Source organism: Nicotiana sylvestris, chromosome 6 (genome assembly GCF_000393655.2).
Source record: "Nicotiana sylvestris chromosome 6, ASM39365v2, whole genome shotgun sequence".
NCBI classification, from domain to species: Eukaryota; Viridiplantae; Streptophyta; class Magnoliopsida; order Solanales; family Solanaceae; genus Nicotiana; species Nicotiana sylvestris.
Genome location: NC_091062.1, coordinates 3,689,031 through 3,833,209, shown reverse-complemented (window position 1 = coordinate 3,833,209; position 144,179 = coordinate 3,689,031). Strand labels below are relative to the sequence as shown.

The following is a 144,179-nucleotide window of genomic DNA, read 5'->3' as shown; positions in this document are numbered from 1 at the left end:
AGAAAAAGTCCGAGTAGAGTCGAAGCTCTGCCGAAATTTTGAGAAAATGAAAAAATATCTTATTAAGTTTGTTTTATTAGCAAGTCTTGTTTTGAAAAAATGTCAAAAAGTCCAAAAGTTTTATTATGTTAAAAAAAGGGGAGTCGGGCGTTGAAAGTGGTTTTATTATTGCAAATATATATATATATATATATATATATATATATAAAATCCAAAAAGTTTTTCTTTATTTCCAAAAAATGTATATATATATCTTTATCTGTTGCAAGAACATTTGTCTTGCCAAAAGTTTTTAGAATCCCAATTTTCAAAACAAATAATCCAAAAATATTTTCCATTATTGACTTCTTTAGAAAGTCTTTCTAATTGTTTATTTAAAAAAAAAATAAAAAAAATATAATATAAAAAAAAAACAAATCCGAAAATATTTTGATTCTTCTTTCAAAAATTGAAAAGAAAATTCAAAATTCAAAAAAACATTTTAGAAGCATTTCTTATATTAAAGGTAAAATTCCAAAAAGATATATTCTTCTTTTTCTTTAGAATAAAAAATAATGCAAATGAAAATTCAAAAAATATATCTTAGAAGTGTTTCTTTTAAAAAGAAAATCAATCAAAAATAAAAAAAAATACTTCCTTTCTTCTTTTAAAGTAGTTCTTTCACAAATTCAGAAAAAAAGTTAGTTCATCTACTTATTCTTGATTGCCCGAACTACGCGGGTTTGATTCTCACCGGATGTGAGATATGTAGGCAACCCTCATCGGGTCCAACCCCACCTTTTGCTAAAAAAGCCAAAAACAAATATAAAAAAAAACATGTCAAGATTTTTAATTTTGTCATAAATAAGTCGGGTGATGTCCAACTTCCCCTTTTACAAAAAAAAAATAGCAAAATATATATGTCAAGAAGTCGGGTGACGCTGTTTTATCAAGACATAGCCGAATGTTCCCGAAGGGGACGCCGGAAGGCTGACTTTGCATTAACAGCCACTTTTGGGTCATATTTAAGATTTGGTCCATTTGACCCACACAGCCTTAAAAATCTTCGTCCCCGAGACGTTGAAAGGCCGTGTTTGCAATATTGAGTTTTCTAAATTTGAAAAACGATAAAAAGAGTCATAAATAAGTCAGGTGATGTTGTTTTGTCATAAATAGCCGAATGTTCTCGAAAGGGACGTCGGAAGGCTGACTTTGTATAAACAGCCACCTTGGGTCATTTTTTTAGGATTTTGGTCCAGTTGACCCGCACAGCCTTAAAAATCTTCGTCCCCGAGGCGCTGAAGGGCCGTGTTTGCAACACCAGGTTTTATTATAATTTGAAAAGAAAAAATACCGTTTGAATTTTGTCATAATAAGCCGAGCCAGCTTCGGCCGCGTCTTAAACCGTTCTTGCCGAAATAGCCTTAGAGTATCTTTCAGTTGTCGAAAGGTTATTTTCGTAAAAGAATGGACAAGTTGGTAAAGTGTCAGAAAATAATCCTCCCCGGCCTCAAAATTCATTTGAGATTTGGAAGGGGCCACATTTGCAAAAATAGCCGTTTGGTTGCATTTGTCAAACAGAGAAAGGGAGCTAGCCTTTTGTTTTGAGTTTATAAATCTTTAATTAGAATATGTGGTTTGTTTGATTTTTTCAGTTTATTTTAATATGTAAATTGAAAAAAAATGATTAGTATTGTTTATCTTTTATTGGTCCGAACTACGCAGAGTCTGATTCATGCGGGGTCATGATACGTAGGCAATCTCCATAAGATTCGACCACAACAAAAAAAAATGAAAAAAAAGAATGAAAAAGAAAAGAAAATCGAAAAAAAAGATGAAAAATGAATAGAAAAAAAAAAAAAAAGATGTTGTTAATAATGAGGACCGACTGAGTCCATTCCAACCTGTTTGTTTCGCAAAGAATGTTAAGGTGGTTGGTTTGTGGTAAGCCGGATAATGACACCCAGAACATCGCGCAGAATCCTATTGGGAACTTGTTGACGGAGATTGATGATATTGAAGCTGGTAATGGTCTTGGCAGTATTGATGCAAAGCTCAGTGGCTAAGATGCCAGTTTTTAATAAAATGGGAGGCCGCTCCGTTCCTGGTTAGCAAGAGAGAAGCTGTTGGTGGCTTATTTTGTTGTCATTTCTGTTGTCCGGATTATTCTTAGGGTTGTAATCCGAGTATTGTCTTGTGTCAAACCTTCCTATCTTTCCATATTGTCATATAAGTTTGTTTAAGTTTTGTCGCGGCTGTGTTAGAATTTTATTCTGGTTGTTTTGTTTGTCTTGTCATTCAAACCATTTCACCGGTAATCTAATGCAAAATCCGGTCCTTTTTATTTCCAGTTTTCTTTTGTTTAGTCCTTTTATCATTTTTATTCAATGTCGATTCTAGTGACATGACATGCGCACACAGTTTGGGCCTAATCTTAAAAGTTAATCATAAAACTCCGAAAAGGTGATCAGGCCATTTAAAGGAAATAAGAACGGTTGAGATTATTTGGAGCCCGAGTCATATGGAACTGGGGCAAGTAAAAAGCAAAGAAAACTGTTAAAAGCAAGATTCGCCAAATTGGCATGAGGGTCATTCATGATAATGAGAGTGTCGCCCAAAGGTGCTTTAGAAATGACGAAGGAAAAAGCAAATGTTTAATATAATTGTCAAGTCCAGCACCATCAGAAGAGACTACAAATTTAAATTGTATTGTTTGCACTTGGCATATTTTGAAGACTGGAATGACGAAGGCATTTTGTTCTGCTACCCAAACACTTTATCCTTCGTTACCCCTTTTGAGCCTCATTTATTTTCTTTCATACCCCTCGTTCGGAATCAGTAGCAACGAAAAAAAAAAAACGAAAAAAAAAAAAGAAAAGAAAAGAAAAGAAAAGAAAAATGATAACAAAGAAAAAAAGTCAAATGAAACAGAGGAATTGGGAACTACGTTTGACCTGATTCCTCAAAGAGGATACGTAGGCGCTTCACGGCTCGGTCATAGTTTTGAAAAATGAAAAAAAAAATCAATTAAAATATCCCCAAGCAAGAAACTGGGGCAAAAGTTGCGTTTGTTGTAAATAAATCTAATTCTGAAGGTTGTAACTAATAACCCAAAAATTAATGTATTTTTGAGCCTTTTATACCCTTTCTTTCTAGCCTATCAAAAACCCACATTACGGTCCAAAGAAAGACCTTCCGATCAGTCTTCAAAAGATGCCAAGTCAGACAAATGAAGAGTCTTACCAACGAACCTAACATTCTATTCCACAGCAGAAAAGACTCTAATCTCCAGCAGAGGGAGTCATACCGGCAATACTCCAAATCCCCAGCTGGAAAGTGATACAAATGAGAGAGTCTTATTGGTGAAAACCTTCACAGGCACCGTAAGGCGATGAAAGCTGAGAGAAAACCAAAATGAGAGAGGCTTGATAGTGAAAACCCTTCGGGCACTATTGAGAATCAGATGGGGAATCGCCAATTGAAGATCTTGAAAGATGATTAACGGTAGAGGATAGGCCACATACGCATGTCATGGCCATTAGAGTCGGTATCTGCGTTTGATAGAATTTTATTTATAGTTTCTTTTGTAAAAGAGTCATCGTTTCCTTTGTCTTTTATTTTGTTTCTTTTATCTTTCTCCTTTCATAGAAAAATTCCTCAATAGAGTCTGTCTGGTCAGAACAAGTATGAAATGACTTCAAATATGCCATCAGCTTTTCAAGATGAGATCTGACTAGTACATCCAAATGGTATTAGTCAGCAAGGAACAAGCGCGAGGCCAGTGTCAATAAAGATATCTCCAGCAAAAGGGAATTGAAAAAAGGATTGACGAGCGTCAAGAGGGATATCCTTGCCAAAACCAAGGTTATAAACCTCAAAGACAAGGCCCGTGAACAAAGCAAGGAGAGTAGTGAGCATGATTTGGCGGAATCCATACTAGACTAAAAGGTCGGAGAAATGCCATTTTCCAAGCTATGCCACAAAAGAAGAGGGATATCCCCAGCAGGAAGGGATTATCCCCAGCACATAATATCATCCCCAACAAGTCGCGGAACACAGCGCAATGAAGGAGAAAGGGAAAGTCATCCCAATAGGAGTATCACAGCCAACCACCATGTTTTAAACTAACAATTTTGTTTGATTTGAAACAGGTAAAGGAAATGGCATTGATGCAGAAACGCATGCCACAAGGGATATTATCAAACTGGGGCAGAAAATTTTCCTTCCATTTAGAAAATTTTCTGGAAGTCAGGTACCCCCAGCTGATAACATTTTACCCCCAACAGGTAAGTAAATAATTCCTCAACAGTGTTATCCCTAGCAGTTGCGAGGGGTCAGGATATGTCGGGTTCATCCGCCCTCAAATAGGATATGTCGGGTTCATCCGCCCTCAAACAGGATATGTCGGGTTCATCCGCCCTCAAACAGGATATGTCGGGTTCATCCGCCCTCAAACAGGATATGTCGGGTTCATCCGCCCTCAAACAGGATATGTCGGGTTCATCCGCCCTCAAATAGGATATGTTCGGGTTCATCCGCCCTCAAATAGGATATGTTGGGTTCATCCGCCCTCAAACAGGATACGTCGGGTTCATCCGCCCTCAAACAGGATATGTTGGGTTCATCCGCCCTCAAATAGGATATGTCGGGTTCATCCGCCCTCAAATAGGATATGTCGGGTTCATCCGCCCTCAAACAGGATATGTCGGGTTCATCCGCCCTCAAACAGGATATGTTCGGTTCATCCGCCCTCAAACAGGATATGTTCGGTTCATCCGCCCTCAAATAGGATATGTTCGGGTTCATCCGCCCTCAAACAGGATACGTCGGGTTCATCCGCCCTCAAACAGGATACGTCGGGTTCATCCGCCCTCAAACAGGATATGTTGGGTTCATCCGCCCTCAAATAGGATATGTCGGGTTCATCCGCCCTCAAATAGGATATGTCGGCCTCAAATAGGATATGTCGGGTTCATCCGCCCTCAAACAGGATATGTCGGGTTCATCCGCCCTCAAACAGGATATGTCGGGTTCATCCGCCCTCAAACAGGATATGTCGGGTTCATCCGCCCTCGAATAGGATATGTCGGGTTCATCCGCCCTCGAATAGGATATGTCGGGTTCATCCGCCCTCGAATAGGATATGTCGGGTTCATCCGCCCTCGAATAGGATATGCCGGGTTCATCCGCCCTCGAATAGGATATGTCGGGTTCATCCGCCCTCGAATAGGATATGTCGGGTTCATCCGCCCTCGAATAGGATATGTCGGGTTCATCCGCCCTCGAATAGGATTTTATTTTTCAAAGTTGTTGTTGAAGACAGGCGCCCACCTGAATAACGAGAGGAATACATTTCTGTCTTTTCATTTCTGTTCTAGGCCACCCACCAATATAATGCGGGCATATCATTTCTCATATCTTTACCACCAGGCGCCCACCTGTATAACGAGAGGAATACATTTCAGTCTTTAAATTTCATACGAGACGCCCACCTGTATAACAAGAGGAATATTTTTTTTGTCTGTCCATTTCATGCCAGGCGCCCACCTGTATAACAAGAGAATACATTCCACGCCTTTACCAATAGGAGACGCATTTCCTAAGTCTAAGTTTTACCCATAGGAGACGCACTTCCTAAGTTATTTCACCCATAGGAGAAGCATTTCCTCCTAAGCTTAGTTTTACCCATAAGAGATGTATTTCCTCCTAAGTTTGTTTTGTTTCACCCATAGGAGAGGCATTTCCTCCTAAGTTTAGTTTTAGCCATAGGAGATGCATTTCCTCCTAAGTTTAGTTTCACCCATAGGAGAGGCATTTCCTCCTAAGTTATTTCACCCATAGGAGAGGCATTTCCTCCTAAGTTTAGTTTTACCCATAGGAGATGTATTTCCTCCTAAAGTTCATTTTTACCCATAGGAGATGCATTTCCTCCTAAGATAAGTTTCACCAATAGGAGACGCACTTCCTAAAAATAATTTTACCAATAGGAGACGCACTTCCTAAGGAGACGCACTTCCTAAAATAGTTTCACCAATTGGAGACGCACTTCCTAAGATAAGTTTCACCAGTAGGAGACGCACTTCCTAAGATAAGTTTCACCAATAGGAGACGCACTTCCTAAGAATAATTTCACCAATAGGAGACGCACTTCCTAAGGAGACGCACATCCTAAGCAAGTTTCACCAGTAGGAGACGCACTTCCTAAGAATAGTTTCACCAAGAGGAGACGCACATCCTAAGATAAGATTCACCAAGAGGAGACGCACATCCTAAGTAAGTTTCACCAATAGGAGACGCACATCCTAAGAATAGTTTCACCAATAGGAGACGCACTTCCTAAGATAAGATTCACCAAGAGGAGACGCACATCCTAAGATAACATTTACCAAGAGGAGACGCACATCCTAAGTAAGTTTCACCAATAGGAGACGCACATCCTAAGAATAGTTTCACCAAGAGGAGACGCACATCCTAAGATAAGATTCACCAAGAGGAGACGCACATCCTAAGTAAGTTTCACCAATAGGAGACGCACATCCTAAGAATAGTTTCACCAATAGGAGACGCAATTTCTAAGATAAGATTCACCAAGAGGAGACGCACATCCTAAGATAAGTTTCACCCAGAGGAGACGCACTTCCTAAGAATAGTTTCACCAATAGGAGACGCATTTCCTAAGTAAGTTTCACCAATAGGAGATGCACATCCTAAGTCAGTTTCACCAACAGGAGACGCACATCCTAAGGAGACGCACTTCCTAAGATAAGTTTCACCAATAGGAGACGCACTTCCTAAGAACAGGTTTTCCCAATAGGAGACGCACTTCCTAAGTTTATTGTACCCACAGGAGACGCACTTCCTAAGTTTATTGTACCCAATAGGAGACGCACTTCCTTAAAGTTTAGTTTTGCCCATAGGAGACGCACTTCCTAAGTTTACTTTTACCCCATAGGAGACGCACTTCCTAAATTAAGATTTCACGCATAGGAGACGCACTTCCTAAATTATTTTCATTCATAGGAGACGCACTTCCTAGTTCAAAATCATTAAGGTTTCACCCATAGGAGACGCACTTCCTAAGACTATTTTACCCCTAGGAGACGCACTTCCTAAGTTTAATTTCATGCATAGGAAACGCACTTCCTGAATTAAGTTTTCATTATTAGGAGACGCACTTCCTAGTCTGGTTCGCTCAGGTTATACTTTTGCTTTAGGAGACGCACTTCCTAGTCTGGTTCATTTAAGATTTCATTCGTAGGAGACGCATTTCCTAGTTTGAGTCATTTCACCCTTAGGAGATGCACTTCCTAGTTTGATTCATTCTAAGTTCGACCATAGGAGACACAATTCCTAGTCCAGTTTTTTGAAGTTTACCCGTAGGATACGCACTTCCTAATCAAGGTCTTTCAAGTTTTTTTAGGAGACGCACTTCCTAAATCGAGATTTTATTCATAGGAGACGCACTTCCTAGTTCTAGTCACTCAAGTTTTCACCCTTAGGAGACGCACTTCCTAGTTTAGCTCATTCCGATTCAACCATAGAAGAAACACTTTCTAGTTTGAGTCATTGAGGTTTATTTTAGCAGACACATTTGCTAGCAAGAGTTTTTGGTTTTACTCGTAGGAGATGCACATCCTAGTCTAGTCTTTAGTTTACTCTCATCATTGCATCAGTAGTATAAATAGGTTACAATTTTGCTAACGACTCACAAATCTTCCCAGTGCAAACTGGGTTAGGAAATTCTCGTTTGTTTTGTTTGTTTTGGTTGTAGGATCCCACCTGGAGAATAGAGGTTGTTAAATTCAAGATGATGAAGCCAGGCGCCCGCCCATAGAACAGAGGAACATTTTTCAAGATCAAGCAGTGACCCACTGGAAAGCAAAAGGTTGCAACAGAAATCCCCAGCATTCAATCCAAGTTAGAAATAGTAGAAGCTCGCCTCAAGAATGCGGGTCAATAGTCTGGGATGATCAACAAAAGCTAGTCGCAAGCATAGAAAAAAAAGAAAAAAGAAAAAAAAAGAAAAAAGAAAAGAAAAAAAGAACCCAAAGTACGGAAGTGGAGAACAGATGTGGTTTGCTCAAGAACTAGCACCTACAACTAGCAAGTGTCAAGGTTCAAATCCAAAGTCTGTATGAAGCATCATTCAAGACTCAAGATTAAGTTTCAGAGGACTTATAGATAGGAATCCTTGTAACTAGCAGCTGATAGGTTTAGTTAGTCTTTCTCATTTCCATTTTTGATGTAATGACAGGACCGCGGACCGGAACCTCAACGGAACGGCACCTCGATCGGCTCTTCACCTCGGTACACTCTACCATCTCTCTCATTTCCGAACTACACGTGGCCTGATTCCTGTATAACCAAGGATATGTAGGCAGCTCAGATACCAGGGCTCGGTCACATTCCCTCCCTTTCCTTAGTGTAGTCCGTCCAAGTAATGGTCGGGTCAAAAACATGTCTAGTCGTTCTTTGTCGGAAAACTCTTCGTGTTTCCAGTCAAAGAGGGGCAGCTGTAGACACCGGATTTTTGACCCTCCCCGAGAATTTTCACATTTTTAGCGTGAATATGTGAAATTGGGTCTAATATAGCCATTTTAACTATTTTACTTTATTTCGTTGCAAAAAGAAAAAATCACAAAAATACATATATAAATTTTAATTTATGTATTTCTCATAAACTTGAAAAAATACAAAAATTGTACTTTATTTTGGTACTTTATATAAATTCGAAAATTACAAAAAATATAATTCTATTAATGTTTTGTAGTCATTTTAATTTTGGAAAAATACAAAAAATATTACTTTATATTTTGTCTTTATTAAAAAACGAAAATTACAAAAAAATAGTTTTATTAATATTTTGTAGCTATTTTAAATCTTGAAAAAATATTTAAAAAAAAGATATAGTTTTGTTTAAATATTAGTCTTATTTTTGGTAGTTATTTTGCTTGCATAGGACTAGTTAAGCAACGTCGTGTCCTTAATCGGGTCCGAGAAAAAGAATAATATTCGGGTTCAAACTTACCCGCTTTTAGGCCTAATTTTCGGACCTAGCCCATAATAATCCGAGTCCGCCACACGTGGGGAACACGGACAGAATCCCATACACGGGGAACCCCACCACGCGTGGGGAACACAAGCCTCGAACCCCACCACGCGTGGGGCTCATTTTTCTGGACAAATGGGCATTAATACACGGACAAAAGAATTTGGAAAGGGAGGACTTTTGAAATTTTTGAAAGGGGGGATACTGTTCATCTTCTTCTTCTTCAAAAGAAGAAGAAGAAACCCTAGCGGACTGTCCAAAAAACCTCCCTCGACACCGTCCAAACACCACCCCGTCTCCTCCCAACTCCGTCACTATCTTGTCCGAAAACCCTCACGTCCCAAAACCACCAACTCCACCAGTCCGTCACCTTCCCATCGCCTTCCTCCTCCGTGAATCCGTCATTGTCGACGCTACCAGCTCCCTCCACCTCGTCCAGCTCCGCCAGTCCGTCACCCATAACCATAGTCACTCCTCCTCCTCCTAACGACCATTACCCTCGTCGCTTGAGCCACCAGCAGCGTCGTCCCCCACACATCACAACCAAACGATCAGTTGAACCTCCATAATTGGTCGTTTACGCTGCTGTCCAGCAGTTGGTTCCCTGCGTTCCATTTTGTTGTGCGATCTCTGTTTTGTCATCCAAAGTGTCGTTGCATCCCAGCCCGTTAGTTTGAGTCCATTTTGGAGATCGTTTGTGAGGTCTGTTCGGAGGCAAGTATCGAAGCTTCGAGGTTGTCGTCCGAGGTTTCGCCGCAGGTCCAACGCATCGGACGATAATCTCAAGTAGGTCATCTCTGCCCGTGTCCTTCATATTTGATGTTAGTAATATGCATATTGTTTGTTGAAATACAGTCCTAGTTCATGCGGATAGTATGCACGCGAGACATATACATATGATGTTTGTGAATTGGTATTTCCTGTTAATTAAATCCGTATGGTATTGAAATTTGGCCGTGAACGTCTTTTCCTTTGTTTCGTTACTTTAAGTAGTTATTTGGCATTTTGTTTCTTCATGTTTAGATTGTTGTTATCCAAATATTTGTCATAATAGGTGTTTGTACACATTCTGAAAGGTGTTAATTATTTTAGCTTGTCTTAATAGTTGTTTACATATGTGGTAGTAAATGTTAAAATCATAGTAGTAATTTTAATTCCACGGAAAAATACTCGTTTCATCAAATAAGTTCGATCTACAACCCATGACCTCGCAAAGTAACAGAAATGTGGTTATTTTAGCCTTATCCTTTTTTCAATAACAACAATGTTATGAATCAAAATAAATAAAAAATAAATAAATAAATAAAAATAAGACGAGCCTCGCCAAATAAAAAGGACAAATTGCGGGGCCCTCACAAAATATATGTATTAAATACTTAGATTCCGGGACGGGCCGTTTAGCAAATTTCACGGCCCTACCCCAAAATAATAATGCGCTAGTTGCTTTAGGCGCGCCTTTAATAATGTTATCTCCCTAAACTCGGGTGCACATTTATGTGACCCAAATCCAAATCTCAACGGAGTCGAAATATGTCTCTAGTCACGGGCACATTGATTGTGGCGTGGCCCGAGATGCATTTCCATGACGTTGTAAATTCCTTTTAATAATAAAATGAGACGAGCCTCGACAAACAAAAAATGTAGAAGCTACGGGGCCCTCTAAATGCATATATATATTAAAATACTTAGAATTCGGGACAGGCCGTTTAGCAAATTTTACGGCCTTCCCCAAAATAACAATACGTTAGTTGCTTTAGGCGCGTCTTAATAATTTATTCTCCTTAATTCGGGTGCACATTTATGTGACCCAAATCCAAATCTCAACCGAGTCGAGATATGTCAATAACCACGGGTGCATTGATGTAACGTGGTTCGAGATATGTTTTCACGACGTTGCAAGTCCTATAAAAATAACAGTGAATGATAAAAGCGGTTAAAAGATAAAATTGGCACATAAGTTCACATTTGTATAAAATCAGATAATCAAGCCGAATATAACAGTTGAGCGACCGTGCTAGAACCACGGAACTCGGGAATGCCTAACACCTTCTCCCGGGTTAACAGAATTCCTTATCCAGATTTCTGGTACGCAGACTGTAATATGGAGTCATTCTTTTCCTCGATTCGGGATTAAAATTGGTGACTTGGGACACCCTAAATCTCCCAAGTGGCGACTCTGAAATAAATAAACCAATCCCGTTTCGATTGTCCTTTAATTGGAAAAAACTCCCTTGCACCCTCTCGGGTCATACAACGCGTGTCTCATCTCAACATAGCAGTATGTTGTGCAATCCGGGGTTTCAAACCCTCAGTGCATCATTTAAAATCATTACTCACCTCAAGACGGTCCAACGTCTACTCCGCTATGCCCTTGCCTCTCGAATTTACCTCTTCGCGCGTCGAATCTGGTCAAAACCACAACGAATACATTACAATAGGCTAAGGGAATATAACCCAATCGAAAAGACTCGAAAAATATCGAAATTCACGAAATTCGCAAAACCCGAGCCCCGGGACCACTTCTCAAAAAATTACGAAAATTACATCATCGGATTCCTCGTCTCTCCACGAGTCCGTACATATAAAATTTACCAAAATCGGAGTTCAAATGACCCCTCAAATCTTCAAATCTTATTTTCAAATCCCTAGGCCTAAATCTTCAATTTACTCCTCAAAAATATGTAATCTAGTCGGATTATTCGATGATAATTCAATATTATGGAGTAAAAATAATCACAAGTGACTTACCTCAAGATTTCTTGCAAAATATCGCCCAAAATCCGAGCTTGGAAGTTAAAACAAATGACCAAACTTGGACGGCTGGACATTAAATCTGTCGAGAAATTTTCGGTACTGTTCACGCGGGGCACTGTTCATGCGCGTGAGGTCATTGTTCACTATTCACCCGCGCGGTTACTGTTTACGCGCGGGTACTGTTCACTGCTGCAGAAAATACAGCAGCTTTTTAAGAAATTTGCAGCACAACCATTTTTCACTAAAATGGCTCTAACTCCACCATACAAACTCGGAATTAGACAATACTTATTCCTATGAGTCACAAATAATAATACGAACACAACCCTTCAATCGAAACTCAATTCGGAGCTCGTTTTCCCAGTTCAATACCCATTTCGCTCGTTAAACAATTAACTCACATTTCACGTCAAAAACCCAATCGCGACTTGATGAAATTAAACCAAAATTTCCAGATCAGTCCTATAATTCATGATTTAAATTCTGGAAGTCTCGAAATCAAATTTGGATCTCTAGAACTAAAAATGAACCTTTAGATCATTACATTTATGCTCAAAACGGCAAAAATCTTCCAAAAAAGACCCGTTGGGCATCCGAAACACATCTGAGGCCCCCGAGACCCCGACCAATAATACCAACCAGTCCTAAAATACATTACAGACTTGCTCGAGGCCTCAAATCACATCAAACAATGCTAAAATCATGAATCAACCTCCAATCCAAGTTTTATGAACTTTAGAATTTCCAACTTCTATTTCAGATGCCGAAACCTATCAAATCACGTCCGATTGACTTCAAATTTTGCACAAATGCCAAAATGACATAACAAAGCTACATAAATTCTCGGAATTCCATTCCGACCCTCGGATCAAAATTTCACCTATCAACCGGAAATCGCCAAAATACTAACTTCGCCAAAATGAGCTAATTTCTTCACCGGACCTCCAAAATTAATTCCGATTGCGCTCCTAAGTCATAAATCACCCAACGAAGCTAACCAAATCATAAAAATTCTGATCCGAGATCATATACAAATAAGTCAACTCTTGGTCAAACCTTTCAAATTCAAAGCTTTCAACTGAGACCGTTCTTTCAAATTCATTCCAAATTTTCCTGAAAACCAAAACTAACAATCTACATTAGTCATAATACATTACACGGGGCAAGTCATGCCCGAGAACTGGCGATCAAAGTGCAAAAGCTCAAAACGACCGGTCGGGTTGTTACATTCTCCCCCACTTAAACACACGTTCGTCCTCGAACGTACTCAGAGTTGTTCTAAAAGCCAACTCGTAGTTGAATGACCTTACCATGCATATACCCGGGGGTGATCCCATGTCACACTATCTCATATAGGTCTGATAGCACAATGAAACTGCATTTCCATATTCCAACCTAGCCCATAAGTCTTTGAACCACATTCCACTCCTGAAATGATTCACAAGATCAGAATTTCACATGTATTTTCAGAATAAACCTGAACAAGTTGTAATCACCCATACTTGCAGTCTTAGGTGCAATCACTTCATATTCCACATAACTCAAACACTCGTAATGATAACTTCTAATTATAGACGTTGCACACAACTCCCGAATACCGATAGAAAACTCTTCATCCCACGATAAATACTCTAAGATTTCCATGTGCCATACAAGCAACTCGAATATCAGCAGTCGATCCAGCCCTAAAGTGCCGCAATACTATTGAAGTGCCATCAACTTAATCACATTGGCCTTTTTTCTGAAACATATACCCTCTACAAATCACTATGATTAGAAATACAATTTCCTTAATCATCTGAAGATCATTCACCCTAATCATCTGAAGCTCATTTCTCTAATTACCTAAAGCTGCTCGTACTGCCTATGAATGTTATGAATTTCTATTCAGAACTGTACCATAACCTTACACACGCAAATCTCAATCCTTCACCGCATATCGCATATACCACATCATCCTAAGGTAACATGAGGACTTCAACTCCCTTCCGAACCATGAACGTTTACGTACTCCACTAGTCAAGAACTTCCATTAATCCCATCTAGAAGAAAAATCATTACACATCCCATGCTCTGCATGCCATACATATGTCTTGTTCAAATTCTTACAATACCGACACGACAGATGAGATCTATATAAATTCATAACATCGCCGAATCAACAATTCATTGGGTCTATACTTCTGGCAAGAACTATCACCTTATTATGAACCAAACAATGGTCTTAGCCCCTTAATTTACTTCATATACTTAGATTGCGCTGATCTCGAATTCAATGATCTCGTCTCACCCATTACGAACTGCTCAGGCAATAATCCACCCAGACATAATCAAAAGCCGCATATGATGCCCTAATATGCCAATAGGCTACCAATTCAAATGCGATACAAAAAACGAACTTTGGAAGGAATTACCAATCTCACGCACTGATACAGACTTTCCTTAGAAAACAGGAAGCAAGGCATACAAAATAGCATATAGAAAACTATACTCAACATCACACTGTTGCGGCGTGCAACCCGATCCAGATAACATACCCATGGCGGCATGCCACCCGATCCACACATAGATCTCACATAAGGAGATGCACATCGAGCCAAATTTGCTCATTACAACAAAATACCGAGTATCGGTCGTAAGCATGCTAAGTGCATAATAATATCTCTGAGGGACATATAGCGTTATAAGCTACAAAACTCAAGCACAACTGAGGTGCGATGTACAATCTGAATTTCAAGAGCCAAGATGCTCATATAACGTCATTCCTACACAGATTCTCAACACATAGCAATTTCTCAAGTCATCTCACAACTCACACGGCGCAATGTAACACTACGCGAAATATCTGACAATGAAACATCAACCTAACTACTCCTCCATGAGGACCTTGTTACTAAAATGCACACATCTGGCCTGATATAGAGCCATTATTCACATTACATCTATCTATCGACTTCAAGCCGATTCTGATCACACTGAACTAGTCTGATAACCTTTTAAAGATCCATAATAACTCCCATTTTTCTCATAACACACAAGAATAACCATCACAATCGGGGTAATCTTCCCCAGTTCACAACCCAATATGCTAAGTGCCCTCTAGGCATGAATCTTTAATTTAACGACACCATCACAAACTTCATACTTGGTTTACATCTTTAATCAATCAAGTGATCACATGCCACACTTATACAATCTTCCCGTGGGACACACTCCCACAACCTACCACAACAATATCTGGAGCGTACCTCCAAACCATCGATCGCACTAACGCTAAAGAGCGATCAAGAGTCATTAACCAGGACGCAAAACCCTTTTTACAAAACACCGATCTTAGGTGATGCTGAAGACAATTCCAACTTACCGTAAACATCGAAACTTATCTCCTACTCATCCGAGCTCATGACATATTGTCAAAAAATTTCCTTCACTCGTGCCATTCTCGGCCTAATATCCACAACCAGAACCGATTCACCAGCATGCATTAAATCGGAACTAACATAGTACATAACCGTACAATCCGCTAACCAATAGCAAGCTCCCCAACTTGGCTCGAAGCCATAGATCACAACACATATACTCTATTGCTGCTGTAATACCATGGTGAGATTAAACTCACTCCTTCATAAGCTTGTGGAAACACGAATCATCGAAAATTTTAACTCTTCTGCAATTTTTGCATTCACTCACACAACAGTTAAGCCCACTCTTTAGGCGACAAATTTTTTTACTAAGTCCCAAATTTTTCAAAAATTTCGGCAGAGTTTCCTTTGTAATTGGGCCTATCCACCCGCCACGAAATCACCAAAACCATCCTAACAACACGTCCACAACTTGACAAAGCATCACAATGTATATCAACAACATTAATCTCAATATTACATGTATTATATTATCAAAATTGATACATGGACATGCGTTGCACCTATTTGAATCATAACACATAGAAAATACCTTTCAATCCTCCATTATTGGGCTATTCAACCGAGTAAGAACATATTCTTTCTTTAATGTTTTCGACCCTCAAGGTGGTCTCCTTGACTCAACGATTTCGTCATAATACATTTACAGAAGCGATCTCAGCTCCCAGACTTATCTAACTAGTATGACAAATAGATTCCCCTCATAAGCCAATTACCCACTAGCTTTACCTTTAGTTAATATTTTTTTGTATACCTTCCACTGCCATAGACATTACACAATCACTTAATCTTCCTGAGTCTAAACTAATACTGTAACATGAAATTTACTTCACTCCAAATATGAGACATAAAAAGATTCTTCACGCACCCATAACTTGGGACTACACATCCTATCACAATGGAAATCATACACTCAATAGTTCATCTATCATCCAGTAGACCTCCCTCGTCACTTCCAAGTCATATAGATACATCTCGCAGTACTATCATACTCCTCACGTAGCTATCCAGCCATGATTCCTACTAATAGGGACAATACCGAACATAAAGGTTCAAAACACTTGCTTGCACAATCAACACCTCAGTGCTCAAGCCATAGGCAAGATCCAGCCTCAAGTCTTTCAGACTGACCCAACATCAATTTATAGAGATCGCATCTCGCCCCTCGATCGGGGAATTACAAGCCATCAAGGCACATCTGATACTGAGCGCTCATGCGCGCATACGAACGCGTGGAAGGAATTTCAAAAGATTCTTTTCAAGATGAATCAAGGACGCACGATAAGAATTCAAGAATGTGAAGTTTTTCTAAAGGTTCTGCAGCCTCTCGAGGATAAATACAGACGTCTCCGTACCAATCCACGAGACTCTACTAAACCAGCTCATGACTCGCGAGACCTAGTAACCTAGGCTCTGATACCAACTTGTCACGACCCAAAATCCCAATCTGGTCGTGATGGTGCCTCTCGTGAGGACAAGGCCAGCCAATCAACAAAACAGTACATCTCTTTATAATTACTTAGCAGGAATAAGTTTAAATCATGGGCAATATAATCTTAAATGCAAAATAAACGTGATAGAACAAGGAAAACCCTCCCAACTCAGCCCGAAATCAGGGTGTCACAAGTCATGAGCTACTACAGAGTTTACTAATATTTTACAAAGTCTGGAATTATCATAAATAACAAAGATAAGGGAGAAAACGGGGTTGCGGACGTCAACAGCTACCTCGTTACTCCTAGCCACCGCCTGGTCTGGAAAGAGTCAGCGCTCAGGAGCGAACATATAAAATTTTATTAAAATCGGAGTTCAAATGACCCCTCAAATCTTCAAATCTTATTTTCAAATCCCTAGGCCTAAATCTTCAATTTACTCCTCAAAAATATGTAATCTAGTCAGATTATTCGATGATAATTCAATATTATGGAGTAGAAATAATCACAAGTGACTTACCTCAAGATTTCCCAAGATTTCTTGCAAAAAATCGCCCAAAATCCGAGCTTGGAAGTAAAAAAAAAGACCAAACTCGGACTGCTGGACATTAAATCTGTCCAGAAATTTTCGGTACTGTTCACGCGGTGCACTGTTCATGCGCGTGAGGTCATTGTTCACTGTTCACCCGTGCGGTTACTGTTCACGCGCGGGTACTGTTCACTACTGCAGAAAATACAGCAGCTTTTTAAGAAATTTGCAGCACAACCATTTTTCACTAAAATGGCTCTAACTCCATCATACGAACTCGGAATTAGACGATTCTTGTTCCTATAAGTCACAAATAATAATAAGAACACAACCCTTTAATCGAAACCCAATTCGGAGCTCATTTTTCCAGTTCAATACCCATTTCGCTCGTTAAACAATTAACTCACATTTCACGTCAAAAACCGAATCGCGACTTGATGAAATTAAACCAAAATTTCCAGATCAGTCCTATAATTCATGATTTAAATTCTGGAAGTCTCGAAATCAAATTTGGATCTCTAAAACTAAAAATGAACCTTTAGATCATTACATTTATGCTCAAAACGGCAAAAATCTTCCAAAAATGACCCGTTGGGCATCCGAAACACACCCGAGGCCCCCGGGACCCCGACCAATAATACCAACCAGTCCCAAAATACATTACATACTTGCTCGAGGCCTCAAATCACATCAAACAATGCTAAAATCATGAATCAACCTCCAATCCAAGTTTTATAAACTTTAGAATTTCCAACTTCTATTTCCGATGCCGAAACCTATCAAATCACGTCCGATTGACTTCAAATTTTGCACACAAGTCCAAAATGACATAACGAAGCTACATAAATTCTCAGAATTCCATTCTGACCGTCGGATCAAAATTTTATCTATCAACCGGAAATCGCCAAAATACTAACTTCGCCAAAATGAGCTAATTTCTTCACCAGACCTCCAAAATTAATTCCGATTGCGCTCCTAAGTCATAAATCACCCAACGAAGCTAACCAAATCATAAAAATTCCGATTCGAGCTCATATACAAATAAGTTAACTCTTGGTCAAACCTTTCAAATTCAAACCTTTCAACTGAGACTGTTATTTCAAATTCATTCCAAATTTTCCTGAAAACCAAAACCAATAATCTACATTAGTCATAATACATTATACGGGGTAAGTCATGGCCGAGAACTGGCGATCAAAGTGCAAAAGCTCAAAACGACCGATCGGGTCGTTACATAGTCCCAACTTTAGCTGGTATAATCAATTCATTATGAGAACAAGCAACACATGAGAATTCCCGAAGAATCTTCTAGTTCTTTAGTATATGCTTATCTGAATTCTCAAATAGCTCATTTAAAAATGGCAAATGAAAATTTCAAGTTTATCATGTCATGTGCTATCTTTTAGTAAACTTCTAGTTTACTATGGCATAAACTTTTACTTTAGTAAACTTCTGGTTTACTGTGATACATGATATAGTACAAATTAAAGAATAAGACGGGTAACTTCTCACATACATATTATTTTACCCCTATGATTGTGGAAACATGAAGATTATCAATCTTCCAATCATTTGTAGTCTCAATATGATAGCCATTTGTATTAGTAAACTTCAGGTTTACTACAACATATGTTTTGACCATAATCATATAATATGAATGACATATTTGTATATAAGCTCTTCGAGAGCCTTCATTTATTATCCACAATCTAATATTTATCGGGCACTACTGGTGTCATGTTGATACATTTGTTGATACATTTTGTTGTTGATACATTATTATGGATAACATTATTAGCTCTTCAGGAGTTGTTGATACATTTTGTACTATCAAATATTGCTCAGACACTGCTAGTATCATGAGAGAAAATCACAATCAAATAAACAATGTAAAACAATTGTTTAAGCACACGAAAACTCCTCTTCATAATATTTTCCCACTTCAGGAGGCAATTTCAATTGTGTTACTTCTTCAGGAGCAAATTTAAAATACGAAATATTGAGTATATATTCTCTCAATTATATTACCTCTTCTGGAGGTGAATTGTGATATATTCATATCAAGAGCGCGTTTATATTTACCTGATTTATTAATATTGTCATATTCACTTCAGAGAATGGATTAATATTATCTAAAGTTCTCATCCTTCAGGAAATCGAACATAATTATCTGAATGCGCATTAATCACATCAAATTGTGATGCCTCAATCTCTTTTAAAATATTTACTACTTCAGGAGCAAATCGAGGCGTGCATTTAATATAGAGAATATTTATGTAGCTTATCTTCAATTGTAATCATAGAAAGCCTAAATTATCACTTCTGGTGATCATAGACATATACCACTTCTGGTGGTTACCAAAATATAATTACAATGAGATATATGAAATATAACCACTTCTGGTGGTTGTATATTTCTTGCAAACTCTGCTAGAGTTTAAGTTGATCTAATAATGTTATCCATATTCTTCAAAATGACATAAATAAGATATATTATAGTAAACATCATTATCAAATCATAATTTTTTTTATGTACAACAATTACATAACCATGCTATCTATTACAAACAACAAAATTAAAATATTTACATTTCTGCAGATTCAACACCGATTACATGACTTGTTTATCCTTCTGGGAGTGCGAGGTAATCAGCTACATCCAAATGCATGAAGTCTAAATTATCTTCAGAAATAAAATTTGCTTCAGTATTTTTCTCTGTCTTCTTTAGGGAGGCTTGATAAAGCTCAACCAGGTGCTTTGGCGTACGACAAGTACGTGACCAGTGCCCTTTTCCTCCACATCTATAGCATGCATTTTCTACATTTGGCGCTTGCACCGCTTCATGCTTTTGTTCCTTCCTTTTCCACTGCTGGTGGTGAGGAGGCTTCTTTGGTGCATTATTATTACCATGATTGGGGTTTCTTCCCCGACCACGGCCATGACCACGACTGGGGCCACGACCTCTTCCACGTTTAGCTTGGTGGAAGTTCGTCTCATTCACTTCAGGGAATGGACAAGAACCAATAGGTCGGCTTTCATGATTAGCCCATTATGTTGCTTTGCTATAAGAAGATGTGAGATAAGTTCAGAATACTTTTTAAATCTCATCTCTCGATATTGCTGTTGCAGGAGCATATTCGAGACATGAAAAGTGGTGAAAGTTTTCTCCAACATATCATGATCAGTAATATTATCACCACATAATTTCAATTGGGAAATAATTCTGAACATAACAGAATTATACTCACTGATAGATTTAAAATCTTGTAGCCTTAGATGAGTCCAATCATATCGTGCCTGTGGAAGAACGACCATCTTCAGTGGTCATATCTATCTTTCAAATTATTCCACAGTATGACTGGATCTTTAACAGTAAGATATTTCATTTTCAGGCCCTTATCAAGGTGATGGCGTAGAAATATCATTGCTTTGGCACGGTCTTGGTTTGATGCTTGATTTTTGTCTTTGATGGTGTCTGCCAGACCCATCGCATCAAGATGAATTTCAGCATCAAGCACCCAAGACATGTAGCTTTTGCCCGATATATTCAGGGCTACAAATTCAAGTTTAGAAAGATTTGACATTATTTAGGAAAAAAAAGTTCTTACCTCAGATACTTTCAAAATATTTGTTCGAGATAGCAGAGTCTCGTGCTGATAACGTTTTATAAAATAAAGACTGTAAATTAAAGACAACTATAGAGAGAAACTGATATATTATTTGAATTCAAACTGACGTACATAATGAACTGAAATCTCTTCTATTTATAGAAGAAAGGAAGCTGCTACAATACCAGATATGGATAATCTTCTACTGAGAGCAATGTTTATCCATAACGGAGTACTGAAAGGATAAACTTATTATATCCGATATGGATAATCTTCTACCGGGGTAATGTTTATCCATAATCGGGTACTGAAAGGATAAACTATTATACCCGGTATGGATAATTTTCTACCGGGGATAATGTTTATCCATAACTGGGTACTGAAAGGATAAGCTTATTATACCCGGTATGGATAATCTTCTACCGGGGTAATGTTTATCCATAATCGGGCACCGAAAGGATAAACTTATTATACCTGATATGGATAATCTTCTATAGGAGATAATGTTTATCCATAACCGGGTACCGAAGTGATAAGCTTCTTCACGAAGCTTATTTCCAATAGAGTACTAAATAGATAAACATATTTACGGTGGAGTCCCATATGGATAAGCTTCTTCAGGAAACTTATTTACAACAGAGTACTAAATGAACATCCATAATATAATATATTTATAACAGTGTCCTGTTTTTAAAAGTATTTTGTTTAGCAATTTTAACGCAATAAAGTAAAAATAAAATAACCATTCGTGAAATTACTTTTTGCTGAGATGTGGAAAACAAAAAACAAAAAAGAAATAGAAAAACTAAACACTCCAAACGCAACACCTGCACGAATGCCTCACACCTCCATCGCCGATCTACCGACGTGGTCGGATGTCCCGCTCCGGCGAACAACTCCTCCACCTCGACCGCCCCTCTGGCGATGGATCTAGATCCGGCGAACAACTCCGCCGCCTCTGGCGATGGATCTCGCTCCGGCGAAAAACTCCCACATCTCCCTCCGGAAAAGATGATGCTTGCTGGAAAATGGCTTGTATCACGTGCCACTTTAAGTGCAATTTTGATTAACAAACTGTGCTTGATGGAGCTCAAGGTAATCCGATTGTTCAGGTGAATTTGAACATTTTTCTTTTTTTTTTTTTAATTTTTTCTATTACTACTCAATTCTCACTCAATATTTCACATATTTGTTGTATCATATATTGTCAAATTGCCTTCCTTGGCTTCAGAGTTGTCGTAGTGTAAGGGTGATTGGGTGAGGATTGGAGGTAGGGAATCATAAAAGAAAAAGAATAAAAAAGGAGGTTGGGAAGAAATTGCTGTTCTAGTGTTCTGCTATAGGGGCTATAGTTATTTCTTTGAAAAAGAGTAGAAAACATTAGTAAAGAATTCTTGAAAGAAAAATAAATAAAAAGTTTTGAATAATATTGGACACCACATTTGCTTACATAATCTTTAGTTAGCCATCAAAATTTATTAATCTAATGTGGGTACAGACTTTCTGGTATACCAGCTAATTAATTAATCCAGTGGTTGCTAACTATCATGGTTTCTTATATTATAGTATTGTACAATCCTCACTCTAAAATATTATATATAGATTAACACCCTTCCCAAGATGAAAATTCATTTCTATGAAGTCCACTGTTTCTTACTATATATTGAATTTTCTTCTTTTCACTCTAAAATATTTTGGTTACAAGGGAAGACATTTCTTAGCTAATATAATTTCCCTATCAGCAACCCGAGAGTTAAATTTATAATATACATTAGCACTCATAAAGGCAGCCTGATGCACAAGGTATCCTGGATTTACGCATGGTCTAGGAAAGACCGCACCTCAGGGGGTGTGATGTAGATGGTCTATCCTAATGCAACCATTAGTAAATGCTTCCACAACTCAAACCCGTAACCTATAGGTCATACGAAGACAACTTTACCGTTGTACCAAGGCTCCACTTCATATATTAACACTCATGTGGTCTAATATTGTAAATCCTTAAGTTGTCACCTATTTTATTAAGTCAAGTCTTTCTTTTTTATATAGAATCACTTGGTGATAACATGCCAACCTGGTTTATAAAATACTAACACCCATGTGGCTCATAAATATTATATTTCTTGATTGAAGTTGTCATCCCATTTAACAAAGTCAAGTCTTTCTTTCCTTGTATAAAATTTACTTGATGGTAACATGAACGTAGACACGATTTTAGCAACTCAGAGGTATGCCATCTTCTTTGTTATCTCACATCTTTCTTTGATTTATTAATCTCCAATCCTCATAGACCAGCTAATGTGAAGGTGCTATATAATCAGAGGCGGAACTATATGAAACCTATGGGTTACATGTGAACTCAATAGCTTTTACCGAGACCTTGTATATGTTTTGAGAAATCTATTAGATATCTATAAAAATATGACTTTGAATTGACCTATTATTATATATTAATTTGAGGCCGCTGTAGGAATCCATAAATTTCAACTTGTGGATCTGCCTTTACGTATAACCAACATGGCTTATAATAAATTATGCCCATTTGGTATAATATTATATTCCCTAATTGAAGTTGTCATGAAATTCACATAAAAGACAACTCTTTTGTTCTTTATATAGAATTCACTTGGTAACTTGGTTGCCTAAACCATTGCAGCCCTTTAAAGGTACGTTATTTTCCTTTGTTTTCTCAATTCCTTGTTCTCTTGATTTTATGTTGGTTACACACTGTATTTTTAGTGTGCTTTACCCATTTGTTTGTTGATATTCATTATATTAATTGTGTATATTTGTTGCAGTGATTTTTGCTGCTTCCCAACTCTCCTGTATTGCTGATCTGCCATTGAAAGGTTAGTTGCCCTTAATTACTCTTGTTTAATGTTTTATCTCCTTGCACTATATATCATATATATAGTACAAGTTCAATGCTTAAATGGTCGTTAAAAGGGCAGCCCCTGCACTAAGCTCCCGCTATGCTTATGGTTCAAGGGCCGTACAACCAGGGTCTCTTGTACGCAGCCTTATCTTGCATCCTTGCTTGAGGCTGTTTCTACGGCTAGAACCCATGATCTCCCGGTCAAATAGTAGCAGCTTTACCCGTTACTCCAAAGCTCCCCTTCGCTTAAATTGTCATTGAATTATTGAAACTTGGTGAATGAAGTCATTTTTTTCTTTAGAGGCCCTAAAGGTTATATCAAGATGTTAACAGGAAATAAAAGCGGGAAAATAATAGATTTGTGATTTGAGACTGTTACAGAGTTTCTGTTGCTCGTCTATTATAATATTGTTATGGTTTTATTTGCAATGTATTTGTTTCTTTTAATCTACTGACAAAAGTACCTAAAAATTAGTAATAATACATCAACATTTGCAATTCACTTCTGAAACAAAAACAAATCATTATTGGAATATAACATGAGCTAGCATCTTACTAATATTTCAACGTGGAATCTATTGCTTAATTTCTATCGGTGTTATCAAAGGCGAGCTTAAAGCGCGCTTAAGCCTTGAACAACAACAACATACCCAGTCTGATCCCACACCGCGGGGTCTGGGGAGGGTAGTGCGTACGCAGACCTTATCCCTATCTTGTGAGGATAGAGAGGCTGTTTCCAATAGATCCTCGGTTGAGGAAAGCATAGCGCTTAAGCCCTAAAGCGAGGCTCAAAACATGTTGAGCGCTTCGCTTCGCTTAGCGGGCGCTTCAGTGTTGTTATCAAGGTTCTAAGGCATACTTTTCTTTGCAAATGAGCGTAATCCTGAAGATGCGATACTAAACAATTGATATTTCACTTTATCGTAAATTTTCTTCAATTTCTTTGTCCATATATAAGGCATTCATGCTTATACATATTAGTCTTGGACTGCACATACATATGTGTAGTTTTTCTCCATTTGCGCCTTTCTTCATTAAAGCCCCTGTTTTATTTGCGCTTTGCGCTTAAAGCCCCAATAGACCTTAAATCTTTTTTGCGCTTTTCGTCTTTAAAAACACTGATTTCTATTTGGAGATTTAATTTGGCCAGGAGTTTCACATATAGTTCCATTTCTGAATATTACTGATTGAAAGTGCCCCTAAAGAGAACTTAAGGTGCATTATGTGGCATAAATTTTGTAATATTATGTCGATATTAATACTATATTTGTTGTCGATGTACTTTAGAAAGTTTTTCATCACAAAGAATAGTAAAAACTAGAGAAAATTTCATGGGTTACTATTAAAGTCATACTCATATTGCACAAAAATTTGTAAAATTTACTCACTTCAGATTTGAGAAACTTGAACTCCAACAATGGAGGTTTTCTAATTTCTTCGGTGTTCGCCTTACGTTTTCAGCAATGAAATGTACCTCAAAATATCAGTAAACCCAACAAAACTCGTAGATCCAATAGCTACTTTAACCATGAATTTCGATCCACTCTTCTAATCCAGCAATAAGGATTTTAATAATGAAGCTTCGGTGTTCTTCGAGTTCGAAGATCCTACTCAAATTTTCAAAATAGAAGCGAGTCTTTAATATTGGGCCAAGGAATGAAAAAAATCAAGTTATATACAAAGTGAGCCAAACCGGATAAGAACAGGCAGGGGCGGATGCATCTTAGGAATTCCGGATTCATGTGAACCCAGTACTTTCGACACAGAACACAATTTTATGTATAAAAATCCAGTAAAGTTATAACAAAAATTTATAACCCAGTACTTTAAAAATTTAATAGGTTCATTACTAAAAACCTGGAAGGTTGAACGCATAGAGTTTAAATCCTGGATCCGTTTCTTAGAACATGGGCGTATCTACGGGGATGAAAGCAGGTTCACGTGCACCCATGCTCTCCTCCTTGAACCATGCATAGATGTTATATTACTTTAAAATAATATAAATATATGTGTGTGCACCCAAGCTCAAAGAGTCATGGTGTAATGGTTAATGGTTGCACCAAGTGAGGTCAAGGATTTAATTTTCTTGTCCATCTTGCTTTTTGATTAAGAACTTGGTTCTTTGTTTTTCTTTCTTTATTTGGTTTATTTTTTAAAATCCCCAAGTCTATCCCTGTTCTTCTTATGTAATAATAAAATTTTATATAATTAAACGAAATGTCTTATATTAAAACTAGTAGTAATTGAGGATGTAATATAGAGCCAATTAACTGGTTCGACTAACAAATTTTCGACATGGAGTATAGATGTATTTTGGAAAAATCACGAAAATGTCTAAAAAATGTAAATCTATAATTTCAATAGTGTAATGGTTTCAGTAAGCCAAAGGTTGAATATCAAATTTAAATCCTAAATCCGTTTATTTATAATAGTGTATCCATCCTCTTAAAATCCTGGATCCGCCTTTGGATAAGAAGATAAAATATAGGCCTGATTTGGTAGGAATATTGCTCCATCTGATAGAGAGAGTAATTTTTTCTAAAAGCTATATTTGCCATTGACTAGAGATATTCCGTCTTTTTTATTTTAAATTTAAAACTTGCTGCTGTTTAGACTTTTTCCTTTTGCCCTTTCCAGAATATTATTACCATTTCCCACTAAAGAGCGGCAGCAGAATAATTTTTGAAATGCCCTAAGCAATGTGGAATAAATCAATAATTGAAACCTTTTATATTGTGAAATATAAAACCTTCACGATAAACAATATTATCGTGATACATACCTTTTCCATATTTTGACTAAGAAGTTTGAAAACACTTAACTGATCATCTTAGTCTATATATACTATGACTTATACAACTTTCAGGATTTCAAATTCATTTAGCTAATCCAACTTCAATTTTTAATGTGATGGTTCTTCTAACAAACAGAGTCAACCGTGTTGTAATTGTATAGGTAAAATTTGGAACTCATATGGGGTCCAATCACTACGGTATTCAAACATTAAAGTTGATTTAGCTAAGCATAGAACCTTATTGAAGTAAAGATCCATATAGATGATACCTACAATTATAAATTAAAGATTTGTCATTATTGTACTTACATTTAATCTGATATTTCCTAGGAGTTGTGGTGTTACTTTTCGAGGTAAGTGTGAGATTTATAAAATCTCTAGTTATAAGCCTCTAATTTGCCTTAATATACAACTTATTTACCTGTATTCAAATAAAAATGTTACAAGTAGAGCAGAATGAGTACGGAGGATTCATATAGCCGAATCAAGCAGTTTGGGATTGCGACATATATAGTTGATTGATTGATCTTGTTTTTTTAAAGAAAAGTAGAGAACTTCATGTTCAAAGTATTATAGAATCACAGCATTTAATTTCCTGTGAAACAGTACAAAAGTATTTAAAAAATTGAGGGTGAAGGAAAACTATATTAAAAAAGTGGGAATAGGATACATATAGTTATAAGAGATTTCACAAATGAAAATATCGTTTACATGTATACTAATGACCAGTAAATATAGGTATTAGGTACTTCCAAAGTTTATTACTCTATTTACGTAAAAACTTACCCACACCGGGTATTTACACCAAACCAATAGATGCATGACAAATTGCACATACCCTTCTCAAGGGTTAGAGAGTAAGTCTAAAGATTATATACCGCAAAAGTGTAAACTCGTGTAGCAACATACATGACCTGAACATCAAAATAAATAGACACAATGTCTATAGAAGCTACGAATATTATAGTATTAATTATACAAGTCTAGATCAGTACGCAAAGGAGATTGAGAACTTTGAGATAAGTGAAGCCTGAAATTTATCTGATCTGCTGTTTTTGCCTCCCTTTTGCAAATATCATGTTATGTGTAACACCACTTGCTTCTTGCAACATGCAGCTTTCAGGTCATAATCTCATAGGACACAGATACAGTAGATATGGCTTATGCTAGTATTGCTTCTCTTATGAGAACGATAGAACTGCTCTTGACGTCGAAATCACCAATACAATCTCTAATTTGTGACCACAGAGAAGAAATCCTCACTCTTCATGAAAAAGTTAGTTCCCTGGAAGTTTTCCTCAAGAACTCTGAGAGAAGCAATGTGTCTGAGGAAATGACAGATTTGGAAGCACGGATAAAAGAAGTTGCAAATGCTGTTGAATACACAATTCAGCTGAGACTAACAGAAGCTGTAATGGCAAATGATGAAATGCAGAAAGAAAGGGCACACGAGATGTTTTGTGATAGCCTACAACAAGTAGCTGAGGACATTAGCCATGTCCAGAAAGAGTCCATGAAGATTCAACACAAAGGCAAACAAGCATCAAAGAAATCTTTGGTTCGAGGTTCAAGTTCAGCAAAAGATGTTTTGAATGTTAAGAAGAATATGGTGGGACGTGATGATCAAAGGAAAAGGTTGTTAGAAGATCTGACAAGACGCTCCTCTGGTGAACTGAAAGTCATCCCGATCTTGGGGATGGGGGGCATTGGTAAAACAACTTTAGCAAAAGAAGTTTATAATGATGTATCCATTCAATCTCATTTTGATGTTCGTGCCTGGGCTACTGTATCTAGCCATCACAATGTAAAAGAAATCCTGCTAAGCCTTCTCCGTTCTAGAATGGGTGACACATTTTACATGGAAGATGAGGCAGAGCTAGCAGATATGCTACAAAAGAGTTTAAAAAGCAGGAGATATTTAATTGTCATGGATGACATGTGGAGCAGTAAAGCATGGGATGACGTGAGACAATGCTTTCCAAGTGAAAACAATGAGAGCAGAGTATTGTTGACTACCCGTGACACTGATGTAGCTTGTTATGCTGGTACAGAGAATTTTTCTTTACAGATGAGTTTCATGGATCCATATGAGAGTTGGAACCTTTTCAAAAGTGCGGCGTTTGCAAGTGAAGAATTGCCATCTGAATATGAGACTATTGGGAAGCAAATTGTCGACAAATGCCAAGGGTTACCGCTAACCATTGTTGTGGTTGCTGGGATTCTATCCAAATCTGAAAGGACAATAGAAGATTGGGAAAATGTTGCTCAAGATGTCATGTCGTTTGTCACAAATGATCCTGATAAACAATGTTTACACGTGCTTGGGTTGAGTTACAATCACTTGACCAGTAACCTAAAAGCATGCCTTCTGTATTTTGGAGCTTTTCCAGAAGACAGAGATTTCGGTGAAGAGGTTGGTGAGATTATGGATAGCTGAGGGGTTTTTGAAGTTGGAAAAAGACTTTGAAGGGGAGGCTGAGAAGTGTTTAAAAGATCTTGTCGACAGGTGTCTCATTCTTGTCTGTGAGAAAAACTGGGATGAAACAGAAATTAAATCATATAAGGTTCATGATCTAATATATGAGCTATGCTTGAGAGAAGCTCAAAGCCAAAATTTTATCATGAATGATATTGTATTTCATTACCTCGATTTGGATGAAGATGATGGTTCGGATGAAATAGCTCAAAGTCACGACATTGTACTTGAACTTGATGATGAACCAAATCCTGTTCCTCCAAAATATCGTCATCTTAGCAGGCATAAAATAGGGCCCTGTAAACGATGGACTGAACATGATGATATTCACTGTGGTTACTATAGGGCCCTTCTTACCCCTGAACTGCATCATTTGATAAGGGGTCAGAGAGATGATGATGTCGATGATAGCAATTATTTCTTGAAACGAACTCGTTCTATTATCTCTCTTTCCAATTATTGTCCTTTACCAAATTTTACTCTGGAATCAGAGATTATTCGTTTCAAATTACTCAGAACCTTGGACTTGAGTCCCATAGAGTTGGAGTCATTCCCTTCACAAATACTATGCCTCATTTGGTTGAGGTACCTAGCGTTGTCCGGGCGTTTCATTGACATACCTCCAGAAATTTGCAGGTTATGGAATCTGCACACACTCATATTTGAAGGGTCTAGTTCGGAATGTATAGTGTTTCCGGAGCAAATTTGGGAACTAATGCAATTAAGGCATCTCAAACTGAATTCATTTTATTTACCAAATCCTCCAAGTGTATCTGCTGAGGAAGAGGGGACGTACTTGGTCCTTTCAAATGTACAAACTATTTATTGGTTGGATGCATTTAGTTGCACAAAGGAGGTTTTTCCAGGGATTCGAAATGTTAAAAAGTTAGAAATTTTTGGAGATAAAGATGGCTGTGAAGATTCTAGACTTTTCGACAATCTTGTCCATCTACATCAACTTGAAAATTTGAGGTTTTATTTTCTTAGCACGTGGAAGTTTGGAGATGCGACTATTCCAAGTGCAAAAGCTTTTCCAGCAACGCTCAAGAAGTTAAGGTTGAATGGAACTTGTCTAAGGTGGGAGGACATAAACATTTTAAGTGAATTGCCTAACCTTGAGGTGCTAAAGGTGCTAAGTGTTATGAATGACAATGAATGGAATACAGTTGCTGGGGGTTTTACTCAGTTGAAGCTTTTGCTAATTGATAGTACATGTCTCAGGTACTGGAAAGCCACAGATGACAATTTCCCTGCCCTTGAATGCCTTGTTCTTCGATCTTGCTATTTCTTGGCAGAGATACCCATTGAGTTTGCATATATCAACTCACTGCAACTAATTGAGTTATACGAATGTATGCCAAAACTCGAGGCTTCTGCTGCACAAATTCAACAAGAACAAGAAGACATCGGAAACAAACCCCTGGATATTCGTATCCTAAAATCATCCAGGTGAGTATAAACATTATATGCTAGAATGAACTTTCAATAATTGCTTATATATGAAGCTTAAGCATATATTTATTTAAGTTACACTCGTCTTTCATTTCACAAATTAAAGTTATACTCGTCAATTGCAATTCTTTGGCTTGCTTTTACTTTTTTTTTTCTTTTTTTTTTTTACTTTTATATTCTTGATTAGTTTCTTCAGCCTCTTTTCCTTCACAAGTTCGGGGTAAAGTATGTGTACATATTATCCTCCTCTGACCTCATTTGTGGAAATATACTGGGTATATTGTTGTATATTCTTGATTAATATTGTAACATTTGGATAACTGGATGCTTTGATTACGTGAATCAAATTATTTTCGGAATAGGTAATAAAAAATGAGTAATAAAGTAGTAATTGTAAATAATAAGTATTTTCAAGGCTTGTATATATTGTAGTCGAATAATTCATTATTGCTTTGGAGGTTTCACTAAATTTTTGAAAAAACTTAAGTAGTTTATCTATATTAATTAATATATTATATTAAAAGCACCAAAGGCCCTAAGCAAAATGTCTTTCACCTTTTTACCTTTTAAAACTTATTTTACGTTGGACAAAATTATAAATTTAATTATTTTCCTCGTATTTATGACTTGAAACACAATTAAAATTTTGCTTTTTATCGATTAATATACTACCTTATATAAATTGTTTTCTTATTTGAATAAAACAATAAATGTAGACTGTAAATGATTAGTCTCATTTCAAAAGACTTGAACATGTGTTTATATGTCGAAGAATATTTCAATTTTAACCCAACCGGTGCTAACTTGGTTGCAATTAGTACTATTTTTTTATTTTTTTTTGGTTATATTTCAAAATTTTAAGGTAACTGGTGCTAATTACTTGATTGCAATTTTCTAAATTTCTTTAAAATCTGAAATATTTAGGAGCCTAGCGGGTGAAAAAAAAAAATTAACCAAAACATTCCTTGAAAACTATAATATGTTTGTGTTACCTTTGAACTATAGTATATTTTTATATTATACTTGAATTATTTTCCTACTCAAACAATATCTTATATTCATCAAATTTTTATATAATATTTTAAACTACATTCACTATTATTAAAGCACGAAGCACCTACGCAAAATGTTGATCATCTTTTATACCTTTTAATAATAAATCGCACATTAGACATAATTATTGTTTAATTATTTTTTAAATATTTAAAGCTTTAAAATTAACAAGAATTTGGGTTATTGAAATTATTTATATATATATATATATATATATTTGGATGATGTAAAATAACTATAACTCCCTCCTAAAAGATATATATCTTTGTCAAGGAAAGGATATGTCATATGTGTTACCTGTTAGGTAGCTATAATCAAGGTTATTAGGCTAACCTAGGAGAAGCGGTAAGTATGACTGTCATCAAGGCTATAGTCAGCTACCTAATCTAAAGTATCACTACATTATATCAAGGTATCAAAGTTTTCATTCATTATGTTGTGATTTTCCTATCGATGAAATGTGCATCTGAATCAAGGCTACATGATGTTGTGTATGTTACTATAACAGTTTATGAAATCCTTAGCTTTGATATAGTTATCACTTGTTGAGTCTGAAAACTCACTCCTTACTTTACGTATGCAGATCCAGGTATTGAGACGCCACTCGATGGTTGAGGCATTGTTGGTTTGAGAAGGTTGTTTTGGTGAGCCCCATTTCTCATCTGTGGGTGCTATACTTGGAGTTTCTTTTGCTTAATCATGTTGTTTTGAACTTTAGAGTTGCTCCATGGACTCCCTTGGGTCGTAACAGTAATTAATACTATGGTTTGTTACGACTATATATTTCCAAAACTTTGTGCTTCATCTATGGTTTGTTGATATTATAAATTTGATGTTGGGACATATTATATGGTGTAATGGGTAACTCTTGATGCATGTTGTTGTTACGTGTAGTTTAGCTGAGACTTTAAATTATGGATAGTCTTACAGGGAACGGTTCATCTGGTTTTTCATTAGATACTAGTAATGTAGTTTAGGCCTACGGGTGTCTTTCATGTTACATTTGGGATGTGATAGGTAGAAACCAAACAGGTTATAACTCGTAACTATTTGGACCGAGAGTAAGGTAATGAAATCTTGTTATGCACAAGGAGCTGACTAAAGCATACTACGGTGCAGTGGCGAAGCCAGAAATTTACGCAAGGGTGTTCAAACTTGAATGAAGTGAAAAAAATTCTCCGAGAAAGAGTATTCAATATATGTTATATACCTCTATAAGCAGTGTAATTTTCTGACGAAGGATGGTCAGTTGACCACCCTTTATAACATGTAGCTTCGCCCATGCTACGGTGCATGATTTGGACGATTTGAAAGTGAAAATGTTTCGGGATAAATCACATTGATCCAATAATATAGTTAGAGGTTCGTTTGAGGCACGCTAAAGTCCAGCCACCTCAGTTAGGTTTTGCTTTGGTTTAGGTTAAGGTGTGCATCTCTTTACTCATGAAATCTGTCTTGAGGAGTGCATCACTTAACAATGGCTGTTTAACTTGATTGTATCTTTTAGTTCCTTCTAGGGGTGTTCATAAAAACCCAAAAAATCGAACTAAACCGACCAAAAAAACCGATACTTTTTGGTTTGGTTTGGTTTTGGTTTTGAATTTTAAAAACCGATCAAATTTTGTTTGGTTTTGGTTTTAATCAGAAAAAATTGAACCAAACCGACTATAGGAGTAGCTATGTCAAATTTATTATTACACCTATATGTATGTATATTGTTATACAAAGTTTCAAAAAAATTATGGTAAATGTTAATAGTTTGCACTTTTAATATAGTTCTTTACCTTTACATTCTAATTTGATTGGTCCTTAAATTATTCATCACTATTTGATTCAATTATCATCAATATATTTTGGTAAATAATAGATTTCTCAAAGGGCAATTGATTTGATAGTGTTACATTGAAAATGTGGTCGCCGGAATATGTGTTTGGTAGCGTATGTCTTATATTTCAGAAAAAACCGACAAATAACCGAAAAATCGACATAAAGCGAATCGAGAAAAACCGACTTAATTGGTTTGGTTTGGTTCTAATATTTGAAAAACCGACTTACTTAGTTTGGTTTCTTTTTAGGTAAAAATCGATCCAAACCGAACCATGAACACCCCTAGTCACTTCCATCGTTCATACAATTGTTATTTGTAATTATACTTGTTACATGTATACTTTTTTTTATTTCATTTGTGCCTTTCTTCCTTAAAGCTCGTGTTGTATTTGTGCTTTGCATTGAAAGCCCCAACGAATTCATTGTTTCTTTTTACCGTTGAAACATTGCAATAGTATGCACAACAAGCTGGCAACCAGGCCTTGAAACAGTGTTTAGTTTGAGAAAGAGATCGTAATGACTGGAGATCGAAAGGATTTGATCTCTAGACTCTTTCTTCCCGATCTAGTTGACTCTCTGGCCGTAGTTATTTAGGTGGTATTTCGAGATCGAATTCCTTCCAGGAACACACGAAACAAAGATATGAACTGGTGTGGCGGGGCGGCTTGTTTCTTTCACAATAAGACTTGGACGCTCCCTTGTATTTGGGGGAGTTGGACGGCCATTCCGCTCTTCGGGACTATCTTTATTCTTTTTTGGTTAAAACAAATACAACTGAAAAAGACTGCTAGGAATTTAGACTGAATGCCCAGTTTTCAGGGGTTGTGATCGGAGCTCTGGCTCAATATGATAGAGCCATTCCAAATAGTGTCAAACCAGAATTATTACAATCCTTTTTAGAAAAAGGTGGTTTAACTAATAGGGAATTTTTATGTCTGCCAACTATTTTCTAAGGAGAACTATTCAATTATTTTGACTTAGAAAAGGCTTACAATAAAGTCTTGAGGGAGTGTTATGGATCCAATATCCACAACCAAATACAGAAATAACAAATTGATATATTGATAGTGATAACAAAGGAATTACACTATAAAGTAACAATAACTAAGGATAGTAACAGAAAGAAGGGGGATGGGAAGACAGAGCCACAGAAGTGTGGAGAGAGACCAGAGAGGGGAAGTTTCTACCAAATTCAGCCTAACTCTAGAATGCAATGAACATATTATTTATCTCCCGATTTCCTACGCAGTGCACATGCTCTATTTTCAGCCAGGGTCCCATATGTAATTTGCCAAAAGCCCAGATGTGGCATCACGGTTATTTTGATTCATAACAATACCCCCGTCCTTAATAAGAACCTTGCCCTCAAGGTTCGAGTCAGGAATTCCTTCTAACCACATTGCAATCAGATCATATAAACTAAACATTTCCTCTACCGCAGGTGTAAAATCTGTGTTAGTATAACTGGCAGCAACAATGAACATCCATAGAGCTAGATTTGTAAATAAGCTTTGACTTCCTTGATTACAATCTGAAGCAACCACAAGAATTCGAAGTCTTAAAGCTTGAAATGACCCTATAGAAATGGCATCATTGAAATAATCTGCTTGGGAAGTATCAGTACCACAATATAATAAAACAATCCCATCTCTAAGTGCACCATTGAATGCAACCAACAAGTCTACATTATAGCAACTAGAACTCCAACAAGTTTTGTACATCACTATTTTGACTAGTGGTAATATATAATTAGATACTTTCCTGCTTAAGGTTTTCAAAAGTGAATGTACCTCCAATGCCCAAGCCTTCAGCTTAGAATTTTTCACCTTTAGTAAGAAACCTTCAAGCCCAGCCACATAATCCACACCCTCAATATTAGATGCTATCACAGTGACAAATGTTGCTATTTGTTGCACAGTCTCTGGATAAGAGCATGGGAAAATCGGATACGGACACATACATTCCATGTCGCACACAGTCTCAAAGTACGACATTGCAACCAAACCTCTACTTTTAGCAATTTCGTCTACTGATGTATGCGAGTCTGATTTAGATCTTAAAGGAACATTAGGAAGAGTTGTACAACCAGAATCAACCATAAAAGCATGCCCAATATCGAACCACTTCAAAAATTGTATGCCCAATCCATGGTTCTCGACAGTAAGACTTGCTGTCTCTCCATTCCAATTCCCTAAAAACACCTCGTTAGAAACAAAAAGAATCACAGTTTCCACCATTTCGTCGAACAAATTGAGCACACAGCATTTTAAACTATGTATTATACAACCAATAACTAGTGTAGTGTTAGTCACAATAGCTTCTGTTTCTTCCTTGGTCATTTGAAGAGGCAGTGTTCGAGCAGAGAAATCGACATATGATCCATAAAAATAGAGCCAAATACCAGGAGCATCATCCCAACAAAAACACAGTGGCAAATATCCTACATTTGTTTGTAGAACCAGATCGTTTATACCACTACCAATACCTTCTGCAAGTCTAGAAAGCATGTCGAAAGAACAAACAATAAAATATCTGGCACAGTGTCGATCATCAAAAGCAACTCCGAACAGAGCAAATTGGCGAACACTGTATGTATTTCTGAATTGAAATTTCAAAGGTGCAGTGCAAGAATTCCATACGTTGAATGTCACGAGCTTATCACACTCAAAGTTGCTCGAGGCACCACATAATACACAATTTTTTGTAACCCTAAGGAACGTGGTAAGCAAACTAGAGCCAGGATCAAATGGAAAGTCTAATTCGAACTGATCAGGTGGATATCGATGCAATGATAAGACAAGAGCAGCATGACCAAAGTCACTTAAGTAATTAAATATACCTCTGTTTAGAAGTTGGCTGGAACTGCAAGCTGAATCCATACACGACATCGCCACCAAACATTGGGCTAGCTCAAGTCCATGTTGATCATCAAACATGATGAGGTCACTGGAAATAGAGAATGCATAACCAATCCATAATGGAGCCTTCTCTTTGATTGCAGTAACAAAGTCCAGAGTTTCTTCTCTAATGGTAACAATTTTCGCTTCATCATTCTTGTCTTCATTTACGACAACCTTAGCACAATCATTTGCCGCATCAGTTGGAGCGACAAGATACATCGAATCGTTAGATAGATGTTCCTCAGTAGTCTCTGATTTCATCATAAACTCTTTGCGTGATTCCTGAATGGCATCTTTAGACCGATCCGACAATTCATCAAACACCTTGTGCACCTCGTTGTTATCGTTGTCGTATTTAAATGACTCAACAAAGTATTGTGGCAAAGGAAAGCCTGCGTCCTCTTTGTTGTCATCCAAAATCGAATTGCAGAACTCTTCCTCCACGTGAGTTACCAAAACTGCAGCGTCGTCAATTTTAATTAGCACAGATGGATTCTCAGCACAACTCTCTGGCTTCATAGCATCTGGTGCGGGTAATTTTGTGTTAGTAACTACCACATTATCAATTTCCCTATCGGGCATTTCCCGAGACATCTTGTGGGCAATGTTCAGGTTGTCGTAATTCGAGCGAGCATGGCAGTATTGATGCAAGGGCAAGTTGGCCATGTTGCTCCATGATGGAAGAGCCGTCGCTCGGGCCTGATAATAGTCCATTATGGTAAACTGCTGGAGAAAGGCTAAACGCCTGCCAGGTGCTTCCCGATTTCGACGTCGAAAACGAATAAACAATTTGTCCACGAAATGGTCCCAGCCTGCAAGTTGTTTGTTTCGAAATAACCAATGATACCATTCCAAAGCATCGCCATCCAAATAGAATGAAGCCCATGACAGTTTATGCTCAGATGAAATATTGTAAAAGTTGAAATACTTCTCTGCCTGAAGAACCCAATCCAGAGGATTCTCACCGCTGAAACGACCCATTACTGGAGCGTGAGATAGGTCCACCATGGTAGATGGAGACAATGAAAGCACCAATGTTATGGATCCAATATCCACAACCAAATACAGAAATAACAGAATGATATATTGATAGTGATAACAAAGGAATTACACTATAAAGTAACAATAACTAAGGATAGTAACAAAAAGAAGGGGGATGGGAAGACAGAGCTACAGAAATGTGGAGAGAGACCAGAGAGGGGAAGTTTCTACCAAATTCAGCCTAACTCTAGAATGCAATGAACGTATTATTTATCTCCCGATTTCCTTGGTCTCTGTCACGCGCAGTGCACATGCTCTATTTTCACCCAGGGTCCCATATGTAATTTACCAAAATCCCAGATGTGGCATCACGGTTATTTTGATTCATAACAGGGAGGTTATGTGGAGATGTTTGGAGGCTAGAGGTGTACCTATTGTATACATTAGGGTGATTAAAGATATATATGATGGAGCTAAGACTTGGGTGAGCATAGGGGGAGGGGACTCGGATTACTTCCCAGTCGTGTTGGGGTTGCACCAGGGATCGACACTCGGCCCTTTTTTGTTTTCCTGGGCGATGGAAGTACTCACGCGTCACATCCAAAGGGAGCCAACTTTGGTAAATTGTTTAATAGGTACTAGCCTTAGTTGAGGTATCAAAATGAAAATTGAAGCCTACTTTAGGCGATGTCTATGTATTTGGCCTAAATTAACACATTACTAACCTTTCTCCCTATCATGCGCAAAGTATGTGTTGTAACAAGTGGCAAATTAATGCTTGAAAATCCTTTTATGATAGTTCCTCTAAGTAACAAGCATAGTTGAGACGGGGAGTTGATGGTTCTGGGTTGGCATAATCCTTTGCTAAACTCTCTGACCTTTCTAATCTTGTGTTCCTGAACTCATCATAACAACAACAACAACCCAGTATAATCCCACTTAGTGGGGTCTGGAGAGGGTAGTGTGTACGCAAACCTTACCCCTACCCTGGGCCAGAGAGACTGTTTCCAAATAGACCCCCGGCATCCTTCCCTCCAAGAACTTCCCACCTTGCTCTTGGGGAGACTCGAATTCACAACCTCTTGGTTGGAAGTGGAGGTTGCTTACCATCAGAGCAACCCCTCTTGTCTCAATCCTGAACTCAGCATCTGCAATCAAATAAAAGATCATAAAGATTCTGTTTTTCTAAGAAAATCATTCATTTATTTGCATCTCTGGTGAGAGTGCGTGCGTGGAAACCAAGCATTTTGTAGAACTCCTACGTTAAACAAATTCTTGTTGTAAGCTCCAGGTACTAGCGAATGCATTACATCATCATAATGTTTGTTTTTTCCTCTCTGCTTTGAACTTCTTTTATTAAATTATATTTGCATCTGGTGTAGTAGTGTAATTTGACTCTTGATGTTGAGAACTAGATGGAAGAACCTCTTTTTTATAAACTCCTGTCAAATTATACATCAAATTTTATGTGACAATTACAATGTATCTGGGCGAGAATTTCCTAGTTCAGAGAACTTTTGTTGATGCCTTTATGGTTACATACTTAAACTTGCCTATATAGTTCTTTTTCTTGCTTATACTCATTAGTTATGTCCATGATTATTTGAGAAATAAATATATACATATTGGTTGCACAGACCTGAAATCATCCATTTCAACTTTGATTTAGCTTAACACTTTCTGTTTCTTATACGCTATATTGCTATCACATGCAGTGTTGTGCTCACAATGTCAAGGCACACGAGTTTCACTCTGTAGTAATGCTGTATTCTGGCCCGGGCCCGGGTCCGGGCCTAGATGGGCCAAACGGGCCTGGGCTCTGGCGGTCCCGGGCCTCACGGTCCCGGATTTCGTGGGCTCAACGGGTGGAACCAGCCCGTGACTGGCCTAAGCCCATATGGTCCTGGGCTAAACGGGCCGGGCTAGTGGGCTTAGCGGGCCTAACGGGCTTTTTTATTTCCGGGCTTTTTCAACAGGCGGTTCAAAGCTGGTGGACTATGTTGGTTGTGCAGGTAATTGTTCTATCCTTTGTGCTTTTGGTGATTATGGTTTCACATTGCAAGTCGAATAAAAATGCTGCAACGCCGTCTGTTTAATCATATCCTTCATGTTTGCACTTTCTAGAGGTAAAAAAGATATGTTATGTGGTTACTGCAATGGTGCTGGAATTCTTGGTGGACTTATGAGTATGTTCGGTGAGTAGACTTCATATGCACTATTCTGGGGTAGATCCAGAATGTACACTTTGATGGGTTCAATCTTTAAAATTTTTGTATTGAACTCATTGTATCTTTGAGATTATAGATTCAAAATTTAATATTTATTGAATGTTAGTGATTTTTCACATACATATTCATGCTTCATATCTAAAATATTGGATTTAGTTGAATCATAAGAGCTGTGATCCATCCGCCCTTAGGTAGGTTGCCACCATTGATCCCAGGAGAAGCACAACGAAGTATTTGATAAACAAACAACAAGAAACAATAACATATTCGGTGAAATTCTACAAGTAGGGTCTGGGGAGGGCGAGGTGTAAGCGGACTTTAATACGTAGACCTTACCCCTATCTTGTCAGAGGAAGAAAGGTTGTTTCCGATAAAGCATTTGATAAACAGATTGCATTATCATTTTCCTGTTCCAGTTTCACATGTTCAAGATTTCTTGAGCTTTATATATTAGAAGCTTCTCTCTAAAGTAAGTGGAAGAAGCTTTGCATGGAGAAATTATTGTTATATGACAAGGGACCTACATTTTGGCAAGCCTATTTGCTAATGCCAGCATTTTAAGCAAGTTAGTGATTACAGAAGTGTATGTTCTTTTGGAACAACAAACTTGTGAAGATGCAAGATTATTAAGCAATGGTATGGTCAATACCGGGATAGGCTCTGCTCCAGTAATGCTAGCTCCAGTATTTGTCAATAGTCTTCTTGATGAATGCCATGTGGACAACAGATTTTTTAAAGGCTAGATTCATTTTTTCATTAATTGAGTGATAATTTTTAACTAAAATGTAACAAAACAGACACCAATCAATATATTTTAAATAGAGAAAAGATCAGCTCATTCTCATCAGATCTAAGGAAAAACAAATTAGGTAGGTGTGTAGCACACAATCATATACAAAGCAAATAGAGAAGAAAAATAAACACAAGGATTTAACGAAGTTCGGCCAAGCCTAATTCTCGAAGCAAAAGCAGAGAGAGTTTTTCACTATGAATGAAAAAGAAAATACAGTACAATCTCAAGAATCCCCAACTACAACCCCTATATATAGATTCTAAATAGTCCCGAACCTATAAGAGAAATGTTTCCCAATTTGACAAGTGTGAGCACGTGATTTTTGCCTCACGAAAACTACTCCAAAATAAATCAAAAAATAAAATAAATTTCTTTTACTGTACAATTTTTTGAATTTGCGTGGTGTTTGTTAAATATTTGTCTTATATCCGTAAATGTTTAAATAATAAAACGAAAAATAAAATAAAATACATGTTGCATGCATATAGGATTTAATTATGCATTTAAAAGATAATTTAAATAAAATCACAAAAAATATGCATTAGTTCTATTTTTAAATATGAATATGTGTGATTAATGTTTTAACCATGTGTTAAATAGTTGTTATAAAGTAATTAATATTTTGTGTAAGGTAAAAAATTATTTTATAATTTTTATTAGGATTTTTTATAATTAAAAATAAAATTAGAAAAAATATATAAGTTGTAAAATGAAACTCGGACCTGGATTAAAATCCAGGCCCAAATCAAGTTACCCCCCCCCCCACAGCCCAATCCAAACAGCCCAGGTCCGGTCCAATCCAAACAAGTCAAAACGACAGCGTTTGGTCGTAGTTTATCAGGGACCGTTGGATCAAATCCAACCAACGGTTGAGATCTCATCACCCTAACCCATAATCCTTACCCGATCCAATACCCGGTTCAACCCGTCCCCCCAAACTTAAGCCAAACGACATCGTTTGGTTAAGTGAATAGATCCTGGCCTTTCATTCTACTTGATCGGACGGTCAAGATTAATCCACCTTCCCCCTATATAAACCCCAAATCCTTACCCCCGGCCCCCCTAACTAAACACCCCCCCTCCTCTCACTATTCATCATCGTCCTCAACCAAACCCCTAACCCTAGCCGTTCTAGCATCCCACCGCCTGAAACCCGGCGGCAACAACGCCGCCGGTCACCAAAATAACACCCCAGAACCCCCTGAACATCCTCTATCCAGATATGTTAGCCACTTGGCTCGAATCTCCCTGAAGGTTCTCGAATCTTCATTTGAAGATTCGAGCCAAACTCAGATCTAAACCAAACAGCCCTCAGTTAACACCATAGCATCCCCTAGCCAGCCTCGTTATGGATCTAGTGTTGGTTTGGTTCGAATCCCCTCAGAACTCTTCGAATCTTCTTTTGAAGGTTCGAATCAAAAAGAACTCACTCAGATCCCTTTCAAATTAACACCAAATCATCCCTAGGTTTCCCTCACCCTCGTGTCGTCTTTGGTTCCCTTCGAATCTACCCGGAAATGTCCGGATTTAAAATCCAAGATCTGAAACCCTAAATTTCCAATCTTGGAATCTTTTTCAAATTAAATAGAAGATTGAGGTTTAATCGACCTTAGTCGAAGTATTTTCAGTGGAAAATACTTCGACTAAGGTCTGTTTGATTTCAAACAAAATTCGAATCCAAGTGGAGTTCTAGTCTGAATAAATTTGAAGGTTCAGAGGTATTTTTCTATTTCTTTTGTGTATTATACGTGTATTTTTGTTTGTTTTAATAACCTGTTAATTTTTCATATTTTTGTTTGATTAATTCTGTCATTTTTGTCTCATACCCGTATGTCTGATCAAATAAATGAATTGTTTCTGTAGGCTATGTTTGTTCACAATGTGTGTAATCGGCTCGATTAAATTCGTCGATTAGTTACATTATGAATTCCCGTTTCTGAAAATGCTGATTGAAATAGTCTGTTTCTATTTTTTAGACTGATTATTGACAAATGTTGTAAATAGTCAACTGATTAATACTCGTCAATTAAATCATGTTTGTTTGCAAATCAGTAAATTCAAATGAATGTTGTGTATATATTGTTTTCTGAACAGGGCATTGTCAGTATTGACAATGCTCCTGTGTTTGTTTGATTTTAGTCCAATGTTGAAATGCAGTTGAATTATTAGGCTGAATTCAGTATAATATTGTTGTGATGTTAGTTTTGAATTCAAGTTTACAAAAGTTGGTTAAATATAATTATATCAGGAGGTTAATCCTAGGATTGGTTATAGCTGCTCAAACAGATTTTAAAATCTGTATTGTTAGATTCTGAATTTAGGGCAGTAATAACAGTAATTACAGTAGGATTTCTGGGGCATTTTCTGGGACATAATAGTAAGGGTAATGTGATAGTATAGTGGGCTGAAAGTGGAATGTTAATGGCTATAGTTTAATCAGATAATGGGAAACAAAGGGTAATGGGGCTGCTTAAAATCAGGATAAGATCATTTAAATTATTCAAAAGCAGTTTTTAATGGAACTTTTTGATTTTAAAAGAAGAAGGGGGTCCAAGAAGCACTAAAAGGAAATAGGACAGACCTGTATAAGTACAGGGACTGGAAATTTGAAAGGGGATTAGATTTGAAGAGGGAATTTGAGAGAGAGAAAATCAGTTTTCAGACAGAGATTTTAGAGAGCAGTTTTCAGAGAGATTTAAGGAGATTTAGATCAGATTTTAAGAAGGAATTGAGAGAGAAAAATCTGATTTAAAAGGCAGATTTTGAAGAAAAAAAAAGACAGATACATTTGAGAAAAACAGAAAGAAAGGAAGAAATAGAAATAGAATCAGAATCAGAAATCAGATTATTTTGTAAGAAGAGGAAAGAGAGGAAGAAAACAGAAAAAGAAACAAAAAGAGAATATCCACACACATACACAATCTGAAACAGATACAAATGCAGAAACAGAAAATCAGGAATGTGAATTTGAAATAGGAAAGAAACTGAAATCTGAAAAATGTTACTCTCGAATCTGTCCGTTGTTTGTTTGTGGATATTGTTCAGTTTGAATCTGAAATTTTTCCTCAAGTTTCTGTCACTGTTCATCCGGGTTAACGGGTTTTGTTCAGATTTGCTGTATACTGCTATTCTGCTGAATTTGTTACTGCTGCTACTGCTGAAATCTTAACTCCTTCTTCCTTCATTGCCAGGTACATATCTTTTAAATTCTATGTTGGAAAGAGATTCAACATGACAAATAAATAAAGTTTGAATTGTAATACTGTCATCTATTCATTTGAGTTCCTTAGTTAAAAATTCAGCTTTGTTTCATGTTGGTCAAATAAGTAGTATATGTTGACGTGATGACTGTAAGTTAAATGTCATTTCTTGAAGTTTGTATAAGTGTTGTAATAAGGTTAATTTCTAAATTTTCATTAAGGGAAGATATAATTAAGTTGTCAAGGTAGGGAACGTGACATGAGGATTGGCCATTATTTTTGGTGTTATAAAGAGTAATGTAGAAATATCAAGAAAACTGTGCGAGTAACCTCTATTGTTAAATAAGGTTAAAATGGTGTTGGTGGTGTTTTTCATGTATAAGATAACAAATGCATGTATAACCATTACTAAAAAGTGATTTGATATAACTCGTTACGATGTTAGAATGTTATGAATGTTTTCAACGTACAGTTGGGTTGCATGTAAGACAATTTTATCGAATCAGGTTTGTATATTAATTCCTTTCTTATCAACTTGATGCCTAGCTACCATCGTGAGCAGAATTAACAAAATAATTAAGCCTATTAGATTAAAAGCAAGTATATGAGAATAAGATGAGATGTACAAGCACAAATTGCAACACTTTATATCAATGGTAATTAGAAATTGAATTTGCACTAAATAAAAATAAATAAAAATTGTTCAAAAATACTTCTTCCCTTCATAAATCATTTTTGTTAGTTTCATATACAATTCATTCTTTGGCATATATATATATGTTGTATTTGCTAAAAATAGTATTAATCATATTTTTATTCTTTTCTTTGAATTTGAATAGTTTGGATAAATATAATTTATACTTGGAAATTATAACCGACGGGCAACATTTAATAAGTTGTGAATTCTGTTAAAAAATTTAAAGGCATTCCTTAAATGCGAATTTCTCAGGTTTCATATAAAATGGGTAGATATAATAAACAATTCGTGGAAAACCCATAATACCATTAAGAATATTTGGCGTAATTAGGGATACGTTCGCGTAACCTGATTATGTTGCTAAAAGCAATTCGAATTATGCGTTTGCGCAACTTCGAGTGAACATTTTAATAAAAGAGATTTCTTCGAGGATGTAAAAATAATTTCATATAACCCGGGATGTGCAGTTCACTGTTTAAATATAAGGGTGGTGACGTTCTTAATTCTATTTTAAATCACGAACATATGAATTTGTAATAAAGGATATAATATGATCAATTATATTGTGTACACGTATGCGTGACATGATCCCCGTAATTATGAAAGGTATATAATACGAATATACGTACGCGTAATTCGTTTATATAATTGTAAACAATAAGTAAAAGCGGTAGTAAAATCATGCAATAAAAACGTATTTAAGTAAAATCAAGATAATTAAGCCAATAATAAAAACAGTTGAGCGACCGTGCTAGAACCACGGAATTCGGAAATGCCTAACACCTTCTTCCGGATTAACAGAATTCCTTACTCAGGATTTCTGGTTCGCAGAATAATAAACAGAGTCATATTCTCCTCGATTCAGGGATTAAAACCGGTGACTTGGGACGCCTTAAAATTCCCAGGTGGCGACTCTGAAATAATTAAATAAATCCCGTTTCGACTGTCCTTCAATTGGAGAAAACTCCCCACGCGCCCCGCGGGCGCGGTAAAAAGGAGGTGCGACAGCTCTGGCGACTCTGCTGGGGACTATAACCCAGAATCTCTGGTTCAGGGTTTAAAGAAGTCGAGCTTAAAATAACTGTTATAATTGGCTTTATTTATTGTCTAATTTTTACATGATATATGCTCAATATGCTAAATGAAATTTTTACTGCTTTAATATTATTTGAATTATGCATATACAATTGCTACGAAATCTCCTTCTTTCTGAGTCTTCTGAATTTATGGTGTACACGTGCGCGTGGCCCACCTTTCTGTTAAAGTCATACCAAATAAGACGAAGTTGGGACAAGTAACTAGGCCGGGTAGACTTTCGTGCTCCCGGTACGTTGCCCCCGCTTCGGCTCAAACTGTCTGTTTGGGTAAGCCAGGTTTAGAACAATCAACCTCAGGTTTTTCACCTAGAATAACTCAGCCATGTACCGGATCCCTAGTAGGAACGTCTATTTGCATCATGTACATTTGGCCTTGGAGACTCAACACAGGGGTTGGGTCTGTCTAGGACAGGTGAACCCGAAACAAAAAGACCATCCTGATGCATCCTACTTGCTACCTGTGCATTCATTTGCCTCGAACATGCTTGTTGACCAGCTTAAATGAAATCATGGTGAGAACCGAGGAATAAAATGGGTTGTTTTAAAAATTTCAAAAAAAAAAGTTTTAAATCTTGAAATAAAGGTATTTAATAAATAAAAAAAATTTGAAAATGATTTTTTTAGTGTATATTTTCAAAATGAGTCTTGACTTTATTAAATTAAATTTCAGATACAAAATGAGCACCACGCAAAACCCCCCATCCACGAATACAGAAGAGTTTCTATTTCAGCTTCAAATGTGGTGGTATGATTTAGGCGAAGATGGTCAAAAATGGGTCGTCAAGCATTTGGGAAATCTCACGGATATTATGAAAGTTAAACCCCGTGATGATCTGATTGCGGCGTTAGTAACTTTTTGGGACCCTGTTCACAATGTCTTTCGTTTCTCTGACTTCGAGCTTACTCCTACATTAGAGGAGATAGCTGGATATGCTGGTTTTGACGGAAGTCTAAGAAATCAAAGCCTGATATTCACAAAGGCTCCCTCGGTACATCGATTCTTCGGTCTTCTGAACATCAGCAGTCAAATCAGGAAAAGCAATGTCATCAATGGATGTTGTTCCTTCAACTTTTTGTATTCAAGGTTCGGAAAGTCAGATGGGTTCGAAATTCATGAGAAAGGCCTTACTAACAAGCAAAACAAAGACACTTGGCAGATTCACCGTCGCTTTGCCTTCATGGTGGCTTTTCTAGGAATCATGGTCTTCCCAAACAAAGAGCGAACAATTGATATTCGCACCGCGAAAGTTGTGCAAATCCTCACCACCAAAGAAAATCACACCCTTGTCCCCATCATTCTATCAGACATTTATCGGGCTTTGACTTTATGTAAATCAGGAGCAAAAGTCTTCGAAGGATGCAAAATTTTGTTGCAAATGTGGGTGATTGAACATCTCCAACAACAGCCCAAGATCATACAGTATGGGCCAAACAATGATAATTACATTGAGAGTTATGAGGAAAGAATAAAAAATTATCAGGCTCCAGAAGGGATAGAAGCATGGGTATCTCATCTAAGGGTTTTGACGGCAAATCAAATTGAATGGACTTTGGGATGGCTCCTGATGAGGGAAGTGATACACATGTCAACCTCAAATAGTTATCTGATACTATTGGGATTGAGAAGCATCCAGCCGTATGCGCCACTAAGAGTCCTAAGACAACTAGGGAGATATCAAATAGTTCCTGATGATGAAGATTTGAGTATGCAAGTAATCGAATTACACCCAGAAGCCACTATTCCTGAGGCTCTACTTCAGCAGATGTGGAATGGATGTCGATACTTGAAAAGTGATACTCAAGTCCCAGACACTACAAAGGGTGAGATAAATCCTGGATATGCAAGGTGGTTTGAAAAACGGTCTCGCGTGGATGATGTACCAGAGCTTGAGCTAAGAAGGCCAACAAAAAGACCCCATGTTCAAAACTTCAATGATAAAATCCAAGAGCGGTTGATCTGGGGAGAAAAGGAAAAAGGGTACAAAGCAACTATCCATGCCCTAAAAGAAAATCTGAGAAGCCTCAGTCTGGAGAAAGATTTGCAAGCACAAGAAGCCGAAGGCGAGAAGAAGAGTCTAGCTTGTGAGAATGAAAATCTTCATGCTCGATTCCAAAAAATGAAAAGAGTTTCTGAAACACCAAAGAGGAGCTGGAAGGATCAAAAAACCATCGCCAATCTTTTTGAAAGAATGCAAGATTATGATTCCATTCTTGCGGAAAACGAAAGGGCGTTGAGCAAAGCAAAAGAAAGGATCCAACAATTAAACGAAGAAGCCAGATCTAATAAGGAACGCCAAGATAGGCAATCCGAAAAAGACAGGGCACAATTCAAGAAGGAAAAAGACCATTGGATACGATCAGAAGACCAGCTTCGTGCACAACTAGAAGAGACAAGAAGATGCAACAGAGAACATCAACAAGCAGACATCGACAGGGAAAGAGCGCATGCAAGATTAGAGCAGGCTAGACTCCGAGCTCTATTAGAATCAGCTCTAGATCGTGAAAACCGTGTCAGAGATATAGCCACCACTCGTCAGCAGCAATTGCAGAACCAAGACCAACGTCTCCAAGATTTCAGGGCACAAATCCACGACCTGGCGGTCTACACTTCTCAAAGTTACGTAAACTGCCAAGGAATGGATTATGAAAGGTTTACAGAGCATGCACCCACTACGTCATCTAGAAATGGAGTTGGAAAGGATGTATCGTACGCTAGGAGGTCATCCAGGTCAAGCCCCACATTGAGCAAATAATCTAATAATTTACAATACAAGTGGAAAGTGGGGCACGTTGTGAGATGTTAAGAATTGTATCTTTTATTTTGATTTAAGTGTGTGTGTTTCAAGCAATTTTCTTACAAAGTTTTCAAATGTAATGTCTGTTCATCTTTGTATAATGAATAAAAGTGTTTGCCTCATGTCCGAACTACGCAAGGTCTGATTCATACGGGGGCATGATACGTAGGCAATCTTTATAAGATTCGACCACCACAATAAAAGATATATATAATAAATAAAATTAAAAGTGAATAACAATAAAAATTTCAAGAAAGCTGGGACGACACAAGCAGCCGAGCAAATGCATAATAGAAAGGGATTATTTGTCTAGGAGCATTGCATCTCAACGTATAATTATATATGTGTTAAACTCTCAAAACTAACAAGTTTGTTCATTTCCAGAATTCAAGCAGTTAGTTTCTCTAAAGAGTATAATGACATATTATCATTATCACACGAGATCAAAAGGACCGATACTCGAAAGTATGTCTATCTCAGATATTGACACAGGTATTGAGCTAGAGGAGATGGATGTCGGGAAAATGAAAGAAGAGATGTTTAAACTCAAGCAGCAAATGGCTGAGATGTACCAAGCCTGGTCTACATGACAGTTACCCCCGTCTTACTCAACTAACCCTGCTCCATCAATGACCCAAACTCAGGATAATATTACCACTGAATTATCCCCAAATTTCCCCATTTACCAACACTACCGAGGCACCACCTCTCAGACACCGCAGTCTCCACCTCCGAAACCAGTTCCATATTTTCCTCCACCTATGACTCCTGTTTTCGTAGCACCTCCCCCGACTACATTCCACAAATCTCCTAGTGAGCCTACATTCCAGGCCCAGGACAACCAATATTACCCCCGGAGCCCACCCTCAAAGCCTCCGAAATCCATTCAACTGCTCCTCGTTTTGATCTCCCAACCGAAATGACAAACCAGCCAAAAATGCTGAACAAGAAGAGATGTTCAGGAAGGTCAAGAGTCTAGAACAATCGTTCCGAGACATGCGAGGGTTAGGTGGGCAAGTCAGTGTAGCATACAAGGATTTGTGCTTGTTCCCAAATGTACAATTACCAGTTGGCTTCAAGATGCCTAAATTTGACCTATACAATGGGCACGGCGACCCAGTAGCCCACTTAAGGGGTTTCTGCAGCAAGATGCGAGGAGCTGGGGGAAAGGACGAATTATTGATGGCTTACTTCAGTCAAAGTTTAAGCGGATCAGCTTTGGAGTGGTATACACGCCAGGACCATGGGAGATGGTACACCTGGGATGACCTGGCACAGGCATTCGCATACCATTTCCAATACAATCTGGAAATCATCCCAGATCGACTATCTTTGACAAAATTTGAGAAGAAACACAATGAAAGTTTCAGAGAGTATGGTTTCCGGTGGAGAGAACAGGCAGCACGAGTGGATCCTCCTATGAAGGAGAGTGAAATGGTAGACTACTTCCTCCAAGCCTTGGAACCAACTTACTATGCCCATTTGGTTTCAGCGGTTGGGAAATCATTCAACGAAGTGGTGAAGATGGGAGGTATGGTGGAAGAAGGCCTCAAGACAAATAAAATCATGAGCTATTCAGCGATTAAGGCGACTACTCAAGCTATTCAAGGCGGGGTAGGAGGAATCGGAAGAAAGAAGAGGGAGGAAGCAGCGGTAGTTGATTCAGGAATTTGGTCAGGACCCAGAGGTTCACCGCCTTACTATAATCAACAACGACCTCGCCAATCAACTTACCACCACGATTCATCCCAACACTACTATCACCCTTCGGAGCCTCATTTTTCCATTAACCATGCGCAAGCATACAATCAGCCACCTGTTCACACTAATTGGCGTGCTCCTGCCATACCAAGTACTTACCCACGAGCCTATCCCGGACCAGGTTTCAGGCCTAGGCCGGCATTCAGGGGAGAAAGGGAACAGAAAAAGAAAACCTACACTCCATTGGGAGAATCATACACCAGTCTGTTCCACAGGCTGAGACAGCTAGACATGCTGAGACCAATACAATCCAAGCTACCCAATCCTCCTCCAAAGAATCTGGATTACACCATTAGCTGTGAATATTGCTCCGGTGCACCAGGCCATGATACGGAGAAATGCTGGCATTTGAAAAATGCAATACAAGAGCTGATTGATACTAATAAAATCGAGGTTCAAACCCCCGAAGCTCCCAATATCAATAGAAATCCAATGCCAGCCCATCAAGAGGCCAATATGATAGAAATCATACAAGCTGATGGGGAGACAAAGAAGCCGTCACAAACTGTCATGATGATCAAGTCTCATGAAGCCAAGCCAGATAAGCAGTTAACAGAGGAGAAGCCGGTACCTAAGCAGAACAGAAATGGTGATGAACCATCTATGATAGTCGAGGAGGGATCATCGAGCAAAGTTGCCACAAAACAAGAAAGGCCGAAAGTGATAGTACCAGGGGTTGCTAACAAACCCATTGTATTCGTGGAAGGAGCCCGTACAGATCGGGTTATTATCACACCTGTAACCCAGCTGCCGGTGATCAACAACAAAGCCATCCCATGGAACTATGAACGAGTGACTGTAATGTACAAGGGAAAAGAAGTCAAGGAAGAAGTGTGTGAGGTGCAAGGCTTGACCCGTTCGGGAAGATGTTTTACGCCCGAAGAGTTAAGAAAAACTAAAAATAATCCAACACCAACAAAGAAAGCTGTGACGGAAGAAGAAGCGGAAGAGTTTTTAAGAAAAATGAAACTCCATGATTATTCTGTTGTGGATCAATTGAAGAAGACGCCCGCTCAAATTTCATTATTGTCATTACTGATCCATTCAGAGGAGCACCGTCTGGCTTTGATGAAAATCCTGAATGAGGCTCATGTTCCTGAAAAAATCTCTGTAAATCATTTGGGAAGAATAGCCAACAGAATCTTTGAGGCAAACAGAATTACATTTTCTGATGATGAATTGCCTATGGAAGGTACTGAGCACAACAGAGCTCTTTACCTCACCGTGAAATGTGAAAACTCCGTAGTAACCCGGGTATTGGTTGACAACGGGTCAAGTGCAAACATCTGCCCTCTCTCCACTTTAAGCAAATTGAAAATCAAAGAGGAGAGGATCCAGAAGAATAGTATCTGCGTACGGGGGTTTGACGGTGGAAGCAGAGATTCATTTGGCGACATAGTGTTGGAACTAACAATAGGGCCAGTTGAATTCACAATGGAATTTCAAGTGTTGGACATAACTGTTTCTTACAACTTGTTGTTGGGTCGACCATGGATCCATGCTGCTAAAGCAGTCCCGTCAACACTACATCAGGTTGTCAAGTTTGAATGGGATCATCAAGAAATAGTTGTGCATGGGGAAGAAAGTTTAAATGCTCGCAGCAGTACCATTGTACCGGTCGAGGGAACAGAAAATGACCAGGGACCATGGGTATACCAAGTGGCCGACACAGTGTCGGTAGAGAAAATTCCAGAAGGGAAGTACCTTCCGAATCCAAAGATATCCTCTGCATCAGTCATGGTAGCCTATGAAATGTTAAAAAATGGTTTTATACCCGGCAAAGGTCTGGGCTCATCTTTGCAAGGAATTATACAACCAGTATCTCTCCCCGAGAACTGGGGAACATTCGGTTTAGGGTTCATACCCACTGTCAATGACGTGATAAAGGCCAGAAAGTTGAAACACAAAGCATGGGTTCTTCCAAAACCAGTCCCACGTCTGTCAAAGTCTTTTGTCAAGACCGGTGCTAAAAATCGCCCGATAACAACAGTTCCTAAATCCCGGGTCAATCCTGAGGAGGAATTAATTGAAAGATTCGAGAAATTGTTTAATGATGTGAATATGTTGGAAAGCGGAGAAGGGTGTAGCAACGCAGAAGTTCAATTCGTTGGGCCAGAAACAAAGCTTAATAATTGGAAAGCCACTCCTCTCCCCATTCGAAAGGAGTCTTGGTAGTTTATTTTGATTTTCTTTCAGTTTGTTTGGGTTACTTCAGGGTTGTAATCCCAAAGCTTATCTTACAGTTTGTTTGAAGTGTGCAAAACCTTGTTATCTTTCATCATCCAATAAAAAGCAGTTTCCTTTTTATTATCATTCCTGATAGTTTTCTTTTCTTTTTCTTCTTTCCTGTACAGTTCTTTTTACGCTGGCTCTAGTGATATGGCATGCATGAGGAATCCTCAGCCCAGTCTTAAAAATCAATCTGGTTCCGAAATATTAATTCAAGAAATATATTGTGATTATGAATCAGAATATGATGAAGATGAGGTTTTTGAAGAGATTAGTAAAGAGTTAATTCACTTTGAGGAAAAAATCAAACCTAACTTGAGTGATACCGAGGACATCAATATAGGGGACATGAGTAATATCTGGGAAACTAAAATAAGTGTCCATCTCGAACCAGAGATCCGAGAAGAGTTAATTAAAGCACTCATAGAATTCAAAGATGTTTTTGCATGGTCATATGACGACATGCCGGGCCTGAGCACTAATTTAGTGGTTCACAAATTGCCCACCGATCCAACGGTGCCTCCTGTCAAGCAGAGGTTGAGAAAATTCAAGCCTGATATGAGTGTGAGAATTAAGGAAGAAATCACCAAACAGTTGGAAGCAAAGGTCATTCGAGTCACTCGATATCCTGTTTGGTTAGCTAATATCGTTCCTGTACCAAAGAAAGACGGCAAAATTAGAGTATGCGTCGACTACCGCAATCTCAACAAAGCAAGTCCGAAGGATAATTTCCCATTACCCAATATCCATATTTTGATCGATAATTGTGCCAAGCATGATATAGGATCTTTCGTGGATTGTTATGCCGGGTATCATCAAATTCTGATGGATGAAGAAGACGCAGAAAAGACGGCATTCATCACACCATGGGGAACTTATTGCTACCGGGTGATGCCATTCGGTTTGAAGAACGCCGGAGCAACCTATATGAGAGCGATGACCACAGTGTTTCATGATATGATACACAAGGAGATTGAGGTATACGTGGACGATGTGATCATAAAATCAAAGCATCAATCCGACCACGTTAGGGATTTGAGGAAGTTCTTCTTAAGATTTCGCAGATACAACCTCAAGCTTAACCCTGCCAAATGCGCATTTGGAGTTCCATCTGGAAAGTTGCTGGGATTCATAGTCAGTTGAAGAGGCATCGAGCTAGACCCCTCAAAAATCAAAGCCATCCAAGAATTGTCACCTCCAAGGAACAAAACTGAAGTAATGAGTTTGCTGGGAAGGTTAAATTACATCAGCAGGTTTATTGCTCAGCTCACAACAACCTGTGAGCCAATTTTCAAATTGTTGAAAAAAGATGCTGCGGTCGAATGGACCGACGAGTGTCAGGAGGCGTTTGACAAGATAAAAGGATACCTGTCAAACCCACCCGTGTTGGTCCCGCCAGAGCCAAGAAGACCTCTGATTCTTTACTTGACGGTCTTGGAAAATTCATTTGGTTGTGTATTGGGGCAACATGACCTCACTGGCAGAAAAGAACAGGCCATCTACTACCTTAGCAAGAAGTTCACAGCTTATGAAGTTAAGTATACTCATCTGGAAAAGACATGTTGCGCCCTAACATGGGTGGCTCAAAAGTTGAAACACTATTTGTCGTCCTATACTACTTACCTCATTTCTCGTCTGGATCCATTGAAATATATTTTTCAAAAGCCTATGCCAACGGGAAGACTTGCAAAGTGGCAGATATTGCTCACAGAATTTGACATCATCTATGTGACTCGGACTGCAATGAAAGCCCAAGCACTGGCTGATCATTTAGCTGAAAACCCGGTCGACGAGGAGTACGAGCCGTTGAAAACCTATTTTCCCGATGAAGAAATAATGCACATCGACGAGGTGGAGCGAATTGAAAAACCTGGCTGGAAACTTTTCTTTGATGGAGCCGCTAACATGAAAGGAGTCGGGATAGGAGCTGTAATCATCTCTGAAACAGGGCATCACTATCCTGTTACGGCTCAACTGCGATTTTATTGCACCAATAATATGGCTGAATATGAAGCTTGTATTATGGGTTTAAGGCTAGCCGCAGACATGGGTATCCAAGAAATCTTAGTCATGGGAGATTCGGATCTTCTGGTACATCAAATTCAAGGAGAATGGGAAACCCGAGACTTAAAGCTCATACCATACCGACAATGTCTACATGATCTTTGTCAGCGGTTTCAATCAGTGGAATTCTGACATATTCCAAGGATTCATAATGAGGTTGTCGATGCATTGGCTACTTTGGCATCAATGTTGCACCATCCGGACAAAGCTTATGTAGATCCAATACATATTCAAGTCCACGATCAGCACGCTTATTGCAATATGGTTGAAGAAGAATTTGATGGTGAACCATGGTTCCACGACATCAAGGAGTATATCAGGATGGGGATATATCCCGCACAAGCCACAGGAGATCAAAAGAGGACCATTAGGCGATTGGCAAATGGATTCTTCTTAAGCGGAGGAGTTTTGTATAAAAGAACACCAGATCTTGGATTATTAAGATGCATAGATGCCAGACAAGCTACAGCTATCATGTCTGAAGTACATTCTGGAGTTTGCGGACCCCACATGAGTGGATATGTGTTGGCAAAGAAAATCCTCCGAGCTGGTTACTATTGGCTTACCATGGAGCGAGATTGTATCAGTTTTGTGCGCAAATGTCATCAATGCCAGATACACGGAGATTTGATTCATTCTCCACCATCCGAGTTGCACACAATATCGGCACCATGGCCCTTCGTTGCCTGGGGTATGGATGTGATTGGACCAATTGAGCCGGCAGCATCCAATGGGCACAGGTTCATTCTGGTAGCCATTGATTATTTTACCAAATGGGTTGAGGCCAAGACATTCAAATCGGTGACCAAGAAAGCTGTGGTCGATTTTGTCCACTCAAATATCATATGTCGATTCGGAATCCCAAAGGTGATCATCACAGATAACGGTGCTAATCTTAACAGCAACTTAATGAAGGAAGTATGTCAACAGTTTAAGATTACACATCGCAACTCTACCCCATATCGGCCCAAGGCGAATGGAGCAGTCGAGGCAGCCAACAAAAACATAAAGAAGATACTTCGGAAAATGGTAGAAGGTTCAAGACAATGGCATGAAAAATTACCATTTGCATTATTGGGATACCGCACTACTGTTCGCACTTCAGTAGGAGCAACTCCTTATTTGTTGGTATATGGCACTGAAGCAGTAATTCCTGCAGAAGTTGAGATTCCTTCCCTTCGGATCATCGCCGAAGCAAAGATTGATGATGATGAATGGGTCAAAACCCGTCTGGAACAGTTAAACTTGATTGATGAAAAACGATTGGCCGCAGTATGTCATGGTCAATTATATCAAAGAAGAATAGCAAGAGCATACAACAAAAAAGTGCGTCCACGGAAGTTCGAAGTGGGTCAACATGTGCTGAAACGTATTCTTCCACATCAGGTTGAGGCAAAAGGCAAATTTGCCCCGAATTGGCAAGGACCATTCATTGTGACCAGAGTATTATCGAATGGTGCACTATGCTTAACAGATATTGAAGGCAAATGCATAGACATGGCGATCAATTCTGACGCGGTAAAGAGATATTATGCATAACTTTTTGAATGTTTGTATTTAGCATTATTTCGAAGATTGGAATGACAAAGGCAATTTATTCTGCTATCCAAACACTATACCATTTGCTTCCCCTTCGAGCCATATTTGTTTCTTTCTTACCCTCTCTTGGAATCAATGAAAATCAAATATGAAATAAAAAAAAAAAATAATAAAAAAAAAAGAGAAGAAAATAAAATCACTATTATTTAGTGAACTACGTTTGACCTGATTCCTCAAAGAAGGATACGTAGGCGCCTCACGGCTCGGTCATAGGGTGCACAATATACATAATGTGCACAAAAAGAAAACATCAAGAGACCCCAATCAAGAAACTGGGGCAAAGAATTGTATTGGAAATAAGAAAAAGATTCCAAGAGTTGTAATTTTAAACCCATACCAAAGCTATTTAGCTTTTAATACCTTTTCCATTTCTAACCACATACCAAAAAGACCTTTCGATCAATCTTAGAAAAATGCTGAGTCAAACAAATGAAGATGGTTCATAACACTCTGGTACAAACAAGAAAAGAAAGTAAAAATGAGAGAGTCTTATAGGTGAAAACCCACACGGGCACCATAAGGCGACGAAAGTTGAGAGAAAGTAAAATGAGAGAGTCTTATTGGTGAAAACCTCCGTAGGCACCATAAGGCGAAAAGGAAGTAAGAAATGAACAAATGAGGAAGGTTTATCGGTGAAAACTCTTTGAGATATTGCAAGTCCAACAGGTCTGTAAAATGAAAAATGAAGTTGGATTACGGAAATTTTGGGGAAAACAAAAATGAGACAATTGAAAGGAGATTGATTAAAAGACTGGGTTGATTAATCCAAATTGCATACCATGATCATTGGCGCCAGTGACTCCAATCAGATAAGTCCTTTATTCCTTCGTCAACGATCATCCAAATTTGGATTTTTCTTTTCATTCTATAATTGTCGAAATCAGCGTGTTTCGTCACTAATAATCTTACTTTTCTAAAGCTTTGAGATAAGTTTTATTCCAAACAAATAAGAAGGAATGTCAAGGTATACTACCAAGATTCAAGATTACATGATGCAAAATACGGCCATGAAAGGCGGGAGATAAAAATAATAAGATATGGGAGGAAGAAAAGTGAAATCAAAGGTGGATCAGCAATGTCAGGAGAGACATATGATTACGGTTAAAAGGGTTCGAAGTAAAAACAACAGTTGGTGATCCTATAGTCAAGGATCAATTACAAAGACAAAACAGTCTTTTCAACCATTCCAAGGCAATAAAACAAGACGAAGAGAAGACCCACCATCGGCGAGAATGCCCAGTTAACCATTCTGTTTTAAAACTAAAAAAGTTTTCTTTGATTTTAAAACAGGGCAAAAACAACATTTGTGTCAGGAAAACCCCGATGAAAAGAATTAGAAAAGGAGTCAGGAGTCCACCTGGAGAATGATGACAAAGAATTAAAGAAATCAGGCGTCCACCTGGAGAATGAGGATGAAAGTTAAAAAAGAAGTCAGGCGTCCACCTGGAGAATGAGGATAAAAGTTAAAAAGAAGTCAGGCGTCCACCTGGAGAATGAGGATAAGAATTAAAGAAGTCAGGCGTCCACCTGGAGAATGAGGATGAGAATTAAAGAAGTCAGGCGTCCACCTGGAGAACGAGGATGAGAATTAAAGAAGTCAGGCGTCCACCTGGAGAACGAGGATGAGAATTAAAGAAGTCAGGCGTCCACCTAGAGAATGAGGACAAAGAATTGAAGAAATCAGGCGTCCACCTGGAGAATGAGGATAAAGAATTAAAAAGAAATCAGGCGTCCACCTGGAGAATGAGGATGAAAGTTAAAAAAAAAAAAGTCAGGCGTCCACCTGGAGAATGAGGATGAGAATTAAAGAAGTCAGACGTCCACCTGGAGAATGAGGATGAAGAATTAAAGAAGGAATCGGGCGTCCACCTGGAGAACGAGGATGAGAATTAAAGAAATCAGGCGTCCACCTGGAGAACGAGGATGAGAATTAAAGAAGTCAGGCGTCCACCTGGAGAATAAGGATGAAAATTAAAGAAGTCAGGCGTCCACCTGGAGAATGAGGACAAAGAATTAAAAAGAAATCACGCGTCCACCTGGAGAATGAGGATGAAAGTTAAAAAAGAAGTCAGGCGTCCACCTGGAGAATGAGGATAAGAATTAAAGAAGTCAGGCGTCCACCTGGAGAATGAGGATGAGAATTAAAGAAGTCAGGCGTCCACCTGGAGAATGAGGATGAAGAATTAAAGAAGGAATCAGGCGTCCACCTGGAGAACGAGGATGAGTATTAAAGAAATCAGGCGTCCACCTGGAGAACGAGGATGAGAATTAAAGAAGTCAGGCGTCCACCTGGAGAATGAGGATGAGAATTAAAGAAGTCAGGCGTCCACCTGGAGAATGAGGATGAGAATTAAAGAAATCAGGCGTCCACCTGGAGAATGAGGATGAGAAAAGAAGAAGTCAGGCGTCCACCTGGAGAACGAGGATGAAGAATTAAAGAAGGAATCAGGCGTCCACCTGGAGAACGAGGATAAGAATTGAAGAAATCAGGCGTCCACCTGGAGAATGAGGACAAAGAATTGAAGAAGTCGGGCGTCCACCTGGAGAATGAGGACAAAGAAAAGAAGCAGTCAGGCGCCCACCTGGAGAACAAGGGAATACAATTGAAGTGTTGAAATCAAAAACCCGCTCATATGAGAAAGGAGCACATTTAGAGTCAATAAAGCAGAGGAGTCCAACAAAGTCCCCAGCAGGAAACAACAAGAATCCCAAACAGATAAAGAAAATACGGGACACAATGAAAAGGAATACGGAATAAGCCAAATGCCCAAGAGTCACCAAGATATCAAGACAACAAGAAACGCAAGGGCATGATCTAGATAAGATTTTATAATTCATGTACCATAATCTAGTTTAGCTTTTTGTAGTACCTTTGAAGTAAGGTGTAATAAGGAGGTCAGCAAGCAGTAAAAACAGCACGAAGCAGTAGTAACATCACAGTCCCACGGTAGTCCCAGCTACCAAAAACTTCCCGAACTACATTGACCTGATTCCTTTATAGCCAAGGATATGTAGGAAACCTTTGAAGCAGAGGTTCGGTCAAATCTTTCAAAAAATGCTTCCCACGGAGTATTTGAACGGGCAAAAATCGCTCGTATCCGCTCACTTTATCTTTGCACGAAAACTCTTCGAGTTTCCGCACAAAGAGGGGCAGCTGTGAGCACGTGATTTTTGCCTCATGAAAACTACTCCAAAATAAATCAAAAAATAAAATAAATTTCTTTTACTGTACAATTTTCTGAATTTGCGTGGTGTTTATTAAATATTTGTCTTATATCCGTAAATGTTTAAATAATAAAACGAAAAATAAAATAAAATACATGTTGCATGCATATAGGATTTAATTATGCATTTAAAAGATAATTTAAATAAAATCACAAAAAATATGCATTAGTTCTATTTTTAAATATGAATATGTGTGATTAATGTTTTAACCATGTGTTAAATAGTTGTTATAAAGTAATTAATATTTTGTGTAAGGTAAAAAATTATTTTATAATTTTTATTAGGATTTTTTATAATTAAAAATAAAATTAGAAAAAATATATAAGTTGTAAAATGAAACTCGGACCTGGATTAAAATCCAGGCCCAAATCAAGTTACCCCCCCCCACAGCCCAATCCAAACAGCCCAGGTCCGGTCCAATCCAAACAAGTCAAAACGACAGCGTTTGGTCGTAGTTTATCAGGGACCGTTGGATCAAATCCAACCAACGGTTGAGATCTCATCACCCTAACCCATAATCCTTACCCGATCCAATACCCGGTTCAACCCGTCCCCCCAAACTTAAGCCAAACGACATCGTTTGGTTAAGTGAATAGATCCTGGCCTTTCATTCTACTTGATCGGACGGTCAAGATTAATCCACCTTCCCCCTATATAAACCCCAAATCCTTACCCCCGGCCTCCCTAACTAAACACCCCCCTCCTCTCACTATTCATCATCGTCCTCAACCAAACCCCTAACCCTAGCCGTCCTAGCATCCCACCGCCTGAAACCCGGCGGCAACAACGCCGCCGGTCACCAAAATAACACCCCAGAACCCCCTGAACATCCTCTATCCAGATATGTTAGCCACTTGGCTCGAATCTCCCTGAAGGTTCTCGAATCTTCATTTGAAGATTCGAGCCAAACTCAGATCTAAACCAAACAGCCCTCAGTTAACACCATAGCATCCCCTAGCCAGCCTCGTTATGGATCTAGTGTTGGTTTGGTTCGAATCCCCTCAGAACTCTTCGAATCTTCTTTTGAAGGTTCGAATCAAAAAGAACTCACTCAGATCCCTTTCAAATTAACACCAAATCACCCCTAGGTTTCCCTCACCCTTGTATCGTCTTTGGTTCCCTTCGAATCTACCCGGAAATGTCCGGATTTAAAATCCAAGATCTGAAACCCTAAATTTCCAATCTAGTAATCTTTTTCAAATTAAATAGAAGATTGAGGTTTAATCGACCTTAGTCGAAGTATTTTCAGTGGAAAATACTTCGACTAAGGTCTGTTTGATTTCAAACAAAATCCGAATCCAAGTGGAGTTCTAGTCTGAATAAATTTGAAGGTTCAGAGGTATTTTTCTATTTCTTTTGTGTATTCTACGTGTATTTTTGTTTGTTTTAATAACCTGTTAATTTTTCATATTTTTGTTTGATTAATTCTGTCATTTTTGTCTCATACCCGTATGTCTGATCAAATAAATGAATTGTTTCTGTAGGCTATGTTTGTTCACAATGTGTGTAATCGACTCGATTAAATTCGTCGATTAGTTACATTATGAATTCCCGTTTCTGAAAATGCTGATTGAAATAGTCTGTTTCTATTTTTTAGACTGATTATTGACAAATGTTGTAAATAGTCAACTGATTAATACTCGTCAATTAAATCATGTTTGTTTGCAAATCAGTAAATTCAAATGAATGTTGTGTATATATTGTTTTCTGAACAGGGCATTGTCAGTATTGACAATGCTCCTATGTTTGTTTGATTTTAGTCCAATGTTGAAATGCAGTTGAATTATTAGGCTGAATTCAGTATAATATTGTTGTGATGTTAGTTTTGAATTCAAGTTTACAAAAGTTGGTTAAATATAATTATATCAGGAGGTTAATCCTAGGATTGGTTATAGCTGCTCAAACAGATTTTAAAATCTGTATTGTTAGATTCTGAATTTAGGGCAGTAATAACAGTAATTACAGTAGGATTTCTGGGGCATTTTCTGGGACAGAATAGTAAGGGTAATGTGATAGTATAGTGGGCTGAAAGTGGAATGTTAATGGCTATAGTTTAATCAGATAATGGGAAACAAAGGGTAATGGGGCTGCTTAAAATCAGGATAAGATCATTTAAATTATTCAAAAGCAGTTTTTAATGGAACTTTTTGATTTTAAAAGAAGAAGGGGGTCCAAGAAGCACTAAAAGGAAATAGGACAGACCTGTATAAGTACAGGGACTGGAAATTTGAAAGGGGATCAGATTTGAAGAGGGAATTTGAGAGAGAGAAAATTAGTTTTCAGACAGAGATTTTAGAGAGCAGTTTTCAGAGAGATTTAAGGAGATTTAGATCAGATTTTAAGAGGGAATTGAGAGAGAAAAATCTGATTTAAAAGGCAGATTTTGAAGAAAAAAAAAAGACAGATACATTTGAGAAAAACAGAAAGAAAGGAAGAAATAGAAATAGAATCAGAAACAGAAATCAGATTATTTTGTAAGAAGAGGAAAGAGAGGAAGAAAACAGAAAAAGAAACAAAAAGAGAATATCCACACACACACACAATCTGAAACAGATACAAATGCAGAAACAAAATATCAGGAATGTGAATTTGAAATAGGAAAGAAACTGAAATCTGAAAAATGTTACTCTCGAATCTGTCCGTTGTTTGTTTGTGGATATTATTCAGTTTGAATCTGAAATTTTTCCTCAAGTTTCTGTCATTGTTCATCCGGGTTAACGGGTCTTGTTCAGACTTGCTGTATACTGCTATTCTGCTGAATTTGTTACTGCTGCTACTGCTGAAATCTTAACTCTTTCTTCCTTCATTGCGAGGTACATATCTTTTAAATTCTATGTTGGAAAGAGATTCAACATGACAAATAAATAAAGTTTGAATTGTAATACTGTCATCTATTCATTTGAGTTCCTTAGTTAAAAATTCAGCTTTGTTTCATGTTGGTCAAATAAGTAGTATATGTTGACGTGATGACTGTAAGTTAAATGTCATTTCTTGAAGTTTGTATAAGTGTTGTAATAAGGTTAATTTCTAAATTTTCATTAAGGGAAGATATAATTAAGTTGTCAAGGTAGGGAACGTGACATGAGGATTAGCCATTATTTTTGGTGTTATAAAGAGTAATGTAGAAATATCAAGAAAACTGTGCGAGTAACCTCTATTGTTAAATAAGGTTAAAATGGTGTTGGTGGTGTTTTTCATGTATAAGATAACAAATGCATGTATAACCATTAGTGAAAAGTGATTTGATATAACTCGTTACGATGTTAGAATTTTATGAATGTTTTCAACGTACAGTTGGGTTGCATGTAAGACAATTTTATCGAATCAGGTTTGTATATTAATTCCTTTCTTATCAACTTGATGCCTAGCTACCATCGTGAGCAGAATTAACAAAATAATTAAGCCTATTAGATTAAAAGCAAGTATATGAGAATAAGATGAGATGTACAAGCACAAATTGCAACACTTTATATCAATGGTAATTAGAAATTGAATTTCCACTAAATAAAAATAAATAAAAATTGTTCAAAAATACTTCTTCCCGTCATAAATCATTTTTGTTAGTTTCATATACAATTCATTCTTTGGCATATATATATGTTGTATTTGCTAAAAATAGTATTAATCATATTTTTATTCTTTTCTTTGAATTTGAATAGTTTGGATAAATATAATTTATACTTGAAAATTATAACCGACGGGCAACATTTAATAAGTTGTGAATTCTGTTAAAAAATTTAAAGGCATTCCTTAAATGCGAATTTCTCAGGTTTCATATAAAATGGGTAGATATAATAAACAATTCGTGGAAAACCCATAATACCATTAAGAATATTTGGCGTAATTAGGGATACGTTCGCATAACCTGATTATGTTGCTAAAAGCAATTCGAATTATGCGTTTGCGCAACTTCGAGTGAACATTTTAATAAAAGAGATTTCTTCGAGGATGTAAAAATAATTTCATATAACCCGGGATGTGCAGTTCACTGTTTAAATATAAGGGTGGTGACGTTCTTAATTCTATTTTAAATCACGAACATATGAATTTGTAATAAAGGATATAATATGATCAATTATATTGTGTACACGTATGCGTGACATGATCCCCGTAATTATGAAAGGTATATAATACGAATATACGTACGCGTAATTCGTTTATATAATTGTAAACAATAAGTAAAAGCGGTAGTAAAATCATGCAATAAAAACGTATTTAGTAAAATCAAGATAATTAAGCCAATAATAAAAACAGTTGAGCGACCGTGCTAGAACCACGGAATTCGGAAATGCCTAACACCTTCTTCCGGATTAACAGAATTCCTTACTCAGGATTTCTGGTTCGCAGAATAATAAACAGAGTCATATTCTCCTCGATTCAGGGATTAAAACCGGTGACTTGGGACGCCTTAAAATCCCAGGTGGCGACTCTGAAATAATTAAACAAATCCCGTTTCGACTGTCCTTCAATTGGAGAAAACTCCCCACGCGCCCCACGGGCGCGGTAAAAAGGAGGTGCGACAACAAGGACAATAGATTTTCTTTTCCCAAATCTAGTAGGACAATATGTTTTCCTAAACCTATAAGGATTACGGGCTTCCTAAAAATACAAGGAAATAATTCAAGCCACAAAATAACAAATCTTTCCCTTGACTTAATTCTCTTTATTAACAGGAACAACGTCTCTCTACCTTGTCCTCAGCTCTCGCGAGGGCTCTACTGAGTACTGTACACACCAATCAAGTATAGGCAATGCCGGTACTGCCTTGGTCATCATATCAGCTGGATTATAATGCGTAGATACTTTCTCCACATTAACAACCCCTTCTGATATACTATCCCGAATAAAGTGATGTCTGACTTCAATGTGCTTTGTCCACTTATGAAACATCTGATTCTTAGTAAGATGAATGACATTCTGATTGTCACAAAATAATGGTGTCTTCTTCCGAGCTAATCCAAGATCACTTACCAAGCCTTGTAGCTGAATAGCCTCTTTCACTGCTTCCGTAATTGCCATAACTCAGCTTCTGTAGTAGACAAAGCAACAACAGACTGCAAAGTCACCTTCCAACTGACGACACTATCAGAAAGAGCAAAAAAATAACATGTCAGGGATCTTCTCTTATCTAAGTCCTCTGCATAATCTGAATCGACATAGCCAATTAAGGATTCACTCAACTTGTCTTTGTAAAAAGTCAAGCCTACATCTATAGTACCCTTCAAGTATCTCAAGATCATTTCACCGCCTGCTAATGTTCTTTACCAGGACACGCCATGCATCTACTCATAACACTAATAACCAGTGAAATGTCAGGGCGAGTGTAAACCATAGCATACATAATGCTACCTACAACACTCGAATATGGAACACTAGACATCTGCTCCATCTTCTCGTTTGTTTTTGGTGACATGTCTGCAGACAACTTGAAATGGGAAGCAACAAGAACAGACACCGATTTAGCGCTTGTCATGTTAAATCTCTTGAGAACCTTATCAATATAGGACCGTTGAGACACCATCAGCTTTCCAACCCTTCCATCTCGAGTAATCTCCATCCCCAATATCTTCATTGCAGCACCCAAATCATTCATCTCAAACTCCTTACCTAGTTGCTTCTTCAATCGGATAGTATGCGACATTCTTCTAGCAGCAATAAACATGTCATCCACATATAACAACAAATATACATGAGAACCATCTTCAAGTAATACACACAACTATCATATGCACTTCGAGAAAATGTATTTTGAATTATAAATGTATCAAATCTTTTATAATACTGCCTAGGAGACTGTTTCAGACCATATAAAGATTTCTTAAGCAAGCAAACATGATTTTTCTTATCTGAATAATGAATTCCTTGGGTTGACTTATATAAATTTGCTCAGCCAACTCACCATGTACGAATGCAGTTTTTACATCTAACTGCTCTGGCTCAGGTCAAGAAGAGCCACCAAAGCCAGTAAGACCCTGATAGAGCTATGCTTTACCACTGTAGAGAACATTTTATTGTAATCTATCCCCTCCCTCGGTGTAAAATATCTAGCTACTAATCTTGCCTTGTACCTTGATGCTTCAACCCTTGGATTGCCCTCTTTTCTTTTGAAAATCCATTTGAAGTCTAGTACCGTCTGTTCCTTTGGCAATAGAACAAGCTTCCATGTCTGATTCTTATCCCATAACACCAACCCATTGATCTGCTTCTGAACTAGAAATAGCTTCTTTATAGCTATTAGGCTCAAGCACATCAATGTTCTCTGCAACTGACAAAGCAAACTCCACAAAATTTGCATATCCAGGAAAATTACCATCAGCTACGTTTGTAAACTTTTGTGGTGGTTTGATCACTCTCTTCTCTCTGCCTGTTGCAGTGCTATATGGTTGTTGTTGCGCAGGTGCATCAACATTTTCATCTTGATTAATATTTTGCACCTCCTCCACTTTCTCTACTTTAGAACTACTGGACTGAGCTAGTGGAGATTCAATTTCTAGCTCTATGCATTCACTGACACCACGATCTGTTTCTGCTATTGCCTTCTTCCTCTGGCTGTCCAGTGAGGCAGATTCATTGAGTGTTACATCCCTACTGATAATTAGCCTTGGAGCCTTTTGATCTGTGCACCATAACCTATAACCTTTCACTCCAGTTGTATACCCTAGAAATATGCACTTCTTTGCCATCGGGTCAAGTTTTCCATCCCTCACGTGAGCATAAGTAGGACAACCAGATATTCTTAAATTTGATTATCAGTAGGCAAACCGGACCATACCTCAAAAGGAGTTTTGAACTCAATAGTTGTGGATGGAGATCTGTTGACCAAATAACAAGTCGTATTGATTGCTTCAGCCCAAAAATCTTTGCTAACACATGAGCGTGAAAACATGCTTTGTGCCCTATCACAAAGCGTTCTATTCATACATTCTGCAATACCATTTTGTTGTGGTGTTATGACACAAGTGCGGTGTCTCACTATGCCCTCTCTGCTGCAGAAATTATCGAACTCAGAATTGCAAAATTCCAACCCATTGTCAGTTCGAAGACGCTTAATTTTCTTTCCATCTGTCTCTCAACTATTGTCTTACATTTAACAAATATCGGAAATGCCTCATCTTTTGTTTTCAAAAAATACACCCACACTATCCTTGAGTAATCATCAATCAAAGTCATAAAATACATGACATCACTCTTGGAGTGAACTCTGTTTAGACCCCATAAGTCTGAATGTATATAATCTAACTTATCTCTAGTCTTATGCTCGGACTTCTTACTGAACTTTACCCTTATTTGTTTACCAAACACACAATGTTCATAAAAATTCAAAACTTGATTTTTGTATCCATTCAGCAAATTTTTGTTACACAACAAATACAATCCCTTATCACTCATATGACTAAGTCGCAAGTGCCACAACTGAGACTAATTCAGATCACTTTTCCCAGAAGCTACAACAGCTTCTCTTTCAACTACTATGACCTGAAGATGATACAATATAGAATACAGTTTACCTTTCATGAGTATCATGGAGCCTTTATACGCTTTAAGTATTCCATTCTTTGAGTGAAACTTATACCCTTGATCATCCAAAGTTGAAATAGAGATCAAATTTCTCTTTATCCGAGGAACATGCCCACACTCAATGTTTTTGATAATTTCATCGATCATTCTCAATTTGATGTTACCAATTCATTCTACTGGTAATGGATTATCATCTCCCATGTAGACAGTCCCACTTATTTGTTTGTAAGTTGCAAACCAATTCTTGTATGGACACATGCGAAAAGTAGCACCAGAATCAAGAACCCAGAATTCTGCCCATGACTAGAACTCATAGCATAGACTTCCTATGTTGTGCGGACTTTCCAAATATGTTGTCGCACCCGTGTCGAATCCTCCAAAAATGTATTTTCAAAGAGTCCGAGTAACATAGCAGACTTCCCCTACATAGTCACTATCATCAGAATTATTGCCAATATCAACAATATTTGCCGAATTATCTATCTTCTGCTTCCTTATTTGCCGAATTGACAGTGCCTATATGCTCCATTGTTGAAGAATAAGAAAGCTAATGCTGGGTCACCTGGTGTGGAGGTGTTGAAGAGTGGAGCAAGTATAGAAATATAATTACCTTACTTTTTTGGTTAAAAAGATATTACCTAGTTAATAAAATAAATAAAAATAATTACTAAATAAATCTAGTCTTTAAAAGTTCTTTGTCCATGTGACATTCATTAGAAGGACTATTGACATATAATGGAGCTAACATAATTGGAGCCGAGCCGATCCCAGTCAACACCAATCATATCCGGGTAATGAAGTTAACCTCTTAGTAGGAAAATATTTAGATTGGTGGCGCCTAGTGCGGTCAGTACCAATCATGTTCGGGCAATGGAGTTGGAAGCTTAGTTGGAAAATATTTGGATATTACTAGCTAAAAAGTATATATATTTTTTTTATAGTGTTCATAGAAAAGCTTTACCGATAGAATATCTAATCAAACATTAAAAGCAAACCAAGCCATTAAATTTTGCTTGTTTTAGTGGGCGTTTGGACATAAGAATTGTGAAATTCCGAAAAAAAGTGAAAACAAAATTCAATTTGAAAATGATATTTAAAAATTAGAATTGTATTTGGACATGAATAAAATTTAGACCTGTTTTTGAATCTTTGTGATGCTTTAAAGTGAAAATTTTGAAAAATAAATTTTTGGAATTTTCCAAAAGTCGAAATATTCTGAAATTCAACATCAAGTGAAATTTAAATTTTCATGCCAAATATTGATTTCGGAAAAAGTGAAAAAAATTCGAAAAAATGAATCTTTTTTTTATGGCCAAACAAAGCTTTTAAGCAGAATAATTCTCAAAATAATCTGCAAAGGGCTCCCTAAAAAATAAGGAATATGCATTTTTTTTGTATTTAAGATTGGCGTATGATAACTCTCTTGTTTAAATACAATTGGCATTAATTTGTGAATTATATTGTGAGTTTCTCATAACTTGGTAAAAATGAAGTGAATTTTTGGTACCAATTCTTTTAGTAGCTTTATATGATAAAAGGAGAAGTTTTATTTTGTGTCTCATACAACTTACACTAGTTATATGAGACTTCTTTTTGTCTCATAAATTTGTGGACCCCAATCTTACACTTCTGGGTCCACATAAATCTGGGTCCACAAAACTGTGAGACAAAAAGGTTGTCTCATACAACTAATGTGAATTGTACGAGACACAAAATACAATTTTCCAAAAGCAAATGACCTTTTTGTTTTTTGAATAATTTTTTTAAGCAATCTTAACGCAATAAAGTAAAAATAAAATAATCATTCCTGAAATTATATTTTGCTGACATGTGGAAAACAAAAAATAAAAATGAAATAGAAAAACTCAACACTCTTCAGCTGCCGGACAAACACAAACTCTTAACAATGGAGAGAGCAATGCGAATGCCCCACACCTCCATCGCCGATCTACCGACGTGGTCGGATGTCCCGCTCCGGCGAACAATTTCGCCACATCGACCGCCGCCTCTGGCGATGGATCTCGCTCCGGCGAATAACTCCCACATCTTCCCGGCGAAATGTAGAGAAACATGGAGAAGAGGGGAAAATGGCTTTTTAAGTGCAATTTTGATGAACAAAATGTGCTTGATGGTGCTCAAGGTAATTCGATTGTTCAGGTGAATTTGAACACTTTCCTTCTTTTTATTTTTTCTATTACTAATCAATTCTCTCTCAATATTACACATATTTGTTGTACCAAATATTATCAAATTGCCATCCTTGGCTCCAGAGTTGTCGTAGTGTAAGGGTGATTGGGTGAGGATAAAAGGAAAAAAAAAGAGATTGGGAAGAGAATTGCTGTTCTAGTGTTCTGCTATAGGGGCTATAGTTATTTTTTTGAAAAATAATAGAAAACATTAGTAAAGAACTCTTGAAAAATAAAAATCAAAAGTTTTCAATTATGACAATTGGACACCACATTTGCTTGCATAATCTTTAATTAGCCATCAAAAATTATTAATCTAATGAGGATACGGACTTTCTCCATCAAAATTAATTAATGTAAAGTTGATATACAACCAACCTGGTTTATAAAATACTAGTAACACCCATGTGGCCGATAAATATTATATTTCTTAATTGAAGTTGTCATCCCATTTAACAAAGTCAAGTCTTTCTTTCCTCATATAAAATTTACTTGATGGGTAACATGATCGTAGACACGATTTTAGCAACTCAGAGGCATGCCATCTTCTTTGTTATCTCACATCTTTCTTTGATTTATTATTCTCCAATCCTCATATATAGACCAGCTAATGTGAGGGTGCTATATAATCAGAGGCAGAACTATAATATAACCTAACGGTTACACGTGAACTCAATAGGTTTTACCCGGACCTTATATATGTTTTGAGTAATGTACTAGATGTCTATAAATATTTGACTGTGAACTGAGCTATTATTATATATTAATTTGATGCCGCTGTAGGAATCCATAAAATTCAATTTCTGGATCTGCCTCTACGTATAACCAACACACGGTTATAATATATTATGTCCATTTGGTATAATATCATATTCCCTAATTGAAATATCAGAGAATTCACATAAAGTCAACTCTTTTGTTCTTTATACAGAATTCAGTGGGAAACTTGGTTGCCTAAACCTTTGCAGCCCTTTAGAGGTATGCTATTTTCCTTTGTTTTCTCAGTCTTGTTCCTTTGGTTACGCATTGTATCGTTTGTGTAATTTACCCATTTGTTTGTTGATATTCATAATATACATGTGTATATTTGTTGCAGTGATTTTGCTGCTTCCCAACTCTCCTGTATTGTTGATCTGCCATTGAAAGGTTAGTTGCCCTTAATTACCCTTGTTTAATGTTTTATCTCCTTGCACTATATATCATATATATAGTGCAAGTTCATTGCTTAAATGGTCATTAAAAGGGCAGCTTGTGCATTAAGCTAATGCTATGCGCAGGGTCCGGGGAAGGGCCGGACCACAAGGGTCTATTGTACGCAGCCTTACCTTGCATCCTTGCTAGAGACTGTTTCCACGGCTAGAACCTGCGACCTCCTGGTCAAGTGGTAGCAACTTTACCAGTTACACCAACGCTCCCCTTCGCTTAAATGGTCATTGAATTATTGAAAATTGGTGAATGAAGTCATTTTTTTTTGTTGAGAAAAGCCCCTTTTGGAAATGCATAAACATAGAGGCCCTAAAGGTTATATCAAAATGTTAACGAGAAATAAAAGCGGGAAAATAATAGATTTGCGATTGTTACAGAGTTTCTGTTGCTCGTATATTATAATATTGTTATGGTTTTTATTTGCAATGTATTTGTTTCTTTTAATCTATTGACAAAAGTATCCAAAATTAGTAATAATACATCAACATTTGCAATTCACTTCTGAAAGAAAAACAGATCATTATTGGAATGTAGCATGAGCTGGTGTCTTACTAATATTTCAACCTAGAAATCTATTGCTTAATTTCTATTTGGAGATTTAATTTGGCCCGAAGTTTCACGTATAGTTCCATTTCCGAATGTTACTGATGGAAAATGTCACTAAAGAGAGCTTAGGGTGCATTATGTGGCATAATTTTTTTAATATTATGCTGAATTTTAATACGATATTTGTTATCGATGTACTTTAGAAAGTTTTTCATCACAAACAATAGTAAAAACTAGAGAAGATTTCATCGTATTACTATTGCACAAAAATTTGTAAAATTTACTCACTTCAGATTTGAGAAACTTGAAATCCAACAATGGAGGTTTTCTAATTTTTTCGGTGTTCACCTTACGTTTTCAACAATGAAATGTACCTCAAAATATCAGGAAACCCAACAAAACTAGTAGATCCAATGGCTACTTTAACCATGAATTTCGATCCACTCTTCCAATACAGCAATAAGGATTTTAACAATGGAGCTTCGGTGTTCTTCGAGTTCGAAGATCCAACTCAAATTTTCAAACTAGAAGTGAGTCTTTAATATACAAAGTCAGCCAAACCGGATTTGAACAGGCAGGGGCGGATGCATCATAGGAATACCGGGTTCATCTGAACCCAGTACTTTCAACACAGAGCACAAGTTTATGTATAAAAATCTAGTAAAGTTATAACAAATATTAACTATGAACCCATTTCAGTTTATTAACAAATAGTAACATAGTAACTAGTAATTGTGATGACTTTTCAGTTTATTATTTATGTACTCCCTCTTTCTCAAATTATCTCTTCTGGTTTCTAAAAATAGTTGTTTCAATTTATTTGTCATTTTAGGCATTCAAGACAAAATTAATCATTTTTTTTTCTCATTTTACCCTTAATAGTTATTATAGAATAAATATTCAATCAAGATAGATTATATATTAAGACATAAATAAGGGTAAAATAGTCAAAAATCCCTTCTAATTAATATTTCTTAAGGGTCGTGTAAAAGAGAAATATGACCGATAATTTGAGACGGAGGGAGTAGCAGATAAATGAAAAAAAATGAATAAAAAAGCAAAAAAATCTGAAAAAAGATAAATATGAATCCAGGATTTTGAGAGGTGCCATGTCAGAACTTTTTTGCCCCTCTTTTATAGTATACTAGTATATTTATCCGCGCTTCGTGGTCATGATAATAGATTTAAAATAGGACTAAAAGTCAGTTTCATAAGTTTTAAAAGAAAATAAAAGGAGTCCAAATATTCTTTTGTACTTTGTGAAAAGTCACTTTGTACTTTTCATGACTCTTTTACCGAGGAATATTTCATTTTAAATATAAGACAATCCTTTTAAATTGTGCATTTTAACTTGAAAATTAAGAACAATAAAAAAGAGAAAAGATAGTGTAACCTGCCCATATAAAATTTGGTGGTTTAAAGCTGACATATTGCCCACTTTTTTTCTTCTTCCTCTAAGCTCTTTTCGTAGAATATCTTGTTTCTTAATAGAAAATGTTGAAACTTCTGTTTTCATATGGTTGATAATTTTTTATTTATCTAAAGTAAATTTTGGATAAAAAAACAACCTAAAAACGAAATAAGACAAAAAAGAAATGAAAAACAAAAAACCATGCCATGAGATCTCACAGACCTCTATTCTTTGGATTACGTCAATGAGCAATTCAAGACTTCAGGTGGCAAATTCATCCCGCAGTATCTAATAGTTCAAAAATCATATATGACCTGTCACGGTCTACGTCTCAACTTAGCTTTTTCAAAGCCATTCTTCTTCCTATAAAAATATTTAAAAAATTAGACATTCATAAAAAATAACACATGAATATATATTGCGTGTAACAATTGGATATTAAAATCAATATTTCTCATACTTTAGTATGCACGCAGAAAATTGCCTGCTTTTGTCACTTCATCCTATCCGTTCTTGGAGACATTGAACTTGCTAGAACTTTGGGGATGATTTCTGAATTTAACTTTCTCCCTTTTATTCACTTTTTGGAAACTGAAATTTTTTCACAATAACCATCATCCAAAATAGACTTGCGTTCTTTGATATAAGATATTATTTACAGTGTCAAAGTGAAGAAACTTCTTCAATTCGAATAGCCAGTTTCAAAGTTATCAACAATTCGATATTTATATCCACTCTTCTCGACAAATTTCTTCGCCAAACAAAAGAACAATGTAAAATCCAAAAGCAGATCATTATTTTTAAATCATAATAATCGTATATTATAAAGGATAAGAATTATTCATATACCAAGAAAAAAATTGCATTTTATTTCAAGTTTCTTAATTAGACAATTTTCTCAACAACCAAATAAGAAAAAAGAGAAGAAAGAAATGATATTTTTCCAAAACTCAGCAAATACCTATTTGTGGAACGACCATAGCTTGTGTATTTCTTGATCTGCATTCCTCTAGCACTTCTTCTGGACCACAATATTCCATTCTCCTTGATATATATCGCCAGGGCCTTCTTCATTTTACCAACGTTGGAACTTTATTTCCTTTCTTCAATCTTTAATTGCCTTTGGAACTTTATAATGTTTGCCCACAAACATTTAGATTATGTATATTTGGATCTCTGTTCTACGCCTTCACTCCTCCTTGAATCCTTGTAGTAAAATGTTGCTTCCTCCAAATAATTCCAAACATTTAATTGTTTCTTCAATCTTTAATTGCCTTTGGAACTTTATAACGTTTGCCCACAAACATTTAGACTATGTATATTTGGATCTTCGTTCTACACCTTTACTCCTCCTTGAATCCTTGTAGTAAAATGTTGCTTCCTCCGAATAACCAACTTTAACATGCGGTTTTGCTAGCAGGCGAAGTGCAATTGCTTCTCGATGATTACAATTTGATTGCCTTCTCAAGCATGTGAACCTGTATTTGTTTTTAGAAATTTTTAGATCAAGTGTTCTGTTTCACATCCATGTTGGTTGTTGAGTCAGTTTATGCCCTTAATTATTCAATATTTTGAGTAGTTGAGGAGTTTTGCAATATTAATACAGTGATTATCGCAATATTATTGTGGTGATTACTAAAAATAAATTGCTGCTATTTGGGTTTATTAGAAAGCAAACGGCAGTCAGCAATAATGATTTGATAAATTCAATTAAATAAATTACCCATTGCAAACGACATGCAGCAACGGAAAGCTAGAGGAGATTGTGGGATGTGACTTTCCGATAGAGGTGTAATTAAGAGACTTGGACGTGACTTTTGGGTTGTTTTAAATATCACATAATAAATGGGAATATGCAGAAAAAGTAGGGAAAAATTGAAAAATTTGAGACAAAAGATAAATGTAATTCTTGGTTTAAGAGAGGTGCCAAGTCATCCTTTTCATACCTTCTTTTATATAGATACTATATCGATAGGTATCCTGAGCCGAGAGTCTATTGGATACAGCCTCTCTATCCTCACAAGTTAGGGGTAAGATCTGCGTACACACTACCCTCCCCAGACCCCACGGTGTGGGATAATACTGGATATGTTGTTGTTGTTGTACTATATAGATAGGTATATAGATTTTCTCAACTAATTAATACTCCCCATCAAAACTTACAGCTAATGTTAATGCAGAATTTGTGGTTAGATACCTAGGTCCTAGTGTGATGTCAGATGCATGGTCGTCTAGCAGTAAATTTGGTACCATAATTAATTGCCGAACATGTGATATGATGCATTCCTCGGATAAAACAAATAACGCCACTTCCCCATATGCAAACCTTAATCGAAGTTCTCATCCCATTTTTAATAAACTTACTTGGTAACTATAGATTACAGATCATACCATTTCAGCCACTCAGGGGTATATATGCCATTTTTCTCTTTGATTTTATCTTGGTTATGTACTCTATCTTTTGTGCTTTACCTGTTTGTTTGTTGATACTCATAAGTAATATGTCTGTTCCTTAATTATCTTTTGTCTTTTTAATTTGCAGTGGTATTGCTACTTCCAACTTGCCAATCTGCCATTGAAAGGTTAGTTTCCATTTACTCTTCATTTGATTAAACTTGTGATGGCTAAGCCTAGTAAATTACCTGATCTTATTTAGTTCGTGCCCCCCTGTTTGCAATTTTGCAAATTATGTTATCTTTAATGCCATTGACCTCTTGCAACTTGCAACTTGCAGCTTTCAGGTCATAATTGGAAAACAGTAGATATGGCTTATGCTAGTGTTGTTTCTCTTACAAGAACAATACAACTTCTCTTGACATCCAATTCGCCAATGCAATCTCTAATTTGTGACCACAGAGAAGAATTTCTCGCTCTTTATGAAAAAGTTAGTTCTCTGGAAGTATGTACCAAGAAATTTTAGAAAAGCAATGTTTCTGGGAAAATGACAGATTTTGAAGCACATATAAAAGAAGTTGCAGAATTTGTTGAACTTACAATTCAACTAAGACTAACTGAATCTTTAGAGGCAAATGATGAAATGCAGAAAGAAAAGGCACATGAGAGGCTTTGTGATAGCCTGCAGCAAGTAGCACAGGAGATTGATCGTGTACAAAAAGAGTCAACAAAGATTAAAGACAAAGGCAAACAAGCATCAAACAAATCATCACTGGTTCAAGATTCAAGTTTAGTGAATGTGAAGAGCAATATGGTGGGACGTGATGATGAAAGGAAACGGTTGCTAGAAGATCTGACTAGAGGCTTCTCTGGTGAACCCAAGGTCATCCCGATCGTCGGGATGGGGGGTATTGGTAAAACAATTTTAGCAAAAGAAGTCTTCGATGATGTCACCATTCGGTCTCATTTTGATGTTCGTTCCTGGGCTACTGTATCTAGCCAACACAACGTTAAGGAAATCTTGCTAAGCCTTCTGAGTTCAAGAAAAGGAATGAATGACAAAGATTACAAGGAAGATGAGCCAGAGCTAGCAGACATGCTGCGAAAGAGTTTAAAGGGTAAGAGATATTTAATTGTATTGGATGACATTTGGATGAGTAAAGCATGGGATGACGTGAGACTATGCTTTCCAAGTGAAAACAATGGGAGTCGAATACTGTTAACTACCCGTGACACTGAAGTAGCTTGTTATGCTGGTACAGAGAATCTCTCTTTGCAGATGGATTTCATGCATCCAGATGAGAGTTGGAACCTTTTTAAAAGTGCAGCGTCTGCGAACGAAGCATTAACATCTGAATTTGAGGCTATTGGGAAGCAAATTGTGGACAAATGTCAAGGGTTACCACTAACTATTGTCGTGGTTGCTGGGATTCTGTCCAAACCTGAAAGGACAATAGAAGATTGGGAGAATGTTGCAAAAGATGTCAAGTCATTTGTCAAAAATGATCCAGATGAACTATGTTTACATGTGCTTGGGTTGAGTTACAATCACTTGACTAGTGACCTAAAAGCATGCCTTCTTTATTTTGGAATTTTCCCGGAAGACAGTGAGATTTCAGTGAAGAGATTGATGAGCTTATGGACCGCTGAGGGCTTTCTGAAGTTGGAAAAAGACTTAGAAGGAGAGGCTGAGAAGTGTTTGCACGATCTTATTGACAGATGTCTAGTTCTAGTCAGCGATAAAAGTTTAGATGAATCAAAAATTAAATCATGTAAGGTTCATGATCTAATATATGAGCTTTGTTTGAGAGAATTAGCTGAAAGCCAAAATGTTTTTGTCATGAATGACATTGTATATGTTGATCGCAATGGAGATTATAATTTGGATGTAGATGACAATTGGGATGATTATGATTATTTGGATAAAGATGAATATGATTATGCTGAATCGGAAGATGATTTGAATGAAGGTGATTATTTGGATGAAGGTAATGGTTTGGATGGAGGTGAAGATGATGACGTGTTGTCTAATGAAAGATTCCGGCCGATGAAGCATATAATGGGGCCGTTTAAGCGACGGATTGAAGATGATGAAAGTGTCTATGGTTATTACAAGGTCCTTCTTACACCAGGACATCATCATTTGATAAGGAGGCAGACAGATGATACTGGCAACATTAATCTCTTGAAACAAATTCGTTCTATTTTCTTTTTTCACAGTTCATTTTCTCTATATTTTACTCTCGAATCAAAGCTTTTTCATTTCAGTTTACTCAGAGTCTTGGACTTGAGTCCCATAGAGCTTCCAATCTTCCCTGCACAGATACTATGCCTCATTTGGTTGAGCTACCTAGCATTGTCCGGGTATTTTGACATACCTCCAGAATTTTGTAGGTTATGGAATCTGCAAACATTCATTGCTTCATTCTTCACATCTTTGCCAGAGCAAATTTGGAAACTAACGGAATTAAGGCATCTCGAACTGGAATCACTTGATTTGCCAAATCCGCCAAGTGTATCTGTTGATGAAGGGAGGTACTTGGGTTTTTCAAACATACAAACTATTTCCGGCTTGAGTCCATCTAGTTGGACAGAGGAGGTTATTTCAGGGATTCGGAATGTTAAAGAAATTAAGAATCTTTGGAGTGAAAGATGAATATCAAATTTGCCAAGAATCTAGACTCTTCGACAATCTTGTCCGTCTACATCAACTTGAAACACTGAGTTTTGAAATTAATGGACCTTGGAATGAAGATTTTTCACTGACCATTCCAACTGCAGAAGTTTTTCCAGCAACGCTCAAGAAGCTAACATTGCGGAGGACTAATCTACGGTGGGAGGACTTGAACATCATAGGTGAACTGCCAAAGCTTGAGGGACTGAAACTGCACGAAGATGCTTGTAAAGGGGAAATATGGTGTCCAAGTCCTGGGGGATTTACTAGGTTGAAGCTTTTGCAAATTCACCATCATAATATCAAGTACTGGGAAGCCACAAATGACAGCTTTCCCGTCCTGGAGCGCCTCCTGATTCAATATTGCAGATATTTGGAAGAGATACCAATTGAGTTTGCAGAGATTTACTCACTACAACTAGTTGTGTTAAAAGACTGCAAGCCCGAGCTCAAGGCTTCTGCTGCACGGATTCAACAAGAACAAGAAGACCTCGGAAACAAACCTGTGGATGTTCGTTTCTATATTGATCTAGGTGAGTATAACATTATATTCCAGCATGAGCTTCCCATAATTGCTTAGCATATATTTATAAAGGTTACACTTATTTCTCATCTCCATAAGGTTATAGTCGTTCAATTGCAGTTCCTAGTCTTACCTTGCTTCTTCTTCTGTCTCTCTCTCTTAAATACTTTTTTATTCTTGATTAATACACATAACATTTGGATAGGAGAATGCTTCGATCTTTTTGATTGTGAAATTATAAAACTATTGCAGATTAGTTAATAAAAAAGTTATCGAGTCATAGTTAAAAAAAGGAAAAATGCATAAGTACCCCCTGACCTATACCCGAATTCCCAACTACACACTTTTTCTTTTCGGGAATCCTATTACCCCCCTAAACTTATTTTAAATGTAATTATTTGCACCCTTTACGCTGACAACCAAACTCTTGGCAAGTGGTGAGCTACACGCGCCCCACATGTATTTTTAGTACTTTTTTTATTCTTTCTTCTTTTTCTTATCCTTTTTTCCTATTTCTTATTATTCTCATTTTTATTTTGTTATTTCATTCTCTTTCTTTTTGTTTTGGTCACCGGCGGCATAAAATGGTGGTCGTCGGAATTTCACAAACACCATTTTTTCCGGCGAATATTTTTTTCCCGGCGACAGATTTTTATCCCGATCTAAGTGTGTTTTGTATTATATATATATATATATATGTGTATAAATTTTTTTTGAAAGTGTAATTTATGTGTGGGAGGAAGAGCAAAAGAAATAAAAACGAATGTAAGCTGAGAAAATTTTTTCCAGCTAAAATTTCAATACATCATTTTTTTTTCCGGTGTGGGAAGGTTTTCCGATGATGATTTTTTCCCTCAAATCTGAGTGTATTTTGCTTTGCTTATGAATAGATCTTTTTGAGAGTTTAATTTTTGTGTGAAAAGAAAAAATGGAAGAAAAACGGTTAGACAAAATCGCCGGTGAATGAATATCCGCCGGAATTAGAGAAGAAACGAAAAAAAAAGTAAAAGAAAAAAGACAAAGAAAAAGGAAAAGGAAAAGGAAAAAAAAAGTAAGAAAAAATGGTAAAAAAGAATAAAAAATAATCTGAAAAATCGTTTTTTCCTTCTTCTCACTCTCCTTTGGGAGAGTGAAATACACACTCTGCCACGTCAGTATTAAGGGTGCAAATAATTCCATTTAAAATAAGTTTAGGGGGGTCATAGAACTCCCGCAAAGAAAAAGTGTGTAGCTGGGATTTCGGGTATAGGTCAGGGGGGTACTTATGCATTTTCCCTTAAAAAAATATAAGTATTTTCTTTTATTTTGGCCAAATAATAATTAGCCCAGTTAATTAAATAAAACTGATAATTTGAGTTTTTATTTAATTAACTAGGCTAAGTATTATTTGGCAATAATATGAGAGTATTATTGATATTGCTTGTCCAGGTATATTTTCTGATTCTTAGCTCGTTTTGGTACTATCTGTTGGGTTTTTTAAGGTTGGTTTAGCTTAAAAGAGGGTGAATAGGAAATGGAGGGAAAAATAAAATATTTGAGTTTCCCTCCTGACAACGGGATATTGTCCCATATTGGAGGAAGAGAAGGCTTTTGATGGGTATATATATAATTGTTATTCTTCTAGCTCTTAAAGAGTTAAGAAGAAGGCAAGCCTCGCGCCATCGTCGTTGTCGCTCGGCTTCGACTTCGGATTTGGTCAAAGATTGATTGATTAATCTTTTTGGACAAAAATTTCTTTAATAATAAAATATTAATTAAATTTGCCAAATATTCAACCCGAACCGGATCCGTGCGCTACCCGATTCATTTTTTCTTCCCGAAATTTTATTTTAATTTCCCTCCTGTTTTTAAGTGACTGTTCTGAAGAGTTGTAAGCTTTCAAAAACAGTACTTCCATTGGCTGTAAATTCGTTTGATTCCTCAGATTTTTCCTTACGAATTTTCTGAATTTCAACACTTCTTCTTCTTCTGCACAAATCTATTTCAGTGTGATTTACAGCCATTAAGTGGTTCGCAGTTCATAGAGTTTTTTGTACCAATACATTCGTGAGTGAAAATCGTTCTATCATGGGAGGATAATATTCCAGCATCTCGGGTACTTGAGGGGAATAATTTCCTTAAGGATACACTGTGCATTCATGGGAGGATAATATTATGTTGCTACTAACTTTCTATTTCTATTTCAAAAAGTTTATTGTTTTATTATTTATTACAGTAATACAAATAGTATAACACTATCTTCCTGGTTATGTTGTTATTATTCTATTGTCGCTTTTCATCTTCTTGTGCCAAGAGTCTATCGGAAATAGCCTCTCTACCTCAGGGTAGGGGTAAGGTCTGCATACAGTCGTACACACAACCCTCCTCAGACCTCACTTGTGGGATTATACTAGGTTATTGTTGTTGTTGATGATAATTTGAGTAGTAAAATAATTCAAATTGTCTTGAATGTCCTTATTTTGAGCAGTTGGAGGTGATGTGTGTTTGCCTTTTGAAGCTTAAGGGCCTCCCTTGCATTAGGATCTATATATAGTATGTGATTCTTACACAAAGGCTTGTGTTGTAGTCAAACTTTCACACATTGTATCACATATATAGTGCGTCTTAAGTGATACTTGTACTTTTGTGTATTATGTCAAAGTGTTCACACTTAATTTTATGTCTTCTATATCTTGAGTTCCCTCTAGAGGCTTCAGTTGTGCTTCCAAAAACTTTAGTTGTTTCAACAACAATAAAAACTTAGTTGAATCCCACAAGTAGGGTCTGGGGAGGGTAGTGTGTACGCAGACCTTACGCCTACCTTGTGAGGGTAGAGAGACTGTTTCCGATAGACCTTTAATTGTTTCCTTTCTACGATTTCTTATGAGAACTTCTGCATAGAGTCATCGTAATTTAACGAAGTTTATGTAAAAAATTGTAATGTTACATTTACATATGCATAAATTTTCTGATTCACTGTTAAAAATCTTTTGGAAGTACATAATTAAACTGAAATTGATGGATCTCACCTATCACCCCCCTTGAGGATGGTCTCAAATTTATAATTGACCCGTTACGTTTCTTTCCTACAACTAATGAAAAGCATAACTGAATCTAATTCAGTTGAATATTAGCCAAGGACTTTAAGATTCCTATAGAGTTTAAGATTCTTCTCTCGTGATTTTTGCTGAGAAAATTCAGGAATAGCAAGAAAACCTTGGATATGAACCTGTTGATGTTTTTTCTAGGATGATCCGGGTGAGTATAATATATCATATTCCAGAATGAACTTCCAATATTTGCTTCTGAAACTTAATGTATACAACAACAACAACGACGACCCAGTGTAATCCCACTAGTGGGGTCTGGGGAGGGTAGTATGTACGCAGACCTTACCTCTATCCTGAGGGATAGAGAGGCTGTTTCCAGGAGACCCTCGGCTCAAGAAGGCGACAAGAGACAATATATTAGTATTATCAAAAGAATCATAATAAAATAATAGCAATATAAAAACAAACACGAAATAGATGGAAAGTACACAAAAACCAGTAGGTAAAGACCGGCATTGAAACTTAATGTATGTATCTTTTATAATGAACAAATTAATTAATTTTATAAGAAAATGCTAACTAAGTTAGAAAGCAATACAGATCAAAATGGTATTAGATATGGTTAATATGTATTGTAGTTGTAGATGACTATTTGCCTTTGAAGATTTGGGGCCTTTAGTGCATAAGGATTTATACGGAGAAATTCAAAAATAGCCAGATTTACAAGTGGTCATTCAAAAATAGCTACAGTTTCAAAAGTAATCGAAATTTTGTCACTTTTCATGTAAAGATAAATCTAAACAAAAATACTGTTTAAAATTCGGAAAATACTCCAGCATAATATACTGTAGTTCCAGTATAATATACCGGTCCAATATAATATGCTGGAAGTTCATACACATGCGCTCCAATCTCTAGTATATTATGCTGGAACTTTTCGCGTGTTGGAGTTCCAGCATAATATGCTGGAAGTTCATACACAGGTGCACCTATTTCCAGTATATTATGCTGGAACTTTCCGTGTTGCGGCAAAATATTGGCTATTTTTCAATGACTTTGCAAATGCTGGCTATTTTTGAATGATCGGTCCGAAAACTGGCTAGCCCGTACTATTTTTACGGATTTATAATCTGACAATTGTAGTTTTGGGTCTTATAAATAAAAGACCCCACTATATTTTACTTATGTGACTTCATTCAGTTTCTCCCAACCTTTCTGCAGATGATGATTATGAATAAGAAGGTGAAGGGGAAGAAGGAGGAGGAGGAGGAAATCCATGGTTGACACGATCATACTCAATCTAGCTGGTAAAGTCATTTCAGTAACAGATGTTTATAAACAATAAATATGCAATTATATTGGTGATCCGTTGGTTTAGTTTTCGCAGTAATGTTTCATTGGAGTATTCATCTTTGACTATGTGATTCAACAACAACAACAATCCAGTATAATCCCATTTAGTGGGGTCTGGGGAGGGTAGTGTGTATGCAGACCTTACCACTACCCTATGGTAGAGAGGCTGTTTCCAATAGACCCTCGGCATCCTTCCCTCCAAGAACTTCCCACCTTGCTCTTGGGGATACTTGAACTCGCAACCTCTTGGTTGGAAGTGAGAATTGCTTACCATCAGAGCAACCTCTCTTGTCTTTTGACTATGTGATTCGTTGATGCAAAAATGTGCTTTTACTTTTCTCGAGAATTTTTCACCGTAGAAAAGACGAGTTCTTTGGGTAATAAACACAAAGCTAAATCACTACCTATAAAATTTACTCTTAATTCGGATAGGTTCTAACTTTTGGAAAATGCATAGAGATAGAGATTCATATCGAGTTTTTAAATATGTTGGATTCCATCCAAGTCCTAAGTTTAATTTGTACAGGACAAAAATAAAGCCCGGGACTTTAACGGGTCAATTATAAATTTGGATTGATGTTGGGGCAATAAAGTTGATCTTAATAGGAAAATAATTGGATAAAGGACAGACCGGTGCACTAAGCTCCCGCTATGCGCAGGGTTCGGGGAAGGGTCAGGGGAAGGGTCAGACCACAATGGTCTATCTTATGCAACCTTACCCTGCATTTCTGCAAGAGGCTGTTTCCACGGCTCGAACTCGTGACCTCCTGATTATGGCAGTATGACAGTAATTTTACCAGTTACGCCAATGTCTCCCCTTCAAGAAAATAATTGGATGCAACTCACTAAAAAGTTTGACCGCGTCTCTTACGTATCTTCGTCGCCTAATTCTAGTCACACCCTTCATATTATTCGCTTCTACGAGGTATGACCCGTTTGTCCATAGGAAATTTTTTCCTTTTATTTTTTTCAGGAAAAAATAATTCAACAATATTTTGTTACACATTGGAAAGATTTTTTGAAGATGAGTTTGGAAATTTGTAAATTGGCTTTTACTACTTTTTCATGTAAAAATTTATTTTTCTTCATAAACTATAATATTTTTTCAAGTGAAATATACATTCAAGATTTCAAATTTCAAATACTCTTTTTCAATCAAAAGTTACTTTTTTATTTTTTTACAATTTTTATGTCCAAAAGCCTACTAAATTCCTCTATTTTTGAACGTGTGTTTCAAGACGGATATAGTGCAACAAGCTTAATAGTAATTGTAGACATCGAAATTTTAAAGGATCAAGCTCAATCCTAAATTCAAGATACTATAGGACTCTTGAAATCCTAAGAGTCTATCATGATTTCTTGGAGGTTACTCTACCATAAACTCTAACGTACACCTATATAAAAGGATACATATTTCCTTGAAGAGGGCCTCAAAAATCCCATAAATTCTCGGGATATTCACAAAGTGATCAAGGCATAAAATAATATCGTGATCAATAGATGTTCTTTTTGATAATCAAATACTTCAAGAAGAATATCCGACTTTCATGGAGATTAAATGATCCAGAGAGGTCTGTATCATCCTATGTTCGAGAATACGCTGATCCAGCCCTCGAATCATGGAGATCAACTCAAAGGAAGAATCAAAGGATAAATAGAGTTGTAACCCATATTGTTTATCAATAAAATCACTTTATTATTTTGTGATTGCAAGTTTTATTTTTCTTTGCATAAATTTGTTGCAAACAGTCATATAAGCTCTTTTACGGTATTCGGTATCCGATACTCCTATTTTGGCTCGATTAAATTTGAATTTGCTCTAGAAAATCTTACATAAAGATAAAACATTCCCTAACAAAAACGACTCCAAATAATGTTCCCAAATAATTTTAATTTATGTTGGCGCAATACCGTAAGGCTTAAGATGGCTAATTGGAGGCAAATCGTAAATGGAATTAACAAAACTTTAGAAGCTACTTTTGACAGAGTATCTACTAAAGCATTAAAAGCAAACTAAGCCATTAAGTTTTGTTTGTTTGTAAGTGCGGAATACCCCCAAAATAATCATCAAAGAGCTCCCTAACAGCTTGTTTGGATGGTTGTTACCTATTGTGTTGTATCGTATTGTTACTTTAAATACGAAGTTAATTTATTTTAATTATTATTTAAATTTTATTGTATTGTATCGTTAAGTCCGTCGTTACGTAACGACGAAATGTGCCACTTTATGTAACGACCGATTTGGTGTGGTTTGCGTCGTTATCTTGTCTTTTTCTCTCATCTCACCCTTCATTATTATTTAATAATTTTATTTTATTATTTACTTTACCTTTTTATATAATAATTTTACTTTGTATCAGATTTTTTTTTATAATATTGCAAGTTTATTTTTTATATTGTTGATGTATGATATCATAGAACAGTGACAAATGATGCAATTTATCCAAACATTGTATTCATCAAATTATACAGTACAATACAATACAATAAAATACGATACATTATGAAACGATATGTAATAATCATCTAAACAAGCTGTAAGGATTATGCAAACTTATTGTATTTATGCTTGAAGTATAAATTATAATTAATCAAAATTCCCGTGTGTTGGAAAACGACCTTTCTTATGTATTTGAAAACATACTTTTGAAGAATCGTAATTTGTGTTTGACAAAATCAATTTAAAAACTATTTTGGCTAATATTAGAACAGTAATTTGTGTTAGCAAAGTTTCAAAAGTGATTTAGGGAAAAAAACTAATACTTTTATATTAGCTTCTGAAAAATAATTTTTGTTACTATTCCTTTTCCTCAAAAGTTTGATCAAACACCTTATTCTCTAAAATAAGTACTTTTTTTTTAAAAAAAATAAGTGGTTCTGACCTCCTAGAAACTTGACCAAACAGATTATTAATTATAATAGACGATACTAAATTTACTTTGAAATTTTTTTCGTACTATAATCAAAGCTAAGTGATTTTTTTGTTGCAACAATTTATTTAATGACTAAGTGGGCGTTTGGACATAAGAATGGCCCATAAGAATTGTAAAATTTAAAAAAATCGTGATTTTTTTAAAGTGAAATGATATTTGAAATTTAGAGTTGTGTTTAGACATAAATAGAATTATGAGTTGTTTTTGAAGTTTTGTGAGTGATTTGAGTAAGAATTTTGAAAATCAACTTTTTGGAGTTTTTCAAAATTTCAAAAAATTTTAAAATGCATCTTCAAGTCAAAATTGAAAATTTTATGAACAAACACATATTTCGGAAAAAAATAAAAAAAAAATTGGAAAAAAGAAAAAAAATTCTTATGTCCAAACAGGCTCTAAAATACTTACTCCCTCTCCGTTTCAGTTTATGTGAACCTATTTTTTTTTGTCTGTTCCAAAAAGAATGAACTCTTTCTAAATTTGGAAACAATTTAGCTTAAACATACAATTCTACGAGAAACTTTTATAATCAAACAAATATTCTGGGCCTTTTTAAAACTTGTTTAGGACCATAAATTTCAAAAGTCTTTATTTTTTCTTAAATTCCATGCCCAATCAAACAGGTTCACATAAATTGGAAGGGGAGTAGTAAATTAAGTAGTTTTCTCTTTATAAAATTTAATGCAATAAAATAAAAGTTAAATGACTCATTAATAACATTACCTGTCACATGTAGAAAACAGAAAATAAAAGAAAAAGAAATAGAAAAAACTCAATACTCTTCAGTTGCCGGACATACTCAAATGGAGAGAGCAATACCTGTACGAATGCCCCACACCTCCACCGCCGATCTACTGACATGGTCGGAGGTCCCGCCGGAAAATAACTTCCCCGTCTCCACCGCCGTCTCCGTTAGTGGCTCCTCTCACCGGCGAACAAATCCCCCACCTCCATCTCATCTATTTGAATTGATTCACAAGCTAGGTTTTAAGTGGGACTCTTCTCCTAACCCCGTGAGTTAATCCAATCAAGTTATTAAAGCTTTTGAGCAATGGGCGAACTGTTCAATAAGATCTGAAACAAGAAAAGAGGAGAAATTTTTGACGGTGGTGGTAGTGGTGGCAGGCTGGAAGCGGTGGTTGCGGTAGCTTTTGACCCCAGAACTGTTCATATCTCTGTTTTACACTGGCCGGAAAAGTGTCAGTTTACGTGCAATTTTAATGAATAAAAGTGTGCCTCGTGGAGCTCAAAGTAAATCTAATAGTTCAGGTGAATTTGAACTTTTCCCCTTCTTTTTTATTGGCCCATTACTACTCAGTTTTCTCTCAATATTACACCTATTTGTTCTACCAAATATCGTCAAATTGCGATCCTTGGCTTCGTAGTTATCATAGTGTAAGGATGAGATTGAAGGTAGGGAATCAAAAAAGGAATTTATAAAAAGAAAAGAAAAGGAATTGGACTCTCTGATAAACCAGCTAATTGATTAAGCCAGTGGTTGGTTGCTAACTAACATGGTTTCATATATTATATTGTACAATCCTCAAATAATATAGATAAACACTCTTCCCCAGATGAAACCCCATTTCTATGAAGTCCAGTGTTTCTTTCTATATATTGAATTTTCTTCTGTTCACTCTAAAATGTTTTGGTTACAAGAGAAGACATGTCTTAGCTAATATAATTTGCTTATCAGCTACTTGAGAGTAACCAATATGGTTTATAATATATATTAACACCCATGTGGTATAATATTATATTTCCTTAATGAACTTGTCATCCCATATAATAAATTCAAGTCATTCTTTCGTTATATTAAATTCAATTGGTGGTAACATGATTGAAGACACCATTTCAGTCACTCAGAGGTATGTCATTGTCCTTTGTCTTTCATTTCTTTCTTTGATTTATTAATCTCCGGTCTCCATAAACCAGCTAATGTGAATGCGTTTTATAGTCAGAGGCGGGCCTAAAGTGTAACCTATGCGTTCACATGTTGTTTTTACCCGGATCATATATATGTATTAAGAAATCCACAAAAAATATCCATAAATATTTGATTGTCAACCCCTTATTATTGTATATTAACTTGAGGTCGCTGTAGAAATCCATAAACTTCAAATCCCATGTGGTATAATATTATATTCCCTAATTGAAGTTGTCGTCGTATTTTAATCCAGTCAACTCTTTTGTTCTTTATATGGAATTCACTTGGTAACTTGATTGCCTACACTTGCAGCCCTTTAGAGGTATGCCCTTTTTCTTTGTCTTCTCATATCCTTTTTCTAGGTTACTATCCTATATTTTTTGTGCTTCGTCCATTTGTTGATTGTTATTGATATTGGTGTTTCTTGTATTGTTTTCTCCAAGTATTTGTGACAGTATGTGTTTGCTTTTGCAGTTGCTTGCAACCTTTCAGCACTGCTGTTTTCCTTATCTGAAGGTTAGTTAGCCTTCTTGTCCTTCTATTACTTGAAACTTTTGTATATCATCCTTGTACAAGGGGGTTGATCTAAGTTTTAGGTCCTAGCACAAGAGCAAATCTAATATTAGGATAGATCTAAACTTTTGGAAAGTCCACCTGAGGTGGAGATTAGACTAACTTATATCAAGGTGTTAAGAGTTACAAGTAAGAGAAAAATGAAATTATAAATTTGCGACTCGATACTATTTGTGTCTTATAGAGTTACTGATGCTAGTTCGTCGATGTGTTTTCTATTTGTAAATGGATTTTGGTCCCCTTTTGTTTTTTAAAGAGTACTTGGAAATTATACATCAATTTTTGCAGAACTTCTTGAATCAGAAAGATGTCCTAGTCGATGTAATATAAACATTTACCTCACTAGGCACGAGTTCTAGAAGTAACGTTTCGACTTTGTACCTAGAACAAAAGAATTCATCGTGGAATTTTAATGCCTTCGAATTCTATATGGATATATAATTTGATCCGAAATTCAAGTATATATAGTTCTCTTTTCAGATTTTATTGATTGGAAATGCCACTTAAAGACAACATAGGCTGCGATATGTGGCAAGTTTTCTTTGGTGTTTCTTCCATTACATATACATACTAGTATTTGCTTGTTGATTTACTTTAGAAAGTTTTTCATCTTAAAGTAACAAAAAAAACTGTACTGCTATTGACTAGGCACTCTAGACCACCTCTCCCCTTAATTTTATGTCCTAGGCAAGTGCAATACATTTCTACACCGTGCAACTTTAGTGAGTGGGCCATAACTTTGTGTATTGATGACCAAACCATAGGAAAGTTGAATTAAAGTTTTAGAAGTCATGATCAAATTCTTTCTAGATTAAGAGTTAAACCTTTTTGAAGTTGAGTCATGTCTTATTCATACTTATTCTCTCGTCGATTGCTCTATTTTTCCAGCTTTCCTTGTTTCCAAAGCTCTCATTCGTTCCTTAAAGCGTTAAAAACACATTCACACATGATCATTTTGACATGATATGCTTCAATTTTCATCTGAGACTGGCTTGAGGATTGGGGTGTTGCAACTGAATTTGCACTGCAACCGCACAGTAGAAAAGTACTTGAAATTTTGAGGGTGAATGTAAATACTATTAAATTAAGTGAGATGGGGATAAATAGTTTTTAAGAGATCTTCACAAATAAAAATTATTTTATGTGTATATAAATAACTTGGAAATATGTATTACGTGCTTCTAAAGATTAGTATTATTGACTTAATCTTTAACGGAATTTCAAGGATTAGAGAGCAATGATTATATGGAAAAAAAATCATGTGTTGTAACATTGATAATATGAATAAGAAATGAATGCAATATCTATGAAAAAGGTACCAAAAAACTTCCAATTTTACTGGCTCAGATCAGTGTGCTCTTATCTCTTTTTTTGGCTCCCTTTTTGCAACTTTACTGATCATGTTATTTATAGCACCATTTACTTCGTTCAACTTGCAGCTTTGAGGTCATAATTGAAATACGATAGATATGGCTTATGCTAGTGTTGCTTCTCTTATGAGAACTTCTTGCTCTTCACGGAAATGTTAGTTCCTTGGGAATATTTCTCAAGAATTTCGAGAAAAGCAATGATTCTGGGGAAATGACAGATTTGGAAGCACAGATAAAAGAAGTTGCAGAAGCTGTTGAACACACAATTCAAATGACACTGACTGAAGCTTTAGTGGCAAATGATGAAATGCAGAAAGAAAAGGCACATGGGAGGCTAGGTGATTGCCTAAAGCAAGTAGCAGAGGACATTGATCGTGTCCGGAAAGAAACAAAAAAGATTCAAGATAAAGGCAAAAAAGCATCAAACGAATCTTTGGTTCTAGACAGTTCAACAAAAGATATCCCGAATTTGAAGAACAATATGGTGGGACGTGATGATGAAAGGAAAAGGTTGTTAGAAAATCTGACTAGAGGCTTCTCTGGTGAACCCAAAGTCATCCCAATTGTCGGGATGGGAGGTATTGGTAAAACAACTTTAGCTAAAGAAGTTTTCAATGATGCATCTATTCGATCTCATTTTGATGTCCGTGCTTGGGCTACTATATCTAGCCAATATAATGTAAAAGATATCTATGTAAGCCTTCTGCTTTTTACAAAAGAAACAAAAGATGAGAGAGTTCACATGAAAGATGAGGCAATGCTAGCAGACATGCTACAGAAAAGTTTAAAGGGTAAGAGATATTTAATTGTCATGGATGACATGTGGAACAGTAAAGCATGGGATGATGTGAGACAATGCTTTCCAAGTGAAGATAAAGGCAGTCGAATATTGTTGACTACTCGTAACACTGAAGTAGCTTGTTATGCTGGTACAGGAAATCTTTCTTTGCAGATGGATTTTATGAATCCAGATGAGAGTTGGAAACTTTTTAAATGTACGGGCTTTGCAGATGTATCATTACCACATGAGTTCGAGACTATCGGGAAGCATATTGTAGACAAATGTCAAGGGCTGCCACTATCTATTATCGTGGTTGCTGGGCTTCTGTCCAAATCTAAGAGGACACTAGAAGATTGGAAAATTGTTGCTAGGGATGTAATGTCATTTGTCACAGATGATCCTGATAAACAATGTTTACATGTGCTTGGGTTGAGTTACAATCACTTGACCAATGATTTAAAAGCATGTCTTCTGTATTTTGGAATTTTTCCAGAAGACAGTGAGATTCCAGTGAAGAAACTAGTGAGTTTATGGATGGCTGAAGGGTTCCTGAAGTTGGAAAACGACTTACAAGGAGAGGCTGAGAAGTGTTTACAAGATCTCATCGATAGATGTCTAGTTCTTGTATGCAAGAAAAGTTTGGATGAAACAAAAATTAGATCATGTAAGGTTCATGATCTAGTATATGGTTTTTGCTTGAGAGAAGTTCAAAACGAAATATTTTTTTCCTTGAGACAGCTGGCACCTGGTAATCCGGACTATATTTACTCTGATCATTATAGGATCCTTTTTGTCCCTCAATTGATAACGCAGCAGACAGATGGTGACGACGAAAATTCGGGCAATCTAGTTCGTTCTATTTTCTCTTTGTACAGTACTTATTCAACTTTTATTCTCGAACCAGATATTATTCATTGCAATTTTCTCAAAATTTTGGACTTGAGTCCCATAACTCTTGATATTTTCCCTCCACCGATACTGTGCCTCAGTTTTTTGAGGTACCTAGTACTGTCCACCCGTGGTGGGAGGTTTGACATACCTCCAGAAATTTGCAGGTTATGGAGTCTACGAACATTCATTGTTGAAGGGTATCGTCCGACGTACGTACACTTTCCTGAACAAATTTGGGAACTGTGGCAATTAAGGCATCTCGGAGTGTATCAGTTTGATTTGCTAAATCCTCCAAGTATATCTGTTGATGAGGAGAGGTGCTTGGAATTTTCAAACATACACACTGTTTCTGGCTTGTGTGTAAGTAGTTGCACCGAGGAGGTTATTTCAGGGATTCGGAATGTTAAAAAATTAGGAATCTATGCAGATGAATATGAGTTTAAAACATTTCATGGATCTAAACTTTTTGACAATCTTGCCAATCTACATCAACTTGAAACATTGAGTCTTAAAATTTCAGTACCGCTGCAGACGAAGATTAATAAAGTGCCATTGACCATTCCAAGTGCAAAAGCTTTTCCAGCGACGCTCAAGAAGTTGAAGTTGGACAATACTTGTCTAAGGTGGGAGGACATGGATATCATAGGTGAGTTGCCTGACCTTGAGGTGCTGAAGCTAATGTTAAATGCTTGTTGTGGCCAAGAGTGGCATCCAATTGCAGGGGGTTTTACTCGGTTGAAGCTTTTGCTAATTAAGCATAATTATCATCTCAAGTACTGGAAAGCCACAAATGACAATTTTCCTGTCCTTGAGCGCCTCGTGATCACATATTGCACTGAGTTGGAAGAGATGCCCATTGAGTTTGCAGATATGGACTCACTACAGCTAATTGAGTTAAGTTACTGTACAGCCCAACTTGAGGCTTCTGCTGCACGTATTCAACAAGAACAAGAAGACCTCGGAAACAAACCTGTGGATGTTCGTATCTCAGATACATACAATCCCTGTAAGTATATTTTTATCAAGGTTGCCCTCATTTCTCATTTCCACAAGGTTACGTCACGTTATACAGTTGTACTCAGTTCAATTGCAGTGCTTTTGCTTGATTTTCTTCAACTCGTAATCGTAAAAAATAAGTATTTTCGGAATGAACAAGAAAAGTGGACTTTTCGTTTTTATTGTGTGATATAAAATATAAATTTTGCTGAATATTTAATTAAAACAATTATCAATTTGTAGTTGTCAAAAATCGGTATTTTCTTCTAATATGACCAAATAACTATTTCGATTAGTGAGATTAATTTAATAAATATGATAATTAAAAATAAAATGGTCTTGAATGCCCTTGTTTTGAGGCTTCCATGCATAAGGAATTATAATGTTTGAACTATCGAATCCTACAAAAAATTCCAATAGATTTGGAAACTTAGAACTCCCAACAAGATTGGGTTTTTCATCTGGCAATGTTGCCAAGATAGGCTTCATTCTAGGGACTATCTTAATAGTGTTGGCATGAATACTTATCCTACTTTGCACTGTTTGCAAAAGAGAAAGAGAGACTGTCCACTGGTTAGATATCCTCAAAAGCCAACAACCAAGTTTAAACAAATGTTATGCTTAGCTGGAATAATTTCCTTCCATTCTGCTTATGGCATTTTTGGCTCAACAGAAATGCTAATAACATTAACAACAGTACAATACTGATTGTCCTCTTTCAAAGTCATTGGTTATCACTTGTTGCATTGAATATATTACCCTCTCCCAGAACACTACTGTTACTGAAAATATTAGAACCAACAACAACAACAACAACGGCCCAGTATAATCCCACAAGTGGGGTCTGGGGAGGGTAATATGTACGCAGACCTTACCCCTACCCCGAGGGGCAGAGAGGTTGTTTCCAGGAGACCCTCGGCTCAAGAAAGCAACAAGAGACGATATATTAGTACTATCAATAGACTCATAGTAAAATAACATAACATAACATCAAATAACATAAAATAACAAAATAACAGCAACATAAGTAATATGAACTTAATTACGGGGAGGGAACTTAACAAAATAACTGAAAATATTATAACCATTAATATTAATGACATCCTCCTCCTGCGTGCTACTACAAACTTAACATAGATGGTGCTTTCAATAGCGATATTACCCATTTCCTTTTTCCTCCCTGAGCCGAGGGTCTACCGGAAGTAACCTCTCTGCCTTTTTTAAAGGCAGGGGTAAGGTATGCGTACACTCTATCGTCCCCAGACCCCACTTGTGAGACTATACTGGTTTTGTTGTAATTGTTAACTCATACTCATGTTGAGCTCTTTGCTTTAAGATATGGACTGAAGATTGCTTACGCCCACAATCTACAACCTTTGGAGATTGAAACAGACTTCATTGGAATTATGCAATTATTACAAAACTATTCACTAATATAAACCAATTATCCATGGCTGTAGGTTGGTAATGTAGCAGATGGGGAACCCAGTGCTTCGGCATAATTACGGGGAGGGAGTTTGCACACTTTTCGGCTAAAGAAGGATCTAAAGCAGCAATATCTCTTTTGAAAAACTTATTCGGATAGTATTTGTAATAATCTAGGTTGCTTTGGGAACCTTTGTGTCATATCTGACACCAGTAGTATTAGCACTAGTTCTATAGTAATCGGAAACAGTCTCTCAACCCTTTCAGGGTAGGGATAAGACTGTATACATACTACCCTTTCCAGACCCCACTTGTGGAATTATACTGGGTTGTTATTGTCGTCTGTAGTAAGTGGTTTATTTCTATTAATATATTGTAACTACCTTTATGATAGAAAAACAGCTTTTGCCTGTATAAAGAAAAGGCCCCAAGATATTTTATTTTTGTAATAGTGTGACTTCATACAACTACTCTAATGATGATGGTGATGATGGTGATGATTCTGATGCATAATATAATGAAGTTGTCTTGAAAAATAATTTTTGGAAGTTGAGGTTGTGTCCTTGCTAAGCCGAGGGTCTATCGGAAACATATTTACTCTACCAAGTTAGGGGATAAGGCATGAGTACACATTAACCTCTCCATACTATTGAGTTGTTGTTGGAAGTTGAGGTTGTGTCTGGAAATGCATTTTATCAAGATTTATGACTGGAAGACAAAATTTCACCCAAAAATTGTCCTAAACCAGTTTTTGAGAACATGAAATTTCATTTTAATTTTTTTTTTTCAAAAACTGATCAATTCTATGAACAAATAATGTTCATAATTTTTTTTTGAAAAAGAATAAAATCTATGGCTAAATGGAAGCTTAATTTATTTTAAGAGCAAACTTAATTTTGTTCATAATTAAGTGTAAAGTGGATCACGTTAACCATCAACTGAACAAGTTAGGTAAAAGAATGACTATATTTAAAAAGTTGAAAACTTGCAAAAGAAAGGATGTCAAGGATTTCTCCCTAACAGCAGCTGAGAAAACTTACAATTCTCACATCATAATTGTAAAAATTGCGTGGGGCGCCCTATTTGGTCGCCCCCATTTAACCTATATCTATTTTTTTTTTAAAGTTTCAACTTGTACCTACTTTTTAAACAACTTCCGTCCCCTTTCTCCTCCTCCTTCTCTTCCTCAAAGTTTTATCCTATCTGCTTCTTCTTATTTTTCCGATGAGTCCTATAAATTTTCAATCATTTTTTCCTTTTCGCCGACACCCTCAGCTGTAAAGGTTCTATCTTGGTTTTGCAACTTGAATCTTATGCACAATTTTGATGTGAAAATGGGACAAGAGAAATTAGTTACTATTAATTTTATATTGTTGTTTGGTGAATTGGGTCTAGCGGAAATTGGAGATGCCAGTTGTCGATTGGATTGGTAATGTGTTGATGTTTCTTGGGTCCTGTTAATGTTGCTTTAAGTTACTTCGTGTGGGTACAACATGCCCCCTAGAGCTCTAGAGTTGAAGTTCGCAAGTTACAAACAAAAATTTCAGTTTTAGAGCTGAAGTTCGACAGTTACAAAAATAAAAACTTCAGCTCTAGAGCTTAAGTTCGCCAGTTACAAAACAAAAACTTCAGCTTTAGCTCTATAGCTGAAGTTCGCCAGTTACAAAAACAAAAACTTCAGCTCTCGCCAGTTACAAAACAAAAACTTCAGCTTCGCCAGTTACAAAAACAAAAACTTCAGCAATCACAAAATTTTTTTTCAGTAAATAGAGAACAAAACTTCAGTTATTATGCTTAAGTTCAGCAATTACAAACAAAAACTTAGTATACTTGGTTCAGCACACTTGCTACTTCAGTCTCGTCTACCAGAATGCTGAAGTTTTGCGTGATTGTCTTTGCTACTTCAGCCCCGTATCCCGAAGTTACTTGAAAAAGTGAGTACGCTTGCAATTTTTTTTGCAAAGCAGACACAAGTTAAAACGTGATCTAAAAACCGGGTATAAATGTAAATCCCCTTAATAATTTCAATACACTAAGTTGATTTTGGGACTAAGTGCTGATTGGGACAGAACTTATAATTACCCATCAAAGTTGAAGTACTAATAAGCAAAAGAAAATGAACGAAAGTAAAGTAAATAGAGAAGTGTTATGATAAAAATCAAAATATGGTGGATGTCTACTCTTCCTCCATGATCTTTCTCTCAAATGGTTAATGACATATTTAATGACATATTTTCTATGTTCAATGACATATTTCATGACATATTTTCTTCACTTTTCATGCCTATATAAAGGTCTTGTAATAGATAGGAAAATACACACAATTGAAGAAGAAAATTTCTTCCTTTCTCTCTATCTCTTTCTTGTTCATGTTTTACTAAATTGTCTTTATTTCTCGTTCATGTTTTACTAAATTACTTTTATTTCATAACACGTTATCAGCATGAGTCTCTAACCAATTGTATATATATCTACAAAATTTTTCCTACATCCGGAAAGATTACAATTAGAAGCTATACATATCATCATATGGTTAAATGTAAAGAGAAACTACATATGGTAAGTAATGAAATGTAAGAAGGTATGATTATCTTATACTTGTCATTCCTCTAAAATCCCATATGCACACAACTTCGTACTACACCTATATTACATAAGCACATATTAATATTACATCTTTTATATCGCATGAATGGAATAAAATTTTCGAAGTTCTATATGTGAAAATCATAGTAGCAGTTAATTGTTGATATGATGCATGTCATGGTAACCAAGGATATTTTATATAAATTGTTTTATGCATATTTGTGTGTTAACTATCTTCAATATGTCCTGCCGCTTTTAACATTTTCTTTTACTTGGATGATTTTTTTTTTCCTTTTGGATTTTTACACTTGCATATAGTACAAAAAAAAGAATAAAAAAATGGTCATACTGATTAAAAGCATAAATCATCTTGAAGAAAACAAGAAATACTTCACATCTTTATCTAGGTTGATTAATTACTTCTTTGAAATTTGGAAAACAAACCAGCTATTGAGAAAGTATACTTCATAATTTATGGTCGTATCATTTGAAAGCAAACAATGATTAGTATGACTACTAGAAGAGGTATTTTTGAGTATCCATGACCTACTTGATGCTTGCTACTGACTTACCATTTTTAAGTATTTTATATGAATGATGCACAAGCTACAACTGGTAAGTTGTTACCTATAATGTCACTTTTCAGGTAATATAAATACTGAATTTATGTATTAGTATTATATGTGTGTTGTTACCTATATGGTGTACTTTTGATAAATTTATTCACTAATTGCTTGGTTGAATTGAGTGAAGGAAAGTCATGGCGTTAAATCAAATCCAATAGGTAGGATATACCCCGAAAACAACAATATTTTTGAGAGAGACTCAATAAATATTATGACAATGATTTTATGATCCTTTTAAACTCTAATAGAATTTAGAAGAAATATTCTGACTACAAACGGTTGTATTTCATATAGATGCTACAAATAATTAATAAAGCTTTACGCTGATTTGAGATTTGTACACTTATTTAAGAAAGCAAATTTGATTTGCTAAGTTGCAAATTAGTTGTGTATAACTTTTTTTGGCATGTGATTGAAATTAAGGCTTGAGAATGAATCTCAATATTGTTTAGCCTATTATGTCATTAATTGAGGAATAGACATCGGGATCAAGTCCTGATGCTCCATAATGATAAGAGTTGGGTTTGAGTCCCAATTTATTATGGCCTACCATGCCTTTATATTGGTAAGACATTGGGTTTGAGTCCCAATGTACCATATTGATGATATAATGATGACTAAAGAAAAATAATATATTTTTCATGAAAAGGCATGAAAATTGTCCCACTTGATTTGCTCCATTCTTTTAGTGAATGTGATAAAAATGCATAATAAGTTTCAATGAATACAAGTGGTTGAACAATGAACGTGGGCGTTCCAAATATCAAAATAATAATAATCATCACTATGATTATAAAAGGAGAACAATAAGGGTTCTCAAAAGTCCTTTAAAATGTGAAAGCAATGCTTACCATCAAATTGGTATGAAAATAATAAAGCACGTCGATGATTATGATCCATTCCTTGAAGAGAATGTGACTTATGATAAGCATTGAGAATGCAAACCCATTCCTAAAGTAGAATGTGACAATATGTGATAAAAGCAATGAATAAAGACATGCAATTCATGATTATATGAATACCACACAACTCACCTCTAAGGGAGGTTTGAGTAAAATAAAGAGAATAAATATTATTGTGTGGTTACATGAATATGTCATTGGTCGCGTACATGTGATATGCCAAATATTATTTTGTCATGCCTTATAAAAGTTATTAAAGGCAAAATTAAAGCAAGAAATGATTTTGCTTACGATGATTTTGACCATGATAATTTATTATGATATAATTTTCTCCGTGAAGGAGACATTTACCATATGAATGGTATGATAAAAGATCTTGTAGTACAAAAGTTGTTAAGAAAACTAATTTGTTACTACCCCGATGAATAAACTTATTCATGACATTGATATTGTAAAGTCTCAAAAGAAACTTTTTGAGTTTCAAATATATAAGTCAAAGTGATTGGCATATTGAGACTATAAATGAAAGGAAGATTGAATATCTTCATATTTCTATAATCATACCGGGTAAATATGAAAGGTTACCCGATCTTCTTTCTATTTGTACTACACAAATATAAGCATGATGCTGGAATCATATGCCACAAGTAAACTAGAGATTTACTAAAATAAATATTAATTGGCATGACCGGTTGACCATATCGGTTCAATTATGATGCGAAAAATTAATTAAGAATTACATTGACACATATTGAAGAATAGAAGATTCTTCAAGAATTCTCTTGTGCTGCTTATTCTCATGATATACCAGTTAAAGGTTGGGATTGAATCCTTTGATTTCTAGAAGGAATAAAAGGTGATATATATATATGGGCCCAGTCACCTGCCATGTGGACTGTTTACTATAATATGATTTTAATAGATGCATCTATTTTATGGTCACATGTGCATTTGTTATCAACTTGCAGTTTGGTTTTTGCAAGATTGCTTGCTCAAATTATTAGAGCACAATTCCAGAATATAAATTATGATGATTTATCTTAATAATACTGGTTTAAATCCAAGTTGGTTTAGCAGAAATTGTATGCCTCCAATTATAGCTAAATCATTGGTTATGAGAACAAAACTCCCAAAAACGAAATTTGGTATGAGATTTATTATTTAATATACAGCAGCACTTGTACGCATCTAGCCAAGTTATAAAAAAAATTTCCCTATCACAATCGGTTCAGGGTCAGGAACCAAATAATTTCTATATAGAAATATGGATGTGCTATATGATTTAATTATGCCACCAAAATGCACAAAGATGAGTTCCCAAAGATGGTTGGGAAATGTGTTGGTGATTCCAACATTAGGGGGAGAAAATGGGCAGCTGAGAAAGTGATACGTGAAATGAATTATTATGAATACATATAGATCCTCGTACAAGAAAATATAAACTTGAAGTTCAAGTGATAATTCATTTACAAATTATTGCCAGACGCATTTGCTGACCCAAAGCTAAATGTCATATTTCAGCTGCTAATGCTCCAAATAGAATAAAGTCCATGAGGGACAGAGTCTATGGCACGCATGAAGTGTAACAGACCAATCGGTTCCAAAGATAAAACTCCTTGAAGAAGGAGAGGGGCAAATATTCAAAATGGTCATAATAAGGAGGCAAGTGCCCTAGAAGAGCACCACGACATAACACTTCATAAGACCTCATGGGAGAGGCTCAGGTACCTGAAAATAATGAAATAAAGAGATCTCAATAAGTTATGTCTTTATTGGGTAATAATGGAACCGACATAAAATGATTGTCGACGATATTGTTAATATAATGTAGCGCTCAATATGATTAATATTGACGAGGATCTTGAGATCAAATCTGTCATGAAATTTGGACGGATAAAAGATTGGCCAAATAAAAAATACGCAATGAAATTTACTTCACTTGAAAAATGTGAAGTTGGACGGATAGTCCAACACCTAAAAGTATAAAGTCAATTGAGGTATAAATGTGTTCTTGTGCGAAAGGTTCAAGTCGATAGACATAAAGACGACTTGTGGCACAAGAAAATTAGTAAATATCCTCACATTGATTATATGGAGACATGTTCTCTTATAGTGGATATAGTCACTTCAGGTTTTAATCTGGCAATATATGAAAAACTTGATATGCGTATAGTGGATATCATTGAAAGATTTAAATTGTCTTGGAGCATATTAAGGTTTCCAAGAAATTTATTAAATAATGCTTCAAAAATCCTTATACGGATTGAAACAATCAGGGCCCATGTGGTATAATCGCCCGAGAGAATACTTGTTGAAAGAAGGGTATAAGAATAATTCAATTTGTCCTTGTGTCCTTATAAAAGGATATGGATTTGAATTTGTTATAATCGCCATGTATGTTGATGATTCAAATATCATTAGAACTCCCAGAGAGCTTCCTAAAGCAAAGCAGTAGACTATTTAAAGAAAGAATTTGAAATGAAAGATCTTGGAAAGACAAAATTTTGTCTTGGTCTACAAATTGAATATATGAAAGATAGAATTTTTGTCCTTCAATCAGCATACACTAAAAAGATTTTAAAGAGCTTCTATGTGGATAAAGCACATCCATTAAGTACCCCGATGGTTGTGAGATTACTCGATATAAATAAAGATCCACTCCGACCTCATGAAAATAATGAAGAGCTTCTTGGTCCTAAAGTACCATATCGTAATGCAATTGGTGCGCTAATATATCTTGCTAACACTACAAGGCATGACATAACCTTTTCAGTTAATGTCTTAATAAGATATAGCTCTGCTCAAGGAGAAATTGGAATAAAATCAAGCACATATTGCGTTATCTAAGGGGGATTACCGATGTGGGCTTATTTTATGGCAATGATTGCAATACCGATCTTGTTGGTTATGTCGATGTGGAGTATTTATCTGACACACACAAGGCTTGATCTCAAACATGTTATGTGTTTACATGTGTGGCACTGTCATATCTTGGCGATCGACTAAGCAATCAATCGTGGCTACTTCTTCTAATCATGCTGAGATAATTGCTATTCATGAAGCAAGTCGAGAATGTGTATGGTTGAGGTCTACTATACATCTTATTCGAGACAAATGTGGTTTGAAGTGTGATAAACTACCCACAGTTTTGTATGAAGAAAATACAACATGCATAGCCCAATTAAAGGGAGGATTCATAAAGGAGTTAGGACAAAGCACATTTCACCTAAATTATTGTTCACACATGATCTTCAAAAGAATGGTGATATTAATGTGCAACGGATCCGTTCAAGTGATAATATGGCTGATTTGTTCACCAAATATCTACCGGCGTCAACCTTCAAGAAACTAATGTACAAGATTGGGATACGAAGGCTCAACGATGTGAACTGATGATCTCATCAAGGGGAGTTAATACGCGTTGTACTCTTTTTCCCGTACAAGGTTTTGTCCGATTGGGTTTTCCTTGCAAGGTTTTTAACGAGGCAACCAAAAGGCGTATTTCTAAATATGTGTACTCTTTTTCCTTCATTAGGATTTTTTTCCCATAGGGTTTTTTCCTAATAAGGTTTTAACGAGGCACATTATTTATGGACATCGAAGGGGAGTGTTATGATAAAAATCAAAATATGGTGGATGTCTACTCTTCCTCCATGATCTTTCTCTCAAATGGTTAATGACATATTCAATGACATATTCCATGACATATTTTCTTCACTTTTCATGCCTATATAAATACATGTAAGGTTGGGTACAATATAGCCTTTAGGTCCGATCCTTCCCCGGAGCCCACGTAAAGGGGAGTTTAATGCATCGGGCTGTCTTACTGTATAACTAATGTGAATTGAGAGGTTTTGACTAACCAGCTATGCATTAATTAAGCCAGTGGTTGCTACGTAACATGGTTTCACTTTCTCATTTTATATTGTACACTCCTCAAATAAAAGAGATTAACGTTCTTCCCCATATGGAACCCATTTCTGTGAAGTTAACTCTTTATTTGTATGTATTGAATGTTTCTTCTTTTCATTCTCAAATGTTTTGGTTATAAGAGAAGACATTTCTTGGCTAATACAGTTTGCCCTATTAAAAGGTAACCAACATGGTTTATAATATATCGAGAATCATCCACTCTGCTCTAGTCTTCAGTGCACCGTCAAAACGAGCCAAACGGCTTGTGCTCCATTAGCACACAAATACCCTAAGAAGTAACCCCACCTTTAAACAACTGAGTAAATCCCTTCTCCCTGCACACTACATCCACCACGAATAACAAATCCGAATCATTCCAAAATTTTCATATGCCCATAAAGTATAGTACATCATGTACCCGGCCATTTCCTTGCTCAAGCCATCCTTGAAGTCACCCTCTTCAAGTCATAACTGATCCACAAGTATACCTCAGTGCAAAACTAATATAACACATGACCATGCCACACGTGGCATGACCATGTGGCATAGTATTATATTTCCTTAATTAAAGTTGTCATCCTATTCTGTGAAGTCAAGTCTTTCTTTCTTTGTATAAAATTTAGTTGGTAAGATGATTGCAGATACCATTTCAACCACTCTGAGTTATGCCATCTTCCTTTGTCTTCTCACAATTTTTCTATGATTTATTAATCTCGATTCCCCATCAAAACGAGCTAATGTGAAGGTGCTACATAACCAACATGGTTTATAATATATTAAACACCTCTGTAGAATAATACTACCCCCTAATTGAAGTTGTCATCCCATCCCATCCATCCCAATAAGTCAAACTCTTTTCATTCTTTAAATACAAATACAATTTACTTGGTAACTTGCCTCCACATTCCATTGCAGCCCTTTAGAGGTAAGCCATTTTTGTAGTCTTCTCTGATCTTTTTTCTTGGTTGCTATGCTATATCTTTTGTTCTTCGTCCATTTATTTGATTGTTATTCATACTTGTGTTTCATGTATTCATTTCTCAAAGTATGTCTTGCAGTGCTTTTGCAATTGCCTGCTACTTTTCAGCATTCCTGTTTACCATATCAGCCATTGAAAGGTTAGTTAGCCTTCTTGTCGCTTTAGTACTTGAAACTTTTGTCAGTCATCCTATTTTAAGGGGGCTGATTTGAGTTTTAGCTCCTTGGACGAGTACAAAACTAAGTTTAGGATAAATTAAACTTTTGGAAAATCTATCAAGGTGGAGATCAAACAAGTTATATCAGGATGTCAACAGTAACACATAACGAGAAAAGAGAATTATGGATTAGCGACTTGAGACTGTTATAGACTTCTCCTAGTTCACCATTATATTTTGTGGAGGACAAGATGCGGGAAGCTAAGCTTAGATGGTTTGGGCATGTGATGAGGAGAAACACAGATGCCCCAGTTAGGAGGTGTGAGGGGCTGAGAAGAGGTAGAGGTAGGCTAAAAAAGTATTGAGGAGAGGCGATTAGACAAGATATGACGTTCATTCAACTTACCGAGGACATGACCCTTGATAGGAAGGTGTGGAGGTCGAGAATTAAGGTAGAAGGCTAGTAGGTAGTCGAGAGCATTGGTGTTAACCTTGTATCCCATTATTGTCAGATTTCTATTACTACTTGTTGTTTTTTCCGCTTGTTTTCCTGCTATCTTGTTGGTAATAATGCTTGGTGCTATTGCCTTTCTTTTCATCTCTCTTGAGCCGAAGGTTTATCGGAAACAACCTCTCTACTTTCAAGGTAATGGGTAAGGTTTGCGTACACACTACCCTCCCCAAACCTCACTTGTGGGATTACATTGGGTTTTTTTTTGTTGTTGTTGAATTTCATCTCTTTCTTCTTAAAGAGCACTAGGAAATTATACATTAGTACTGCATTAGGAAATCTCATATATATATATATATATATATATATATATATACCGTCAAGACATAAATCAAGTTGCTGTAATTCTTCGAGAGCTGAATTACTATAGTCCTATGGCTGAAGATGTGCACTTAAATTTCCGACTCAGTAGCGATGGTGACTAATCTCCTCTCCTCAGTACTAATTTCCGCCGAAATCCCTCACGGGCAATGTCTGTGAGCAATAGTATTCTTCTTCCGGATGATAACTCGTAGCACCCAAGCAACTCTCTTAAGGGTACTACATAACTTTCGAGAAAATCTCTGATTTCCTCCCAATGGTAAGACCTCTACTTCAAGCCTTATCTTGTCCCCTACAGATTCAACCAGTGCTATCAAAGGCGAAAAGCGTGTAAAAAACTCTAAGGTCCGTTGGGGCTTTAAGCACAAAACGCAAATAAAGGGCGGGCTTTAATGAATAAAGGCGCAATTGGAGACAAAGTAAAAATATGTATATGTGACTAAGACTAATAATTATAAGCATGACTAACAAATATATGGATAAATAAATTGAAATTTTTTTACAATAAAGTGAAATTCAATTGTTTGACGTCACCTTTTTCAGGATTACGCTCATTAACAAGGAAAAGTATGTCTTAGAGCCTTGATGCGACACTAAAGCGCCCACAAAGTGAAACGAAGTGCTCAACATGTTTTGAGCCTCGCTTCAGGGGTTAAGCGCGCTTTTGACAACACTGGATTCAACAACCTCATAATTCTTCTCAAACAAGGAAGAACCTATCACAATTAGGGTAAATTAATATTCTTTGGCTTCACCTGTAACTAACTAATAAAGCCTTTGCTCAATTCTTGTCTAAACTTGCTCTCAGTCGATCTGTATACCTCATATTTCATTTTGTTGTATGATTAGATTTCACTCCTTACCTCAAATTTTAAAGAATCCTTGTATGTAGAATTTATTGGGTGCTCCCAAATCCTTATCCATGGTGGTTACTAGCTCCCAAGGTCATGCTCCAACTAAGGGAGAAGGGTTTAGTAAATTGGCCATAACTTTGTCTAGTGAGATGACCATTTGACGAACCATTTAATCGTCTGGGAAGTAGGATTTAAGGGTGACAACTTTCTTTAGAAGTCGTGATCAAATTCTAGACTAAGAGTTAAACATTTCTTGAAGTTGTGTCATGTCACGTTCATACATATTGTCATGCCGTTTACTTTATTTTCCAACTTTCTTTGTTTTCAAGCACCGATTTATCCCTTAAAGCGTTAAACATTCCAACACGACCAGTTTTACATGATATGCTTCAAGTTTCATCTAATACAGGCTCCTGGATTGTTACATTTTGATTATCAATCAACACAAAAGTACTGAAAATTTTGAGGGTGAAGGAGTTTTTTATCAAATAATTGGGATAAGGATAGATAGTTTAAGAGATTTTCACAAGCAAAATAATATTGTACGTTTCTATTACTAACCAGGAAACATGGGTACTACATGCTGCTAAAAAAATATTATTTCCCTAATCTTTCCTACCCTTCAGGGGGAGAATTGCAAAATGTCTGCTAGTGATCCAAATTCTGTCATTTATGTGACTGATTCAGCAAAAGAGATAAAAAACAAGGTTGGGGTTTTATTATGATGTGAACTATATTATTACACATCTTATCAGAAAATAATTCCTTCTCAATAAATATACTTTACACATCTCACATTCATCACCATGTAAAGATTGAGCACTTCTAGATTTGTTAGAACCCCTACATGCTTAGGAAGGGATATGCTTTTGTTCTTTTGCTCTCTCTTAGGTTTGGTATCTAACACATTGTACAATTTTTTTTATAAATGCGACCAATTGATGTTGCTGTGCTTGATAGTGAATTTTTCTGCTACTTTCCTTCACCTTCAATGCCTTTTAGATGAAGATCCTGCACTATGTTGGAAATCGGAATTTTAGTTTCATTTAGCTGATATTTTGTGAGCAAACTGAGGAGATTTTGGGGCACTCACTATAGCTGTTGGATAGAGCGTGGGATGAGTGTTTTTCTTTTCTGTTATTGTTATCATTGATAATTGTAATTGAGTGCTGATTGATGAGACGCGAGGTAGTATCAACGAGAAGTTGGAGGTTTGGAGACAAACCTTAGAGTCCAAAGGTTTCAAGTTGAGCAAGACAAAGATGGAGTACTTAGAGTGAAAGTTCAGCGGCGAGACGAGGGAAGCGGACATGGATGTGAGACTAGGTTTGCAAGTCATCCGTAAGAAAGGAAGTTTCAAGTATCTTGGATCAGTTATCCAAGGGAACAGGGAGATTGACAAGGATGTCACACACCGCTTAGGGGCGGGGTGGATGAAATAGAGGTTAGTATTCGGCTTCTTGTGTGACAAGCAGGTGCCACCAAAACTTAAAGGTCAGTTCTACAAGGCGGTGGTCAAACTGACAATATTGTATGAGGCTGAATGATGGCCAGTCACGAACTCCCATATCCAGAAAATGAATGTAACATAAATGAGGATGACCATCGCCAATGTTGTGTGAGGCTGAATGTTGGCTAGTCAAGAACTCCCATATCCAGAAAATGAATGTAGCACAAATGAGTGTTGCGATGGATATGCGGGCACACTAGGTTGGATAAGATTAGGAATGAGGATATTCAGGAAAAAGTGGATGTGGCCACGATGGAGGATATGATGCGGGAAGCTTAGATGGTTCGGGCATGTGAGACGGAGAAGTCTAGATGCTCCAGTGACGAGGTGTGAACGGTTGGCGCTAGCAAGTAGGAGAAGAGGTAGAGGGCGACCTACAAAGTATTGGGGAGAGGTGATCAGGCAGGACATGGCGCGACTGCAGCTTACCGAGGACATTGCCCTTGATAGTAGGGTTTGGAGGTCGAAGATTAGGGTGGAAGGGTAATAGGTCATAGTGTGTTTTTCTGTACCATTTCGGGTTTGTTAGGGCTAGCCGGCTAGTACCTGTCGTAGTTTCTTAGAGGGCTAGTGTTAGTGTGATTTTTAGTGTTATCTTTCGCTTAGTTTTTCTAATACCTTGCCGTTGTTACTGCTTGACTATTGCTATTGCTTTTTTCAACCTGTTTTACTGGTTCATACATTATTGGCTGCATTTTCATGGCTTGTTGTTGATATTTATCTATTTCTATTCTTCGTCTTGAGCCGATGGTCTTTCGAAAACAACTTCTCTACCCACAGGGTAGGGGCGGGTAAGGTCTGCGTACACATTACATTCCCCATATCCTACTTGTGGGATTCCACTGGGTTGTTGTTGTTGTTGTTGTTGTTGTTTTAACCAAATTACACGGATTAGAGATTAAAGATTATACGGAAGTGTAACCGTGTGTTTTGATGACCTGGACATGGAATTGAAGCAATGCCTATAAAAGATACCAAAAACATTCAATTTTTTGGTAGGATCAATGCACAGAAGCGATTGAGAGCTAAAGATAGCAAAGACTGACATTATATCTGTGCTTCTTTATGTTTTTGCCTCCCTTTTGCTTTACTGATCATGTTATTTATAGCACCGCTGACCTCTTGCAACTTGCAGCTTTCAGATCATAATTGGAATACAATAGATATGGCTTATGCTAGTGTTGCTTCTCTTATGAGTACGATGGAGTCGGTCTTGACATCCAAGTCGCCAGTGCAATCTCTAATTTTTGACCACCGAGAAGAACTTCTTGCTCTTCGTGAAAAAGTTAGTTCCCTGGAAGTATTTCTCAAGAACTTTGAGAAAAGCAACAAGTCTGAGGAAATGACAGATTTTGCAACTCAGATAAAAGATGTTGCAAATGCTGTTGAACGCACAATTCAACTGAGACTAACTGAGTCTTTAACAGCAAATAATGAAATGCAGACTGAAAAGGCATACGAGAGGCTTTGTGATAGCCTAAAACAAGTAGCAGAGGAAATTGATCGTGTGCTGAAAGAGTCACCAAAGATTCAAGATAAAGGAAAACAGGCATCAAAGGAATCTTTCGTTCAAGATTCAAGTTCAAAAAAAAATACAGCGGATATGGAGAACAATATGGTGGGCCGTGATGAGCAAAGGAAAAGGATGCTGGCAGAACTGGCTCAATATGGTGGCTCGTCTGGTGAACTCAAAGTCATCCCAATCATCGGGATGGGGGGCATTGGCAAAACAACTTTAGCAAAAGAAGTTTACAATGATGCATCCGTTCGACGTCATTTTGATGTTTGTTCCTGGGCTACTGTATCTAGCCAATACAATTTAAAGGAAATTTTGCTAAGTCTTCTGCATTCTACTAAGGGTGACACATTTTATATGGAAGATGAGGCAGAGCTAGCAGACATGCTACAAAAAAATTTAAAGAGTAGGAGATACTTAATTGTATTGGATGACGTGTGGAGCAGTAAAGCATGGGATGACGTGAGACAATGCTTTCCAGTTCAAAACAATGGGAGTCGAATATTGTTGACTACCCGTAACAATGAAGTAGCTTGTTCTGCTGGTACAAAGGATCTTTCTTTGCCGATGGGTCTCATGGATCCAGTTGAGAGTTGGAACCTTTTCAAAAGTGCGGCTTTTCCAAATGAATCATTACCATCTGACTTCGAGACTATAGGGAAGCAAATTGTAGACAAATGTCACGGGTTACCTCTAACTATTGTCGTGGTTGCCGGGCTTTTCAAATTTAAAAGGACAATAGAAGATTGGGAAAATGTTGCTAAAGATGTCAAGTCAATCACAAATGATCCTGATAAACAATGTTTGCATGTGCTTGGGTTGAGTTACAATCACTTGACCAGTGACCTAAAAGCATGCCTTCTCTATTTTGGAATCTTCCCCGAAGATAGTGCGATTCCAGTGAAGAAATTGGTGAGATTATGGATGGCCGAGGGGTTTCTGAAGTTGGAAAAAGACTTGCAAGAAGAAGCTGAGAAGTGTTTACAAGATCTCATAGACAGATGTCTAGTTCTTGTCTGCAAGAAAAGTCTGGATGAAACAAACATTAAATTTTGTAAGGTTCATGATCTAATATATGACTGTGCTTGAGAGAATTAGCTCAAACCCAAGACATTTTTGTCATGAATGACATTTCAACTGATAAGCTGTGCTTGGCTGAAGCTCAAAGCTCAAATCTTGTTCGTCCAGAATGTCGTCATCTTAGCATGCATGAAATACGGCCCTTTCAGCGACAGACCGGTATTCACTTTGGTTCTTATAGGGCCTTTCTTACCCCTAGACATCATCATTTGATAAGGGGGCAGACAGCTGATGACAACAACAATCTCTTGAACCGAACCCACTCTATTTTCTCTTTATGTCGTCATTCTTCAACTTTTACTCTCGAATCAGAGGTTATTCATTTTAGTTTGCTTAGAATCTTGGACTTGAATCCCATATGGTTTAATAGTTTCCCTCCAGAGTTACTGTGCCTCATTTGGTTGAGGTACCTAGCAATGTCTGGGGATTTCCACTTACCTCCAGAAATTTGCAGTTGATGGAATCTGCAGACATTCATTGTCCATGGGTATCGTTCGGCATCTACAAGTTTTCCAGAGCAAATCTGGGAATTAATGCAATTAAGGCATCTCGAAATCGAAGGATTTTCTTTGCCAAACCCCCCAAGTTTATCTGTTGACAAAGAGAGGTGCTTGGGTTTTGCAGACATGCAAAGTATTTCCGGCTTGTCTCCAACTAGCTGCACAATGGAGGTGATTTCAGGGATTCGGAATGTTAAAAAATTAAGAATCTATGGAGTTAAATATGAGTATGAAATATTTCAAGAATCTAGACTTTTCGAAAATCTTGTCCATCTACATCAACTTGAAACATTGAGTTTGAAATTTATTTATCTGGGGTGTTCAGACATTTCGCCAGCCACTATTCCAAGTGCAACAGCTTTTCCGGCGACACTCAAGAAGTTAAAGTTGCATGGAACTCATCTAAGGTGGGAGGACTTGAATATCATGGGTGAGTTGCCTAACCTCGAGGTGCTGAAGCTGATATACCATGCTTGTTATGGCAAAGAATGGCATCCAGTTGTCGGGGGGGGTTTACTCGGTTGAAGCTTTTGCAAATTGCCCATAGTGATCTGAGGTACTTGAAAGCCACATATGACAATTTTCCTGTCCTTGAGCGCCTCGTGATTACAGATTGCCCGTACTTGGTAGAGATACCCATTGAGTTTGAAGATATTGTTGAATTTGACAAAATGTTTGTCCCACGTCGGTGGAAAAACAAAAGTTGGGGGGATTTTCCCCCTATAAAAGAAGGCTTAATGTTTAGGATTTAAACACACCTCTCATTTGCCTTCTCATCTGTTTAAGGCATTTGTATCTTCTCTCTTTAGTATTATTTCACTTGTATTTTTGGAGTGAAATAAAATATTGGTTGTGTCCGAGGAGTAGGCAAAATTAGCCGAACCTCGTAAATTCTGGTGTTCCCTTTATTGTTGTTTTATTGTCTTATTTATTATTTGGTGGCTGTCATAATTTTTGGTATAGTAGTTGTGACTTATTCACACTATATACATTTGGCTTCCGCAACAATTGGTATCAGAGCCAAGGTACTGTCTAAGTATGCTCTGTGGTTGCAGCATAGTCTGATCTTCCACATCAGAAAAGATTTATCTTGGTAACTGAGTCAAGGTTCTGTCTGAGTATGCTCTGTGGTTGCAGCTTAGTCTGATCTTCCACACCAGAAAGGAAATAATCTTGATTTGTGTCGTCAGCTATTAAATAATATTTGTGTCAAAGATGGGAGACAATAAACAAGAAGAATCTACATCAAGTGTCAACAATACGTCATCATTGGCATCTTCGCTTATGACAAGAATTGTGTCAAATGCGAAATTTGCGGTAGAAATATTTGACGGGTCCGGACATTTTGGGATGTGGCAAGGCGAGGTTCTAGATGTCCTTTTTCAACAAGGGCTAGATCTGGCCATTGAAGAAAAGAAACCAGATGTTATTGGAGAAGAAGATTGGAGAATTATCAACCGTGTTGCTTGCGGTACCATTCGATCCTACCTTGCTAGAGAGCAGAAATATCCATACACAAAGGAAACTTCTGCAAGTAAATTATGGAAAGCACTGGAGGATAAATTTTTGAAGAAAAATAGTCAAAATAAATTGTACATGAAGAAGAGACTGTTTCACTTCACCTATGTTCCTGGTACCACGATGAATGAACATATCACCAGTTTCAATAAGTTGGTCACAGATTTGCAAAATATGGATACAACTTATGATGATGGTGACTTGGCCTTGATGTTGTTGGCGTCACTTCCTGATGAGTACGAGCATCTTGAAACTACTCTACTCCATGGAAATGACGAAGTTTCTCTCAGAGAAGTTTGTTCGGCTTTGTACAGCTATGAACAAAGAAAGCGAGAAAAACAGAAGGGCGGAGAAGGAGAAGCACTATTTGTGAGGGGTCGTCCTCAAAGTCAAACGAGGACAAAGAAGGGAAGATCCAAGTCAAGATCCAGACCCAGCAAAGATGAATGTGCCTTTTGTCGAGAAAAAGGGGCACTGGAAGAAAGACTGTCCGAAGTTGAAGAATAAGGCCAAACATAACAATAGAAAGGCCATTATGGATTCAAATGTAGCTGATTGTGATGATTCAGACTTCTCATTAGTTACAACAGAGTCATCAACATCATCAGACATATGGTTGATGGACTCGGCTTGTAGTTATCATATGTGTCCCAACAGGGACTGGTTCGTGGAATTTCAAGAAGGAGAATATGGAGTCATCCACACAGCGGATAACAACCCTCTTACCTCATATGGCATTGGTTCAATACGATTAAGGAACCATGATGGAATGATCAGAACATTAACAGATGTTCGATATGTACCGGATTTGAAGAAGAATCTCATCTCTGTGGGAGCCCTAGAATCAAAAGGGTTCAAAATCATTGCAGAAAATGGAGTGATGAGAGTATGCTCCGGTGCACTAGTGGTAATGAAGGCTAATCGGAAGAATAATAATATGTACCGCTATCGTGGCAGTACAGTTATTGGGACAGCGACAGTGACATCCAGTGACGACAAAGAGGCAGAAGCAACCAAGCTATGGCACATGCGCTTGGGACATGCTGGAGGAAAATCCTTGAAAACTCTATCAGATCAAGGATTGTTAAAAGGAGTCAAGGCTTGCAACTTGGAGTTTTGTGAGCATTGTGTTAAAGGGAAACAGACAAGGGTTAAATTTGGAATGGGTCCTTCCAAAACACCTTCATTGGGTAGGAAGCACTATTTTGTAACCTTTGTTGATGATTTTTCCCGAAGAGTATGGGTGTATACAATGAAGAGCAAAGATGAAGTGTTGGAAATTTTTCTCAAATGGAAGACGATGGTGGAGAATCAAACAGGCAAGAGGATCAAGTGTATTCGCACAGACAATGGAGGTGAATACAAAAATGATCATTTCAATAAGGTCTGTCAAAATGATGGCATCGTCCGACACTTCACTGTCAGACATACACCACAACAGAATGGAGTGGCTGAACGTATGAACCGGACCTTGCTGGAGAAGGTACGGTGTATGTTGTCCAATGCTGGCTTGGGCAAAGAATTTTGGGCTGAGGCAATTACATATGCATGTCACCTCATTAATCGTCTACCATCTGCTGCTATTGATGGCAAGACACCATTTGAAAAATGGTATGGAAAGCCTGCTGTAGATTATGACTCTTTGCACGTGTTTGGCTCAACTACATATTATCATGTGACAGAGTCAAAATTGGATCCAAGGGCAAAGAAGGCTATTTTTATGGGAATTACTTCTGGAGTCAAAGGATATCGCTTATGGTGTCCTATAACAAAGAAAGTAATATTCAGCAGGGATGTTACCTTTGATGAATCTGCTATGGTAAATAAGGTAACAGAAGATACCAAACAAAATAAAGGTGCTTCTAAGCAGGTGGAGTTTGAGGGAAAATTTATTTTTCCTACACAAGAAGCAGAGGAGGAAACAAATGAAGATTACCCTCTGGAAGGAGAGCCAGTAGAGGAGATTCCAACTCAGGAACCTCAACAACAACTTGAATCAATAGCAACCAGCAGGCCAAAAAGAACAATAACGAAACCTGTTCGTCTCATAGAGACGGTTGCTTGTGCAACCTCAATTGTAGCTGATGATGTTCCTACTACTTATAAAGACGCTGTCCAAAGTTCAGAAGAAGATAAGTGGAGGATTGCCATGAATGATGAAATACAGTCCCTTCATCAGAATCATACATGGAGATTGGCCAATCTCCCGAAGGGAAAGAAAGCAATTGGGTGCAAATGGGTATTTGCAAAGAAGGAAGGATTTCCTAACCAAGTAGATGTTCGCTACAAAGCAAGATTGGTGGCCAAAGGATATGCTCAAAAGGAGGGAATTGATTACAATGAAGTGTTTTCTCCAGTTGTAAAACATTCCTCCATTAGAATTATGTTGGCTTTGGTAGCACAATTGGATTTGGAACTAGTTCAGATGGATGTAAAAACTGCGTTTTTACATGGAAACTTGGAGGAGGAAATCTACATGACTCAGCCAGAAGGATTCAAAGTTGCTGGAAAAGAAAATATGGTGTGCAAACTTGAAAAATCGTTGTACGGATTGAAACAATCTTCTAGACAATGGTACAAGCGATTTGACGAGTTTATGTTGCGGCAAGGGTACAAGAGAAGCAAATACGATCATTGTGTGTATTTGCACAAGCTTAAAGATGGTTCCTTTGTATATCTTCTCCTATATGTTGATGATATGTTGATAGCTTCCAAGAATTCGGAAGAAATTGATAAGTTGAAGATTCAACTGAAGAAGGAGTTCGAGATGAAGGATTTGGGTGAGGCAAAGAAAATTCTTGGCATGGAGATAATTAGAGATAGACGTTCAAAGAAACTCTGTTTATCTCAAAAGGAATATTTGAAGAGAGTACTTCAACGTTTTGGCATAGATGACAAGACTAAGCCAGTTAGTACTCCACTTGCTTCCCATTTTAAGCTAAGTACTATTATGTCGCCAATGGATGAAGCTGAACGAGAGTATATGTCAAAGGTACCATACGCAAATGCTGTTGGTAGCTTGATGTATGCAATGGTTTGCACAAGGCCTGACATTTCACAAGCTGTTGGAGTTATTAGCAGATATATGCACAATCCAGGGAAGGAGCATTGGCAAGCTGTGAAGTGGATTCTACGGTATATTCATAATACTGTAGATGTCGGGTTAGTTTTTGAGCAGGAAGACAATCAGTCTGTAGTTGGATATTGTGACTCAGATTTTGCGGGTGATCTGGACAAACGAAGATCAACTACTGGTTATGTGTTTACTTTTGCAAAGGCACCAGTTAGTTGGAAGTCTACTTTGCAGTCAACAGTTGCTTTGTCTACAACAGAGGCAGAGTACATGGCTATTACAGAGGCTGTGAAAGAGGCAATTTGGCTTCAAGGATTGCTAAAGGAGCTTGGTGTTGAACAAAAAGGTATCACAATTTTTTGTGATAGTCAAAGTGCTATTCAATTAGCGAAGAACCAAGTTTATCATGCAAGGACGAAGCACATTGATGTTCGGTATCATTTTGTACGAGAAATCATAGAAGAAGGTGGAGTCACAGTGAAGAAAATTCATACTACGGAGAATCCTGCTGATATGCTGACAAAGGTGGTGACTGCGATCAAGTTTCAACATTGTTTGGATTTGATCAACATTGTTGAACACTGAAGATTGAAGATGAAGACACAACCAAATTTGTTATTGAGAGAAAATTGAAGATGTGGAATTTTGCCAAGGTGGAGATTTGTTGAATTTGACAAAATGTTTGTCCCACATCGGTGGGAAAACAAAAGTTGGGGAGATTTTCCCCCTATAAAAGAAGGCTTAATGTTTAGGATTTAAACACACCTCTCATTTGCCTTCTCATCTGTTTAAGGCATTTGTATCTTCTCTCTTTAGTATTATTTCACTTGTATTTTTGGAGTGAAATAAAATATTGGTTGTGTCTGAGGAGTAGGCAAAATTAGCCGAACCTCGTAAATTCTGGTGTTCCTTTTATTGTTGTTTTATTGTCTTATTTATTATTTGGTGGCTGTCATAATTTTTGGTATAGTAGTTGTGACTTATTCACACTATATACATTTGGCTTCCGCAACAGATATTGACTCACCACAGCTAATTGAGTTAAATGACTGTTTTCCTGGACTCAAGGCTTCTGCTGCACGAATTCAACAAGAACAAGAAGACCTCGGAAACAAACCTGTGGATGTTCGTATCTATAATTCTCCAGGTGAGTACAACATTATATTCCAGAATGAACTTCCCATAAATGTATGTGGACACTTTAGCATATATTTATTAATGTTAGGCTAATTTTACATTTCCACAAGGTTATACTCATTAAGTTCTTTTGCTTGCTTCTTCTTTTTTTAAGTAACTTTCTATTCATGATTAATACTCTTAATTGAAAAAAAATTACATAACATTTAAATGGCAGAATGCTTAGTTTTGATTGTGTAAATAAAACATATTGCAGAATAGTTAATAAAACAGTTATCAAGTCGTAGCTGTAAAAATAATTTTTTTCTTCGGAAAAGGGCCTAAAAATGTCCCTTTACTATATGAAATAGGACATCAAAGCCCTCCATTAAAAGTTGGCCCCTTAAATGCCCTTGCCGTCTAAAAATTGGCTCAAAAATGCCCTTATCCACTAACGGAAGACATGTAAATCCACGTGGAATTACATTTGCCTATTTAAAAACGTAGAAGGGCATTTTAGACCCTTTTCGGATTGTACAAGGTCATATACGAGTCAGTTATAGTAGTCAATTCTCAAGCACTTCACACCATATCAGTTTACTCACACACCTATTTGAGACCAACAACGCTATAATTATCATAGCAACTAACTCAATCATAGACACAAACTAATTATCACAGCAAGTAACTCAATCATAGACAGAAACATTCAAATGAATGGGAATGGCTTCATTGAATCCTTGCACAAAAACATAAATTTTCATTACATACAACAATTAAGCCACAATAACACTAACATTGCATATCATTTCCCCTTAATGCAAAGAACATAACAAAACATCCCAATATCACACAAAAGAAAATTCACGTCTTCTTCCGACATTTAGCATCACGCAGAGCTGAGTACTCTAAATCAACTACTTTCTTCATTAGAACATTTCTTTCCAATTCCAAGGATTCTATTCCTCCATGATCGACGAGCATCATAACATTCTCAAGATCGGCAACTTTCCTTTGGAGTACAATTTCTTTCACGGATTAGAGCTTCCTTCTCCTTCTTTAAGCTGCATATGAGATTTGAAATTCTAGTAGGAAGCTCCTCATCTTGTCATTCCCAATAGGAACATTTTTCATCCTAAAACCAAAAAAAAAAAAAAAAATTACAGTAAAATCGAAATAATTAAAAGAACCCATCAACAAATTTACATACCTCATGCTTAGGGCACTTGAAAAATCTTCTCCCAGCATTTAAAGGAGTCCACACCATGAAATAATTAGCAGCAAGTCCACAACAACACCTCCTAATCGACCCATTTAAGCTACTCGAACTTTGCGACATTGTCTTAGAGAAATCTCCAAAACAAACTGATAAAGATGAAAAATAATTAAACCTAAACTAGAACCCAACTCGAAATCGACAAGGTGACCCAATTAGTAGGAGAAATCAGATATCAATGAAGGGTCTAAAATAGGGGTGTGAGTAAACTGATATGGTGTGAAGTGCTTGAGATTTGACTGCTATAACTGACTCGTATATGACCTTGTACAATCCGAAAATGGTCTAAAATGCCCTTCTACGTTTTTAAATAAACAAATGTAATTCCACGTGGATTTACATGTCTTCCGTTAGTGGATAAGGGCATTTTTGAGCCAATTTTAGACGGCAAGGGCATTTAAGGGGCCAACTTTTAACGGAGGGTTTTGATGTCCTATTTCATATAGTAAGGGGGCATTTTAGGCCCTTTTCCGTTTTTTCTTTTATAATAACCAAATAATTAATTGCGGTTAGCTAAATTGATAATTTAACGAGTAAAATATTTGAAGTGGTCTTGAATGTCCTTATTTTGAGTAGTCGTTGATGGTGTGTTTGCCTTTTGAAGCGTCAATGCCTCCCCTTCATAAGGATTTATAATGTGTGAACTGTTTAAACTTATTGGTGCGAGTATGTGATTCTTACTGAAAGGCTTGTATTGTTGTCAAATAATTCATATACATATACATTTATTTTCCTGATTCATTGTTAATATTGATCCTATCTCACCTATCTTCGCTTATGGCTGGTTTAGATGGTTGTGGCTTCTCAAACTTATAATTGAACCTTCACGTTTCTTTCCTACAACTAATGAAAAACATAACTGAATCTACTTCAGTAGAATATTAGCCAAGGTTTTTAATAAGATTCCTATAAGGGCTGCTCGGTGCACTAAGCTCGTGCTAAGCGCGGGGTCCGGGGAAAGACCGGACCATAAGGATCTGTTTTACGCAGCCTTACGCTGTGTTTCTGCAAGAGGTTGTTTTCACGCCTTGAACCCGTGACCTCCTGGTCACATGACAGCAACTTTACCAGTTACGCTAAGACTTCTCTTTCGTAAGATTCCTATAGAGGTTGCAGAAATTTGTAGTGTGTATGCAGATATTACCCCTACCTTGAAGGTAGAGAGGAAGTTTATATTACAGAATGAACTTTCAATAATTGCTTTTGAAGCTCAAGTGTATGTATCTTTTATAATAACCAGATAATTTTTTTTATTAAACAAATTAATTTTGAAAAAGAATACTAAAAACAATACAAAATAAAATGGTCTTAGATGACGTTATTTTTGTGTAGTTGCAGATCAATATTTTCCTTTGAAGATTTGGTGCCTTCCATGCATAAGTTTGTAATATGCGAATTATTGTTTTGGCTTGTATGAAGAAATGACCCCAGGATATTTTACTTCTTTGACTTCATTCAGATTCAGACGATGACGATGACGATGGAAATGATTATATTTCTCTGATGCTGGCGGCATGCGAAGAATAAGCATCAAAGAGCTCCACAAGGACTCGAGATAAGAAGACAGAAATCACCATACCAGTAAGTATACATAAGTGTCACCTATCCCCTAGAGGACAGCCCGGTGCACTAAGCTCCCTCTATGCACGTAGTCCGAGGAAGGGCCGAATCACAGGGTTTATCGTACAAGGTCTTACCAAGGCTCGAATCCGTGACCTCATAGTCATATGGCAACAACTTTACCAGTTACGCCCAGGCTCCCCTCTACCTATCCGCTAGAGGGAACTCAAAATATAGAGATAGATGTCCTGACATCCTTCGTGAAAAGCAAGAAAAAAAGGAACACACAATTCTACACTGATCAGTGTTGACTGATTGAATTTTCGGTAAAGGGTCAAAAATACCCCTCTACTATGCGAAAATGATCATTTATATCCTTCGTTATACTATTGGTCCACCATTACCCCTGACGTTATAAAAGTGGTGCAAAAATACCCCTCTTTCGTTAGGACCATCCACCGTGGCAACTGTCACAGGGGCGTTTTCTGTCCGCCGAAAATGCTGCCCGATGTGCGGCAGTCAAGTCCCCACTTGACCTCAGCCTTACCCAATTTTCGTTCACTTTCGAGATTTAACACTTAGAATAAATTTAAGGCAACAGAATAAACAAAGGCAACACAGATTTACGGGAACCCTTTCCCAACCTTTTATAATAAATCAATTACAAAGGAAATTCTCGAGTTAGGCAAGGTGCTGCCACCCTTGGCAGGCACCAACTCACAAAAATGGCCTACACTTGCACGAATCTGCCCTATAAAAGCCCCTGCCTAAGGCCGCTCGTGCTGCCACTCGTTTGGCAAGGCAATGACACATATTTTGCCATGCTCAAGCCATAAAATAGACAACCCTATGCCTATCTTTCAGACATTTCCCTCCCTAGGTACTTAGCCCGTTTTTAAGGCTGCTAACACACATATATATAGTGTAGTCAGCCCAAAAGTGTTGTCCTATTTCAGTTGACATCCCCCAACTGATAGGACATGATCCCCATGATCAAAACGTGTGGAACATGATAGAACATGCTCCAAAAACGTGCAAAGACTTAGCCATATAATCAGCAACTCCTGGACATGGGTAGTTGTAACCGCCCAACTGCATCATGTGCACCACATGTGCGCATTTTCTTGGCCAGCTGTTGCCCAATTTCGTGTCTAGTCTTGTACCGGCCCAATGCCATTATATCCAGCTGCATTGCGCCAAGCTCCAACGCCATTATATCCAGCTGCGTTGTGCTATAAATTTCCTTGACATCGCCACGAACTTGTTTGCCGCACGCTGCCTGCTGTCACAGTTGATTGTTCTTGTCAAGTCGCCCCTACTTGATCAAGTCTGCCCGTTGTCAATGCTGATTTTAGCATCAAGTCACCAAGCCTTGATGCCCTTCCCTTTGCCAAGTCGTTTGCCCACAAATAACTTAGGTGCCAGCCCGCTCACCTAAGTCATGGCAACATCACATTGCCAATGCCACTGCCTTGGCACTAAGCTGCCTCACTTTAGTGCCGAGGTCTTTCCCGTTTTGCCTTGTCAAGCTCTCATCCAGCCCGCCTAGTTCCGTCAAGGTCTTGGCCTTGCTTGTACGCAGCCCACTCTTGCTTTGGTGTAGTCCGTCACACTTTAGCCCTCAAATACAAGTGTAGTCCGTCTCACTTGCCTTAGCAACAGTTTGTTGCCATTGACAACACCCCCGCATTGTCTTGCATGTTGATTTTCCTCCGCACATAGGCCAATGGCAAGGCCATCATGCCAAAATCCTCGCCACTGCCGTGCCACTTGCCGATCAGCTTTGTCAGGGGTCTAACAGCAACTACCATCCCACATGGACTGGCATTTCTCTGAAGTGGATGCTATGTGGCATCCCAAGTCACTGTCCCAACCCCATTTTACCCCTCCCCTTACTTCGTGTTCTTCTACCACCATTCCTCCCTCCATCCTATCACCACCCAAAAATAAATGTATAGATGTGAAAGTAAGATCTGTTGTTTCATGCCAATTTTACTAATTTGTCCCAAATATTCTTCTTGGTTTCTTGTCTTTCGGATAAATAAAATCACAAGCTCACTTTCTCACTGTTGATCTATGGTAAAGTTCCTCAAGACTCAAAACTAAACTTCCACCTGATAATAGTAGATTGATTGTGTCTATCACAGAAATCTTTTAAAGCATCTATGAAGTTGAAGACAGTAAGGCCTCCAGAAATTTCCAATATTCTCCAGTGTTCGGACATGGTGTCTCCCATTTGCTTTTTTTATATTTCTCTGCAAAAGTCCTTTCTTTTACTTCTCCCGTTTTAAAAAAAAATCTTGTTGCTTTGCCTATTTTTGATTTATTTCTAATAAGCTACTGATAAGTATTAGTTTATATTATGGAAGAAAAGTTAAGCGGGATATCGTTGGTTGTTCAAGAATTAACCCCGTCTACTCTTGATGGCATCAGGAGAACATATTCATTTTTTTTTTGGCTTAAGGAGAACATATTAACAAAGTTTTGACAATGTCTTGAAAATATATATTCTGCCCAATTTCAAAAGAAATTTTTAAGGGAACATGAGTTGACAAATATTGAGGGGGAATGGACTATGTTCAAGATGTTTGTAAATGAGGTGAATGAAAAAGAAAGAAGGTCTTAAGAATGGGGTTGGTACGAGGTGGCATGGCATCCACTTCAGCGAAGTGTCAGGCCACTTAGGATATATTGCCATGGTGGAGGGTCTTAACGGAGGAGGGATACTTTTACACCATTTTATAACGTCGGGGGTAATAGTGGACCAATAGTATAACAGAGGGTATATATGATCCTTTTCGCATTGTAGAGGGATATTTTTGACCCTTTCAGATTTATCGTGGATATTGCAACCTTAGCTATGTTCATAATTTTTAGTGTAAAAAGAACAGATATCCCTTCTTACTTTGAATTAGGGAGATAACATTAATGTCCTCTTTAGCTTCTTCATCTTGTGTCTTTATTTTTATTTGTTTTCAGTGAATTGGAAAATGCATAAGATGTTGACAGTAACATGTAATGAGAAAATGGAAACTATAGATTAACAATTTGAGACTGTTAAAGACTGCTGATGCTAGTTCATCGTTATGTTTTTCTTATGTAAATATATTTCGTTCTTCTTTTTGAACAGTACTATGAAATTATATAAATCAACATTTGCGACTCACTTCTTGAATCAGAATAAATCCTATTTGAGATGTGTAACATAAGCATTTAAATTCAATAGGTCGTATATATTTGCCATTGACTAGATATATTCCTGACATTAGCGAAGAAGTTCAAGAACAGGACTGAACTAGTCCAGTGTTTTACCAATAATGGGGCTAGATTTGTATAGTTGCTATAATTTGGGGCTAGATTTGTATAATTGCTATAATTTGGGGCTAGATTTGTATAATACCACATTTTTGAGTTTGTTAGAATTGTTAGTGATATTATAACTCAGTTCTCTTCTATCTCCTCCATCGTTGCACATCCAAGAACAAATAATGAAGTTGCTAAGTACTCCACCCGCTTGTGAACTTATTTGATTGAGTACGAAGTTTAAGAAAAAAATAAAAGATTTTTAAATTTGTTGTATAAAATGAGACACATATATTTTGTGTAATTATAAATCATAACATAAAGGTAAATTATTTTCAAATATGAAAAATGTTCATTCTTTTTGGCACGAACTAAAAATGGAAATAATTTTGTATAAATTGAAAAGGGGAGTAGTATTTTGAGGTTTTAATAGGCATATATTGAGGTTCGAAATGCATCGTCAGTGATAAAGAAAAATATTAGTCAGATTATTAAATTGAGGGCAAAAGTAACCAATGCACAAAATCACAAAAACAATTTTAAACATTTTTTTTTATATTTTGATTTTTTAAATGATTCTATTAGCTGAAAAAGAAAATAAGGGCAAATGTTTGCTAGTTTGTTAATGGCGAGGGGAAAGTTAGACCTTTACACAAACGACAAAGGAAATATTGGACATTTTAGCAATTAAAACAAATTGTGAAAATTGGAATCCACCACATTACGTATATAACCTTACAAAATCCTTAAAGTTGACAAGTGACAACGAGATGCGAATGCAGATTGCATAGGTCCGGTCACCCAGCTAATTGGCATCTGTATGAATCCGGGCTACTAAATTTGAATCGCTTGAAATTTTGTTGGGCCATAAAAAATGACCTAATGAATAATAGTCATGACTTCGGCATTGTATAGGGTAAAATTTGACTCTCAACGTCCCCACGCCGAGTGGGCACGTCCATTATGATAAGGTCGACCCGAGTGAGGGCACGACCCAGTTGATAAAGTAAAGGCGACGTCGTTTAGGGTCTTGCTTCTTTAGCACGCAGAAGCCACCTACTTTTGTACTTTTTCTTTGATTATTCGAGGAAGGTCTCCTACTATATAAAGGAGACCTTCACCTTGTAATGGGGGGGGGGTGTTATTCTCGAATAATAAAATTTCTCTCTCTATCTCTATCTCTTTCTTTGTCTCCAACTATTGCGTCTCTCTTAAGCTAAGTTTATTTTCTTTACCTTTGAGATCTAGAACGACAATATCTTCTTCTAATCTCTAGGTCGAATTATATTTGATTACAATTTACCCTTATTTACCTTTTGATTGTTTTCTAAAGCTTACAAAGCATATTAGTAACTTTTGAGCTAAACAATTTGGCGTCGTCTGTGGGGATTTCGAGAATCAAAACCATAGTTTGCACCTAGAGAACCATCGAAAACCCTTCTCTACAACACACAAACAAAAGATGGCTGACAACAACGCAAGAATGAAAGCGATAGCAGATGTCAGAACCGACCTCATGGGTCCTCTCAACGAAGCAGGTGTAGAGGATGTCTTGAATGCAACCCCCAGCACCATAGTGAATGGGGAGATCCCACCTCCCCCACCTGAAGATCTGGCGATCTCACGCGAAAAGGAGGCTTCTACATTTGCAACTAAAGAAGCACCCCCAGAGGTCAGGAAACTACTGGAAGAATGGTTAACGAGTACTCTAAGTGTCTTGGTTGAAAAGTCACCCCAAAACAATGTCAGATGCATGCCAACAGTAGACCTTGCTGCAGCTGAAGGTGAACCCGAGATCGTACGAGCAAACAATGTGCTCATCGATACTCGGGCCAACGGTGGCACGCTCACAGCCATCCTCGAGAAGATGGAGGAAATGGAAAACGAAAACAAGTCACTTCGTGACCAAATGAAGGAACACCAAGAGAGGCTAGACAAGATCCCTGGTGCTCCCAAGCTGCTGCCAAAGCGTGACGTGGGGAGGTTTGTTGAACAACCTTACACGGAAGAGGTTGCACCATACTCCATCCCAAAAACCTTCAAAATGCCTCCTTATCTAAAAGTGTACGACGAAACTACAGATCCCGAGGATCACCTGATCCACTACGTCATGGCTGTAAAAGGTAACGACATGTCAAAAGAACAGGTACCATCTGTGCTGCTGAAGAAGTTCGGCGAAACACTGATAGGAGGAGCACTAACCTGGTACTCCCAGCTACCGGCCAAGATCATTTCTACGTTCGAGGAAATGGCAGACAAGTTTGTCACCGCCCATGCAGGAGCAAAGAAAGCAGAAGCAAGAGTCAACGACATCTTTGTTGTTCGGCAAACCACAGGAGAAGGACTCAGGGACTTCCTAGCCAGATTTAACAGAGTAAGGATGAGCCTACCAAACGTGTCGGAAGGTATGGCGGTCGCCGCTTTTCAGAACGGGTTAAGAAGGGATGGCTCGAGGGCAACCAAAAAACTACTAAGTCGCCTCATGAAGTATCCTCCCACCACGTGGGAAGAAATCCACAATGCTTACTGCGTTGAGGTACATGCAGATAAGGACGACCTCGACGGGCCGACCCAACGTTTAACAACAATACACCTAGAAATCAGGAGGGACCGACGCAACGAAGGACGACGGGAACAAGTCCCACGTCCCAATAGGGAGAGACACCAACCCTACGTCAGATCCTCTTACCCACCGCCACCCGGGCACGCGGACGCACTACAGTGACATGTCGCTCCACTACGAAACGACAGAGGTATGCCACCTTTATTATCTGCCCATAACTTTTGTGTGTCCCCTTCAGAGATAGTGTACGCACTTGAGAAGCTGGGCAACAAGGTACAATGGCCGACAAAGATGAAGTCAAACCCTGCCACCAGAAAATCAAACGCCCTGTGCGAGTTCCACCAGGAACGAGGGCACAAAATCGAAGACTGCATAGGCCTACAACAAGAGGTGGTCAGGATGTTGAACCAAGGGTTCCTGAGAGAGCTACTCAGCGACAAAGGAAAAATCAACTTTGCACGTGGACGGGAATAACCCCACAGGCCACCAAAGCCTTCTTCACCAAAACGCACAATCAACATGATCATCGTAGACGGCGACGACTCGACAATCAATCACGTCAAATTCACCACTACGCACAAGCTGAAGCGAACCATCGCCCACGAACGGTATGACGACTTCGAAGATAGTATCACCTTCGGTAAGTCCGATGCCGACGGTTTGTCTTTCCCTCATTACGATGCTTTAGTTATCACTTTACTATCGCAGATACAGATGTTAAAAGAATCATGGTTGATGATGATAGTGGCGCCTGTATTATCCATCCGGGGGTCCTCGTACTAATAGGACTCGAGGATAAGATAATACCGCACTGCATAACACTAACTGCTTTCAATAATGCAGTGGAACGAACCTCTGGGGAGATATCACTACCCGTCCTAGCAGGAGGGGTCACGCTGGAAACAATTTTCCACATGATGAACCTGGAAACGGCATACAACGCCATCATCGGACGCTCGTGGATACATGCTATGAGAGCGATCCCGTCGAGCTTCTATCAAATGATCAAATTTCCCACCCCATGGTGAGTATTCAGCATTCGAGGCGAGCCTCGCACCACTCAGGAATGCTATAAAATAGCTCAAGACTGCACCCACACCAAACAGCTTAAAGGGGCGAGCGCAGAGGCATAGAAATCAGCTATGTCGGGGACTAAAGTCTATCCGATAGAGAACGCCATTAGAGACCCTGATATCATAGAAGCCTTCAAGGCCACGGTCGAAGACCTCGACCCAGTCCAACTGGACAACGACAACCCTACAAAGAAAGCCTACATCTGGCACGGCCTCTCAAATCCAAGTAAGTATCGTGAATATTTATCTAACCATGCAGACCTGTTTGCTTTTTCCCATTCAGATATGCCAGGGATCCCGCGAGAAATCGCCACTCACAAGCTGAACGTCGACCCATTACACCCGCCCGTGCGACAAATGAGAAGAAAATTCAACGCTGCTATCAACAAAGCGGTCAGCGAGGAAGTAGACAAACTTCTGGCCAACGGCTCCATCAGGGAATCAAAGTACCCTCAATGGGTCGCCAATGTCGTCATGGTCAAAAAGAAAAATGGGAAGTGGAGAATGTGTGTGGACTTCATCGACTTGAACAAGGCATGCCCAAAAGATTCTTTCCTACTGCCCCACATCGATCAACTGATAGACGCGACTGTAGGGCATGAGCTGCTAAACTTTCTAGACGCATACTCCGGCTACAACCAATCATGATGGGCGAGGAGGATCAAGAAAAAACAACTTTCATCACCCACCAGGGGACATATTGCTACAAGGTAATATCCTTCGGGCTCAAAAATGCAGGAGCCGCGTACCAAAGGCTGGTTACCAAGATGTTCAAAGAGCAACTCGGTAAGACCATGGAAGTCTATATCGACGATATGCTAGTAAAATCGGCAAAGAAAGAAGACCACATCGGCCAACTGAAAGAGGCCTTCGAGATACTAAAGAGGTACGAGATGAAGTTTAACCCCGAGAAATGTGCCTTCGGTGTGGCCTCAAGAAAATTCTTAGGGTTTCTCGTATTGCAACGAGGCATCGAGGTCAACCCAAACCAGATCAAGGCGATAGATGCAATACCTTAAGGGCTAAGTAGCAAGAAACAGGTACAGAAGCTAACGGGGCGTATAGCCGCTCTATCCAGATTCATCTCACGGTCATCCGACATGTGCCATAAATTTTTCAATGTGCTGAAAAAAGACCAAGGGCTACAGTGGAACGAGGAATGCGTCGAAGCCTTGAGAAAGCCGAAGGCGTACTTGTCTTTGCCACCCCTGCTGGTCAAAGCAAGCCCAGGCGAACCCCTGCTGGTGTATTTGGTCATGTCTGAGGTTGCTGTTAGCGCCGTCCTAGTTCGCAAAAGCAAAGGTAAACAATCCCCTAACTATTACATTAGCAAAACCTTAGTGGACGCCGAAACTCAGTACCCACACCTCGAGAGATTGGTGCTGGCACTGGTAGTAGCTTCACGGAAGCTACAACCCTATTTTCAGTGCCACCCCATAAAAGTGGTAACGACCTTCCCATTAAGGAGCATCTTACACAAGCCTGGATTATCAGGCCGGCTCGCCAGATGGGCCATTGAGCTCAGCGAGAACGACATCTCGTACCTTCTAAGAACCGCCATCAAGTCTCAAGTTCTGGCTGATTTTATAGCCGACTTTAGCGCAGAAATCCCGCCGAAGGCAGAACTTGAGGCACAGCATGCCTCCACCAATAATGACCTATGGGACCTCTACACTGATGGCGTCGCCAATGCATCAGGATCAGGACTGGGACTCGTCCTTGAGGTTCCCATGGGCGAAACGATTCGCCAATCCATACGATGCCCTGAAATGACTAACAACGAGGCCGAGTACGAGGCCGTTATTGCAGGTATGAAACTGGCCATCAAATATGGGGTTCGCCGACTCATCCTCCACTGCGATTCCCAACTCGTAGTAAACCAAGTCACTAGGACTTACCAGATTAAAGAACAAAGATTGCAAAAATACCAGTCGGAAATCCACAGGTTAATGGCTGAGTTCGATGAATGTCGCTTCGAATAGATTCCGAGGGCACAAAATATTGAAGCAGACGGTCTAGCAAAGCTGGCTACGGCCACTAAAAACTTCAACAAAGAAAGCGTGGTTACCCTCCTCCATTCTGCCATTGATCACACTGAGGTATTCTCTTTAAATTTGACTTGGGACTGGCGCAACCAGTTTGTATCCTATCTACAGGACGGAACGCTACCACTCGACAAAACAGAGGCAAAAAAAATCCGCATGCAAGCTGCTCGGTATTGCCTAATAAACAATGACCTCTACAAAAGAACGTTTGGCGGACCCTTGGCCAAGTGCCTAGGGCCGCACCAAACGAGGCCGGTACTCGAAGAAGTGCACGAGGGCCACTGCGGCGCCCATACAGGTAACCGCGCCCTCGTACAATGCATCATATGGGTCGGCTACTACTGGCCCACTATGAAGAAGGAGGCAGCAGAATACGTTCGCCGATGCGAACAATGCCAAAAATACGCCCCCATGATACACCAACCAGGAGAACCCCTCCATTCAGTCACCTCTCCATGGCCTTTCATCAAATGGGGAATGGACATAGTCGGCCCCCTACCCGCAGGATGGGGAAAGGTACGATTTTTACTAGTTTTAACTAACTATTTCTCTAAGTGGGTGGAAGCAGGCGCGTACGCACAAATACGCGAACAGGAGGTGATCGCCTTCACATGGAAAAATATTATATGCCGCTTCGGCATCCCCAAAGAAATCAGTTGTGACAACGGACGACAGTTCATCGGTCAAAAAACGACCGAATTTTCGAGAAATGACGCATCAAGAGGATACTTTCCACGCCATATCACCCGGCCGCTAACGACCAGGCGGAATCCTCCAACAAAGCAATATTAAACATATTGAAGAAGAAGCTCGAGGAAGCCAAAGGGCTATGGCCCGAGCTGCTACCCGAAGTGTTGTGGGCGCACAGGACCACACCCAAATCCAACATAGGGGAAACACCGTACTCGCTAGTCTACGGAACCGACGCGGTCATACCCGTCGAGGTCGGCAACCAAGCCTAAGGTATTCACACACCAGTGGAATAGAAAATGACACAAAAAGGCTCCAAGACCTCGATGAAGCCGAGGAGAGAAGAGAAATGGCCCTTATAAGAATGGTGGCCCAAAAACAGCAAGCCGAAAGATACTATAACAAGAGGGCGAAGATAAGACCACTCAAAGTGGGAGACTACATCCTCAAAGCCAAGACATTGGCATCCAAAGACCCAAGTGAAGGAAAATTGGGCACCAACTGGGAAGGACCCTACAAAATCACAGCAGTTGTAAGCACGTGATTTTTGCCCTATGAAAGAATTACTCCCAAAAATTCAAAATAAAATAATTTTCCTTTGTGTGCAATTTTTGTTATTTTTGTGGTATTTTTGTATAATTATTTGTATTTTTATGAGTGCATGTTTATTTGTTTTAATTAATAAAATATAAAATATATCACATTTTCATTTAGTATTTAATTAAGTTTGTTTTACAAAAAATGAAAGTCACAAAAATAGGAATATTTTGCATTGTTAGCATTTAATGTCAAATTATGCAATTTTATTTTAATTGGTGTTTAAGTGTGTATGATAATTTTTTTTAGGAGTTTAATTAGTATTTTTGGAGTTAATTTAGTTTGTAGCTCAATTTAGAATTTTAGTTTTATCAAAAAAAAAAAACAAAAGAGGGCTACAAAACGTTAATATTTGAATTGAGTCTAATATAGCTATTTTGACTATTTTACTTTATTTCGTCGCAAAAGAAAAATTACAAAAAATATATATGTAAATTTTAGCTTATGTATTTCTCATAAACTTGAAAAAATACAAAAAAAATAGTACCTTATTTTTGTACGTTGTATAATTTCGAAAATTACACAAAAACAAAAAGAGTTATTAACGTTTTGTAGCCATTTTAATCTTAAAAAATACAAAAAAATAGTACTTTATATTTTATCTTTATATAAAAACGAAAATGACAAAAATAGTTTTATTTATGCTTTGTAGCTATTTTAATCTTGAAAAATACTAAAAAAAGAAGAAGAAAGAAATAGTTTTGTTTTAAAAGTTAGTCTTATTTTGGTAGTTATTTTGCTTGCATAGGATTAATTGAATAACATCGTGTTTTATTCTCGGGTCCGGGCAAAAGAATAATATTTGGGTTCAAACTACCCGTTTTTAGGCCTAATTTTCGGACTTAGCCCATAATAATCTGAGCCCACCACACGTGGGGGACACGCGTGGGGAACACGGACGGAACACCACACACGGGGAACCTCACCACGCATGGGGGACACAAGTCTTGGACCCCTACACACGTGAAGTCCATGTTCTTTGAACAAAGACAAAACACACGAGGGAGGGTGGATTTTAAAGGAGAAAAATTGGAAAGGAACGTGGGGGGAAAAATTTCTGAAAAATTGAAGAAGGCACTGTTCACCTTCTTCTTCATTTTTGAACGGAAGAAAAACGAAAAAAAAAAACGAAAAGTCTAGCCCGAGGTTCCTCCATCCTCACCACGACCCCACTGCTTCACGCCGCTGCTGCCTCACGTCGACCTAACGACCACTGTTGCTGCTGCGTCGCCAGGTCCAGGCTCACCCCTGTCGAGCAGCAGCAACTGCTGCTGCGTCGTTCTCCATCATCACATCCAAACGAACCCCCCCCCCCCCCCGTGCCTCAGCTTCTCTCCAGCTGTTGCTGCCGGTCACCCCGTCGACCACCCCACTGCCCCGTCGTCCAGCTGTTGTTCACCACCAAACCCCAGCTGCTCCTCACGTTAACCATGGCAGCAGCGAGTACAGCTGCTGCCGCTGCTACTCCTCACGACACCCTCGTCCCTCCCTGCTAATCCGCCACAGTCCAAACGTCCAGCTTTTGCTTCGTCCTTTTTCAACGCTCACAAACAGTCCGTTCAACCTCCAATAGTTCAAATCCAAGTTTCGACTTGGGTTCGTTCAAGTTTCAGATTTTTCTTTCAAGATTATTTGGTTCATTTGATTTATTTTTTGTCATGGTTTTTGGTTTTAGGTGTTGTTCGTAATCCCTTTTTGTTCATTCTATTTTTCGGATTATTGATTCTTTGTTTAAAGTGTTATTTTATAATCTTGTCTTGTTCATTAGTTCTCTTTCTTCTTCAAGACCTTTTTTTTGGTCAAAATTTTTCTTCTGTTTGTTTAAGTGTGCGTTATAAGCTACATTCGATTTGAACAACTTCGTCGAATAGTTAGTTTATGGCTGCTTTGTTTGGACGAATACAACATGAATCACTTCGTTGGTCTGTTTTGATGCTTGAATCATTTGTGTGAATTTGGTTTAAGGATTGGTTGTAGCTGTGTAGTAATTTGGTGTAGTTGTAAATCAGAGTGGTTTAAATACAGATTGTTAAGAGTGAGGGCAAGGCAATAATAATAGGGGGTTTTCAGGGGTATTTTTGGGTGTTTAAAAGATTTAAAATGTTTAGTGTTAGTAGTCTGCCAGTTGAATATTCAGTGTAAAATTAAATTAGTGAATTATTTAATGAAAAGGGAATTAGTAGTGCAGAATACACCCTGTCTGGTATCTTTAAGGGTGGAAAATCAGAAAATAAGCATGAGATTAATGATAAAAGTGTACAGATGCGCATGGGAGGGAATATACAGGCTGAAAGTGAAAAACTTTGAATAAATAATGTTTAGTTCTAAGCCTATAAATAGGAGGAGTTGAGATAGAAAAGGGGACTGGAAAATTTGGAGAAGAAAAAATTTCCAGAACTTCAAAATGAGAAATAGGCTAATTTTTCAGAATTAAAAGTCAGTCTTTGAGAGCTAAAAATTGAAATTGAGGTCCTTTTCTTTACTACTGAAATCAGAACTTTGTTACTGCTTCTGTGGATTGCGTTTAATGCTACTGAATTTTCAATCAGGCATTCCGGGGTTTTTCAGTTTGGTTCTGACCATTGTTACACTGGTTATTGCTAGTTTTTGTAGTTGTTATTTGTTGTGGGATTCTGTTGCTGTGCTACTGCTGTACATTGTTGCTCCTGACCTCTTTTCTCTATTTTGTAATTCGAATTCTAGGTACACATTCGAATCTTGTAGTGATAGAGCTTTGAAGTTGAAATGCAGCAATAAAATCCAACTGCTTCAATAAAGTAGATAGTAGACAATCTGGTCTATTCAGTTGTTTTCTTTGTGAACTGTTTTAATTTTTTTTTTTGTATAATTGGACTGAAAAGAGAAGGAATCGTATAAATGGTCATGCACTGATATAACATGAACCTTTCAATTTTGTCAGATTAATGGGGTAAATCATGATAAGTAGCATATCTTTAGTTAGTTGTTTGTTTCCATGCATATATTCAAGTAGTCCATAAACGAGATAAGAGTACTTAGTCAAAACCCGATTAGTATTTCGTTTAGATGGTTAAAACTAATTTCCATTAGTCCTCTTAAGTGATTATACTCTCATCAGTATTGGCATTAATTCATATTACAAATAATCTCACATAGATAGATTGTGGATTTGATAAAAATGTAAATGTATGGTGGTTGGGTAGTGTCAACATTATAGCTCCAATAATAATAATAAAAGTAAATAAATAAATAAATAAATAAAGGTCGTAGTCGATAATTTTCTGTATTAATAATTAAGTATACTTACACTAATGTAGAGTAGTTTCAATAAGCATTTAGTATAGTTAAATTGCGAATCCATTAGGGTTAATGAATTAGTCTATAGCTTTGATCATTTAGTTAACCTCACCACAGTTAAAAATGGCTAATTGTAGTAACGTTAGTCAATCTTGTACGTTTTTTATATACATAATTCCATTTTTAGTAATATTAGCTTATGGAATAAGGCGCGAAACAATTTTCCATTTTTACAAGTTCAAGTATAATTTTCGTTAGCATCTGTTGTAATCTATTAATTAAATAAGTTACGGTTTTTTTTAGTATGTAATTAACCAGGATTTTTCTTTATTTAGAGACAAATAAAAAATAGAAATGTAGTTACTTTCCTTCCTTTTAAAAATAAATAAATAAATAAATAAATGAGACGAGCTTCGTCAAATAAAAAACAAAAAAAAAAAATAATAATAAAAAATTTGCAGGACCCTCAGTAAAGGTTTAAGAAATTTTTTTAGAAGTCGGGAAGGGCCGTTTAGCGAATTTCACGGCCTTCCCAAAAGATAATAACGCGCTAGAATCTTTAAGCGCGGCTTTAGTAAATTACATTCCTAAATATGGGTGGGCATTTTATGCGGCCCGAATCCAAATCCTAAGACGTTGAATAGAGTGTGCCTAAGATTGCGGGTTCATTTGATGCGGCGCAATCCGAAAACATACTTTAAACGATGTTCACTCTCTCGAATAAATATATATATGTAAAAGCAATAAAAAGTAGAATCAACACGTAGGTTATTCATGTAAAAATCAGATAATAGCTAAATGCAACAGTTGAGCGACCGTGCTAGAACCACGGAACTCGGGAATGCCTAACACCTTCTCCCGGGTTAACAGAATTCCTTATCCGGATTTCTGGTTCGCAGACTGTTAAACAGAGTCATTCTTTTCCTCGATTCGAGATTAAATTGGTGACTTGGGACACCCTAAATCTCCCAAGTGGCGACTCTGAAATAAATAAACAAATCTCGTTTCGATTGTCCTTTAATTGGAGAAACTCCTTCACCCCTCGCGGGGGCGGAAAAAGGAGGTGTGATAACTCTGGCGACTCTGCTGGGGACAGGACCCAGAATCTCTGGTTCAGGGTTCAGAATTCGAGCTTGGAATAATTGTTGTATTCAGCTTTATCAGATTTTGTTACATGATCTGTGCATACTGTGCTAACTAACTGCTTTTACTGCTTTGATATTTTGTGAACTGTATATAAACTGTGTCGAAACCCATTTTCTCTCTGAGTCTTCTGAATCATGAAGAAGGGTGTACTTCGTACGACTTCTTTTCTGTATAGTGTCAAGTCCCAATTTAGAACGAGGTTTGGATAAGTCGCAAAGCCGGTGAAGCTTCTGTATTCCCGGACTGCCGCCTCCTCCTCGGCTCGAGCTGTCCGCTCGGGTAAGCCAGGTCTAGAACAAATACCCAGGTTCTGAACCTAGAATAATCAACTTCATGCCGGATCCCTAGTAGGAACGCTTATCTACATCATGTGCATTTTTGACTTAGGGGACTAAACACAGGGGTTGGGTCCGTCTAGGAATAGCAACCTGAAATAGAAAAGACCATCCTGATGCATCCTACTCACTGCTTGTGCATTTATTTGCTTTGAACTTGCATGATGACCGGTTTTGAGTATGAAAAAAAAGAGAAAGAAAGGAAAATAGCAGTGTATAGGGTTGCTCTTCTGTTTTGAAAAAATAACAATGTCCAAATACTGGCGAAATTCTGCCGAAATTTTGGGGAAAATGAAAAGAAAAGAAAAAAATATTTTTTTCGCTCAAAAAGCAAAAGAAAAAAAATAGAAAAGAGTCCCTTATTTTTAGGTGGAAGAATATGTTGGTCATTTTGTTAAAACTAAAAAATCTTCACTTTGTCTTGTCTTCAAAATGAAAAATGAAAAAGAAGAAAAAGAAAATAGTTTGTCTTGCCATGAAAAATGAAAAGGAAAAAAGAGTCTTGTTTTTAAAATGGTTTTATTTATTTATTTATTTAGTTGTTTATGAAAACGCTAAAAATGAAAATAAAAAGAGTCTTGCGTTGAACGTGGTTTTATTATTTGTTGCAATATATATATAAATCCAAAAAGTATTTTTCTTTATTTCCCTTCTAAAAAAGTTTTTTAGACCCCCAATTTTCAAGAAAAAAATCCAAAAATATTTTCCATTATTGATATCTTTAGAAAGTCTTTTTAATTGTTTTGAATAAAAAAAAATATTTTTTCTTTGAATTTCTTCCAAAAATCCAAAAATATTTTCATTCTTCTTTCAAAATTGAAAAGAAAAGTCAAAATTCAAAAATATTTTTTAGAAGCATTTCTTTCATTGAAAATAAAATTCCAAAAATATTTTCTTTCTTCTTTAGAAGTTTCTCTTTCAAAATTCAAAAAGAAAACTCTTCTTTATAAGTCTTTCCTTCATAAATAAATAAAAACAATAATAATAATAATAAAAAGAAAAAAGGTTAGTTTATTTACTTTATTCATGATTACCCGAACTACGCGGGTTTGATTCTCACCGGATGTGAGATACGTAGGCAACCCTCATCGGGTCCAACCTCCCCTTTTGCTAAAATAGCCAAAAACAAATAAAAAAACATGTCAAAATTTTTAATTTTGTCATAAATAAGTCGAGTGATGTCCAACCTCCCCTTTTGCAAAAAATAGATAAAATATATATGTGTCAAATTTTAATTTCATCATAAAGAAGACGGGTGACGCTGTTTTGTCAAGACATAGCCGAATGTTCCCGAAAGGGACGCGAGAGGGCTGACTTTGCATAAACAACCACCTTTGGGTCATTGTTTTAGATTTGGTCCAGTTGACCCACACAGCCTTAAAAATCTTCGTCCCCGAGGCGCTGGAGGGCCGTGTTTGCAACACCAGTGTTTTATTGTAATTTGAAGAAAAAAACAAAGAGTCAGCGGTCAGGTGAATACCGTTTGGATTTTTTGTCAAAAATAAGTCGAGCCAGCTTCGGCCGCGTCTTAAACCGTTCTTGCTGAAATAGCCTTAGAGTATCTTTCAGTTGTCGAAAGACTATTTTTGTAAAAAGAACGGACAAGTTTGTAAAGTGTCATAAAATAATCCTCCCCGGCCTCAAAATTCATGTGAAATTTGGAAGGGGCCACATTTGCCAAAATAACCGTTTGGTTGCATTTGTCGAACAAAGAAAGGGAGCTGGCCGTTTGTTTTTGAGTTTGTAAAACTTTTGATTAGAATATGTGGGTCGTTTGATTTTCAAGTTTGTAGGTCATCATTAAATCTTTGAAACCCAGTTTATTTTATTATGAAAATTGATAATTCCAAAAAAAAAGGAAAAAAAGAAAAAAAAAGAGAAGAAGAAAATATAAAAATAAAATACAGGGGTTCCCAAAGTACTTTAAAGGGGCAAATAAGCAAGCCGGGATGACTTCATGTGTTTGAAGCAAAGCATGTTAGAAATGGTTAACTACCTAGGAGCATTGCATCCCCAATGTGCTATCATCAAATCTGTTAAACTCTAACGCTAACAAGTTTGTTGTTTTCCACAAATATCAGACAGTTAGTTGTTAAAGCATTCTGACAACACACCCTTACCAAACCAGATCCAAAGGACCGGTGACAACGAGCATGACTACTTCAGAAAATAGTACCGAGGAAGAAAGGCCGTTGAGCCAGTTGTTAAAAGAAGCGATGGAGAAAATAGAAAGGATGAGACTAGAGATGAATGCAATGCAGTTAGCTCTGGCCAAAGCACAAAAGAGCCCTGAACCACTGGGGCATATGCCGAAATACCCTCACTCCGGCCCTTCAACAAGCCTCCCGAATCACCGTTATCTTCAGGAGAGAAGCCCCCATGATTCCCAAGATCCACCACCCCATCAACCTCTCCCAACACCAAATGTTCCCACTTTTATGGGACCCACATCAGCCACCCTGCAAAGATCAACCAGCGAGCCGTTGTTTCAGGCTCACAATACGTAATACTATCCCCCTAAGCCCACATTCCATGCACCAGAACCCCATACCTACAATCCGCACTTGGAGGTACCGGCAGAGATTGAAAAGCCGGTTAAGGTCCCAGAACAAGATGAGGTAATGAGGAAGTTCAAAATCCTGGAGCAGTCTTTCAGGAACCTGCACGGATTGGGCAACTAGGTCAGCGTGGCCTACAAGGATCTATGCCCTTTCCCGGACGTCCAACTCCCGGCTGGGTTCAAGATGCCTAAGTTTGATTTATATGAAGGGCGCGGTGATCCCATGACACATTTGTGGGGCTTTTGTAGCAAGATGAGAGGGGCAGACGGCAAAGACGAGCTACTAATATCTTATTTCGGTCAAAGCTTGAGTGGATCGGCACTGGAATGGTATACCAGGTAGGATTCCAGCAGATGGTACACTTGGGATGATCTGCCGTAGGCTTTCGCGGGTCACTTTCAATACAATCTCGAGATAGTCCCTGACCATCTCACATTGCTGAGGACCGGAAAGAAGCCTGGGGAAAGCTTTCGTGAGTTTGGTTTCCGTTGGAGAGAACAAGCAGCCAGAGTTGATCCTCCCATGAGAGAGGGAGAAATGGTGGACTATTTCTTTCAAATACTGGATCCAACTTACTTTGGTCACTTGGTGACGATGGTTGGAAAATCCTTCAATGAATTAATAAAGATAGGGTCATGATAGAGGAGGGTCTGAGGTCTGACAAAATCCTGAATTACTCGACACTCAAGGCAATGACCCAGGCTATTCAGAGTGGCACGGGAGGTGCGCTGGGAAGGAGGAAGAAAGAATAAATTGCCATGATTGAGGCAAGCAGTTGGTCCAGGTCCGGCAAACCATACTACAACCAGCCCAGACCCCACAGGCCAAACTACCCATACAGCCCACCACAACACTACTATCCACCTCAAGAACCACACTTCTCCGTGTACCAAGCCCAGACATACGCTCAACCTCCGGCTCGCGCGCCGGCTCCCCGGAACACACATGCACCACCGCAAAACACCTATCCTCCACCCAGGGCATACAAAAACCCTCCAGGGGCGGGCTTTCGGGGAAATCAAGCTGCTAGAAATGACAAGCTACAGAGACATAAAGTTTTTACTGAGTTGGGAGAAACCTACACCACCTTGTTCCACAAGTTGAGGCAATTAAGTTTGGTTAGTCCTGTCGAGACTAGAGGACCAAATCCTCCACCCCAAAATTTGGACCGATCAATAAGCTGTGAGTACTGCTCAGGAATGCTGGGGCATGATACCGAAAAGTGTTGGAAGTTAAGGCATGCAATACAAGATCTTATAGATGCCAATAAGATCGAAGTCCAGACGCCGGAGGCTCCCAACATCAACCAAAACCCATTGCTAGTACACCACGAAGCTCACATGATTGAGCTGGTATACGAGGGAGGAGAGCCAAAGAAACCCTCACAGACAGTGATGACAATCCAAGCCGGTCCGAAAGAAGAATCGACCGGTGTAAGAGAGGACATACAGTTTGTGGGGCCTGAGGCCAAAACCAACAATCGGACGGTTACTCCTCTTCCTATCCGGGGGGAGTCCTGGTAGTAGGCTTTGATTTTCGCTTTCTTGTTTCGGATTATTCCAGGGTGTAATCCAACTCTTATTTTGTTTTGTAAAAAGTGTGAACCCTGTTATCCCGCAATTTCAATAAAATTCTTTTCTTTTGTCTCGTTTTAATTTTGTTTTGTTCTTTTTCTTTCTGAACAGTTCTCTTTTTACTGGTTCTAATGACATGGCATGCACATCAGATCTTTGACCTAGTCTAATAAATCAATCCGACTCCGACCTAATGATACAAGAGATCGATTGTAACGATGAGTCTGAATATGACGGAGATGAAGCCTTCGAAGAAATAAACCGAGAACTGTGCCAATTTGAAGAGAAACCAAAGCCTAATCTGAATGACACTGAGGCTGTGAATCTAGGGGATGCAGATAATGTCAGAGAAACCAAAATCAGCATCTACATTGAGCAAAAGGCAAGTTCGCCCCAAATTGGCAAGGGCCTTATATCGTGACCAGAGTGTTGTCCAACAGTGCTTTGTGTCTAACAGATATCGAGGGAAGGTGTGTCGACATGGCTATCAATTCTGATGCAGTCAAAAGATATTATGCATAATTTCTTTGATTATGGTAGTTATTGGTTCGTTTGTTTGTATTTGGTACTTATCGGATAATGAAATGACGGAGGCAATTCTTTCTTCTATCCAAACACTTTTAACCTTTGCTTCCCCCTTTTGAGCCTTAAGTTATTCTTTCATACCCCTCTTTTGGAATCACTAATGGGAAAAGATATGAAAAGAAGAAGAAAAAAAGAAATTAAAAGAAAAATGAAAAAAGAAAGAAAGATAAAGATCACAAGAAAAACAAAATCGTGAGAACTACGTTTGACCTAATTCCTCAAAGAGGATACGCAGGCGCCTCACGGCTCGGTCATAGTGTGATAGTTCAACATAGTGTAACAAAAATGAAATCCACCAAGCAAAAAAAACTTGGGCAGAAGTTAGGTTTTAAAGTTTCAAAAAGGGTTTGATTTCCAAGAGTTGTAGTAGTTCACCCATCAAAGTTATGTTGAATTTTTGATAGCCTTTCTTTTAGCCCCACACCGAAACCAACATCGTTGTCCAAAAAAGACCTCCCAATCAATATCGAGAGGTGGCAAGTCAGGCAAATGAAAGCCGAGAATAATGCACTGATCCCCAGCAAGAAGAGGATCATAAACTGGAAATGAATTGATAGCCGAAAAGAATCTCCAGAAGAGAGAGTTATATCGGCAACACTCCAATTCCCTGCTGAAAAAAAATAAAATGAGAGAGTCTTATCGGTGAAAACCTTCACAGGCACCATAAGGCGACAAAAGATGAGAGAAATGAAACGAGAGAGTCTTATCGGTGAAAACCTTCACAGGCACCATAAGGCGACGGGAGCTGAGGGAAAGGAGAGAGTCTTATTAGTGAAAACCCCTTGAAGGGCAATATAAGGCAACAAGATCGATTGGCAAAAAGGGTCTGAATTTGCAAAGAGGTGAGCACCTATTTATCCCCAGCAAGTGAGGCCATCAGGAAGATTGATTGATACAAATAGACTGGGTTGATTAATCCGTAGTGCATGACATGATCGTTGAGACCAGTCATACCGTCCAGATAAGTTCTTTCCTTTTCTTCTCCCCCAGCGTTTGCTCAGGAAGATTTTTTCTCTTTTTCTATCTTTTCATTTTTCTTTGTCTAAGAAGATTTTTTCCAGAAATTTGTTTCGAAAAGGATTTTTTAGAGTTTACTACCAGGGGTCGAAAGGGTACAAAGCAAAATACGAAGGGGACAGGCCAAAGTCAAGACAATAAGACAAAAGGCGTTTGTTGCAAAACCAAATGACAAACTGTCCTAGAAAGTTAAGGGGAACATGAAGAAAAGCGGGAATCAGAGGTTTAAAGACTTATGAACCAAGTTCCAAAAAGATCCCCGGCAGAACTTCGATAGATCACTGACCAAGGTCCAAGGGGGTCAGACAAAACAGAAAGGGGGAAAGAGGGAGAGAGAATTAATCCGCAACAAGATAACCCTAACAGTCTTATCCTCAATAACGTTATCCCCAGATGATAACATTTTATGCCCTGCAGTGCTGGGAGAAAATAAACTTTTAAGGGAGTAGTTTTGGAGTTGAAGATAACTCCCCCAGCATGTTTTGAAACAAAAGCGGGGATGAGATAAGTGAAATACCATCCCCAGCAGGAATATCATCCCCAGCAAGCAACTTTATCCCCAACCAGTTTTGGGAGCACAAAGCAAGGGAAAGGGAAAGGAAAAATCATCCACCGGCAGGAGTGATATCATCACTCACCATGTTAAAACTAACAAAGTTTTCTTTGATTTTTACAGGAAAACAAAGGTTGATGATGGCAGAAAAAACACGCCACAAAGAAGGTCACCAAAACCGGGGCAGAAAATTTTCTGCCTTTGTTAAAACTTTTCTCGGAGGAATGAGGAAACAAATCCAAATACATTTTTTTTATTTTTTCATGTTCTAGGTCGCCCACCAGTATAATGAGGGTATACTTTTCTATTTCATTCCATGTCCTAGGTCTCCCACCAATATAATGAGGGTACACATTTTTCATTTCATGTCCTAGGTCGCCCACCAGTATAATGAGGGTATGCATTTTTTCATTTCCTGTCCTAGGTCGCCCACCAGTATAATGAGGGTATACAATTCTGTTTTTACATTTCATGTCCTAGGCCGCCCACCAATATAATGAGGGTATGCATTTTTTCATTTCATATCCTAGGTCGCCCACCAATATAATGAGGGTATGCAATTTTTATTTCCTGTCCTAGGTCGCCCACCAGTATAATGAGGGTATGCATTTTTCATTTTTCCTGTCCTAGGTTGCCCACCAGTATAATGAGGGTACGCATTTTTCATTTCCTGTCCTAGGTCGCCCACCAGTATAATAAGGGTATGCATTTTTCATTTCATGTTCTAGGTCGCCCACCAGTATAATGAGGGTATGTAGTTCTGTTTTCATTTCCTGTCCTAGGTCACCCACCAGTATAATGAGGGTATACATTTTCAGTCTTTATATTTTATGTATCAGGTGCCCACCTGTATAAGAACGTGGGGGAAAAATTTCTGAAAAATTGAAGAAGGCATTGTTCACCTTCTTCTTCATTTTTGAACGGAAGAAAAACGAAAAAAAAACGAAAAGCCTTGCCCGAGGTTCCTCCATCCTCACCACGACCCCACTGCTTCACACCGTTACTGCCTCACGTCGACCTAACGACCACTGCTGCTGCGTCGCCAGGTCCAGGCTCACCCCCGTCGAGCAACAGCAACTGCTGCTTCGTCGTTCTCCATCATCACATCCAAACGACCCCCCCGTGCCTCAGCTTCTCTCCAGCTGCTGCTGCCGGTCACCCCGTCGACCACCCCACTGCCCCGTCGTCCAGCTGTTGTTCACCACCAAACCCCAGCTGCTCCTTATGTCAACCATGGTAGCAGCGAGTCTAGCTGCTGCCGCTGCTACTCCTCACGACACCCTCGTCCCTCCCTGCTAATCCGCCACAGTCCAAACGTCCAACTTTTGCTTCGTCCTTTTTCAACGCTCACAAACAGTCCGTTCAACCTCCAATAGTTCAAATTCGAGTTTTGACTTGGGTTCGTTCAAGTTTCAGATTTTTCTTTCAAGATTATTTGGTTCATTTGATTTATTTTCTGTTATGGTTTTTGGTTTTAGGTGTTGTTCGTAATCTTGTTTTGTTCATTCTATTTTTCGGATTATTGATTCTTTTTTTAATGTGTTATTTTATAATCTTGTCTTGTTCATTAGTTCTCCTTCTTCTTCAAGTCCTTTTTTTTGTCAAAATTTTTCTTCTGTTTGTTTAAGTGTGCGTTATAAGCTACATTCGATTTGAACAACTTCGTCGAATAGTTAGTTTATGGCTGCTTTGTTTGGACGAATACAACATGAATCACTTCGTTGGTCTGTTTTGATGTTTGAATCATTTGTGTGAATTTGGTTTAAGGATTGGTTGTAGCTGTGTAGTAATTTGGTGTAGTTGTAAATCAAAGTGGTTTAAATACAGATTGTTAAGAGTGAGGACAAGGCAATAATAATTGGGGGTTTCAGGGGTATTTTTGGGTGTTTAAAAGATTTAAAATGTTTAGTGTTAGTAGTCTGCCAGTTGAATATTCAGTGTAAAATTAAATTAGTGAATTATTTAATGAAAAGGGAATTAGTAGTGCAGAATACACCCTGTCTAGTATCTTTAAGGGTGGAAAATCAGAAAATAAGCATGGGATTAATGATAAAAGTGTACAGATGCGCATGGGAGGGAATATACAGGCTGAAAGTGAAAAACTTTGAATAAATAATGTTTAGTTCTAAGCCTATAAATAGGAGGAGTTGAGATAGAAAAGGGGACTGGAAAATTTGGAGAAGAAAAAATTTTCAGAACTTCAAAGTGAGAAATAGACTAATTTTTCAGAATTAAAAGTCAGTCTTTGAGAGTTAAAAATTGAAAGTGAGGTCCTTTTCTTTACTACTGAAATCAGAACTTTGTTACTGCTTCTGTGGATTGCGTTTAGTGCTACTGAATTTTCAGTCAGGCTTTCCGGAGTTTTTCAGTTTGGTTCTGACCATTGTTACACTGGTTATTGCTGGTTTTTGTTGCTGTTATTTGCTGTGGGATTCTGTTGCTGTGCTACTGCTGTACATTGTTGCTCCTGACCTCTTTTCTCTATTTTGTAATTCGAATTCCAGGTACACATTCGAATCTTGTAGTGATAGAGCTTTGAAGTTGAAATGCAACAATAAAATCCAACCGCTTCAATAAAGTAGATAGTAGACAATCTGGTCTATTCAGTTGTTTTCTTTGTGAACTGTTTTTTTTTTTGTAAAATTGGACTGAAAAGAGAAGGAATCGTATAAATGGCCATGCACTGATATAACATGAACCTTTCAGTTTTGTCAGATTAATGGGGTAAATCATGATAAGTAGCATATCTTTAGTTAGTTGTTTGTTTCCATGCATATATTCAAGTAGTCCATAAACGAGATAAGAGTACTTAGTCAAAACCCGATTAGTATTTCGTTTAGATGGTTAAAACTAATTTCCATTAGTCCTCTTAAGTGATTATACTCTCATCAGTATTGACATTAATTCATATTACAAATAATCTCACATAGATAGATTGTGGACTTGATAAAAATGTAAATGTAAGGTGGTTGGGTAGTGTCAACATTATAGCTCCAATAATAATAAAAATAAAAGTAAATAAATAAATAAATAAATAAAGGTTGTAGTCGATAATTTTATGTATTAATAATTAAGTATACTTACACTAATGTAGAGTAGTTTCAATAAGCATTTAGTATAGTTAAATTGCGAATCCATTAGGGTTAATGAATTAGTCTATAGCTTTGATCATTTAGTTAACCTCACCACAGTTAAAAATGGCTAATTGTAGTAACGTTAGTCAATCTTGTACATTTTTTTATATATACATAATTCCATTTTTAGTAATATTAGCTTATGGAATAAGGCGCGAAACAATTTTCCATTTTTACAAGTTCAAGTATAATTTTCGTTAGCATCTGTTGTAATCTATTAATTAAATAAGTTACGGTTTTTTTTAGTATGTAATTAACCAGGATTTTTCTTTATTTAGAGACAAATAAAAAATAGAAATGTAGTTACTTTCCTTCCTTTTAAAAATAAATAAATAAATAAATGAGACGAGCTTCGTCAAATAAAAAACAAAATAATAATAATAAAAAAAAAAATTTGCAGGACCCTCAGTAAAGGTTTAAGAAATTTTTTAGAAGTCGGGAAGGGCCGTTTAGCGAATTTCACGGCCCTCCCAAAAGATAATAACGCGCTAGAATCTTTAGGCGCGGCTTTAGTAAATTACATTCCTAAATATGGGTGGGCATTTTATGCTGCCCGAATCCAAATCCTAAGACGTTGAATAGAGTGTGCCTAAGATTGCGGGTTCATTTGATGCGGCGCAATCCGAAAACATACTTTAAACGGCGTTCACTCTCTCGAATAAATATGTATATGTAAAAGCAATAAAAAGTAGAATCAGCACATAGGTTATTCATGTAAAAATCAGATAATAGCTAAATGCAACAGTTGAGCGACCGTGCTAGAACCACGGAACTCGGGAATGCCTAACACCTTCTCCCGGGTTAATAGAATTCCTTATCCGGATTTTTGGTTCGTAGACTGTTAAACAGAGTCATTCTTTTCCTCGATTCGGGATTAAATTGGTGACTTGGGACACCCTAAATCTCCTAAGTGGCGACTCTGAAATAAATAAACAAATCCCGTTTCGATTGTCCTTTAATTGGAGAAACTCCTTCACCCCTCGCGGGGGCGAAAAAAGGAGGTGTGACAGCAGCAACCAACAAAGGAGCATTCCAGCTGGAAACAATGGAAGGAAAAATTCTCCAAAACAATTGGAACGTTGCCCACCTCAAGTATTTCCACTTCTGAAAGGCTTCTCCCGAGTCGTACTCTTTTTCCCTTACCCGAGTTTTGTCCCAATTGGGTTTTCTCGGGAAGTTTTTTAACGAGGCGTCGGAGGGGACACCTGGAGATACTTGCGGAACAAGTTTATCATATCAACCTCTCCATACGCTCTCCAGGCTAACATGATAAAGGGACTGGACTAGCATGATCTCCAATGTATAAACGACTACGGCCATCTCCAATGTATAAACGGCTATGGCCATCTCCAATGTATGAACGGCTACGGCCATCTCCAATGTATAAAAGGCTACGACCATCTCCAATGTATAAATGTCTACGACTGTCTCCAGTATATAAATGGCTATGGCCTTCTCCAATGCGCAAATGGCTAAGGCCATCGCCGCCAACAGTCAACCTAGTTCGACTACGACAAGCAAATGATTCGACGACAGTCGAAATCAACCATATGGCCAAGGCCATCAACAAGTTATGACCAAAGGTCATCGACTTCATCATGGCTAAGGCCATCACCGCCAACAATCAACCTAGTTCGACTACGACAAACAAATGATTCGACGACAGTCGAAATCAACCATATGGCCAAGGCCATCAACAAGTTATGACCAAAAGTCATCGACTTCATCATGGCTAAGGCCATCGCCGCCAACAGTCAACCTAGTTCGACTACGGCAAACAAATGATTCGACGATAGTCGAAATCAACCCTATGGCCAAGGCCATCAACAAGTTATGACCAAAGGTCATCGACTTCATCATGGCTAAGGCCATCACCGCCAACAGTCAACCTAGTTCGACTATGACAAACAAATGATTCGACGACAGTCGAAATCAACCATATGGCCAAGGCCATCAACAAGTTATGACCAAAGGTCATCGACTTCATCATGGCTAAGGCCATTGCCGCCAACAGTCGACCTAGTTCGACTACGGCAAGCAAACGATTCGACGATAGTCGAAATCAACCATATGGCCAAGGCCATCAACAAGTTATGACCAAAGGTCATCAACTCAACTCTGGCCAAGACCATCGCCGTCAGACATCGAGCTAGGTCGACTATGGTGAATAAGCAAACGACTCGACGATAGTCGAAGTCGCCTATATGGCCAAAGCCATCAACTCCATCATGGCTAAGGCCATCGATTCTATTATGGCTAAGGCCACCGCCACCAACAGTCGACCTAGATTCGACCACGGCAAACATGTGACTCGACGACACTCGAAGTCACCTATATGGCCAAAACTATCAATTTCATCATGGCTAAGGCCATCAACTCTATTACGGCTAAGGCCATCGCCGCCAACAGCCGACCTAGATTCGACTACGACAAACAAGTGACTCGACGACAGTCGAAGTCACCTATATGGCCAAAGGCCAAAGCCATCAATTTCATCATGGCTAAGGCCATCGATTCTATCATGGCTAAGGTCATCAACTCCATCACGACTAAGGTCGTTAATCTAAGTCTGGCTAAGGCCATTGACTCCATCAAGACTAAGGTCGCTAATCTAAGTTCGGCTAAGGACGTCAACACCGATAGTCGACTCAGTTCGGCTACGACAAACAAGTAATTCAACGACAGTCAAAACCGCCCATGCCGACCTAGCTTAAACTACGGTGGAAAGCGCGAAAGCAGCAATCAGAAACGCAATAAAAGCTCTAAGGAGCAAAAAAAGAATAGCAATAGCAAAAAGTCATATTCCATTATCTCCAAAAGTATACGTACATCTGACCTTAGAAAAAGGCCCCATTTACACAAAAAATATATATACAAACTCCTAAGAGCCTTTACCGCTCCGTCCATCACGACCCACCTGATCGTCGTCCGGTCCATTGCCATCTCCAGGCTGATAAGTCTTAGAAATCCATGAACTAGAGTCCAGACGGTTGATGTCCTCAGAGTTACAGCCCTCCCTACCTGGCGAGTCGGACCTATAACCAGCCGTTTCACGGGCAACACGGACTAAGTGCCGTTGCCTTTCAAATTCCGCCTCAGAAGCCCAACCTACCGCCAAGAACTCCTCAAATACGACCAACCTGGCATCATGGTACACCCATATCTCGTGCGCATCA

The 144,179-nt window shown here is 37.6% G+C and overlaps 1 protein-coding gene and 3 pseudogenes across 13 annotated transcripts; all 4 read left to right on the top strand.

Annotated features, from left to right (window-relative positions):
• The first annotated feature begins 20,930 nt into the window (after positions 1 to 20,930).
• On the top strand, positions 20,931 to 32,340 carry LOC104218188 (putative late blight resistance protein homolog R1A-3; annotated as a pseudogene).
• A 35,873-nt stretch (positions 32,341 to 68,213) lies between these two features.
• On the top strand, positions 68,214 to 81,685 carry LOC104218189 (putative late blight resistance protein homolog R1A-3; annotated as a pseudogene).
• Positions 81,686 to 84,943: 3,258 nt separating this feature from the next.
• Positions 84,944 to 119,638, top strand: LOC104218191 (putative late blight resistance protein homolog R1B-16). Of its 13 annotated transcripts, XM_070147567.1 has the most exons (7): positions 84,944 to 85,860; positions 86,772 to 86,840; positions 86,993 to 87,034; positions 88,531 to 91,139; positions 101,639 to 101,698; positions 113,615 to 113,746; positions 116,451 to 119,638. In XM_070147567.1, exons 4-7 carry the CDS (start codon positions 88,673 to 88,675, stop codon positions 116,516 to 116,518), a joined length of 2,727 nt encoding a protein of 908 aa, XP_070003668.1. In that variant the 5' UTR covers positions 84,944 to 85,860; positions 86,772 to 86,840; positions 86,993 to 87,034; positions 88,531 to 88,672; the 3' UTR covers positions 116,519 to 119,638. The 13 variants fall into 13 exon arrangements, 12 of the variants coding, with proteins under 12 accessions (XP_070003668.1, XP_070003665.1, XP_070003664.1 ...); XM_070147564.1 differs by having other exon boundaries at positions 84,944 to 86,840; XM_070147566.1 differs by lacking the exon at positions 86,772 to 86,840 and having other exon boundaries at positions 85,790 to 85,860.
• LOC138870080 (putative late blight resistance protein homolog R1B-13) lies at positions 107,550 to 108,911 on the top strand (annotated as a pseudogene).
• Positions 119,639 to 144,179: the final 24,541 nt, after the last annotated feature.

What these genes read in the sequence shown, in the direction of transcription:
- LOC104218191 (XM_070147567.1), top strand. Translation starts at nt 88,673, where the DNA reads ATGACAGATTTGGAAGCACAGATAAAAGAAGTTGCAGAAGCTGTTGAA. An exon ending in ACCATATCAGCCATTGAAAG is followed by an intron (nt 101,699 to 113,614) that starts GTTAGTTAGCCT and finishes CTTCCGCAACAG; the next exon opens with ATATTGACTCACCACAGCTA. An exon ending in TCGTATCTATAATTCTCCAG is followed by an intron (nt 113,747 to 116,450) that starts GTGAGTACAACA and finishes GACTTCATTCAG; the next exon opens with ATTCAGACGATGACGATGAC.